Source organism: Saimiri boliviensis, chromosome 4, assembly GCF_048565385.1.
Source record: "Saimiri boliviensis isolate mSaiBol1 chromosome 4, mSaiBol1.pri, whole genome shotgun sequence".
Lineage (NCBI taxonomy): Eukaryota > Metazoa > Chordata > Mammalia > Primates > Cebidae > Saimiri > Saimiri boliviensis.
The window spans coordinates 34,702,491-34,814,496 of NC_133452.1; the positions used below are offsets into that span (position 1 = coordinate 34,702,491).

The 112,006-nt window shown below is 36.6% G+C and overlaps 1 protein-coding gene across 3 annotated transcripts; it reads left to right on the top strand.

Moving 5' to 3' along the window:
* The first annotated feature begins 10,668 nt into the window (after positions 1 to 10,668).
* HBS1L (HBS1 like translational GTPase) lies at positions 10,669 to 105,328 on the top strand. Of its 3 annotated transcripts, XM_003932461.4 has the most exons (18): positions 10,688 to 10,881; positions 15,212 to 15,277; positions 24,380 to 24,505; positions 27,361 to 27,555; positions 64,041 to 64,149; positions 66,081 to 66,343; positions 66,799 to 66,964; positions 69,902 to 70,019; positions 77,280 to 77,426; positions 79,446 to 79,520; positions 80,047 to 80,164; positions 80,756 to 80,824; positions 83,499 to 83,603; positions 86,764 to 86,854; positions 87,235 to 87,343; positions 93,718 to 93,818; positions 96,649 to 96,793; positions 98,413 to 105,328. In XM_003932461.4, exons 1-18 carry the CDS (start codon positions 10,839 to 10,841, stop codon positions 98,422 to 98,424), a joined length of 2,058 nt encoding a protein of 685 aa, XP_003932510.2. In that variant the 5' UTR covers positions 10,688 to 10,838; the 3' UTR covers positions 98,425 to 105,328. The 3 variants fall into 3 exon arrangements, with proteins under 3 accessions (XP_010341325.1, XP_003932510.2, XP_074253531.1); XM_074397430.1 differs by lacking the exons at positions 10,688 to 10,881; positions 15,212 to 15,277; positions 24,380 to 24,505; positions 27,361 to 27,555 and adding an exon at positions 28,314 to 29,138; XM_010343023.3 differs by lacking the exons at positions 64,041 to 64,149; positions 66,081 to 66,343; positions 66,799 to 66,964; ... (9 more) ...; positions 96,649 to 96,793; positions 98,413 to 105,328 and adding an exon at positions 29,144 to 35,167 and having other exon boundaries at positions 10,669 to 10,881.
* The last annotated feature ends 6,678 nt before the right edge of the window (positions 105,329 to 112,006 follow it).

Consider the following 112,006-nt stretch of genomic DNA (forward strand, 5'->3'; position numbering starts at 1 on the left):
ACTCCTATATCAGAATTTACACATTTAGGCTGAGCATGGGGGCTCATGCTTGTAATCCCAGCACTTTGGGAAGCTGAGGCAGATGAATTGCTTGAGCTCAGGAGTTTGAGACCAGTCTGGGCAACATGGCAAAACCTCGTTTCTACAAAAATAAAAATAAAAAATTGGCCAGGCATGGTGGCATGACAGAGTGGGTAACAGAGTGAGACCGTGTCTAAAAAAAAAAAAATTACCCATTTAAAGTGTACAGTTTTTTAAAAATTCTTTTTTTAAAAAATTCTTTCTTAAGTGTACAGTTTTTTAAAAAGTGGTTTTTGGTATATTTACAGAGTTCTGTGACCATCACCACCCTCAATCTTAGGCCATTTCCATACCACATAAGAAAACCTCCTGTCCATTAGCAGTCACTCCCAGTTTCCCTAACCTCCCCATCCCTAAGCAACTACTAACCTGCTTTCTGAATCTACAGACTTGCCTGTGCTGGAAATGTCAAGTAAATAGAATCATGCAATGTGTATTTCTTTTGATTGTGCATACCCTAACAAAGTATATTTGGTTGGCCTGGATTCAGACCAGGATGAAACCAGAAAACAAGTATTTCATTTTTCACTGACGTATTGCCCCCCAGCTCAGAAGACTGGCTTCTTTCACTTCATGTAAAATTTTCAAGGTTCATCCAAGTTGTAGCTTATTATCTACACTTCACTTCTTTTTATCATTGAATAATAGTGCACTCTGTGAAGAGACCACATTTTATTTTTCCATTCATCAGTTAATGAACATTTTAGTTGTTTCTACTTTTGACTCTTATCAATATGTTGTTAATTTGTGTACAAGTCTGAATGTGGACATATGTTTTTGTTTCTTTGGGGTATATACAAAAGATATCTTTAAATCTAGAAATTTCTACCCATCTCCCTCACTGCCTTATCACCCACTCTCTTGCACTCTCCCATTCCTTGCAAATGGTGTCCTTCTCTAGAATATGACTAAGATTGGTCATTAGTTTCTTACAAATACTTTTATTTTTTATGTCATAATTTTACTCAACAATAATTCAAGAACACTTACTTTATTTATTCTAGTTTTGTAGCAGCCACTACACTGGATGCAAGAGATACAAGATAAACTAAAAAGTGTCCCTACCTTTAAGGAACTTACATCTAACTGGGTAAGAGAAGGGAGCAGAAGTTAACATAGACAATTAGAATATTGTTAATGTGTGTTGTAGCAGAAACAAAGAGTGTGCTTTGAGGGCAAACCGGAGGAACACTTATGCTGCAGAGTCAAGGAAGGTGTCAGAGAATGTGTGATGCAAGCTGGGCTCTCCTGAGCAATAAAGAGGGAATGAGGATAGATGGCCATTCTGGGCAGAATAAATAGTATGTGTAAATGTCTTAAGTCAGGAAGAGCATGGCTGAACCTGGAACCATCAAAGTGGGAGCTGAGACATAAGAGTGCCTCACGTCTGGTGGTGGAGAGGTGGCAGCTCAGGTGGAAAACCAAGAAGCATTGACCTCATAATGGAACTCCTATGTCTTTCTAAGGGTTTGGACTTATTTTGTAAATAACGTGGTTCCACTGAAAGATGTTTAACCTGGAGAACTGATTACTATTAGAGCGTTTACAACAACATGAACTTTTGAAAAAGTGAGTATCATAAAGAACTCCTGAAACATCTTTATTATTATATTTTGGGATGAAGTGTTTGACAGCCAGAGAGCTCAGGGTTGGTGGTTGAAAGAACCTTTCTGTGCAGGAAGAAGATTTCACCCAGGTGGTGTTGTTTTGCCTGTATTCCCCATTCACTGGTTCATGTCTCAGTGTAGAACCCTTCGACTTTTCTTTGTTGTTGCACGGCATGACTCTGCCTTATGAAATGCATGACCCTACCATTACCTTTCCAAGGTTTTAGTATGTTCTGCATTAAGCTCTATAATACCACACAGAAATTAAAAATCACCCACTGAGTCTTCTTTGAAGATCCGTTTCAGCATCTCTGAATACCTTCTTGTTTGCTTGGTTATGCTGTCAGCTTTTCTGTCAAACATGGAATTCGCAGATGGCCTCGAGTCCTTTGGGGGCAAAGCTTTGTCTCGATGAAGGACCTGGTCACAGGATCTTGCCAATTTTTACTCAGCTGGATTTCTGTCAAGAAACAAAGTGGGGCACAGAGAGAGAAAGAGAAAGAAAGAGAGGAAGTGAATAATAGGTGAGAGGAAAGTAGTCGGTGGAATTGCAAAGAGGAAGTTAAGAATATTGTTTGTTCAGACAGGGTTATAGAAGTAATTCAGAATATCAATAGGAAAATAAAGTCATCGGTTTATAAATTTTACAGATATTTGGTAATAATAATCAAGATGCGTAGATTTGCATTATTAATGTATAATAACATGTATAATTCACAAGTCCTCAAAACAATCACAAAACTGCAAAGGACCCCAAAGGATCTTTCCACACACCCATGAAATTTTATAGTTTGCGGCATAGGCCCTACTTTCTTAGACATTTAACTAGAAAATTCTAGAAATTTTCTTATATTCTATGTCTAATGTCACAATTATAACTATCATCTGTCCCTCCCATTCTTCCTTTCTATTTTGGAGACAGACTCTCACTCTGTCACCCAGGCTGGAGTGCAGTGGTGTGATCTCAGCTCACTGCAACCTCTGCCATCCAGGTTCAAGTGATTCTCCTGCCTCAGCCTCGCAGGTAGCTGGGACTATAGGCGCCCGACACCATGTCTGGCTAGTTTTTGTGTTTTTAGTTTTACCATGTTGGCCAAGCTGGTCTTGAACTCCTGACCTCTGGTGATCCACCTGCCTTGGCCTCCCAAAGTGCTGGATTACAGGCACTTTGGTACTTTTTTGAGCCACCTCACCTGGTCTCGTTCTTCCTTTCTTAGAATGACTAACATCAATTTCTTTGTTTCTTTTTAATAATTATGGAGCATAGGTGTCACTATAATTTATTTACCAAACCTTATATGAGTATTTAAGTAGCTAACAAGGATAGTGCTATTTTAGAACAACAGAAAATTTCAAGTGCAAATGGATCAGTAATTGCACTTAAATAGATGTTTGGTTTTATAGAGGGTAGAAACAGACTATACTCTAATAAATATTGATACATTGCTAAGTAAATTCTAACTCAGTTGTATCACAGTGCTTAGTTTTTATTTATATCTTTAAAACAGGACACTATAGGCTGGGCGTGGTGTCTCATGCTTGTAATCTTAGCACTTTGAGAGGTGTAGGTGGAAGGATGGCTTGAGCTCAGGAGTTTGAGATCAGCTTGGGCAACATAGTGAGAACTCGTCAATATGATGAAAATAAATAAATAAATAAATAAATAAAACACTATGAGGCATAAAGGAAACATCTGAAATATATGTATATATTTCACATTAAAGATAGTAATGAAAATCCCATTTAAGAAATTTTTACACTTTTTAATTTGGTTTTTAAATTGAAGTATAACTTATTACCAAGAGGTACATAAATTTTAAATGTACGGTACAATAAAATTGTACATATGTATAGAACCTTATAATCCCAATCCAGATCAATATATAGAACATCTCCATCACCTATGAAAGCTCCCTTTAATTCTCTCTTCCCTGACTCCATTAATATCGACTTCAAAAGTAACTTTTTTTTTTTTTTTTTTTTGAGACAGCATCTTTCTGTGTCACCAGGCACCAGGCTGGAGTGCAGTGGCACAGTCTCGGCTCTCTGCAACCTCTGCTGCCCAGGTTCAAGCAATTCTCCTTACTTGGCCTTCCGAATAGCTGGGATTACAGGCACACACCCAGCTAATTTTTGTGTTTTTAGTAGAGATGAGGTTTTGCCATCGTGGCGAGGCTGGTCTCAATCGCCTGACCTCAGGTGATCCACTCGTGTTGGCCTCCCACAGTGCTGGGGTTACAGGCATGAGCTATGGCACCCAGTCTAATTTTTCTTTTTCTACACTGGCAAGTATATAGAGCAATCATTCTGACTTCTATCACTGTAGTGTGGTTTTGCCTATTCCAGAATTTCACATAAATAGAATCAAACAGCACATATGCTTTAGGTCTGTCTTCTTTTGGTTTGCTGCAGCCTTGACCTCTCAGGCTCAAGTGATCCTTCAGCCTCAGCCTCCCAAGTAGCTGGAACTACAGGCGCTGGAACTATAGCTGTGTGCCACCATGCTTGGCTAATTTTTGTACTTTTTGTATAGACAGGGTTTTGTCAAATTTCCAAGGCTCCTCTTGAACCCCTGGGTTTAAACATTCCTCCTGCCTCAGCTTCCCAAAGTGCTGGGATCACAGGCATGAGCCACTGAGCCTGGCCTTGGTGCCTTTTTGAGATTATTTTAGCCATTTTAGGATCTTTGCATCTCCATTTAAATGACAGGATCTGACTGACAAATTCCACGCATGCACACACAAAACCTGCTAGGATTTTGATTGAGATAACACTGAATATAGATTCAGTTGGGGGGAATTGACATCTCTCCCATTTAACATAATAATAGTGACTTTTCCAATACAAGACAATGGAATACCTTTCCATTTAATGTGATTTTCTGTATTTCTCTTAGCAATGTTTTCTTGTTTCCTAGGATTAAAAAAAAAAATTTACCGACATTAATTTTTTTTTTTTGAAATAGGGTCTTACTCTGTTGCTCAGGCTAGAGTGCAGTGGTGCAATCAGGGCTCACTGCAGCCTTGACCTCCCTGGCTCAAGCAATCCTCCCACCTCAGCCTCCTAAGTAGCTGAAACTGCAGGCATACACCACCATACCCGGCTAATTTCTGTATTTTGGTAGAGACAGGCTCTCCCTACATTGCCCAGGCTGGTCTCAAACTCCTGGGCCCAAGCCATCCTTTAGCTTTGGCCTCCCAAAGTGTTGGATTACAAACATGAGCCACTGCACCTGGCTGGCTGATATTTCTATGCTAATGTAGCTAATTAATTTTGAGTTTTTATTTTTCTATTGTTTGTTTCTTTTATATATAAATTACACAGTTTCATGATTATCTACAAAATTTTATAATTTTATTCAATATATATGAATTATATACCTTATATATAAATTATATATATAGTTGCGTATATAATTTATACAACTATATTCACAATTTTAAAACAAATTTTACAATGTATAAAATGTACAATTTTGTGTATTGGTCATGCCAATTAATTTATTAATTTTAATAGTTCAATTGCACTTTACCTTGATATTTAAATATTTAAAAAATATTTACATAGCATCAAAAATATATGGAGTAGGCTGGGTGCAGTGGCTCATGCCTGTAATCTCAGCACTTGGGGAGGCCAAGATGGGCAAATCATCTGAGGTTGGGAGTTTGAGATCAGCCTGACCAAAATGGAGAAACGCCATCTTTACTAAATACACAAAAATTAGCCAGGCATGGTAGCACATGCCTATAATCCCAGCTACTTGGGAGGCTGAGGCAGGAGAATCACTTGAACCTGGAAGGCAAAGGTTGCGATGAGCTGAGATCGTGCCATTGCGCTCCAGACTGGGTACCAAGATCGAAACTGTTTCAAAAAAATAAATACGGAGTACTTGGCTGCGCGTGGTGGCTGATGCCTGTAATCCCACCACTTTGGGAGGCCGAGGTGGGTGGATCACTGGAGGTCAGGAGTTGGAGACCAGCCTGGCCCACAAGGCGAAACCCTGTCTCTACTAAAAATACAAAAATTAGCTGGGTGTGGTGGCACATGCCTGTAGTCCTAGCTACTCAGTAGGTGGAGGCAGGAGAATTTCTTGAACTCCACGTAGACAGAGATTGCAGTGAGTGGAGACTGACACTGCACTTCAGCCTGGCCAACAGAGTGACACTTCGTCTCAGGGGAAAAAAAAAATATATATATATATATATATATATACACACACACACACACACACACACACACACACACACACACACGTATAGAGTATTTAGAATGAAATCTTCAAAAATTGTGCAGGACCCAGTCACTGAAAAACAAAAAGCATTATTAAGAGAAATCAAAGGCGACCCATATCAATGGAGAGACATACGTTGTTCCTGTGGCAAAAGAATGCTGAGGTGTCAGTTTTCCCCATATTGATCTATAGAGTAAGGAAAATACGAGTTAAACTCAGAGGGAACACATGCAGTCATTGAAAAACCTCATTTTAAAATGTCTGTGGAAATACCAAGGACCTAAGATAACTAAGTAATCTTTGAAAAAATGGAACAAAGTTGGAGGATTAACATTGCTAGATTTTCAGATTTATGAAGCTGCATTAATCACGACAGCATGGTAGTAGTGTTAAGGTAGATCAACAGATCCCTATATCAATGGTCCAGAGATACACTCACAGCAGCAACTGATTCTTGATAAAGATGTTGATGGAGTTCATTGCAGAAAGCACCTTTTTTTCAACAAATGGTGCTGGAACAACTGAATGTCCATCATAAGCAATAAATAAACTTTGAAAAATTTTATTTTTATTTTTTTTAGACAGGGTATTGCTCCGTTGCCCAGTTCACTGCAACCACTGTCTGTCTCTCGGGTTCAAGCGATTCTCCTCACCCTCCTGAGTAGCTGGGACTACAGGCGCGTGCCACCATGTCTTGCTAATTTTTGTATTTTTTAGTAGAGATGGGGTTTTACTATGTTGGCCAGGCTCATTTTGAACTGCTGACCTCAATCTGCTCACCTCAGCCTGCCAAAGCACTGGGATTACAGGCGTGAGCCACCACACCCAGACAAGAAATGAACTTTGATCCAAACCTTTCACCGTATACAGAAACCAACTGAAAATCAACCATAAACCTACATGTAAAATCCCAAATTGTAAAACTTATTTTAAAAAGGAGAAAATTTTTGTAACCTTGGATCAGGCAGAGATTTCTTAGATACAAAATCAGTAGCACAATCCATTAAAGAAAAATTTGATAAACTGGACTTTTTCCAAATGAAAAACTTCTATACAAAAGACACTGTTAAGAGCATAAAGAGATGAGTCATGTACTAGAAGAAATGTTTCAAAATTTTATATCAGATAAAGAAATTGTATCCAGAATATAGAAAAAATTCTCTACTGCAAACACCCTATTAAGAATTGGCCAAAGATTCAAACACCACCAAAGCTGATACAGAACTGTCAAATAAGCTTAAGATCTTTAAACCATGTGAAGTGTTGGCAAAGATGTGGAGAAAATAGAGAAAATGGAACTACACTGCTGGTGGAAACGTACAATATTACAACCGTTTTGGAAACAGTTTGGCAGTTTCTTCATAAAGCTAAAGATAACCTATCACATTCTGCTCCTAGGTATTTACCCAGGAAAAATTAAAATTTATGTTCATACAAAGATTTGTACACAGATATTTACAGAAGCCTTATTTATAGTCATCAAAATGGAAAACAACCCAAATATCTCTCAGTGGGTGAATGGAAAAACAAATTGTGGTATATCCACACAGTGGAATTCTCCTCTAATAACAAGGAATGAACTGCTGATTCAAGAACCTACATGGTTGAATCTCAAAATAATTATGCTGAGTGAATGAAGACAGATAAAAAGGAATACATACTATATGATTTTACCTAAATAAAATTTTAAAAAATGCAAACAACTCATAGTGACAGAAAGATGATCAGTTGTTGTGGGGGGCCATGGTGAGGTGGCCTTGACCGGCAGGAAGGATCCCTGGATATTCTGGAATTTTTATCCTGGATATAAAGGTAGTTCAGGAAACTTCTCAAAGTCTGGATATGTTTATTATCTCAATGGGGTTGATGGCTTCACCAGTGTATACATATGTCAAAATGTATCAAAATTTACATATTAAATATGTGCAGTTTATTGTCAATGATATCTTAATAAAGCTGTTAACATTTTTTTCAGTAATGTAGTTATGATTCATTCGTAATTTTTTTTCACAAATCCATATAAAATGATTTGTATTGCTATTTATGACATTTAACTATTCCATAGCAAGAGAAATGTCACTTTATTTCTCTTCTTTTAGTCATTAATTTAGCAAACATTTAAAGTGCCAGACAGTGCTGGAGAAACAAAGATAAAGCTTTGTAATTAATGGGGGTAGAGAACTAGTGTTAATATTGAGTACCCACTCTCTCTCTCTTTCTTTTCTTTCACGGAGTTTCGCCTCTGGTCTGGAACTCTTGACCTCAGGTGATCCACCCAAAGTGCTGGGATTACAAGCGTGAGCCACGGTGCCCAGGCCACACCTGCAGAGTCCCGAGGGGAGTGGAAAAATCCGAACTCTTTCTGAGGAAGTCAATGAAGGCTTTGCTATTGAGGCTATGTTGTCTGATATGCAGCAGAGACTCTGTAATATTCAGACTTTTAAGGGAGTGATTATTGACAACTCAAGGGCAAGTTATGTATTATCTGGCAGAAGTAATGTTTTCTTATTCATTGCTCCTGTAGTACTTCGCTTATGTGGCTAATTTGTAACTCCATACTTCAGTGAGTTGTATTTTTGCTTGTAATGGACAATTACAGTGGAATGGAAGCTGCCATTTGTATTTTAATAACACATTTTTTTTTTTTTTTTTTTTTTTTGGAGACGGAGTCTCACTCTGTTGCCAGGCGGAGTGCAGTGGCACGGTCTCGGATCACTGCAATCTCTGCCTCCTGGGTTCAAGTGATCCTCCTACCTCAGCCTCCTGATTAGCTGGGACTACAGGCACGCACTACCATGCCTAGCTAATTTTTGTATTTTTTAGTAGAGAAGGGGTTTCACCATGTTGGCCAGGATGGTCTCCATCTTTTGACCTCGTGATCTGGTATCTCAGCCTCCCAAAGTGCTGGAATTACAAGAGTGAGCCACCACACCTGGACAATAACAATATTTTTAAGCACTTACTATAATTTGTGATAAATCCTCTTATATGGACAAATTATTATTCAGAGCTTGCGAGTTAGTATTACTATCTCCGTTTTACAAAGAAACAGGCTGCATGCCGGGCGCGGTGGCTCAAGCCTGTAATCCCAGCACTTTGGGAGGCCGAGGCGGGTGGATCACGAGGTCGAGAGATCGAGACCATCCTGGTCAACATAGTGAAACCCCGTCTCTACTAAAAATACAAAAAACTAGCTGGGTGTGGTGGCGCGTGCCTGTAATCCCAGCTACTCAGGAGGCTGAGGCAGGAGAATTGCTTGAACCCAGGAGGCGGAGGTTGCGGTGAGCCGAGATCACGCCATTGCACTCCAGCCTGGGTAACAAGAGCGAAACTCTGTCTCAAAAAAAAAAAAAAAAAAAAAAAAAAAGAAACAGGCTGCAATATAAAAATTACCTAAAGGTGTAAAATAATAAAATCACTTAAGCCATATAAAATTAGCAACTATATTTTTCTGTAAAATTTTATCTTGGAGCTACCTTAAACAACTATTTTTGTAGTCAAACACATTCAAACGCATGAATAAATTACGTTCCAAGCTACTTACAAATATAAACTAAATTTGGATTACTCTTATTTCCTTCTATTGTGGATCGCAAAAGCTGAGTAAGCTTTTAATTATCTCTAGAATTCGACATTTGCCTTTGATGTGAAGTATCATATGAAAAACACAAGCTAAGACTGAAGTGGTTTGTTCAGTATGATAATGAGGTTGGTTTTTTATATAGCATTATTAATTTTATGTTCTAAGAAATGAGGACATTTAACAGTAGATAATAGAGTCATGCGTCAACAACATTCATCATTACCAACCAAGGCCTGTGATATGCCTAAAAAGCTATATTTAATACTCCCAATGTTACACACAATTATGTGTTCAATGAATGTTCAGTGAATCCTTTATGATGTTGATAAATATCGTTTACATATCTAAAGTCTTTTACATAGCTAAGGGCAAATCGCTGTTTACTAGAGATACTTATGTGATGCCAAGCGGAGTGAATACACGAAGTCGTAAACTGTATGAAAGCAGGTGACCTATTATAGCCAGGGTCTCAATTTAATAATACATGCCAGTTTAAAAATAGCCTTATTTCCTCCTCTAAAGTTTTAACTTTTTTTTTTTTTTTTTTTTTTTTTTTTTTTTTTTTTTTTTTTAGGTAAGGTCTCACTTTATCGCCCAGGCTGGAGTGGAGAAGCCCGATCTAAGCTCACGGCAGCCTCAACCGCCCGCGACTGTAGCTGGGACTACAGGGGTGCGACACGGGGCCGGCTAATGTTTGTATTTTTTGTACAAACGGAGGCTCATTCTGTTGTTCAGGCTGGTCTCCAACCCCTGGGTTCAAGCGATCCGTCCTCCTGGGCTTCCCAAAGTGCTGGGATTACAGGCACCGCACCGGCCTCGGCTAATTTTAATACCACCTTAACACAGGTTTGTTGAATGCCCGCTGTATGCCTAAAGATCAAAGTTTGATAAAACAAGGTCCCTGCTCTTACTGAGCACATGGCTTTCTCAGATTATCAGTAACCAAATTTGGAAAATAACCCAGAACGCTGCCGTAGGTCCAGGATCCCCGCGTGTTAACATTCCGTCCACAGCAGTCAGTTCTAGGCGGCCGGGTTTCCCCTTGCCCCTCCGGCCCCCAGCCTCTGGGTGGGGACACGCCCAAACTCTTCCCTCCCTACGTCCCGCCACGCTCAAGAGTGCGCATGCGCTCTCAGGGAGGCGGGCAGTGACCCAGACGCTGTCGCGCGGTGCACAGAAAAGACGTCGCGCGTGCGCAGGCGCTCGGCGTAGAGGCCTGCCGGAAGCTAAGATGGCGCAGAGGTGTTCTCCAGGCCGCCGCTGGCGCCGTATCAGTATCTAAGCGGAGTGTATTGGAAGGAGTTAAGGGGCTGTGACAAACGCCCTCTCAGCCGTCATGGCCCGGCATCGGAATGTTCGAGGTTATAACTACGATGAAGGTAGGTGGCAGGGTCATGCCGGGACGTTCTTTCCGCGGTTCCAGCTGGGATCCTAGCCCGTTGGCATCCACTTCCATCTGAGTTTCTCGTCAGTGCTGCCCTGTCAGAATTGGGAGAGCCTCAGTTGGGGAAAATAACAGGACTTCTAGTGCCGCCAAATGCCTTTGTTTTTAAGTCATGATTTCTGCCCTGTGGGGTTGATTTTATTTGGGGAGGGGGAGGTGCTGCCTAGCGTCCTGTGGGTAGGACATTGGTGAGGTTGGGATCGTTGGTATTTAGGCACGTAAGCATTATCACCGCTTGTATTGTTTCCTCCCAGGTCGGTCACTCACGTGCCTGTTTCTTGCTCCTCTCCCCCAAAACCCCTTGAGAAATGTCCATGAAACGTCGCTTATTTGTAAAACACAGATCAACTTAATGCTTACATTCAACGGACGTGTATTTGTGTTAGATTTACATGATAAATCTTTTGTGTATATCCATACGTACTTAGTGCAGAACCAGTTTGCGCTAATTTATTTTTCAATGAATTTCAGAGTGGAAACTTAGGAGACAGTGGAAGACACATATTAAAAAGGTCCAGAGAGTAAGTTGATCAGATGATCGTGAAGTTTATACTCAGTTTTTGGCTAGTAATGCTTGATATGAATGTATTCTGAAATGTAAATAAATGACAGTACTAGAGGAAAGAGTGTATGGGAAAAGATTTTTTGTTATTAAAAAATGAAATAAAAGAAAAATATCGGTATGAATGTTCTGTAGGAGTTCCCAGGAGTTAGAATTCGTTTTAGGAGGAGCACATCCCTCTTCATGCAGTGGATAACTATAGGCATCACCAAGCATCACATAAACTAAAAATATAAACAAATATGAACTAATACAGAAGAAGAAGAAAGATCTATACTGTGCAAAGTGCAGAGCATGTAGTGCTTAATATGTTGGTGGGTGTCACTGGCACTCCCAGTCGATTATTATAGAACATCAGTGTGCTCTAACTATAGTGAGGGCAGCGAACACTGCTCTCCATTTGGAACCTGTGACCCCAGTCCGTCCGGAACATGCGAATTTTCTGGTGGTTACTTTAGAATGGAGGCCCTTTTAAATAAGTATTGCGGCGGATGGCATTGCATGTGGACCATTGTCACCTAAGAAATGACTTTAGACTGAGAGATACTTTTGCAAATATAAAGTACATGAATAGGCCTAAGTAGTATTCATACATTTCTTTAATAGTTGTTTATCATTTCCTCAACCACCATTAATTTAGTGCTTAGAATACTGTTCTAAGATGTGGGGACTGACAGTAAGGTATTTGAGGGTAGTCTAAAAGGAGATTATACCAGTTACACATGATTAGAGTATGAAAAACGCCACAAAAAGCACGGACAAAAAGCTACGGGAGGGATACACAGACGAGAACACTAAATTCAGAATGGACTGGGGGATAAGCAGGATTTCTATGTGAGGAATGCTCCATGGAGGAGAGGTGCTTGGCCTGAGGGATCACCTTGGCTGCTTGAGGTCAGGTTGTCATGCTTCTTTGGAACAATTGGTGACATCATAACCAAGCTGTTCCTGTAACATTGAGGAGGTTCATCTTTTTTTCTTGTTTATAAAACTTTTACTTATCATCAAGGTCCAGGTTATTTCTCTTCTTCCCAGTTAGGCTTTCTCTTGAATTCTCAGAGTAATAATTTAAAAATTGTCTGAAGTAATATAACCTCATTAGAGAGAGTTTGTGTTCTAAAACCTACTGGTTCCTTTACTTAATTCCCACTTTGTTTTTCTCCGTAATTTATATAATACTTTGCATGACTGCCTTAGTTGCTGATTTAAAAGTCCCAAGAAGGCAAAATCCATACTTTTAAGTAGCTGACACAGTGTTCTTTACATGTAGTAAATACTCCATAATTTTGTTGATTGAGGAAACGAACTACAAAGATTGTAGGAAAGAATTCTCTTCATCTTTTTATGTTGTGGCACTTTAGGGTCAACTTCAGCACTGACAAACTGATCTAGTAAAAAAGAGCCTTTTTTTTTTTTTTTTTTCCCCTTTTAAGAGTGAGGATCTCACTGTGTTGCCCAAGCTGGAGTGCAGTGGCTTGATCATAGCTCTCTGTGACCTCTAACTCCTGGGCTCAAGCAATCCTCCTGCCTCAGCCTCCAGAGTAGCTAGGCCTAAAGGCATGTGCCACCATGCCCGGTTAATTTTTTGTTTTAGTGGAGACAGCATCTCACTATGTTGTGCAGGCAGGTCTCAAATTCCTGGGTCAAGCGAGATCCTCCCTCCCTGGCTTCCCAAAGTGTTGGAATTACAGGTGTGAGCCACCATGCCTGGCCTATTGCTGTCTTCAGTATCTAAAAATATTTTGTTTATGAATGACCCCTTGTTTATTTGCAAATAAAGTTTTTTAACTTCAGATTATGATCTAATAATTTATTTAATCTTATACGTTTTTTGCCCAGTAGTAGCATTTACCTAATTTTTCTTTGCCATAAGCATTTGGTCTCAGCCTTTGAGCATGCTGTTCCTGCTGTATGAATAACCTCAGAAACTAGCTAACTCTATCCTTTGGAATTGTTTTGGGTATTATATTCCTGGGGCTATTTTTCCTAGCCACCCCACTCCCAGTTCTAGTTTTGTTGTTCATGTGTGTATTCCCAAATTGCTCTGTGTTTCTCATGTCAGGCACTTGTCACATGGTTTTGTAATTGCCCATTTTCTTGTGTGTATTCCTTGTCAGATTTTAGGTGTGGCTGGATATGTGGATAACTGGGAAAGAGTTCACTGTTATACCACGGTTGTCTCAACTCCTCCCTGGCATGGCGTTAATGTTTGTCAAATGAAATTTATGTAAATATACTTACATTCTTTGTGTGTTTTTAGTTGTAATTAATTTGATTTATTAATTTATAATAAAACAAATATTAATTTAGTGCCACATCGTGCCAGGTAGTTGTCTAAATCAAGTCTTGCCCTGGAAGCTGATAGTCTCATGGAGTGAACAGGTGTAGTGCTTTGAAGACATCCTGTAAATTGGAGAAGTATGCTGGAGGGTGACAGTGGCAGAGGGGTTTACTACTTTACCCAGAGTGGTCAGGGAAGACTTGTGCAAAGAGGAGACATTTGAGCTGGAATGTTAGCAGAAAGAAATGGCCTTAGGAAAATCTAGGCAAAGAGCATATCCCAGGAAGCAGGAAAAAAAAAAAAAAGGAGCAGTTAGCCATCAACGGGTGAGCGCAGGGTGTTTAGGGTAAATTGGTTTGTATAGATGTTACCTAGCTCTCCATGAAGAAATATTACTTTCATGATCTATTGTATACCCCCATATTAGCTCTGTGGAAGAAAAATGCTTTGGTTATAGAGGGCATTGGGTGAAGAAAAAGGAGAACCATCCAAGTGTTTTTTTTCCTTTTTTGAGACGTAGTCTCTGTCACCCAGGCTGGAGTGCAGTTGCATGACCTTGGCTCACTGTAACCTCTGCCTCCTGCGTTCAAGCAGGAGCCTGCCGCAGCCTCCTAAGTAACCGGGATTACAGGCACATGGCGTCACACCCTGCTAATTTTTGTATTTTCAGTAGAGATGGGGTTTCACCATCTAGGTCAGACTGGTCTCGAACTCTTGACCTTGTGATCTGCCTGCCTTGGCCTCCCAAATTACTGGGATTACAGTTGTGAGCCACTGTGCCCGGCCTCAGGTATGTTTTTTTTTTTTTTTTTTTTTTTTTTTTTTTTTTTTTTTTTTTTTGAGACGGAGTTTCGCTCTTGTTACCCAGGCTGGAGTGCAATGGCGCGATCTCGGCTCACCGCAACCTCCGCCTCCTGGGCTCAGGCAATTCTCCTGCCTCAGCCTCCTAAGTAGCTGGGATTACAGTCACGCACCACCACGCCCAGCTAGTTTTTTGTATTTTTAGTAGAGACGGGGTTTCACCATGTTGACCAGGATGGTCTCGATCTTTTGACCTCGTGATCCACCCGCCTCGGCCTCCCAAAGTGCTGGGATTACAGGCTTGAGCCACCGCGCCCGGCTCAGGTATGTTTTTTATAGGCTTATATTATATTTTGATCACATGAGGTGAAAACTTGGGACTTGGGGAAAACAGAAACCCAATTAACAACTGAAGATACGTGTATGTCTTTATAAATATAGAGGTAGTAAATACCTATTTTGTGGGTGAAATTCTTAGAATTTTTTTGAAAATAGACATTCCAGATTCCTTAAATTTTGATAAACAGTTTATTTTGGAGAGGATTCAGATGCTTCCTCACTAATAACTAAGAATATAAAAAGAACTTGTAAATGAATTTATCTTTTTTGTCTTTATTTTAGATTTTGAAGATGATGATCTCTATGGCCAATCTGTAGAGGATGATTATTGTATTTCGCCATCAACAGGTGAATTTTTAGAAATAATTTGATTCCTTTGATTTGGTGTTTAAACACATAAATGTTATGGTCATTCAAAGACTAGAGTGTTCGGTAAGACTGTAATATGTAACATTTAAAAAGATAATTGTATGTCAGTTTTTAAAGGCAAATAAAATAATTTCCTTACCTGTGAGTAGAACTTAAAGTTATGATTCTATTATTTAGTTTTAAACAATATGAAAAAGACTGTGGCTTTTTTTTCCCAACATTCTTTGCATCATGCAGTTAATCTGAAAGTGCTAAAATGGTAATTTAGTCAGTAATGAATTTCTGAAGCCTCTGGAGGCAGGTAGCCATTATCTCCCCAAGGATCTTTGAGTATTAGAAACATGAAGGTGTTGTGCAAAGACTTTCCTTTATGTAAGACTTTATCTGTTATTAAACAGTTTGGTACATAAACCAAATGTAGTTCAGACTTCTTTTGGAGCCACAGAGGGATTTGGCATTCCTATTTATGTATGATTCCACATCAGAGCTGCATCTTCTAGATTATTAGCCCAAAGATTTCTTCTCTGCCACCATACATGGAAAACATTCATGTATTCTTTCCAGCAAAGACTGAGTCATTAATCCTGATCTTTCTCTCACTTATTTCCCTAACACTATATTTGTATTCAGATTTCAGCCTACTGTCTATACAGGTTAAAATGCCCTGCTAAGTTTTAGTGTGTATAGACCAGGTGTGGTGGCTCATGCCTGTAATCTCAGCACTCTGGGAGGCTGAGGTGGGTGGATCACCTGAGGTCAGGAGTTCAAGACCAGGCTGGGCAACATGGTAAAACCCTGTCTCTACTAAAAATACAAAAATTAGCCGGGCCTGGTGGTGAGTGCCTATAATCCCAGCTACTCAGGAGGCTGAGGCAGGAGAATTGCTTGAGCTCAGGAGGCTGAGGTTGCAGTGAGCCGAGATTGTGCCATTGCACTTGAGTCTGGGCAACAGGAGTGAAACTCCATCTCAAAAAATGAAAAAAAAAATTTTTTGGTATGGTATAATTTACCTCTAGTTGGGTATAGCATAAAAGTAATTCAAAAAATTAATTTTTCACAAGTTTAAATAGTTAATATATGAACATTTCTTTCTTTTCTTTCTTTTTTTTTTTTTTTTTTTTGAGAGGAGTGTTGCTCTGTCTCCCAGGCTGGAGTGCAGTGGCATGATCTTGGCTCACTGCAACTTCTGTCTTCTGGGTTCAAGCAATTCTGCCTCAGCCTCCCGAATAGCTGGGACTATAGGCATGCACCACCACACCTGGCTATTTTTTAAAAAATATTTTTAGCTGAGACAGTGTTTCACTATGTTGCTTAGGCTGGCTTGAACTCCTGACCTCAACTGATCTGCCTGTCTTGGCCTGCCAAAGTGCTGGGATTAGAGGCATGAGCCACTTGCCTAGCCCTAATTATTAGAGGCATGAACCACTCGGCTAGCCCCCATTTCTTCCAGAACCTTCTGCCATGGTCTGAATGTTTGTGTTTCCCTCAGATTTACATGTTGAAATCCTAACCCCCAAGGTAATGATATTAGGAGGTGAGGCCCTTGGGGGGTGGTTAGGCCATGAGGGTAAAGTGTTCATAAATGGGACTAGTATCCTAATAAATGAGGTTCCAAGGAAAACTCTTGCCCTTCTAATCATGTTAGGACACAGCAAATAGGTGCTGTCTGTGAGCCAGAAAGCAGACCTTCATCAGACACAGACTCTGCTTTGATTTTGGACTTTCCAGCCTCTGAACTGTCACATATTTCTGTTTATAAGGTGCCTAGTTTATGGCATTTTTTTATAGCAGCCTGAATGGACTAAGACATCCTCCTTGTCTTAATTACCCTGTAGTCTGCTGGGCTATCGTGTGAACTGTACCTGCTTTAATCCCATTTTTAGCCTCTGTAGACCAACTATATCCCTTCTGACTTTAATAATTTATTTTTCTTTATAAATGCATAGGTATGATAGAAGTTTCTTTATTGTATCTACTCCTATCTGTCATCTTTTTCCTGTTGACCGGTTATTCTGAAATGCATCTAGCTCTTTATAGACCTGTTCTTCTGGTCAAGTACTTCCTTATATCTGCTCTTTCTGTCACCTTTTTCCTGTTAACTGGTTATTCTGAAATGCATCTAGCTCTTTATTTATAGGCCTGCTCTTCTGGCCAAGTACTTTTCTCATTTAGCTTAATCATATTTTTTCCTCTCATCTTTTTTAATGTTTCACTGTTACCAGTACATATTCTGTTAGGAGATAAAAATTGCACCAGTTATTTTATCAGAGAGCATTTAACATAAAAAGTTGTTAACCAGGTATTATAGAACAAAGAATGCAAAAAGTACAACCAGGATATCAAGAAGGTCAAATTGCAGGTAAATTCAGGAAGCACTTTACTGTCCCTAGTTCTTAGGGGAACAAATGGCAGGGTTGAAACCACCTTTAGAAACTGGTGTAAACTCCTTGGAGCTGGGACTTGGATCTTGAGGAAAGGGTTCTTTGCTGCTTTGCCTCTGAAGTTCACAAGCGGGACTCTGGAGCCAGGACTCAGACCTCTGGGCAGGGAGATACTGCATGGCTGATGCTAGTGCCTCAGAAGGTCCCTGAATCTTCTTGGAGCTTGAATTCAGCTTTTAAAGAGGGAATTCCAACCACCTGGCTGGTAGTGGTGTCTGTGGAGTGAAGAGGCAAGTTGAAGCTGGTTCTGGGAGTTTTGGAAAAACTGAAAATGGATATTAATTGCTGTTACTGGAACAAACTGCTTCTGGAAGGTGAAGTGAGTATTGCTGGGGTGATGCTGGAACAGGAAGCAAAAAGGAAGGAGCATGTGGCTGCCTTCTCTGGCTTTCCTGTGTCCCTTTAGTATCTCCTTATTGGCTGATCGTAAAAGGGAGCCAGGTATGGAAGAAGAAATGTGCTTTGCGGTGACTTCAATCTAGCATCACAAAGCCGAGTAAAGGGTGGTGGTGGGTCAGAAGCTAAGAGATGGCTTAATAAGCAGCATTCCTTTACAGATCCTTATTCAGGATTTGAAAGAGAAGACATAGTGATTCAGGAACAAAACAATTTCACATTTTTCTAGGAACTCCAAGGCATTTGCCCTTTGCGGCTGCTATAATTCGGCATCATAGTTGACTAGGTAGCTTACATATTAGAGGTGACAAAGTGATGTCTGGTAGTGCTATCCTCATCACTCACATTCTAAGCACATTAGAGAGCATGGCATATTCATGGAACTGGTTATATTAGATTTGAGTTAAATATCTCTAATATATGGATAATGAATTAAAGGTGGTATATGAGTGGATGTAAATAGACTTGTTAGGAGACTATTATATGTATTTATCTAGAGGAGATGAGGCTATTTTAGGACAGTGTTCTCAAAGTGTGGTCCCTGAACCATCAGCATCACTTGAGAGTTTGTTAGAAATGCAATGTTGGGGGCTCTGCCCAAGAGTCAGAAGCTGGGAGTGAGGCACAGCAGATGTTTTAACAAGCCCACTGGGGTACGCTCATGGTATGCATTGAGAACCGCTTGTTTAGGGCAAGAGTGGTAGCATTGGATTTGAAAATACATTCAAGAGAAAATTTATAGGAGTTGTGGTCTACAGGACTTGGAAGTTGTTGAGTATGGCTTTGTGTAAGTGTGGAATCTTTCACAGAGCTGGGGATTACTGAAAGACACCTTAATATTGCACGTTAACACAGTCATTTATCTAGGCTTCTCTGGATAAATAATATTTTATCTTGAATAATAAGCTAACAGTACACAAGGTCAGACTTTCAAAGGGTGTTTCTCTGAGATTTGCATTTATGACCTAGCTTTCTTGAGAACAGGGTCAGAGTTTATCCATGTGTCTCTCATAGCTTTTGATGTGGCTCTTGCATGTGGTTTGTATTCGGGGCAGTCTGACTCTGAGAGTTACTTTTTGTACAAATACCAAGAAGTCAACTGATATTATCAAAGCAGGAGATAGTTAAATGTTTTTGAGTTTCTTCTGTGACAAACTGGTATTTTTAACAAAAGCATACGACTTTGGATTTCTTGAAATTTTCTGTTTCAAAGCATTTTAAAAATAGCAGTAACATCAGATAAGAAACTTAATTTCCTCTTAATGGTCTATTTTCCAAGTAATTTTCAATAAAAAATTGAATAGTTTTAGAAGAATATTTTCTATTCTTAAAGAAGCAGCCAATGTCATTGAAAAGCTGATTACATTCATGGTGTAATGAAGTCTGATAATTGAATGACTTTACCAATGAATTGAAATTTCCATCAGATTCATCAGCATATGTGTATTTTTGAATTCAATTAAGCCCAGTTTTCCTGGTCTCACTATGTTGCCCAGGCTTGTCTTGAACTCTTGAGCTCAAGTGATCCTCCTGCCTCGGCCTCCCAAAGTGCCAGGATTATAAATATGAGCCACTACGCCCAGCCTAAGATGGTGATTTTTAAATGTTAACTTTTCTTTCTTTCAGAAAGGTTGACTTTGATACTGAGTATTGAACCTATGTCCAAGAGTGGGGATAGCAAAAAGAGTTTGTATATAAAACTTTATTTGAATGATGATGTATTGTTTCAACTAATATGATTAGAAGTTGCTCTACTCTAATTTCAAACCTTTATTGTATATTCATTTTTTTGAAAGAAAAACCCTATTCTAGTAAGTTTATAAATTAGTTTGGTATAAGGAAGCTTGTTTTAAAGTCTTGTTCAAATAACTTGCTACAGCAGTATGGTGGGTAAAGAAAATAACTGTGACTGAAGGAGTCTGGGAAGGCTTCTGGAAGGAGTTGGGATTGGAGCTAGTGAATTTGGAAGTAAGAATGGCATCCCAGCCAGAGGAAACAATGTTGCCTAAGCGATGACCTGTAAATGAGGCTTGTTTCATCAGACTGGCAGGATTAATGCAAGTGGTGGGAGGAAGGAAGGCTAGGAAAGAAAATAGGAACCAAATTGTGAAAGACAGTTTTAAATTTTGTGTGTTTAGTGGCAACTTATTGGAGTTTTTTGAGTAGGGAGCTAGTACTTTGTGCAGATAACCGATCATGGTCCACAAAGTGGCGTATAGGTGGGACAGAAGAAAGTGGCGGAGACTTGTAGGTCACCAGTATCTCCTGATCTTTCCTTGTGATATTCATCAGCTGGCAATAATTCCCTTATTTATTTTTTATTTTTTTGAGACTGAGTCTCGTTCTTTAGCCTCGGCTATAGTGCAGTGGCAATTCTCATTCCTCAGCCTCCCAAGTAGCTGGGATTGCAGGCACCCGCCACCATGCCCAGCTAATTTTTATATTTTTAGTAGAGATGGGGTTTCGCCATGTTGGCCAGGCTGGTGTCAAACTCCTGATCTCAGGTGATCTACTTGCCTGGGCCTCCCAAAGTGCTGGGATTACAGGCATTAGCCACTGTGACCAGCCGGATTAATTCTTAACACAAATTTCCTGCTTCATTCCAGCACCACTGAATCATAATCTCCAGGGGAAGATGCCTAGAAAGCTGTATTTTTAATGAATGCTACACTTGATTTTTATTTTAAGATGTTTAGGAAACAATTTTAGGAAGTTTCAGGTGTTAGGTTTTGAATTATTTGCACTTTTTTATGTTTGTCAAAATAAATTTAAAAAATTAGTATAGGTGTCCATTTTTTCAGAAAGTACTTCCATCAAAGTTTGTGATTTAAAATTTTAGAGAATAACATTTTGTATTTTTCATTTTCTCACCATTACTTTTCTCTCACTCCATTACTTGTTGTATTTGTTGCTTTTGGGGCAGTCAGTACAACTTCAGAGGTTTCGACCACTCCCCGCCTCACCCACCTACTTTTTAAAAGTAATGGCAAAACCTGAAGTTTTGTACCAACCCAATATTTCTTCTGGGGGAGTTTTCTTACTCTTTTTCCCTCCCTGGCAAATCCAACCATTACTACTTCCAAAACAGTGGCCACAGTATAGGTTTCTGCATTGGAGTTATGTATGGGGTGTATGTGGTGGTACAGGACAACCCCCAACCCCATCACGAAGAAAAAGTAGCTCCTAGGAGGCAGAGGAGGAGCCTGTACATTGAAAACTTGCTCTTCCCTGTTATTATTTCCTGAGTGAAATTTGTTGAGGGAAACATCTGATTTCATGTCTCATTTAATTTTTTTTTTTTGGTCTTAGGTTTCTCCCTCATAGTTCTTGGATGTGAGGAGAAGTTGGGGAAGTATGTTTGTTACTTTTAGGCTAAACTGAATACAGTGTATTAAAGCCAGGAAAGCACCATGCACAAAATGGCCTCATTTATACCATATTTTTTAAAACTAAAATGCTATAAATTGGAAGGTGTATCATTATTTTAAGGACCACTTTAAAACAAAAGGCTATCAGTCTAAGTATTATGTAATGCTAAGATGTCATTTGATTGAAAGACACATCTCTAATTCTGAGATTTGTAATGTGAAAAAAAGTGGTTCTTTTAGAGAATTTATGAGATAGGAAGTGTCTTCTGCTATTTAGCCATGCTGACTTTATACCAATAATGTTACCTCCTTGCACAAGAGGGGGAAAATAGGGATGTGTGCGTGTGTGTGTGTGTGTGTGTGTACGCACAACATAATGTACATTCTTAAACTCTGTGGTCTTCAGAATTATATACTAAAAATAACATCTTATGGGAAAAATAGGACCAGGACAGACCACTCAACCTATAGAGTGCTAACAAAACCAATAATCATCATAATAAAATGCTTACACATTTGAAAAGATTCATTGATTTCTTAATAACTACTCCAGTAAATACAGGATGAAAAAAGGTGAAAGCTTGACAGGAGATGTAAGAAAGGGTTGAAACTAAAGAGTCATGTTGCAAAGGCCCAATGCCCACAGACCTTGGAGAGCCAAGCAGTAAGGGCTCTCCAGACAGGGCACATGTCCAAACTGAGCCAAGGGGAAGAATGTGGACATTCTTCTATGTAACATTACAATACAGTTACACTTAAAATATAATATTCCACTGCAGTTCATGTTATCGAGCTTTATGCAACCATTGAAGTACTGGGAGAAAAATTTCATAAAGCATTCTCAATGTTACGCTTTCATCATTCTTTATACCCATTGATATGTGCTAATTTGTCTTAAGGAAACACGCATTATAGTAGAATGGATTGAATTATCTCAACTGCTCTTTATTAATATTTCTCTTCCTCTGTCCTTGTTCAAGATCTCTTTCACCTCTTCAAGTTTCTCTGTATTCCTACCTCCTTTATTATAATGCGTCAGTCTTCATTGGTTACTCCTATGCTTCCACAGTGCTTGTTGTCTGTATTACTCATTTGGCTTTTAAAATAAATCATTACATTTTTCTTCTTTGTCTTGCCTGCTAATTTGTCAGGCCATTGGCTTTATTTATTTATTTTTTGAGACAGAGTCTTGCTCTATCACTAGGCTGGAGTGCAGTGGCGCGATCTCAGCTCACTGCAACTTCTGTTTCCCAGTTTCAAGCAATTCTGCCTCAGCCTCCTGAGTAGCTGGGACTACAGGCACGCACCACCACGCCTGGCTAATTTTTTGTATGTTTAGTAGAGACGGGGTTTAACCATGTTGGCCAGGATGGTCTCGATCTCTTGACCTCATGATCCACCCGCCTTGGCCTCCCAAAGTGCTGCGATTACAGACGTGAGCCACAGCACCCAGCACTGGCCATTGACTTTTACAATGAAGAGAGAATGCTTATTAACCTTCTGAGCACAGGTGTTACACATACACTGCAGCTTTATGTTCTGTGCCTTATTTATAAATTTTGATTTCTTTTTCTCTACCCCCCCATGTGATCATATGTCTATACATTTTGAATGTAGCTTCCCTTAATAAATATCTTCCCGATGACCTATACACAAGTCAATGGAATTAACATGTTTCGTGCTCTTATAGAAAGCTAGATAATACCTTGCCTTTTGAATATCATATCTATATTTCTGTCCTTCTTAACATATTCTTTAATTTTGTTCCTTTACAATTGAACACAGTCTCCAGGATTAAGTTCAGTAGCCATCCAATAGAGCTGGAAGCATTAGTACTTTGCATATATCTGTGATTTTCTCCTTTGCTCACTTGTATTTCATTTAAGATACTCAGGCGTGTATTGGCACTTTGATAATCTGCCTTTTCTTTCCTTGATTTTACACACACACACACACACACACACACACACACACACACCTGCACGCAGTTATATATTGAGTGATGATATTGGCAGTATTGCAGAGTAGCACAGACGTCTGAAAGTTAAAGTTAGGTATATGACACTAGTTTACAGTGTCAGTGTGTGATTGGAAGTGTATAACTGAAAGCCTGAGTTGTTTAAAGATTAAAGTTTGTATTTTTCATGAACTCTTCGATTCAGGCAAAATCAGCACTTTTTGGAAAGTGAAAATTAACATTGTGTTTTCTTTTCTTCTTCTCTTTATTTTTTTGAGACAGAGTTTTACTCTTGTCACCCAGGCTGGAGTGCAGTGGTGCAATCTCAGTCACTGCAACCTCCGCCTCCAGTAGCTGGGATTACTGGTGCCCACCACCACGCCCAGCTAATTTTTATATTTTAGGTAGAGATGGGATTTCAACATGTTGGCCAGGCAGGTCTTGGACTCCTGACTTCAGGTGATCCACCCACCTCAGCCTCCCAAAGTGCTGAGATTACAGGGATGAGCCACGGCATCTGGCCACCTTGTGTTTTCTTCATTATGCAAATTAGAAGTTTGATATTTGGTTTGAAATATTTGTATCAAAGAAGAGAACATTTCAAGGGACATAGAATAGTATACAAAGAAGAGGTATTAGGAAAGGTGGATTTTGGAAACCATGAAGAAAGTAGGCTGAGTGGAATGGTTTCAGAGATTGGGGGAAAGAAGGAAGATTATAAGAGATTAATAAGTAGTAAGCACATTCGAGTAGGATTTTGGGTATATGTTTTGGTATGGTTTTTTTTGTTTTCATTTCTAATGAAATGTGGGTAACTATAGGTCATTGATCAGAAATTTTTTTTTAACTTTAGCTTTTATAAAAAAAGTTAATAGGAAATGGCTATACCATAGTGTTCTTTGATCATTTTATATTCTAGCTGCTCAGTTTATTTATTCACGGCGTGACAAACCTTCCATTGAGCCTGTAGAAGAATATGATTATGAAGATTTGAAAGAATCTTCCAATTCTGTTTCGAATCGTCAACTCAGTGGATTTGATCAAGGTATAGCAAAAAGTAGTGTATCTGTGTTTCTTATCTGAAAAATGATTAATAACCAAATACACCAGAATGTATCAGTTTTATTGTGATTGTTTATAACAGTGACTGGGAACAGTAATGATGTAAACATGTCTTTCATATTCAAGGAAAATTTATGTTTTATTAAGTATGTTTTGTGAGGAATGTATTTAACTATGATTGGAAAATTGTATGGCTGTTGTTTAGTAACTGGAATTTTAATTGAACTATCCCATTAAAAAATTTTTTTTGAGGGAGAGAAACTCCAGTGATTTACTAAAAAGAACTTTTTGAGTTGATTTAATTGTTTAGTAAGCTGTATGTGGAGCTTATGATTAGAATATATAAACTGTTTTACTTACAAAGATGTTAAGTTCAAAAGCTTTGAAGAAAACAGTTGAAGTCTAAAGTACACTGTATAAGTGTCCTCAGGATTTACATCTATGTGAATTAAGTTTCAAGATAGAACTTGGTAATGACACTTGTTCTGAGTTTGCGTATTTTCAGCTCTTTTAAACATTTTAATGATGATATTTATATTTTGGCTTTCTTCTTTTATAAATAAGTTTCAAACATGACATGGCTTCAAACATCACTCAAGCCATAGATTTGATAGCAGAACTAAAATGACCAGGTATAACAATAATGCCATTTGTTGATAGCATGGCTGAGTTGATTCAGTCTTTCTCTGGAGTGTGTTTTTGTTCTATAATTTTTTTTTTTTTTTTTGAGACAAAAGTTTCACTTTGTCACCTAGGCTGGAGTGCAATGGCGCAACCTCAGCTCACTGCCACCTCTGCCTCCCAGTTTCAAGGGATTTTCCTGCCTCATCCTTTTTGCCCCCAGAGTAGCTGGGTTTATGGGCCCTTGCCACCAAGCTGGGTAATTTTTGTATTTTTAGTAGTGACGGGGTTTCACCGTGTTGGCCAGGCTGGTCTTAGACTCCTGACCTCAAGTGATTCACCCACCTTAGCCTCCTAAAGGGCTGAGATTACAGGTGTGAGCCACTGTGATTGTTTTTGCATTGAAAATTTATAATATTTTTAAAACAGAAGAAATTATGAATCTGGGAATTGATCTTTGACTGGCTAATTTTTGTATTTTTAGTAGAGATGGGGTTTCACCATGTTCTCCAGGCTTGTTTTGAACTCCTGACTCAGGTGATCTATCTGCCTTGGCCTCTTAAAGTGCTGGGATTACAGGTGTGACCCACCATGCCCGGCCTTATAACCTCTACTTTTAACCCCTTCATTATACTGCCTCTTTGGGTGTGTATAGAAAATAGTTTCTCCAATTAGAAGAGGCCCTGATGCTAGCTATGCTAAGTATTTTGTTACAGTTTCTATAATTGATGTATTTATCAAATAAATATTATTTTCCCAGTATAGCTTATTAGCCTTTAAAAGTTAATTTTACACTGAAGCAAAGCAGAATTGCCCAAATATTTCAGGAATTTAATTTTAATAATTAAAGGGGCCAATGGAAAAAGTATTAAACACTTTTTTTTGTTTTAAAGAAAGGGTATTGCCAGTAGATATATAAACATGTACAATTAAATATAAATTGCATTCTATGAAATGGTTTTATGGACTAGGGAGTTTGAAAACCTCAGTTCTATTTTGTTTATTGCTAACTTCATAGTGTCATGATTTTCAATCTTACCTTTATTAAGTTAGAATTTGCCTGATATATCTACCTCATAGAGTTATTATGAGGATGACAAAAGAAATATACCTAAAAGCATTGTGAAAATTGTCAAGTGCTATACAAATATAAAGGAATATATCATTCATTTTTATTCATTGGCCCCTAGTTACCTGTTACTGTTTTAGGTTCAAGGGATACAAAGCCTCTCTGCTGTTAGGGATTTTACATTATTGGTAAGTATTACTAATAAATACTTTTTATAATTATGTCATCATCAGAAAATTAAAATTCCTAAACAGCGTAGATAATTCCAGACTTAATTTTTTTGTTTTATAAATGAATGCTGGCTGGGCGTGGTGGCTCACACTTGTAATCCCAGCACTTTGGGAGGCCGAGGCAGGTGGATCACCTGAGGTCAGGAGTTTGAGACCAGCCTGACCAGCATGGTAAAACCCATTTCTACTAAAAATACAAAAATTAGCCAGGCCTGGTGGCAGGTGCCTGTAATCCTAGCTACTTAGGAGGCTAGGGTGAGAGAATTGCTTGAACTTGGAGGTGGAGGTTGCAGTGAACTGAGACCACACCACTGCGCCCCAGCCTGGGCAACAGAGACTCTGTCTTAAAAAAAAAAAAGAATGCCTATTCTCCTCTTAATCTGTTGGACTTTCTTATTTTTATGGCATGATTATATTACGTTATCTTGCTGTTTCTAAAAGAGTCATTAAGGATTATTTTAGTTGACTGGTAAGAACTGAAGTTAGCCAAAAAGGAAACTTAAGGTAACAGCTTGAGAAATATAAGAAATATACTTTGTGAGTAGTTGGGTTCACTAACAAATTAGAAATAGTTCCACAGTCACCCCTCGCTTTGTGTACATGCAAAAAATGATCAGTGCAGATACCATCATTATCGTTGACTGAAAATAGATACTAGTGTACACTTAGCAATACACACTTTTTTCAAACACCTCAGGAGACATTTTCTTACAGTGATTTTTAAATTAATGAAATCATTGATAAGGGAAGGTGGGTAGATTATAGATAAAAATACGATCAATAGAAATAATTTTTGCCAAAGAGAAAGGAGAGTTGAATATTCTAGTACAGCTGTAAATTTTAAAATCAGTTTTGAAGATTAAAAGTTCTTTCGTGGCACCATTTAGTGTAGCTTTTCATCATTGTTGTCTTTTCTAGCTCGTCTTTATTCATGCCTTGATCACATGAGAGAGGTACTTGGAGATGCTGTGCCAGATGACATATTAATTGAAGCAGTTCTGAAGAACAAGTTTGATGTGCAGAAGGCTTTGTCAGGGGTTCTGGAACAAGACAATGTGCAGAATTTGAAGGACAAGAATGAGGGAACTGTATCTACAGGAAAGATAGCAAAAGGTATGCCTTTATTGCTTCTCTTTCAATTGTTTTACCTGGTTAATGCATAAAGAGAGGCTTTCATGTGCTTGAGCTTTTACGAAAAAATTTAATTTGCTTGAGCTATTGAGCTATTAAGAAAATCTTGCATATTACTGTTAACTTTTGATTATCAGTTGATCTTCTAGTTTGTGAATTTTTAGGATGAGTACTGTGTTTTCCATCTTCTGTTGTAGCCTGGTTTTTTTTGGTTATTTCACTACTTGAATTTGTTTTGTTTTATTTTGTTTTTTGAGACAGTCTCACTCTGTCACCCAGGCTGGAGTGCAGTGGTGTGATCTTGCTCACAGCAACCTCCACCTCCTGGGTTCAAGTGATTACCCTCCCCTCAGCCTCCCAAGTAGCTAGAATTACAGGTGCATGCCACCATGCCTGGCTAATGTTTTTTGCTTTGTATTTTTAGTAGAGATGGGGTTTCACCATGTTGGCCAGGCTGTCCTTGAACTCCTGGCCTCAAATGATCTGCCCATCTTGACCTCCCAAAGTGTTTGGATTACAGGCGTGAGCCACTATACCCAGTCTCACTACTTGATTTTATAACTAACCAACATAGTGGAAATAAAATTAGATAAGACATCTTTTTCTTTTGTTAGTAGCTTACAGAACTTTTTAATTTTTTTTTTTTTTTAAACTCTAATGTGATAGGAAAAAGAAATTAACAGCCAGTCAATTATGTTAAAGAAAAATCCCTTTATCCTTTTACTATGTATAATTTTATTTTATTTAAATATCATTAGATATAAGTATTTTAATTACACTAGTTTGCATTTTATAGCCAGATATTTAATTTTAAATTTGTAAAATTTAGGGTTAAATTTGGAATTCAGTGGACATAAGAGGGGAACTGAGGTGGTACCACTATATTAATTGGCATACTATCTCTCAGTATGAGTATGGCGATTTGTTAACTATGTCAGTGTTGATTGTAAACTCTGGGCTAAATTTTTGCTGCAATAAGGCTGCATACAGCCTTGTTACCATGAAATAAGAGTGTGTTTTGGGGGGACGGTGGGCACACAGATGGGCACTTTTAACTGGCTCTGATGGGAATGAGTCTGGAATATGTCATCTTGTATTGATAGTGTATACAACATTGTGGTAGAAATTACCGGGGGTTATTTTGCTTATTTTTTTCTAATACATTAAAGTACAGAAGAAAATGAACCTAGTTTTTCCTGTTTTTTTTTTTTTTTAAAGAAGTTTTTGAATTTGAGACAATCCTGACTATAATTTAATTATGGTTAAAACCTCACATTTTTAAATTCATGAAAATTAGAACATTGATTGACTTGATACTTACATTGTATATGTCAGTGAACAGAGTATAAAGGTTACTTTAAATTGCTAAAGGAAGGTAATATTCCCTTATTGTGTTTTGGAGTATTCACTTAATGTTAAGTAATGATCAAGTATCACTTTATTCATGTCATAATCAAAAGAAGCATTTAGTAATTAAATGCCTCATTTCATGTTTCCTTTTGGTTGCTGTGACTGTCTTCTTCGTATATCAACCTATTCATCTGAAAATTAATGGCTCTTGTAAGGTAAGGAGTCTTATTTTCTTCTGAAGTTTCAGCTGATAATGGTCAAAGCTCTTATCCTCAGTCAGCAAATCATTTGGATTATAGTAGCAAACACTTTGATTTTTCTAGCTCAGTAGGAAAATATGGATTATCTCTTAATTCTTCAGTTCCAAGTCACTGTTTGCTCCATAGAAAAAAGCAACTTGGCAGGCTTAAAAGTGAAAAGAAACTAGAATCATGTAAGTTAACAAAAGAACTTTCACTAGCTGACCTAATTCATGATATATCAAGAGATTCCTGTGAAAGTCAGCCGTCAGTCAGATTATCATCTACAGATAGTCTGGAAAGCCTACTTTCAAAGAAACTAGATGCTGATTTGTTGAGACCTCATGCATCTGAATGTGTTTCCAAAGATGATTCTGCATTCAAAGAAGTACCAGATTTAAAGTCCATAATGATAAAGAGCACAACACCAAATAATTCTTTATATATGCAAAATAATTCACTATCTGATTTTCAAAACATTCCAGTACACGATAGTTTAGGAAGTTCAAATAATCCTTTGTACTTAACTAGCTCATTGGAAAATATGACTGTTGATAATTTAAATGCTAGTAAAAAAACTGAAGTTGGAAGTAAAAAAACTGAAGCCAAGAATTACATTTTAAAAAATGACAATTTGCAAGTTTCTCAATGTGAAAGTCCATCCCTAACTGAACTGTTTCAAGAACACAAAGAAAGCAATATAAACCCGTGCTTTACTTTATCTGATCTTTGTAACCAGTCATCTGCCAGTTTCACAGATCTAAGTTTGGGATCTTTTCCCTTGTCACAATTAGCAAATCGCTGTCAGTCTTCACCTGGAATATCAGAATTAACAGGATCTCTGTCATCATTGGCATTTCATAAAGCTTCTCCCACAAGAGACCTTGAGAATTTGTCACTTTCTGAATTGATTGCAGAAACAATTGATATAGACAACTCTCAGATTAAGAAGGAGTCCTTTGAGGTCAGTTTATCGGAAGTTAGGTCTTCTGGAATAGATTCAAATATTGATCTTAGTGTGCTTATAAAAAACCCAGATGTTGTTCCAAAGCCTATAGTAGACCAATCGGTTGCTCCATCATCACGATCTAAAGTTCTAAGTTCAAAGCTAGGGAAGAATTCCAATTTTGCTAAGGATAATAGGAAAAACAATAAAGGCTCTCTGACTAGGAAACCACCTTTTTCTCTCTCTTGGACCAAGGCCCTTGCTGCTAGACCTTCAGCTTTTGCCACAACACTGTGTCTTCGTTACCCACTGAAAAGCTGCAAGCGACGCACCCTTAACCTCTATAAGACTTTTCTTTACAGTAGACAAGTTCAAGATGTAAAGGACAAAGAAATAAGTCCTCTTGTAGCGATAACACCATTTGACTTCAAATCTGCATCACCTGATGACATTGTAAAAGCTAATCAAAAAAAAGCGTTTACTAGAGAATAGTAACACAAGGAAAACTCGATTGCTGTTGTAGAGCTTTTTATTTTTAATTAAAGTCTTCAGAGGATCACTTTATATTATGGGATTCAAATTGTGATTTTTATGAAAATTGTTATAGGTCAGTTGATTAGTTGATACATATTTTTGCACTGAATTTTTTTTTTAACTACGTCTTCTTTTAGTGATAACTGGCTTTATTTAAGTTGGTAACCTATACTGAGTATATGTTTACAAAGTGGATATGGAAACTTGATGTTGTGAAATCAGACCTCAGATATTTCTGTTTGAAGCATTCAATTTTCTATGTTTTTTATGATGAAATATTTTTTTTCTATGAAATATTTTTGTACTTTGTTCTTAAACGAAAATGCCAGCACTTGGGATTATTATAGTTTAGTTGTGAAGATTATTCTGATGCGACGCAGCATAGCGGAGACATTATATTTTAAAATAGGATGTAATTCTTATTTTTCTGTAGATAAATACTAAAATTTTTCTATTAGGAAGTCCTAAAATTCCTGACTTTTGAGAGCACTGTGGAGATTGTTGAAATACATTTTTGATGATAATAAAATGAAAATCTTTTAAGGGACCATGTAAATAGAGAAGTTGGATTAATATGTGAATTATTTTTATACATTTTTAAAACCATTTGTCCTGAATATACACTTTAAAATAAATAAATATATAAAAAGTGTTTTCAAGTATGGTTGCATGTTCTTTGAATGGAGAATTTTACCAGATCTCTTTAACTTGTTCTTTTTTTTTTTTTGAGACAGACTCACTCTGTCGCCAGGCTGGAGTGCAGTAGTGCGATCTTGGTTCACTGCAACCTCCGCCTCTCAGGTTCAAGCGGTTCTCGTGCCTCAGCCTCTTGTGTAGCTTGGACTACAGGCACACACCACCATACCCAGCTAATTTTTGTATTTTTAGTAGAGATGGGGTTTCACCACGTTGGCCAGGATGGTCTCGAGCTCTTGACCTCCTGATCCACCGCCTCAGCCTCCTAAAGTGCTGAAATTACAGGGATAAGCCACTGCACCTGGCTTAACTTGTTCTTTACAATAAGTAATGGAATGTGGAGCTTTCCTTTTTGCTTCTGACAGCTGTGTGTCCCACAGTGACAAAGTTTCAGCAATGGAGGATCAGTAAGAGCTTTTTTAATCAGTAGAGTAAGTATGTAATTCATCCCTTAAAGCAGTGGTTCTCAACTAGCAATCAGAATCACTGGAGGAATTATTTCAGAACACAGATACTGTATCTTTATTCCATACATGCTTAAGCAGTCTCTGAGGAATGGCACTTGGGAATGTGTATTTTCAAAATTATACCCCCAAATGATGTGTATTTCTGTCCGAGAACCACTCCCTTAAAGGGAGAAATGAGTAGAATGGAGTTGCCAATGCTAAGAATAACGTCTGACCAACTTGAAAGAATAATTTCTAGAAATCAGGGATACCAAGGAAAAATGCTACTTAGGAAGTATGGCTTTTTGCACAAAATGATACAGATAGTAGTAGTAGTATTTGCAAAAATATAATACAGTAGTATCTAAAATATTATTTTATTGTTATTATTTTTTGAGACGGAGTCTCACTCTGTTCCCCAGGCTGGAGTGCAGTGGCGCAATCTCAGCACAACCTCCACCTCTCAGGTTCAAGCAGTTCTTCTGTCTCAGCCCCCCTGTAGCTGGGATTATAGGCACACCCCACCACACCTGGCTAATTTCTGTACTTTTAATAGAGATGAGGTTTCACCATGTTGGCTATGCTGGTCTCGAACTCCTGACCTCAGGTGATCTGCCCACTGTGGCCTCCCAAAGTGCTGGGATTACAGGTGTGAGCTACCACGCCTGGCCAAATAATACTTTTTTTTTTTCCTCTGGCAGCTACTTCCCTGTGCATTTGATAATTTTTTTTGTATTATTTTGTTTCTGTTTATTTTCAGAATGGCATTCCAAAATTTTAATCTCTGTGTTGTTTTTATGTTCAGTATTTTGAGGGAAAAGTTAAGATGGCATTATGTCCTTTTTTTTTTTTTTTTAAACCAAATACTTCTTGATTTCTTGTGGTGTCTTCAGGTTTTTTTTTTTTTTTTGATGGAATTTTGCTCTTATTGCCCAGGCTAGAGTGCAATGGCACAATCTCGGCTCATTGCAACCTCCGCCACCTGGGTTCAAGTGATTCTCCTGCCCCAGCCTCCAAAGTAGCTGAGATTACAGGCATATGTGCCACCACGCCCGGCTAATTTTGTATTTTTAGTGAGATGGAGTTTCTCCATGTTGGTCAGGCTGGTCTCAAACTCCTGACCTCAGGTGATCTGCCTGCCTTGGCCTCCCAAAGTGCTGAGATTACAGGCATGAGCCACCACGCCTGGCCCAGTTTTTTTTTTTTTTAATTGACTATTTCAGTGCACCATAATACTAATGCTTAGGAGATCATTTAAATCACAAGCTATATTTTGTGATTGATTTTAAAATTTGAATTATCCCAGTGGTTGAGATTGTTTTTCTAGTCTTTGAACCTTGATCAAACATTTTAGTAACTTTGAATTAGTGTATGACTGAACTAGACGTATGTATAGGCAGTCTACAATTTAGGAGTGAATTAATTGAATTCTAAGAGTTAGTTTGTAACTGATGATATTCCTGATGGATTTAGTGCTACACAAGTGGTCCACATTGCACATGAATCCACAAATACTTATTTAATGTATACTGTAATTGAATAGCAGCACTATTGTGTTACCTTCTTTTATAACAAAGTAATTTTCAAGTGGAAGTGCAGTACTTTTAAAGCCATGTAGTAGACCTTGCAGGATGAACTAGGTCTGCACTTGTTGGCTGATTAGGGTTGTAATTACCACGTATGAGATTCTTTTGGTCGGGGAAAAAATTCTACATTATAGGGTGGTAAGAGAAGACAACAATGTCTTAAGTAGGTTTCCAGGCTTCCTATTTTCCTTGGCTTGGCTGCTGGCCTATCAGGCATGTATATGAGAAGTACTTGCCCTGTAGACAAAGGGAACGTCACAGTCTCTGAGATTGCGAAGGTGGAACAGTGCAGACCCTTCTATCTAACACCCTTGGCCATTGGTCCTTGGTAAAAAGCCAAGTGCCTGCTTGTTCATGAATATGTTCCTTGTGATGATTGTTGGCACTAAGTGTATATTCTGTACCAGCTGCTGTTGATTGATTGACTGCTGTCTTAGTAGCTCAGGTATGCTAGGTGTTTTAGTTTATTTTTCAATTCACTTATAAATTTAAAAATGTAAAGCTGTTTTTATTTGCATTATGATCAAGGGCATTAATAATTTATTTTAGGAATAGAAATAATATTATAATTATATTCTAAATGATATATAATAAATTGCCAAGAACCGTGGTTTCATTTCTGTACAGAGTACTTCTTAAAACTTTTCCTTTTTGTTTTACCTTTTACCCCTTTCTTAGTTACTAAACTGGAATTTTAACCTCTTTTTCTCCTTTCAGCTTTGCATCTCTTTCTTAAGCTCATCCTTTGCCCTTTTACTTCTCATATGTAATAATAACTATAGTCAGTATTTTATAATTAGGTTTTAGTACTCAGTGGGGAGAGTCATGTAACTAATTGTCATACCAGGGATAAAGTTAATAAGGTGCTCATTTTTTGAAAGTAAAATGAACCACTGAAAATAAATACAGTTAAAGAGAAAAATAATGAGTAAATATGATTATTTACCTTTTTTAATGAACCCCAAATCTGTATATGGACCATTGCAAATAAACAAGTATATACTGTATGTTGAGAAAGAACTGTGTATCAACATGTTTTCTCTTTTGTGTTCATTCAAGTATATATTTGGTTATAAAGTCAGTTTTATAGTAGTTTAGGAATTGTTTTCTATTATATATAAACAGTAGAATGTATATAGATAATGTTGACTGGACAGGGAGGGATTAATATGAATTTCTATACTAATTTTCCTTTCCTTATATACTTATAATGACATAAAGGTCAGCTTATGCAGTTATACAATTTTAGTTTTTAGATTGTAAAAAATGTGTTACATTTTGAGTGTATATATACATTTTGTAAAAGCTACATTGAAAGAAATTAAAATTCTGAGTTTTTCCTAAATCAAGTGTAAAAACATGCAATCTATCCATTAGGGTTTTCTATATAAACTTGATATTTCTGAATGGTCTTTTAATCATTTATGCTGAAAGTACTGTTTTATTTCTATAAACAAATTAAAAAAACAAATGACCTGGTTGTGAAAATTTTCTTTTAATATATTTGGCATTTAGAATTCTTGCTTTCCATGGGGTAAAATTTTATATATTCTTTTTACTTTTTAGTACTCACATAGAAACACGATTTAAGTATAAGTTGTGGTAAATATTGGTAATGTAATTGCAAAGATGACAGTAGAAGGCAAAAGAAATGATAAGCTGGGTGTGGTGGCATGCACCTTGAGTCCAAGCTGTTTGGGAGGATGAGACAGGAGGATTGCCACTTGAGCCCAGGAGTTCAAGTTCAGCCTGGGCAATGTAGTGAGACCCCATCTCAAAAAAAAAAAAAAAAAAGGGAATGATAAAATACATATTTATTTCTTACATTGATGTGCCAGATTTATATTAGACGAGTGAAGGAAAGTGTTTTAGATGCAAGATATAACCCAAGATGAACAAAGATAAGATTCTTACTGTCAAAGGGGAGGGGAGGTATGCACACTTTAACACATGATTATCTTGATTACAGTGTGGCATATTATACCTTTCAAAGCTGACATCTTTGTCTTCCTTATTCAAGGTTCCACCTTCTCTTCTTTTTCCTGTCTTTGTTGCTACTTATCACCATCTAGTTAACGAAAATCAGGAACCTAGTATCCTTGGTTCATCTCTCTTCACCTACTACTCATAATTGATTACCATTCCTGTTATTCCCACCTTATGAATAAGTAAATATATGTGTGTGTGCACGTAATATGCATACATATATAGTCGACTCTTGTTATTTGCAGTAGTTAGTTTTATAGTCAGTACAAACACTGAATCAGTGAATACTGAACCATTGCTCCTACAAAAGGTAGAGGGGTAGGTACCTGTGAGCTTCTCATAACATTTTCATCAATCAGTGAATATGTAACATTGTTTTATATGTGTCTCTATTTGAAGACACCTTATTTAATATATATGTATAGCACGGACTCATTAACACTGAACTCATAGGCAACAGCACTGTAATTCATGCCTTATCTAACATCTTTGTTAGGCACATCCTAGCCTTCTTGTGCTTAGAATGCTAAGTACTGCACTTGCGGGCCATTTAAAAAATTACCCATAAAAAGTGCAAAATTACCAACAAAAGGTACAAAACTGGAAAAAATGTGACAGTAAGTAGACCATGAAAAGGACATTTATTTACAGTATGAGAGCGGTAACAAGAAAGCTGACTGTCGCCTTGGCTCACCTCACCTGGGAACTTGCATGTTGGATGACTCACATTTTTTGCTGTTCTGCCATGTCCATAAGTGAGTGCAAATGTGAGTAGTGATTTTGGGATTACAAGTAAATTACAGTAAGTAGGTGAATTCACAAATATGGAACCTGTGAATAATGAGAATCAACTGTACATTTTTTGGCCCTCTACTATTTATTGTTACTTTCCCTCTATTATTTTCCTCTTTATTGTTACTTTTATTTTTATTATTTTATTTATTGTCACTTTTTCTCTTAAAGGCCATTAGCTTTTAGCAGAATTACCTAAATATCTAACTTGTTTCTTGACTTTTCAGTTTACTCTCCTTAAAATATTCTTTCTATATTTCGGCCAGAATAAGTTTTCTGAACTAAATATCTAATTTTCTCCCTAAGTCCTTTTATTTTCTAAGCCCTTTTATGAACTCATTTCTGTTTTGTACCTCCTTATCCAAACCTACGCAAGAACACCTACCTGAGTTTCCTCTGCTTCTGGAATGCCTGCCTTTTTTTCTCTCTTCCTTCCCTCCTGGCTAATCGCTCTTTGGATTGTAGTTTCAGCATCACTACTCTCAATCGTGGGGTAGGAGAACATTCATATGCACCCATACTTCACTGTTCGTCCTTTATTTCCACCCCATGTGAAGTCATAATTCCTCCCCCACACATATATAGACCTGTTGTAACTCTGCTTTATTCTTCACGGCACTTGTATCCTCTGACACTGTGTTTGTTGTATAATACACTTGTTTTTGCAATGTTGCCTCTCTGCTCTCCCTCCACTTCCTCTTCCATGTAAGTTTTACAAATACAGGAATTTTGTGTATTCACTCCTGTATTCCCAGCTCAGAATATGTCTGGCACATAAGCATAGGCAAGGATTTTAAGTAAAACTTGAATCTTTCTCCTAATATGGTCCCGCAATCTTGTTCCTTAGAGGAAGCCACTATAAATACACTTTATTCTTCCAAAGGTTTCACTAGTGTGTTATACATATGTGAATGTACATGTACATGTTTATACAAATGGAGACTGTATCGTAACACCTATATATGCATCACTTAATAAAGCATTTTGCAGATCTTTCTTTACTGCCATATACAGATCAATCTCGTTCTTTCCTAACAGCTACCTAGAATTCTCTAATATAATTGTACCATAATTCATTTAAACAGCCTCTATTGATGAACATTTTAAGTGTTCCAGTTGTTATTGCTAATGATAAATGAACATCCTACATTTCTAGGAATTGAGTTTATATACCTGAAAGTTTTGGATAGATACTGCCTAATTACCCTTAATAGATATTAATTTCCTTCCCACTAGTTTATGAGCATTTCTGCCCAAATTCTTATGGATAGGGATGTTACTGCTTTTGGTATTATACCAACCTGATAATTGGAAAATATTTTTTCATTTATTTTATTTCTTACATATGAAGCTATGTTTGTCTCCCTGTCTGCTCTTAATCTGCCCATTTTTCTGCTGGTTTATCTCTCATGACTTCTTAGAGAGTGTGTGTGTGTGTGTGTGTGTGTGTGTGTGTTTATGTATGGATTCATATACACACAAACATGCGTATTTATATACTAAGGAAATTAGTCATCAAAATTATATGCATGGAAAACACTTTCTGATTTCTAGTTTGTCATTTCTTAAGTCATTTTTTAGAAGATAGATTTTGAACTTTTATATATTCAGATTTATTAGCCCTTTTTCTTATGGGTTTTAGAAAGTTATACTCTACTACAAAAATTAAAGTATTAATTGTTTTTTCTAATAGCTTTGTCAGATTCATTATCTTACATTTGTATCTTTGATTCAGCTGATATCAAGGGCTAACATAGGAATCTCATTTCTCTACCATCTTTTCTCTTTATGGAAAGATGGATTTATCATAGTACTTTTTAAAATTACTATAGCTTTTTAGTATCTGTTCTAATACTTGGTAGGCTGTCTTGGTTTTTTTACTCCTTTTTGTAGCTTTCCTGAGTTATCTCACATGCTTCTTTTTCCCATAGGAGCTTTAGAAACAGATTATCTACTTACTAAAAAAAGAAAAAAAAATCAGCTATAATTTTTATTTTTGTATTTAATGCCAGCAAGAGATTTTTGGAGGCAAAAAAAAAAAAAAAAAACAAACCCCAAAAACTGTCTCCAGAGATGCCAAAGGCTTTAGATAACATTAGACATTATCTTAGTAGAGTTTCTAGTATTGTTCTAGTCTTATGATGTAGAACCATCTCCAGTTGGTCATGGTGGATTATTATTTTAATGTGATTGATTTTATTTACTAACATTTTATTTAAGATGATTTCACCTATTGATAAAATGATTTGTGATCGTGTGTATATGTATGCTCTTTGGATATTGGTTTTTCTTGTGATGGTTTTACAGAAAATTTGGAATGATTTTATTTATCTTCAGATAATTTAGTAGCATTGAAATGATGTGTTTTATGATAGGATTTATCTTTTTGAAGAGACTCGGGTCAGTTTTGAAAGTTTTAATTTTCTTAGAAAAACATCCATTTCATCCAGGATGACAAATGTATTTGTTGTTCGTTGTACCAAACATTGTCTTATTCTTTTAAATTTTTCTATGTCTGTGGTTAAGAAAAATTTTCTATGTCTCCATTCTCATTTTTAGTATTGTTTTCTCTCCTCTAGTCTCTCCCTTCTCTCTACCCAGCATTTTTTTTTTTTTTTCATTTTGGATTACCTTGCAATTTATTTTGTTTTTTCTTCCCTAAATTTTGGTTCCAAGATGTATAATTAGTTCTCCTGTTTTAATTCATTACTTTGTAAGTTCATGTATGACTTAAGCTGTTTTCTTTATGTTTTTGCTCTTTATTTCCTATCCTTCTGAGTAGAATATTTAACTTACATGCATTTTTAATTAATCTTAAAAGTTTTTATGGCCTGGTTTGGTGGCTCATGTCTGTATTCCCAGCACTTAGGAAGCCGAGGCAGGTGGATCGCTTGAGCTCAGGATTTCAAGACCAGCCTGGGCAACATGGTGAAACCTCATCTCTTCCAAAAATACAGAAATATTAGCTGGTGTGGTGGCATGCATCTGTGATCCCAGCTACTTGGGAGGCTGAGGTGGGAGGATGGCTTGAACCTGGGGACAAGTTGCAGTGAGCCAAGATTGCACTAATGCACTCCAGCCTGGGTGACAGAGTGAGACTGTCTCAAAAAAAAAAGAGGTAGTTTTTATTTATGGGATTTCAAACAACAATGCAGAAAATAATGTAACAAACACTCATGGAACTAGCACTTGGTTTTAACAGAGGCTAGCATTTTGTCATGTATATTTCAGATCTCTGTTTATATTGTTAGTTTGGAATCTAGCCTCATCCTTTGCTTGTTCCTTCCTAATATTTTAAAGGTGATAGGCGTTGTTCCCACTCTTTCTTATTTGTATCTCTGGAGTCATTGTTTTTCCTATGAATACTTCATTTTCTGTGGCTGATTCAATTACTGTTATTTTCTGGATAATCCACAATTTTAATTTTCATTTCCTTTTTAAGTCAAGAGTCCAAGAGAGTTTTAAAATTTTGGTTGTTGGGGAGTTTTGTTATTTTTGTTATTATAACTGGTTTTATTGTACCGTTTATTAGAGTATCTGGTCTGTCTCTGTTTATTGAGTTTGTCTTTGTGGCCCAATGTAGTTCTATGTAGTTTCATAGGCATTTATCAACAATACTGTTCTGTTTGCAGAATACAAAATACAATAATTTTGTTACTCTTTTTTATTTTTTATTTATTTAGTTTTTTTAGATGGAGTCTCTGTCGCCCAGACTGGAGTGCAATGGCATACTCTTGGCTCACTGTAACCTCTGCCTCCCGAGTTCAAGCATTTCTCAAGCCTCAGACTCTTGAATAGCTGGGATTACAGGCACCCACAGTCACACCTGGCTAATTTTTGTGTTTTGAGTAGAGATGGGATATTGCCATGTTACCTGGGCTGATCTCAGACTCCTAGGCTCCAGTGATCCACCCGCTTTGCCCTCCCAAAGTGCTAGGGTTACAGGTGTGAGCCACTGCACCCGGCCTGCTCATTATTTTTATATTCTGTTTTTTTTTTTTTTTATTGGCTGTAGGCTGAGAGTGTAAGTTAATATCACTCTTGAATTTTTATTTCATATTACCTGCAGAGTTTACTTTGTAAAATTTTTATATAAATATACATGACCTTTCTATGGATTTGAATTTTTCATTAAAGTTCCCTTTTCACTGTTTTGCTTTTTACCTTAAATTCAGTTTTTAATGTTAATATCATGATTGCTGCTTTCTCTAAATTTTATTCGTTCATTCTTTTGCTTTCAATGTTTTGAGTCACTCTGGTTTAGTTGTATCTCCTGTACTTGTATGTACTTGGGTTTGATAGAGATTCTTTGTTTTAATAGATGGGTTTTTCTCGTTTATGGGATTAATAGACCAGATAATAACATCTGTCATTTTTTTAAAAGTTGTGATCTTTTATATATACATATTTTGATATGAATTGTGGTTGTTTTGATCTTTGTGTATTCTTTGATAACTTGGAAATTTTATAGTTTTTTTTATGTAATAACATACTTTAATTTTTTAAATTTGCCAACTTTAAACAATGTATATTGATCTCTCACTGTTAATAAAGGAGACATGAACATTTATAATTCACCCCTTTTCTATTTCTCATTAATTTTGTTAATATTTTAAATTCTTAGGGAAAGTATTCACCTTTACACCTTTGATAGTATATTTAAACTTCTATTAGCTGAATTTATTAGCTTTTAAACAGTTATTTTTCTGAACAATTTATTAAAATTTTTAAAAAGTTTACTAGTTATTTTAAAAGTGATTTTGTGGCCTATATTTGCATGACAAATGGAAATTAATAGTTTAGCATTACTCTTTCTTTTCTGGAGGGCTTTGTAGCTGTTGCTCTACTGTTTTCTATTATTGTATGTTGCTAACTATCTCGATTCTGCCACCTCCAGTGTGGCTTTTATTCCTGTAGGAGTTTCCCACTCCCCCTCTGTTTTTCTCCTGAGCCCTGCTGGCTTACTTTTCAATTTTTCCTCCTATTTGTTTTTATCATCTTTATTTTATTCTCTATGTCTTTCTTTTAAGCTCTTGTCTCAGAGACTGTATTTTCTTTGCTGTATTTGATACCATAAACCTTTAACAAGCCTGTTTTTTCTTTTTTCATTCAACTGTTTATGTATATTCTTCTGCCTTTTAATTGTTTTCCTCCATATTTATTCTTAGAGTATCTACTTATAGCTTCTAGGTCATACCCTCTTTGAATATTTCTTATATTTGAAAAGGGACAGATTTCTTTTTCGACAGCATTTTATGAAGAGTAATGTGAGGGATGTGGTGACTGAGCTGGGACCACCTTGTACTCTTTAACTTGCTATTTACCCTATCCTTAGGTCACGTTGCAGCAGTTTTCTTAGCACCGCCAATTTTTTTTTCTTTGAGGCGAAATAGAAGCAGTGAAAGGCTAAGTGAAATTCTCTTTTGAAGGTTTTTATGATTTCCTTGTCCTTGGTGTGGATGGGTTTTGAGATTCTTCCTCAGCCTTCACAAATCTCCAGATGTTGCTGTTTTCTTGATCACTCTTTAGTTGGGTCCTTCAGAGGTACGCTTTCAACTCTGAAGAACTCTGCCTTCTGAGCAGAATCTGGAGTCTATGTTTCTCATGTGCTCTCAGTTTGATCCACATTTCTGTTCGGTAAGATGTTCTTCATGGTTTGTGCTTTGGTGTTATGACTGTTTCCTACTTTTTAAAAAGTATATTGTTCTGTTTTTCATGCTGTTTCTCTTTTGGGAAAATGAGATGGGTGTTTTTGGGAAGAAGAATGGGATAGAAACATCTTTGCTTTGGCTCTATAACTGTATATATTTTTCCAAGGGCACTTGTTAGATTAGATACCCCCTTTTCAACTGTGAAACTAGACTGATCTGAGAGGCTTGTGATAATTTCTTTCTTGGTATGTGATATCGCAGGGCTTGTTCTAAAGATTTAGGAGCTTACATATAATGCTTCCAGTATCATATCAACTTGATATCACTAAACATTTAGGAAGAAGAATTCTTTTTTCCCCTCATTTAGAGAAATTTCAGTATTTTAATATATTTATAATTTTGGAATAGGAACTTCCTAGTATTTACATGAAAATTAGCCTTTTCTGGTAAAAAAATTAGAACTAACTTCTAAAATAATATATTAAATGTTAATATATCTTAATTTGTACATTTTAGTTCATTTTGTTAATAGCAAATACATATAACCTTAGAATGTTATCATGTAATTGTGTTATTCCCATGAATGAACTGCTAAAAGAGCATATATTTGGGGAACAAAATCATGGAATAGTTTTAGTTTTCTGATGTTATTTTCCTTGCCACCTTAAACCTACCAAGAAAAAAAAATGATCCCAAGAATACAAAACTGAGTAACACAGACTCTTCTCTGGACAATTCAGAAATTAAAATTCGTACATCATTGTTGTTTTAAAAGAAACTCTTGTCAGCAAAATATTATTTATGGATTAAAATTTTATAATTAGTCAACTGGAAGTTAGTTTTCAACAGAATAGATATTATATGAAGTGAGATTTCACTCTTATGATTCCTATTGAGGCCTTTTCTACCATTGTATTAATTTTGTTTCGTTAAAAAAATAGTTAATGTTAAAAAAATGAGCATTGAAAAACGTTTGGTCGGAAAATCTGGAAAAAGTATCATGTGTAATTTAAATTTGACATTGCTTACAGTTTTCAAAATTGGTGTTTACATTGCCTCACAAATAAAGTAGCTAATAAATGTTTATACTAATCAGATTATTACGAGAATTGATTGTTTAAAAGTATTGCATGGCTTGAAGAAATAAATAAATGTATTTTATAATTGAGCTACTATTTTTGACAAGGTGTGCTTTAAGTAATAGTGGTTTGCCTGTACTGGGTAGAAATACATGTCATTTCCTTTTGTTTTGAATTTCTCCTAGTTTTCCCTTCAAGTAAAGCTTTTATTTAGAAAGTAAAGCCTAATTTTATATAATGAGGATATAGTTATTTTTTTTTCTAGCATTGTTTTCCATTTTCAAAGTGTTTATCTATTAAACAAACTTTACTTAATATATCTGTATATGAATATCTAACGTTATTTATAACTCTACCCAGGTGATGATTATCATATTTTTGGTTCTTAATGGCAGGTTATTCCCTATCGAAGATTCAAGAATTAAAAAAAAAAAAAAAAAAAAAAAGATAAATCAGAGCTGTAAGGTTTCCATCAGATCATTTTTTTTCTACTTGTTTATTTTGCTGTATTTGTCTTTCTCTTAGACATCATCACTATATCTCATCAGTAAATAGGAAACAGGAACATTTGATTTTTATGAGGAGATGCAAACTCTTTTTTTATTCCTGCTTAGGTCAAATGTGTTATGAGATGTAATCCTTATTCTGGAAATAAATCTTTTTTTTTTTTTTTTTTTTTTTTTTTTTTTGAGACAGAGTTTTGCTCTTGTTACCCAGGCTGGAGTGCAATGGCGCGATCTCGGCTCATCGCAACCTCCGCCTCCTGGGTTCAGGCAATTCTCCTGCCTCAGCCTCCTGAGTAGCTGGGATTACAGGCACGTGCCACCATGCACAGCTAATTTTTTTGTATTTTTAGTAGAGACGGGGTTTCACTGTGTTGACCGGGATGGTCTCGATCTCTTGACCTCGTGATCCACCCGCCTCGGCCTCCCAAAGTGCTGGGATTACAGGCTTGAGCCACCGCGCCCGGCTGGAAATAAATCTTATGATTAATTTGAAAAGTTTATATTACAAAGAAAGATTATTAATATGAGATATTAAGAATAGTATGAAATCTATATGAACTTTTCAATAATGCACTTAAAATGCATCTTTCATTTTAATCCTTTTTGGTAGATTGTTAACATAGTCATATTTAACTGCATCTCTTTTGGTTTCCCCTTTTAAATATATTTTTCCACTAATTTCATCACTGAGTATTTTTATTTAGACAGGAGAATTTTATATTTATACAGATAACTTCAGAATTAATTGGCTTTCTGCTTAAAATCATGTGAGCTTTTGAAAGGAAGTGGTTTATTTCAGTGAAAAAAGTATTCAGAATGTTCTCAGCTATGTTTTAAGATTCTCTTTGTATATACACCTACACTGGAAAAACTGAAACACTAATTGCTTAATTTAAAAATAATTTGCTTTAGACTCCCAAACAGCTTATCTTTTTGAACATCTGGGACTGTCTATGAATTACATGAATGGTTAAATATAGAGTTTTCTTTTAATACTAGTTACCTTGCTTTTTTAAAATCTTACAAATTCTAATCACATTATGTATATTTTTATATACTTTCTTGTTTTATTCTAAGGCATCCTTTTAATAAAAAGTAATTTTTGAGTGCCTTTTATGTGGTAGGCATTGCTAAGTGCTTTAGCCAAAGAATAGAATGGAGGGAGAGGACAAATAAAATTCAGCTTAGCCAGCTTTTTTTGCATGCTCCTTTTTTTAAATTAGAAAAACGTGCTAGTCATAGGGGACATCAAACTAAGGTACAAACTTTCCCCTCGAGTTTCATGGTAGCCCCTCAGGGGCTAGGTCTCTGATTTAATAGAAGTGCCTATATATGGCCAACTGTTTTCACTCCGAACATGTTATCTGCTGCTTTTTCTTGGTTGTCTGTGAAGCTTTCTGTTTTGGGAGCTACCTCTCAAGAGAAGATAGGAAGGTGAATTAACATGTTGAATATCAGCTATGCTCAGGCTTTGTATATGTTTTATTTGGTCATCATAAGAACCTTTGAGGTAGGTGGAAGAAACTGAGGCTCATATAAGATAAATAAATTGCCTTATTTTACATGGGTGTTAAGAGGCCAATTGTAATTTGAACAGAGTCCTTTGAATCTCCAGTGCCCTTTTCATTGTTACATATTACTTTCTTGCAACTAACTTTTATTCTGTAACAGTTTAATCTTGTTAGGTGATAAGTATCTTAGGGATAAAAATGAATCCATTGTCAAGGAAACCAGCTTTATCTTTAGTGGGGTATTTAAACATATTTTTAGGTTTTTTTTCTGCTAATATTACCAAGAGACTTGTCATTCATGTATAGAGAATTGTTATCAGTTTCTAAATTGTGCAAATTAGCAGTCCTAAGAAATCAAGTCATTTGCTTGTCTGTTTAAATTTCAAATCAACTTTGTGGCCTTTGGATTGTAAAACAATAATTCTGTTTGATTTAAAATAATGTGTAATTTAGTTTTTTAATATTTGTAGCTTGGTGCCATTGTTAAGAACAAGCTTAAATAAATAATATTGTTTATTGAGAACCAATTTAAGAGAAGTACAGCCCTAATCGTGTGGAATCTAGAACTATTTAGCATTTTGATGCATTTAAGCAGTAAATGTTGGCAATATTAATGAGTACTTTACACCAAATGTACTAAATTCTTTATATCTGCCATCATTTAATATTCACAATAATCATATAGAATAGGAATTATTTTTATCCTAGTTTTATAGTTGGAGGATCTGAAGCTCTGTAATGTGTAAATATCTTCCTCAAGGCCACAAAACCAGTAAATGGGTGGAACCAGCATTCAGAGCATTATGTTTCTAATACTGAAGTCTTCATTATTATACTTTGTGTGTGTTTCTACATATTAGGGTATACTAGTCCTTTTTTTTAAAAAGTGGTCATTTGCCTTCTTAAAGAACCCATTTTAACTTGATCATGTGCAACATTAAACAGCTCTTCCTTTTTCCCTGCCCCTAGTCTCTGACAACCACAAATAGACTTTTTTTTAATATCGATAAATTTAGATTTCATAGTATTCCATTGTCTGGCTGTCTGGTTATTATAAGAACTTAAGTTTTTCCATTTATTCTTATTTAAAAGATATGATTATAGAGTGGAATTGCTGGATTAAAAGGTATGGGCATTTTTAAGACTTCTAGTACATATTGTACATAAAGTACTTTTAGTACACCTTTCAGAAAGATTATACTAATTCTTAAACTGAATTATTACTCCTAAATAGCATTGATAGTGTTATTTTATAAAGGATAATTATACTCCACTAAGGATTTTGTATTTGTATTGAAGTTTCATTCATTGACAAGTGGATGAAAGATAAATTATGCTGTTTTTCTTGGGCCTGTTATTAATGGCAGTTACCTTATGTCTCTGAAAATTGTGTCCATAGTGCATTGACCATGCCATTATAGGCTGGCATTGCCAAAAATACCATTTATCCATGAGAAAATAATGTTTACCTTACAAGTTTCTGAGTAAAGTAACCCATGTGATGCAGTTACCATAATGTCTTGCTCATGAAAAATGCCCAGGAAATGATCATTGAACTTAGTTTAAAGAAATAGTGTTCTTTTGTTACCTCTTAAGGAACAAATGCTGTTAAAAAGTGGATTATTATGTTAAAGTCTAATGAATTGAGATGCTCAAGTTGCTTCCACTGATTTTTTTGGAGGGGTTTTTAAAAAATCATTCATGATGTTTTAATGTAGGCTCTTTTACCTGTTGCCCCTTTCTCCACTTAGCCAATTTAACAGTCTGATGTATGTTCTTTCACATAATCATTTCTAAAAATAAACACATACATAGAGGGATTTTTGATTATGCTTTTGTAAATAAAAGACATACTATATTTTTCATTTCCCTTTTCCCCCCCGATAATACGCTGTCATGCTAGAGTAGTAGTCCTAAACAATATCAGTTTTCTTTTCCTTTACTAATTGCTTTAAAATTCATTACATTTGTTATTATTATTGTAATTATTTCTGGGTATTGGTGCCATTACCAAGTCTTCTTAAGCCATCTTGCTCACACATGAGAATTCAAAATGGTATTTGGAAATAATGTATTATATCTGGAGATACACAATGACTTTGTTGTATATCTTTTTTAAACCTTAAATTGTTTTTAGGATTACTCAAGTGGAATAACCTCTCCCTGTCTCTAATTAAGGTTATGTTCCTGAAAGTCCCAAAGGTAAAATTTATTAAAGATGTTGAAGACTAGGTTGAAATAAGGATTACACCGAATCTATGAAGGCCTATGTATGTGTATTTCATTGCCACTAAAAACAGTGTGTGGCACCTAAATATACAGAATATTGAATAAATTTTGATGCTTTTTAAATTTGATTAATACAGTTTAATTTTCATTTATCATCTCTGACTCTAGAACCCTTGAAGTTTTCAGTAAGGTCCTCGTAAGCCTTTTTTCTTTATTTCAGCTCATGCGTACTATTAAACTTTTATTTCTCCTGAACTTTTTCTTGTATCCAAATGATCACTATTTTTCTGATTTTATGACCAGAGTTTATTCTCAGTGCTAGTTTCCACAGTATTTAGAAGAGCACTGGTACTTGTGTTAGACTGCTTGGATTTAGATTTCAGCTGAACCAGCTGTGTGGCCTTTAGCAAATTACTTAACACTATGCCACAGTTTCCTCATTTGCAAAAGTAGGGTTATAATTCTTTTTTTCTGGTGGTTGCAATGCTAAATTACCTGTTATAGCATATATTAAGTCATTATAGCATTTCTTGGTGGATGGTTGGTACTCATTCAATTTAGATTATTCTGCATTGTTGAGGAGGTATTTCTCAAATATACATTCTTAGCTTTGCTTGTAAATAATATGCCTAAGCTTAGGACAGAAGAATTAATGTGATTTACTAGGGAGAGACTCAAGGGTAGATAGTTCCAGGGATGGGTATATAAATCAGATCTCTCAGAGAGAGTTTGGGATAAATGAAAGAAAAGGCCTAGGGCAGAATGGTAAAAAACACCAGTGTATTTGTTTAGTGTGAGTTTTTTCTTTTTTTTTTGGGGGGGGGTGTATATTGTTTCATTCTGTAAAGTAAAAAGGCTTTGTTTTATGGGCTGTCCTCTTACTAGTCCACCAAAATTTTGAGTCACAGTAATACTATTTACAAATAAAATTTAAATAATTCTCCTTTTTAAAGGGAAATTATTAGTAACAAGAATTCCTAGTACTATAGAATGGTAATAATATGATAATTTAAATTTGTTGCATGTATTAGATTATAAATTTTTTATATACTTCCTCAAGGTATATAATCCAATCTAATATGTAGGTTAATTTGTTCATTTAAATGTCTTTGTTTTAAAAAAAATTGGTGGTTCAGTGATATTTACGTAAAATTGAAATCTGATCTCAGTGAATCTTTTAGGTTTTTTTCTTCTAGTGTGATAGGAGATGGATGCTTTATGATGGATTTGATGAGGCGAGTTATGCTATAAAGCTGCTTTAAAGCAAGAAAACAATTCATAACAAATAAATCACAGTCAATGCAGCAGTGCTATTGAAGGAAGTGGTTTATTCTCCATAGCCCAGGTGGTATGCTTTCTGAATGTACATCTGCTAACTAGAATTTAAATGTTTAGTCAGATTCAGTGAAATGATTTCATATTTTAAGTAGTGTTTTGTTTTCATTGGAAATTTAACACGTGATTTCTTTGAAATTTTGAAAATCTTAATTTGTGTGTGTGTATATGTATATCTGTATGTTCTGGCTTATTGAAACATTCATAGGAAAAGTATCAATTGATGGCAAAAACGTGTACTTACCTGGAAACCTTCCCTCCCCCTTTTTTAAAAAATAAGTTTAATTTTTTTTTTTCCACTAAGGCATTTTGATTGGAATGACTTTAAATTGTGAATTGGTTTCACGTTAAAAGTCTGTTGTGAATTTGTTTTGACTGTTTCTACACCGTATACATATTTAAAAATTCCCCATTTTGAAATCTTTCAAATCACCTTTTCACAATATCAAAGTAATATATTAATATAATAAAAAGGGAAAAGTCACTCATGATTTTCTCACCCAGAGAGAGCATAATTTATGTTTTGCCTTATTTTCTTTCAGTTTTTTTTTTTAATAGAAAAACTGAATAGAACTATATTTCTATTCTTTTTGTTAAGGTTATATGGTATGTACATTTCTGTATCCTGTATTTTTTCCTCCTTTTCTTTATGTATATATTTTTAAATGTGGAGTAAATTTTTAGATCTCAGTTTGATTCAGAATACTTTCAAAATATTGATTAAAAGTTATCAAGGCATTTTTAATTTAAAACAAAAACTAGTGTTATTAGAACATTTCCACATCTTTATAGATACTAATTAAAATTGAAATTATTTAATGCCACAAGTTTACTTTTGAAAGTTGTCCCTTGTAATATTTCTCACATTCAGTTGAGGATTTTATGTGAAGAAAGAAACCCAACTTGATGGCTTGGATTGCATTTAAGAACATTATCCCTAGGCAAGAGTTTTTATTTACTAGTACCCTCTTTTATGTCGATGATAGAATTAAAGTGTTCAAACATCTTGCATTTGATGTCATTTAGAAATAATGATCTATCTGCATGGGGGAGCAATTAGGATTATAAGGACATAAATCCTAAAAAGTCATCTAGTTTTCTGATTTGAGGCAGGTCTTCAAAAATCTTTTTGGTTAGGAACCTGAAACCAGTCAACACTAGATAGGTGGTTATAATTGTAAATAATGTTAAATGGGTAAATTGTTTAATATACTTGAACCTGACTTCTTTATCTATAAAATTAGTTTTATACCAGATAAATAGTTCTAAATCTTTTTTTTTCTGTTTCAGGACACATGAGAGAACACGTGTCAGTATCAGTGTCTCCTAGTGACAGTGCTTTTTAAAGTGGGGAGGAGCAAGGAGATCCCTGTTATTTTGATCTACCTGTTCCTCCCAAGCTGAGAATCATTGGGTTAGAGAGTATGTTCCTTTTTTTCATACATAAGATAAAGGATTTTATCAAATATTTGAGTGCCTAGTATGTACCAGGCACTGGACTGGGTGTTGTAAAATATATCAAAAAGTAAACTTGTGGAGCTCTTAGTTTATCTGAAGAGGTGAGGCACTATGTATTTTACAGTACAGACAGAAAACAGTATATGCTACACAAGAATATGCAATAAAGGCTTGATATGCAAATTATATCATTTTGGTCTGTAGCTATTATTTTTAGCAATTTGAGATTATCATGTGTGACCTAAAGTTGATGGCATTATGTTGTGATGTATGTTTTAGAGTAAAAATATACCTTTCTCACCTCCCAAAATCGACATTCACGGAATGTTAAGAGGACAGTATCCAAGTGTTCATTATTAAAGGAAGAATAGCCTAGCCTTCTGGTTTTCCATTGGAAGTTAAAATTGTATTAAACAGAAACTTTCTCTCTGTTAAGCAGAAAATGATCTAACTGCTAGGCTTTAACTGTGTATATTAGGACATTCTGAAATACAAACATTAAACCTAATCAGAATAATTGGTTTTAACATTAACTCTTATTCAGAAGTATCTGAGTATATATTAATGATGGTTAACCTCACTTAAACTCACAAAATTGTGATTTGGGCAAAACATTAATATTTTTAGAGGGGCTGGGTATGGTGACTCAGGCCTGTAATTCCAACACTTGGAGGCCAAGGTAGGCAGATCACCTGAGACCAGCCTGGCCAACATGGCGAAACCCCATCTCTATGAAAAATACAAAAGTTAGCTGGGCATGGTGGCAGGCACCTGTAATCCCAGCTACTCAGGATGCTGAGGCAGGAGATTTGCTTGAACCCAGGAGGTAGAGGTTGCAGTGAGCTGAGATTGCGCCACTGCACTCCAGCCTGGGCAACAGAGCAAAACTCAGTTTCACTTTGGGGAGCCAAGACAGGTGGATTGCCTGAACTCAGCAGTTCAAAACCAGCCTGAGCAAATACTAAAATACAAAAAATTAGTTGGGCCTGGTGGTGTGCAACTGTAGTCCCAGCTACTTGGGAGGCTGAGGCAGGACAATTGCTTGAACCCTGGAAGTAGAGGTTGCAGTGAGCCAAGATAGCACCACTGCACTCCAGTCTGGGTGACAGAGTGAGACTCTGTCCCCACCCTCAAAATAAATAAATAAATAAGTGTGTGTGTGTGTGTGTGTGTGTGTGTGTGTGTGTGTGTGTGTTGGCAGTTTTTGTGTACATTCAACTTGAAAATCACAGCTTCAGTTACCTTGGGAGCACCACTTCATGAAGTCCTGAGAAGATTCAGAGGGCAGGGAGTAGAAAGGGGAGGGTGCCTTGAAAGCAACCTGGAGAACACCAGAGTAAAAACTCCACTAATCAGCCATGTGAACTTTGGAAATTCACTTAAATTTTCATCTGTAAAATTATGGACAGGACCAAATAACCTCTAAAATATGGCTCTCAAATTGTATGATATGTGATTCTCAATTCTAGGTAAGGATTCTATGAGGAAGGTAAATGCTTGTTTTCAGCCTCCCTCTATTGAATAGAATATTAGAGTTCCTTCATTGGTTGCCTTCTCATTGTTTTCTATAAGCTATCTAGGTCTTGAATTGCTTCATGTGTTTTAATGTTGTTCAAGATTTCTGTAAACCTGATTATTCAACAGTTTTCTATGAATTTCTATCTGTACGTCTGGGTTATTTTTTCTTTGTTTGTTTTTTTGAGATGGTCTTGCTGTGTTGCCCAGGCTGGAGTTCAGTGGCATGATCTTGGCTCACTGCAACCTTTGCCTCCTGGGCTCAAGCGATCCTTCTTTCTCAGCCTTCTGACTACCTGGGACTACAGGCATGTACCACTATACCCAGCTAATTTTTTTGTGTTATTTTGTAGAGACAGTTCTCCGTGTTGCCCAGGCTGGTCTTGAACTCCTGGGCTCAGGTGGTCTGCCTACTTCAGTCTCCCAAAGTAGGGGGATTACAGGCATGAGCCACTGCACCTGGCCTCTACCTGTATGTCTTGAAGGAATCTCTGACCAACTGTGTCTATATTCATGAACAGTGCCTAGGTTAGAGTCACAGTAGTCATTTAGATTTCTATGTTTTACCTTCCTGAGATTTAATTAATCTTCATGTTCTATTAATGACTCTCACGTCTGTTCCCGCTTACTCATTTCCGGTGCTATAGTACTAGAAACAAGTATCTTAATTTCTCTGTCTCTTTTTTGTCTTCATCATATCTATCTTGCTGTTCATCATATCTGTTAGAATGAAAGCTGTCAGAACACAGAGTCTGTCACTCATCTTTGTGTCTTCGTTGCCAAGAACTTGCTATCATTTAACCTGAAAATCTCTAAAGATCCGAGATGGTATCTAGGCAGTCTTTAATAAAATAAAATTTTTGCTGACAGTTTCTATCTACTTAGGAAGAGGAAGCAGAGTTCCTCTGTGGACTGTTGTAATTTTGTACTGAATGAAAGGAATAAGAAAAACAAGATTCTGACCAGCAGACTTCTCTTATTTCCTGGAAGGTTTGTTCATGGCATCACCATCTATCCTTTCTTTCTTGGCAGAAAATTTGAGGACCGTCCTTTCTCTCATCTCTTCTATTCAAATATCAAGGATTCATGATTTTACCTTGTGCACTTGACACTCATGTCCTCAGGTATCCGCTCTGGTACCTCCCCAGGAAGCATCTGCTGATGCTTAAATCCCTGATATAAAATGTCATTGTATTTGCATATAGCCTATGCATATCTTCCTGTATACTTTAAAATTACCTCTAGATAACTTTTTTATTACCATTGAATGAAAAGGAATCTTGATTATAAGTAACATAGATACCAAATACTATGTAAATAGTAGTTAAATACTGTATTTTTAAATTTTTTCAAATATTTTTAATTTTTGTTTGGTTGAATCCATGGATGTAGAACCCGAGGATATAAAGGACTGACTGTAATATCTTTTAAGTATTCCTTTCTCTATCTCCATTGGTCTTATCTTAGATCAATTAATAGAATTTCTTACATGTATTTGTCCAACAGTCTTCTAACTGCTTTCCTTTCAGTGTCTTGCTTCCACAATCCATTTTCCATTCTGGGGTCAGAGTAACTTTTAAAGCTATGATTATGTACCTCCAGTGCTTATTCCTTCAGTGGCTCTTAGGTCTCAAGATCAAGTGCCTTAAATGTTACACGTGGTCCTAAATGAGATACCTGCTTTTCTAACCTTATCTCAGCATGTTCTTGGATCTGTTTGTTTTAGTACCTAGCGCAGTGTCACAGAGTTGGCATTTCTCACCTTCTCATTATGAATGAATATGTGATAGCCAGAGAGTAATTTGTGTCTGTAAGTTTCCTAGTATCACATGAGAAAAAGAAAAAGTTGATATTTTGGTGATTATCAGAGATCCACAGACTGTGTGCTTTCTGTTAGTTGTGTGATTAGGTATTTCATATGTGCCAATCATTTCTCTAAGTACTTTACATACATTAGCTCATTTAATTCTCAATTATTCTACCATCCCTGTTAGGCAGATGCTATTATTTTACGGACAAGGAAACTAGGCATAGAGAAAAGTTGAATGATTCACTTGAGGTCATGCAGTTGGCAAGGCCTGGCTTCAGACTCAGGTTGTGTTGCAGCAGAGTTCATGTCTTATCTACTAACCTAACTGGCTGGTGAATTGGAGGCATTTGGTATGGAATGGTTGTTGGGATTCTCCTGTGATAGCATGAAAAATATGCATGTAACCTTATCGGTACTTCATTCTGTTGGTAATTACCTCAGAGGCTTTCAAAAATCTTTGTGGAATGAGTCTGAGAGTCTTTGATCATACATTGGTGAAGTTGGTCTCTGTGATTCATTCATGACCAAGAAGCTCTGACTTCCTTCTATTTATAATCACAAATCTTAGTGCAATAAAATTAAAGTGTAATTTTCATGAAACTAGTGGTTTTTGCATGAAACATGGAAATTGATGAGCCATGGCCATGCATGTGAGAAAACAAAAGTGTTTATGTCAGGGGTTCTCATCAGTCTGTTTATGGGAGTTGGAAGGAAGAGATGGATCTTGGAAGGGTAAATTGGAGCCATGTTGCAGAAGACTAAATGTACAAGTAGATTTTTTCTGTACAGAGCTACAGAGTATATTTTAGCAGGTGAGATGATGAAAACCCTAGTGAACAGAAGTAGAACATAGTTTGAGAAGTTGGAGATGGAAAGCAGAGACACCATTATCATTCACTACAAGCAGGAGCCATTCTTACTATAAAAATAATATATAGTCATTGTAGCATAGAAGTATATAAAGTTTGAATTGAAAGACAACTCCTCTCTTTCCTACTATCACTCCCCAGAAGTAATTACTTTAAAAAGTTGTGCACTTTTTAATGCCAATCACATAGTGATACAGGACCAATGCTATATTATATTGCAGGGTTTTTTTCTACTTCATGTGTCAGAGCTATCTTTTCATACATGTAGGTCTTCTATATGTGTAGCATACTATTCCATTGTTTAGATATATCATAGTCATTCCCTTATGTACAGCTACAATTTTTTGTCATTACCTGTGGTACCACAGTGAACAATCTCATTCATATATTGTTACACATTAGTGTTAATGTTTCTGTAGACCGTATTCTCAGAAGTATGGTATACATAGCAATGTTTGTTTTTCCCTTTCCACTGCCATACCTTGACTTGTATTTATTGACCTAGTCCATTTATTGCTCACCTCTTTTTCTGAGGAGTTTTTTCTCACTAGCTTGTCGGAAGTTTTTTTTTTTTTTTTTTGAGACTGAGTTTTGCACTTGTTGCCCAGGCTGGAGTGCAATCTCGCTATCGTGGCTCACTGCAACCTCTGCCTCCTGGGTTCAAGCGATTCTCCTGCCTCAGCCTCCAAAGTAGCTGGAATTACAGGTACATGCCACCATGACTGGCTAATTTTTGTATTTTTTGTTAGAGATGGGGTTTTACCATGTTGGTCAGACTGGTCTCGAACTCCTGACCTCCACCTGCCTTGGCGCTTCCAAAATCCTGGGATTACAGGTGTGAGCCACTGTGCCCAGCCAAGAACTCTTTATTGTATTTATTGACTAACCCCTTGCATGTATTTTCCCCATGTATTTTATGCTTACTTGTAGTATCTTTAATCAGGGGAACCTTTTTTAAAGAGACAATGTCTCACTCTTGTTCAGGCTAGAGCAGGCGTCCCCAAACTTTTTACACAGGGGGCCAGTTCACTGTCCCTCAGACCGTTGGAGGGCCGCCACATACTGTGCTCCTCTCACTGACCACCAATGAAAGAGATGCCCCTTCCTGAAGTGCGGCGTGGGGCCGGATAAATGGCCTCAGGGGGCTGCATGCGGCCCGCGGGTCGTAGTTTGGGGACGCCTGGGCTAGAGTTTATTGGCACAATCAGCTCACAGCAACCTCAAACTCCTGGGCTCAATCGATCCTCCCATGTCAACCTCTTGAGTAACTAGGACTACAGATGCATGCCACTACACATAATTAAAAAAAAAATTTTGTGTGTGGAGATAGGGTCTTGCTTTTTGCACAGGCTGGTTTTGAACTCCTAGACTTAAGTTATCCTCCCACCTTGGCCTTCCAAAGTGCTGGGATTGTACCCATGAGCCACCACACCTGGTCAGGCAGAAATTTTTGTAACAGGTTTGTACATCTGTCTTACCTGAAGTAATTATACATTTTTTTTCTCTTTGCTTTATGTTTGTATTATTAATCAATAAGGAATTTACATATGATATATATGTGAGAGGACTTTTTCTCCAAATGAATTACCAGTGTTCCCAATATAATGTGTTGGGAACACAGCTCATCCTTTCCCATTGATTTGAAACACTTCTGCATATACTGAATTTCTATGTATAATTACATATAATATATACATTTCTATATATTTTTCCATATACTTAATCCCTGTTAATTCCTACATATAACATTCATGTAAATATATTTCTACTAATCAGAATATTTGCAGATGCCCTATTCTAATTCATTAAATTAGATATCTGGTATCTTGATAACCTGGTAGTTCACCTTCCCCATCATTATTCTTAGTTTATTTTATTGGTCATTCTTTCACATTTACTCTTCCAGATGACCTTCAGCATCAACTTGGCATTTTTCCCCCCAAATAGTCCCACTGGATTTGTTCTACCAGAACATTTTTTAATTTGTTTTGTACACTTGACACTTAACTGCATGACACTTAAGCAAATCAAAAACACAGGGTTCAAGCCAAGGTAAGGTACTTTGTGATACTATTTATCTATGACTAGATACATATTTATTGTACTTCTTGATCCTATTATCACCTAAAATCATTGTAAAACTAAAAGTGGTGGCCAGGCGTGGTGGCTCACGCCTGTAATCCCAGCACTTTGGGAGGCTGAGTTAGGTCAGGAGTTTGAGAACAGCCTGACCAACATGGTGAAACCCTGTCTTTACTAAAAATACAAAAATGAGCCAGGTGTGGTGGTACATGCCTGTAATCATTGCTACTCAGGAGGCTGAGGCAGGAGAATCGCTTGAACTTAGGAGGCGGAGAGCCATAGTAAGCTGAGATCATGCCATTGCACTCTAGCCTGGGCGACAAATTGAGACTCCGTCTCAAAAAAAAAAAGCAAACAAAAAAAACCTGGAAGAGGTTAATGGGTGCAGAAATATCCAGTAAACCCCAAAAATATCAGTAAACATGTACTGATAGCAAACTTCAGCATTAAGAGTTTTCTTCCAGGGATATTATAGAAACAAAATGATTTTATAGAATAAAGGTCTGCTTTCTAAATTTTGTTTGAGAATTTCTTAAATGCTTTTATATGTATGTAATATTATATCATTGTGATGTGGGTGGTACATTTTTCGGGTGGGGTAAACTCAGTCTCTGAAATATCTGATGACTAGGTCAAGGCTCAAGTTCTGTAAATTGTCTGAAGAACCGAACCTTCGATTTCTAGCCATAGTAGACTATTAGGATTGGTTGTCCTTGCATATAGATGATACGTGTAAATGTAAATGGGATCCTAGAGCCAAAGCTTAGGGAATACCTTATTAATGGCTTGGAAAAAGTAAGGAATTCTAGAATGATGAGACACAGCATGGAGAAATCATCGTCACATATAAATTTCTATGGTTTTTCTGTTCCATAATCTTAATTTTGCCTTCCTCATTTCCAGACAGTTTTACTAATTATCCTTCCTAAGAATATTTAATACTACTACTGTTTTACTATCTACTTATTAAATGAGGAAAGGAGTCCATGAACATAAATTGACAAAAGATCTTTTTTTTTTTTTTTTTTTAAAAAAAGCTGTTTTTCAAAACTTCGATTATATAGTCTTTAAAAGTTTATTGGTGAGTGCCCACATTTAGAATTTTTGCTCCACTGACTCCTTCGTATTCCTTTTCTCATATTATTTTTGTCTCCTCTTTATTACGTTTCACTCAAGTCAAATTTCATTTCATTTGTTCAGCCTTCCACAACTACTCAGGTACATATTTTGAATTTCTGTTTCTTATTAGCTCTGCAGCTCAGCTCAACACCTTCTATGACTTGTGTCTCAGAATAGTGTAGAACACACTTTTTGATAATAGTACCATGTAATTCATATCTTTTTTTTTTTTTTTTTTTTTTTTTTTTTAATTTATGTCACTGGCCACAGTTGTATGGCCTCTGGCAGATCAGCCTGTCTGAACTACAGTTTCTCTAAAGAAATGTAGGAGTAATTATACCTATTCTGCATGGTTATGTAAAGGTAAAAGACCATGTAAAGCACCTGGCTGAAGAGCATATGAGAGTGCCAGATTGGCTTCCTAGAATTTATATCTCAACTTTGGGAGGTATCTGGTATTAAATGCAAGGAGTGAGTAAAGAGTAAACTGAGGAGGTTATTGCTGTCTAAGATAGCTTGTAAAGACAATAGAGGTCACCTTGTAGTCTTACAATTTAAACTCTTAGGGATTAATCATTAAACTGTATTTTATTGGTGGCTTATTATGGGCAGAGCACTGTCATGTGCTGTGGACTGTGTGAATGTGTATAAGGCACTTCCTGCCCCCTGACAGCTAGTATTCTGTTAATGAGTGTGCTTAAAGACCAAAGGAATGAATCAGAAGAGCATAAATTGGGGATATGCAAGCTGAGGGTTTTGTTAAATTCAGCGAGTCTGTATCAGTTGTGTGATGTGAGAGAATTCTGGCTTTGCATCCTTCACAAATGAATAAACATTGAAAAAAAATCTTCAGGACAAGAGACCTACATCATTTCATGTTCAAGAGAACACCTAGACTCTATTTAGATCTTAGCCCCAGGAAGGAACTAGGAGAGCCCTGGGGAAAGCAGCTTCTCAAGGGGTAAACACTAGTGACAGAGGATGCAGTTTCTAATTATGCTTTGCTGCAGAGATAGCTGGGATATGAGAGGTCAACTGGATACGCTGCAGGGTAATTTGGTTTAAGTGCAAGCTCTGCCACTAAGATGAAGCCACTTATTTGTCCTTTATTTCTTTGTCTATAAGATTAGACTTGATCAGTTGAGTAGCCCTTCAGCTGTTTAGCTATTATTTCTATCTGAATAAAAAAATATTCTTAACTGATGATCAGTTCTCTATTCTAGAGACTGGACACTAATCATGAATATATGAGTTTTCAGAATGCATATATTTTGGGTGACCATGATTTGGGGGGTGGGTCTTGTGAGGCTTGGGGGAGGACATTGATAATCTTTCTTTGGAATAGTGCATTTTACTTTTATCTCACAGTGGGCTAATTGATTTAAAGACATCTTAGTGATTTAATTCACTTCACTATGTGAAGTGGAAATTGTACGTACTTCATAGAAGAGTTTAGAGGAAACTGAAGCTAGTGAAATTAGATGAACTGCTGAAGCCATAAGGTAACAGCTAATTAGTGGTAGGGCAGGGACCAGAATGGAAGCGTCCTTCTTTTTCATCCAGTACTCATTTCTTACTGTCATATTTTGGGACTTACTGAAAACTTAGTGTTCAATTTCTTGGGATTGTTAAATGGTGAATGAATTTCCAGTTGTTTGGGGAAGATGGGAGAACACAGTAAACATTTTACATTTTCAAAAATATGATGGATTTGAATAATTATATATATGTATCTCTTACTGATCTGTGACTGGTTATTTTAGTTATGAGTTCCTTTCTGACCTATGTCAGTAGAATTTGCCTGCCTTCCAGAATGGTGCTAGTCATGAGGGGGACTTTGTAATGTGATTGGGTAAGTGGAAGTATATCACCTTGCTGTTAAGAACAGTTCAGTGGATAATTTACTGGATGTACATGTTTGTCCTAGACTGTGGATAACATCATTAATTTAAATTAATGTATTTCCAAAATAGCCTTGAGCCAATGGTTATCTCTCAGAGGAAGGGTTCTAGAGTTGGACTTATTGATCTACTTGAAATAGCATGTAAAATTTTATATGTATGGTATATTTTTTGATGAAGAATGCCCCATAGTTTTTACTAGCTTTTAAAAGGGGTACCTGCCTGAAAGTAAAAATTTAAGAACCACTGCTTTAATGGGGAGGTATTCAAATCCATATCAGACTCCCCCTTCTACTTTCACTTAAATAACCACATTTTTAAAATGTTACATCACAAGTTTGATGTTCTATAGAAAAATATCACAAAAAAGAAAAGTAATATATTTATTGCATCCCCAGAAATATTACAGGATCACCTTGTGATTTTTTGTGGCTTAGGGACCTTTTATGCCATTGTATGACCCACCTACTTTTTTAAAAGTCAAAATTTCAGTATTTCAGTGTACTAAATATGTTAAGGGGGACAATAAATTTTTTATGTGCAAAATGGTTGGAAGATATTAAGATGAACTGTAGTGGGAAGTTGGAATTAGTATGGTAAAGGCTGGATTGAGACATTTTCATCCTCTGTTTTTTTTCCCTTTTCTTTTCTTCTTATGACAGAGGCCAGAATCCCCCATGCCACTTTTCCTTATTTTAATCAGTCAGGGTGTCTTTCCCTCTCTCTCTCTCTCTCTCTCTCTCTGTCTCTCTCTCTCTCTCTCTCACACACACACACACACACACACACACACACACACACACACACACTTACCCACACCCTATCATCCTCATCATCATAATGCTCTTAAGTATCCTCCTTCCTTATCTCCTCTCCGCTTTTGCTGTAACTCCAGGAACTGCTTTTTCATGCAAAGCCAATCCTTCTGTAATTCTCAATCTCTTTTCCTAGTGTTTTTTTTTTTTTTTTTTTTCTTCTACTTCTTGCTTTACTTCATTTATAGCTGCTTAAACCTCAGGCTCTGGAAGATAACTTCATTTTCTTTCCTTCTTCCCATCATTATTCTTTCATCTGTTTCCCCCTTGATTTCTATTCTTTTGAAGCTGTTGTCTTTAGCGGAGCCAGCCTTCTCTTAGTCCTTGCTGCTGTCATCTAGTGAACAGCCTCATGGTTACTTCTCCTTACTCATCGGAGACTTTGGCAGCTGGCTTACTCTTTTCTTCTCCCTCTAAGCTCTTCATGATCACAGCTCATTGATCCATGTGTGTGGAAAAACACCACCAAGTCTGACACTGGCTTTTCAGTTCTTTGACTACCTTATTTTCAGCGAGCTTCACCTCTCATCAGGAATTTAAAGATTTCTTCCCTTTCTTTACAGACCTTTCTGCTTTCTCCTAGTGCATCAGGACTATTCCTTTGCCATTTTATTTATTTTTAAAAATCAGCTTAGATTTCATTACTTGTAATTTCAATGCCATATCATTTCTTCTTATACCTGTGTGATACATCCTTAACTCTTAAGGAAGCAGTTAATGTCTTCTCTGTGCCTTTTCGTGAATGGCTGGGCATTGCTAGAGAAAGTCACATAAAGGCAGATTAATTCCACTAGAAATTCATTATCACAGATCTTAATTGGGACCTCAATACTGTCTAGCAATTCCTCTAATTTTTAAAATGTTCAACTTACTCTCTTTTTGCACAGCAGTTATTGAAAACCTTATTTACTTCACAAATCTTACTTTCCTTGGGTGATCCCAGAGCATAAGTAAGTGCTGTATTACGGAGAAAATAGAAGTCATCTATTAGGAATTTTTATTTTCCAGTTCCTAAACATGCAAACCTGCCTTCTATTGCAATGAATGAGTGTTTCTCCTGTCTCAGTTTAGTTTCTACATGTACTTTGGATTCCATCTCATTCTACCTTCTCAGAAACTCTAAAATATTGATGATCTCATATCTTCATAATATATTCAACTAAATCTTCTCCATTTAATCTTTTCCATCAGCTTGATCCCATATCCCCCTTCTACTGCTATTCTGCCATGTTATTCCCTTTCCAGACAAACTTATTAAAGAATCATTTTCATACATATGCAATCCCTAAAGCCCTTGGGGTCAGATTAGATTCAGAATTTGGAATATTTTGTGTTTAGAAAAACATTACCATGTACGTGCCATCTGTAGTATAATAGTCCCAGTGAATTGTGGAGCAGTTCCCTGTAATCAGACGCATTGCTATTTCTGCCCTGAGGTATGTGGCTTGTCACTTTAAGTAGGATCAATAAGTGCTGTAGGTAAATAGCCTTATGTCATCCATATCAGATTTTGCTTCCAAGTGAGTTATTAAAATAACATAACCCAAAACTTTAACATTTCAGTGCTTTTGGATTTTGAAATTACAGATGAGAAGTAGTGAACATGCCTTCGTTTTCTCACCTTATTTTTTTTTTTTTCTTTTTGAGACGGAGTTTCGCTCTTGTTACCCAGGCTGGAGTGCAATGGCGCGATCTCCGCTCACCGCAACCTCCGCCTCCTGGGCTCAGGCAATTCTCCTCCCTCAGCCTCCTGAGTAGCTGGGATTACAGGCACGCGCCACCACGCCCAGCTAGTTTTTTGTATTTTTAGTAGAGACGGGGTTTCACCATGTTGACCAGGATGGTCTCGTTCTCACGACCTCGTGATCCACCCGCCTCGGCCTCCCAAAGTGCTGGGATTACAGGCTTGAGCCACCGCGCCCGGCCCTCTCACCTTATATTTTTTAACCTAGTTTGGCTTTTACTTTTCCCACTACTTTCAGCTGCTCTTGCTAACTCTACCAATGACTTTTATCAAAAGTGATCATGTCACCAGTGAATGTTTTTCTTCATTCAGTTGACTGGCCCAGAGCCCCAGATCCCAGTGATGCCAACTCCATCAAACACTCTCTTCCCTTAGCTTCCTTGGTACCACCCTTCCTTGCTCTCCTTCACCTTTTTGTAGGCATATTGTCCACTATCTTGGCATTAAATGCTAGAGTTCTTTCAAGGCTTCCTAGGACCACTTCTCTTCTTACTCGGTGCTCTCTCCCTTGGTGCTCTTGCTTGTGTCTATGTGTTCAATTACTGATTATGTGCTGATGCAGCTCAGACCTCTCCTTTGAGGTTGACCAACATGTTCAACTGCCTATTTGACCTTCATTGTCATTTGGAAATCTCAGCTACTAGGTCCAAATTCCTAATATGTCTCAATCTCAAAAATTCCCATCCCTAAACTGTTTATTTTCAGATGTCCCTTTACTTCATCCTTTCTTCTCTCTTCCCACTTCCCCTTACTTTTGCTTATCTCATTTTGGTAACTTCGGTCTTTGTTAGAATAAGCATTAGGATCTTTGGTATGGCCTAAAGGCCCTGCACTGGCTGGCCCTGCCCATCTCTCTAGCTTCATGTAGCTCCCCTTCTGCTCTCATTCCCTCTGAAGAACTGTGCTTCCTCCTACAAAAGGGCCATTTTACAAGCTTCTCTTTTTGCTTGGAATGCTCCTCCTTTCTGTTGCTAGTTATTATAATTTCGATTCATTTTCCCCATCATAGCTCCATTTCTCACTTTCCTAGAGAAGCTCTGTAAGTCATTTGCCCTATCATCAAATGTTATGGCACCATATATGAATTCTTTATAACACTAATAACAGATTTAATTGTACTTTAAAAAAATCATTTAGTATGTTTTCCCCACTAGAATGTCATCTCTCTTAGAGCAAATGTTATGTCTGTTCTTCACCATCACATTTCCAGCATAGTGCCTGGTACATAGTAGGCAAATAGCAAATATTTTAAATGATTTTTATACATTAACTTTAAAAGATTAACAATCTTTTCTTAATTGTTTGTGGTTTCTGCATATGTATTTACCAATGTAGCTCACGTAGTTTCCATAGTTTTATGTGGATCCAATCCTGATGACATTCTTTCTGAAAATTATAAAGATAAATTTTTAAAAGTTGAATGAATTATGTAGGGATCAAATGCAAAAAAAATTGATGTAGCTCATAATTTATTCTCTTCCTTGTTTTTTTTTTTTTTTTTTTTTTTTTTTTTTTTTTTTTTTTTTTTTTTTTTTTTAAGAGATGGTGTCTTGCTTTGTCACCCAGGGTGGAGTGCAGTGGTGTGATTGTAGCTCACTACAACCTTAAACTCCTGGGCTCAAACCACCTTCCACCTTAGCCTCTCAAGTAGCGGGGACTATAGGCACTTGCCACCATGCCTGGCCAATTCCCCCATGTTCTTAATTTATTTTTTCTACATTAACCTCTTTCCCCAGGTTCTTTGTAGAGATCAGTATTTTAGTAAGTCTAGTGTGTGTGCAAGTGAAATATATACAATATTCCAGCGTAATTCAGCAGACTCTCAACTTGTTCATCAGTTCATAATTTCACAGGATTAAAAATAGTTTAGCCATCTGCTAACTGACCAAACAATTTTAGTATTGTGAAAGGGCGTGGTAGCAAAGGGAGATACAGGGTCTAGGTATAATGTCAGAACAAGGCTCAGTGTAGAAACTACCTTGTGACCTCTTCATACTGAAACTTAACAGTCAGTTCAAAATTAGGAAGAGATTTGGTGGAGGTTAAGCATAGTAGAGTCCTGACAATAGGGGATTTCCTAGATTAAAGTGACAGAATTTCTTTCAGCGTTAATATCTCACTAAATTTTTTCGAGAAAAGATAGTATGTTTATAAAGACATGAATTCTGTGAAAATTATAATCTATAATTTAAAATAATATGTAATAGATTTCTGTATATTACTAAAGAAATTAATTAATTGGCCTTTTACATTTTACTCCTTAATTAGGAAAACCAGTAGCTTCCCAGTCATCTCGAAGTGAATCTGAAATTGTGCCAAAAGTTGCTAAAATGACAGTATCTGGAAAGAAGCAAACTATGGGATTTGAAGTGCCTGGGTAAGACTTTGAGTACCTCCCTCACCCCCGCCCCCATGTCCACCCCCAACCTCACGTATTGTCTCCTATTAGTCTGTAAGAAAGAGACTTTCAATTTTGCATAATGTGTCATTAGTATTGAAGTATCATATATCCTAAGTATAACATAGTACAAAAGGCAAAAGGAGAAATTAGGCTTGATTCTGGCCTATGTAGGTGTATTACTTATCCTACCTCACTGTCAATTTTCTCACATAAATATTTTATAGCTACTTTAACATAAAAAAAAATCTGATTTAGTGAAACCTAGCACTGTCAGATGGGGAATTCTTATACCACTAGGTGGCACGGGTAACCAGACTTAAGAGTGAGTCAGCAAATCATGGAATCATTAGTTAAATTTTTTAATGACTGACATATTTTTAAACTCTTTTGAATTTTCATATTGAATGAATTGGATCATTGTGGCAAAGACAGATGATATGAAACACATCTGGAATTTGAAATATCTTGTGAAAATGGAAATCACCATACCTTGGTAGCTCATGTTTGTTCTCATCACAGTCTCTAGAATCCTTCCAGTTCTTAAAGACAAGGGAAGTGAGTTGCTTTGAAGCCATTAATTTTTAAGTTCAGAATTTTCAGTTGTTCAATAAAGCTGTTACTTATAAATTATATGTATTTTGTCTGCTAAATTGATAAAGAAACATTGTTATCAAATATAAACAATAGGTTTTTACTATAAACAATAGATTTTTATATAGTTTTTTCTTTTTTTTCTCCCTTTTCCAAAATTATATCTTTTATGAAACAAACTCAGGAGCCTTATTTTTTTCCCTTACGATATTCTTTTATCTAAATTAGTGAGGTATGATGGGTTTTGGTTGGGAAGAATGTTAATCATCACCTAGTTCAATTTTTGGATTTTATAGATTTCAAAGTCAGTAAAGGAAAGGACTCCTTATCTAAGACACAGAAGGCATTCAGTATACATTAATTAAATGATTGGATGAATAAAACATTTAATTTATATCATGAGTAACTTTAGCCTGTTAAAATAATTTAGAATTCTGATTCAGTCTCAAAAATCTTCATGTATGTCTTTTTTCCTTCTGAATTAGGGTTGGGTTATCAGAATCATAATTGCTCTTTTTGTCCTTATTCTTGAGTGCCATTTAATTCTATTATGGGATTTTTCCATCGAAGGAGAGAGAGAAAATACATAGAATACACAATTTATTTTTCTAAGGATTTTATATTCTTTCAAGGAAAGAATAAGTTAAGCTGGATAGTCTTGTTTCTCCTTTGCATATCTGAGTTCCTCACTAGATTGTAATCTTTTGGGAGTGGTAGTTAGCTTTTTCATTTCTATGTCATTTTCTTTTCAACATCAGTACCTAGTATATATTGTAGTTTTTAGTAAATCAAATGTTTGTTGAATTAATTAATTAAAGCTCCACTGTCGAAAATGTTTACAAAATGTAGTCATTTAGAGATATCTCCCCTAAGGGAGATAGTAAAAAGGATCATAAGTTTATCATGTTGGAAGGATGAGTTGAGGTAAAACTATATTTTAATACTAGTTCTACTGCAGTAATACATTTGGCGCCATTTTTACAAAATATCCCCTTTATACCATTGATTTTGATAGGATGGATTTTATGGCCAAGGCTGTGGACTTAGATTTTGAATTTTAGTTACTTTTTAAGATATTTTCTTCTTACCTTCATTTTTTGGTACACTGTTTTTCTCTTGGGATCTTCCACATCTGTATTTGTGTGGTTTGAGTCTAGCTACTTATCATTTCCACCTTAACAGACTCTAGCTACTTAGCAGAGATTATTTTTGGTCTGGAGTATAAAGAATTATGAAGAAACAGTTTTTCTGCCCTTCTGACATAGAACATCAGTTGAATTGGTTTAAAATGCTTTTTTCCTATCTGCCTTCTGTAGAGTAACTTCTGAAGAAAATGGTCATAGTTTCCACACACCTCAAAAGGGACCGCCCAGTGAAGATGTCAGCATTGCTTCTTCTGATGTTCTTGAGACTGCTTCTAAATCTGCTAATCCACCCCACATGATTCAAGCATCAGAAGAGCAGAGTTCAGCCCCAGTGTCAGTGAAAAAGTCTGGCAAGCTGAGACAGCAAATAGACGTGAAGGTGGAACTGGAGAAGCGACAAGGAGGGAAGCAGCTCCTCAACTTAGTGGTCATTGGTAATGCCCTTTGTCCCTCTGGATCGTCAGCCTCCATGCCTTAGCCTGCCCACTGTTTTATGGCTGCATGGAAATTCTGAGTTTCTCCATAGGTGGAATGGACAGAAAGCAAGGAGGCGTGACCTCATAATGCTTTCTAGTCACCTGAGGAGAGAATGCTGTTACCGAAGAAGTCACTACACTTGGTTGTGGGATTTTTCGTTTTGTGAACATTTTGAAATTGGCATGTCTTGTTGACAATTTTAATTTCCAAAAATCTGAGAAACTTACCCCCTCTGTAAAGAGACATGCTCTTTTTTTTTTTTCTATTTAGATGTTTTAACTGTCATTTGATAAATATTCGTATTGTTACTGTAAACCACTGACATGAAATACTGAGTTATATATTTATGCAATGCCTCAATGTGAACGTCTGGAAATATACCTGGTATTAATCCTGAATCAATTTTCTTTAGGTCATGTTGATGCTGGGAAAAGTACTCTGATGGGCCATATGCTTTATCTTCTGGGTAATGTAAACAAAAGAACTATGCATAAGTATGAACAGGAGTCTAAAAAGGCTGGCAAAGCTTCGTTTGCATATGCATGGGTCTTGGATGAGACTGGCGAAGAAAGGGAAAGGTAGTCACTATATTTCACAATTTTCAGTTTGAAGTCATACAGTCTTCTAAAATAAGTGTGTAATATGTCTCAAATTTGTAAAACATATGAAATACTTTAGAGACTATTTTTAGAAAATAGCTTTTAAATATCAGGGAAATATTTTGATTTTTTTTGCTGTAAGCTACATACTGTTTTTACTCCTCTGAACTTTATGGAAATAGATTAAAAGAATGTTTATCAGAAACAAAGTAAAACAAAAGCCATGCAGAAAAAAAACCAGTAAAAATCATAAGCTAATTATTCTATGGGATAAGTTTCAGTTGTCACTTCCTTAGTTTATGTCAAATTGTCTTGATTTTGAATTAAAATTATGAGTAAGACTTTTAATTTCATGTCAGCTTACAAAGGAAATGTAACTGTAGTAAAACCTCTTTTGTCTAGAATCTAAGTAACCAGCAAATTCAAATTACTAAACAGTTCATTTTTATACTTTATATGTTCTGTTTTCATGAGATGTCAGCAAACCAGTAATTCTGTAGCTATAATGCAGTCAGTTACTTCTCTTTCTCTGTTACTGTGTTGAGTGCTAATTTTGGGGAGATTCTAATAGGAATGTGCAGCTACTAATATACTCTGGCCAAAGAATAGTATTTCTTTAGAAGTATTTTTAGAGTGACAGTATATATCACGTTAGGGTGGGAGAGCCAAAGGACACCTTGATAATGTCATGGCAGATATATCAACTGTGTCAAAATAATAACTCTTTACAAACCAAGTCCTGTGAAAGTCTTAACAAGGAGATTAAACTGTGTTCCCTGATGTCTTCAGTCTGATTATTGGAGAATATATCTGGATTTTCATGCCTTTTAAATGTGTATTTTCTTGCAGTCTTGCATAGTCTCCATTAAAATATATAAGATAATGTTCTGTAAAGCAGGTCACAGTATTTGTTACCTCTTCTGGTAAAGCGGAATTTGTATCATAATGTTTTCTCTTCTTTGTGGGTATCTTTAATTCTATATAGTATCACAGACCTGTTTTCTATCCTAGTAAGAAAAATTAGCTGGACGGTTGCCAATTATGGAAAACAATGGAATTGTATATGATACAATATTAGAAGCCTAAATAATTTTCACCTGTCAGTTTAACAAGCACATTATTAAAGTATGTAGCTTTTTAGTTTTCTTTGCATTATCTAATAAGTAGGTAAAGACATTGACAACAGTATAATTTTAAGTTAGAATGGTTCACTTGAATTTACTTAGTATCTTAGTTGAGCTGGCAAGTGAACTAATTGATTTGAATCCTACAATGGTCAGTCATTTTAGCTTTTTTGATAATGTATCTATTGATTGGTTTTCATATTTTTGCTGCCGGTAATTCTTTATTGCTCAGCATGATATAAGTTTTACAATATTTCTTCATTCCGTAGATAGCAGATGCTTTCAGGTACATAATGGGAGTTTTAGTTCACCACCATATGTTCCTTAAGAGCATTTACAAAATGTAATATGTTGCTTATCCCACCATGTTAAATATTTGTAAATCCCCTGTTCTTTTCAGATACTGAAGAACAGAAATGAGTAAATTTCCTATCCTTTGAGTTGCAATGACATTACATATCCTTAGGGTTACAAATTGAAATCAGAGCTGGGTCAGCAGCGTATACTTAGGTCAGTCTACAGAGGATCTCAGAATGTCTTAGTTCACCATTATTCTGAAGGTGCCCGTGATCCTTGGATTATTGGGAATTATTAAAGAGAATTAAGCATCACTTTGTCAAAGTTGGATGGCCCATGCTTTCAGGTTAAACTCAAATGTCTTGACTAAGGAGACCCACAGTTACTTTATTGCTAGGGCAAACCTATGGTTTGTTATTCTAATTGTTCTACTCTTTCGGTAGTAAAAGGGAGTATTATTATTCATTACTTTGGATGATTTGGGGGCAGACCTCGTTTATTGCCTGCATGATTTCCCCGTCTAAATTTCTGAGGCCTAGAATGACTAGACCTTCCGTAGGCTTTCTTATACAAGCTGAGCATCCCTAATCTGAAAATCTGAAATTCAAAATGCTCAAAAATCTGAAACTTTTTGAGTGCTGACATGACATCACAAGTGGAACATTCTACATCTGATCTCATATGACAGGTCACACAAAACGATTGAAAATGTTTCATAAGATACCCTCCAGGCTATGTATATAATGTGCATATGAAACATAAATGAATTTTGTGTTTAGACTTGGGTCCCATTCCTGAGATATCTCATTACGTATATGCAAATATTTCAAATCCAAACAAATGTGACATTTGAAAAACTTCTAATCCCAAGCATTTCACTAATCTTAATCTACATTTTTTGTGGCTGAAAAAAGGCACTGTGTTGATCTCCAAGAAGAATTAAATAGAATAAAAAGCAGTCTGCTGTTCATGTCTCTCCGTTTCTTAAAAATTAAGCATCTGCTTTGATATCTCATGTTTTCTCAATATGTAATATACTGACCAGCCTTGCAAATGAAAGTTTTAGAAGCTCATTTCTATAACTAGTGAAGCATAAGCATAGAACATGAAGAAAATTACCTCTTGGTAATGGTAATTTTTCATTTATCTTTTCTCATGTGCAGTATTTTTCCCCCATTTAGAGTTGTCCCCATGTATCTTTCGTTGTTCACAATTTACACTATTTCTTACAAAAAAAAGTAAGGTAAGAGGGTATAACTGTCATTTTTATTGAGCTCTTACTGCAAACACAACTTCATGTTAAAGCCATATCAATGTACTTCTATGATACCAGACATTCCAGCCCTGATCGATAATTTAATTATTCAGAAATAATGGTCTATAAATAAAATTTCCATTTTTACCTAAGAATTTAGATGGGCATGTAGACTATTATTAATTTACTCTATAGCACTATTTACATAGTACATTCTAACCATTTTATGTTTTGTTTAAGGGGAGTAACCATGGATGTTGGTATGACCAAGTTTGAAACCACAACCAAAGTTATTACATTAATGGATGCTCCAGGCCATAAGGACTTTATTCCAAATATGATTACAGGAGCAGCCCAGGTAACTGATATTTTCTTCATGATAGTGTACTGATTGTATTTTATAAAATTTCCTGATGCTGAGGTTACAATTCTAGGATTTTAACTTTTAAAATATTTTAAAATGGAAAGTTTTAACCTTTCTCAAGTTTGAACAAGAAAACAGCAGTATTGTATTTTTCATGATCTTTTTACCTGTACTTTGTAAAATCTTGTTAAATTTCTTAGAAAGAAACAAAATGTATAAAAGCTATGAATTTCTGGCCAGGTGCGATGGCACACGCCTGTAATCCAAGCACTTTGGAGGCTAAGGCAGGTGGATCACCTGAGGTCAGGAGTTCAAGACTAGCCTGACCAACATGGTGAAACGCCATCTTTAAAAAAAAAAAAAAAGCTATGAATTTCTTTATCATAAAATCTGCCTTAAGTCTTTCAATATATTGAAAAGACATAAGGTCTTTTGACCTTATGTCTTTTAAAAGATATCTTTTAAAAAGATACAGGACTTAATTATTCAGAAATCTTTTTAAAGAGCTTATTTATGCAGAAATAATGAAGCTTGGGTATTTTCACCCAGTGGTTTATTTAATTCCTTTATAGTATTAAAAAGCATTCAATTTGTAAATTACATGATTCTTAATAAGAATGCTACAAAAAATCAAATATAATTTGCAGTCATGCATCTCTTAATGATAAGGATATGTTCTGAGAAGTCAGTTGTTAGGCAACTTCAGTATTTGTGGACATACTGTAATTTACACAAACCTAGATGGTAACAGCTATTATACACCTAGACTACTTGGAGCCTATAGCTTCAAGGCTACAATCATGTTTAACATATTACTGTATTGAATACTGTAAGCAGTTGTAACACAGTGGAAATTGTGTATCTAAACTGATCTAAGCATATTATAGAAAAGGTACAGAAAAAATAGGGCATAAAAGATAATAGATGCTCCACCTGTATAGGGCGTTTACCATGAATTGAGCTTGTGGGACTGGAAGTTGCTCTGGATGATTTGGTGAGTGAGTGGTGAGTGAATGTGAAGGCCTAGGACATTACTGCACACTACTGTGTACCTTACAAACACTGTATACTCAGGCGACACTAAATTTATTTAAGAATATATTTTTCTTTCATAATAAATTAACCTTAGCTTACTGTGGCTTTTTTTACTTTATAAACTTTAAATTTTTTAAACTTTCTGACTCTCTTATAACACTTAGTTTAAAGCAAAAACATATTGTACAGCTGTACGAAAATATTTTCTTTCTGTATAGCCTTATCCCATAAGCTTTTTAAATTTTCTTTTTTTTGTGAAAAGCAAAGACACAAATACACACATTAGCCTAGGCCTACACAGGATCAGGATCATCAATGTCACTGTCTTCCACCTCCACGTCTTGTCCCACTGGAAGGTCTTCAGGGGCAATAACGTGCATGAAGCTGCCATCTCCTATGATAACAATGCCTTCTTCTGGATACCTCCTGAAGGACCTGCTTGAGGCTGTTTTACAGTTAACTTATTTTTTAATAAATGCAAGGAATATATTTTAAAATAATTACAAAGTGAAAAATAGTACATAAACCACTATCATAGTTATTATTGTTATAAACTACTGTACATAATTGCATATGCCATATTCTTTTATATAATTGGCAGCACAGTAGATTTGTTTATACCAATAGCATCACAGATACATGAGTAATACATGGTGCTGTGACATTGTGGCAGCTACGACATCATTAGGCAATGGGAGTTTTTCAGCTCTATTGTAATTTTAATGTGGGACTACCATTGTATATGAGGTCCATGGTTGACCAAAACATCATTGTGCTGCACATCACAGTAACTCTAAGTGATTAAAGCAATGAAAATAGCACTGCAGATATAGGGCATTGATTTCTTTCATAATGGATGATTACTGGAAAACAGGAAGAGTTAAAATAACTTGGTTCTGTAACACGGCAAAAGTGTGACTTCAAGCAATTAACCATTTTCTGGGTTCCACTCATTAAAAGAGTAATTTTTTTTTTTTTAGACTGAGTTTCGCTCTTGTTACCCAGGCTGGAGTGCAATGGCGCCATCTCGGCTCACTGCAACTTCTGCCTCCTGGGTTCAGGCAATTCTCCTGCCTCAGCCTCCTGAGTCGCTGGGATTACAGGCACGTGCCACCATGCCCAGCTCGTTTTTTGTATTTTTAGTAGAGATGGGATTTCACCATGTTGACCAGGATGGTCTCCATCTCTTCATCTTGTGATCCACCCGCCTCGGCCTCCCAAAGTGCTGGGATTACAGGCTTGAGCCACCACGCCCGGCAAGAGTAATTTTTTGAGGCAGAGTCTCACTCTGTAGCCCAGGCTGGAGTGCAGTGGCACAATCACCAGTCCCTGCATCTGCAACCTCCTGGACTCAAGTGATCCTGTCACCCTAGCCTCCTGAGTAGCTAGGCCTGCAGGCCTGTGCCACCATGCCTGGCTAATTTTTAAATTTTTTGTAGAGGCGGGATCTCATTGTATTGCCGAGGCCGGCCTTAAAATCCTGGGCTCAAGCAATCCTCCCACCTCAGCCTCCCAAACTGTTGGGATTACAGTTGTGAGCCACTGTGCCCAGCCAAAAAGAGAATTTTAAGATAAACATTTGTCAACCAAAAAGGATATTGTATGAATATATTATATGTGAAGATAAATGAGAAATTATTTGATTCCATTTTAGAAAGTTAATATGTAATTTTAGAATATTAATTCAAGATTCATGGGCTGAATGTGATAAAAGATTGAAATAAAGTAATTATCACTGTTAACTGAGTATCGAATATGGGCCGGACGCTATAGTAGGTGTTATATGCATTTAGTTTAATATAATCTTTATAACAACTCTATGAAGTATATATTATCACCATTTTAAATTAGTATGCAATCATCCCTCCATATACATTGGTTCTGCGTTTGTGGATTCAGTCAACTGTGGATAAAAATATTTGGGGAAGGGGTGGAATTCCGCAAAGTTCCAAAAAGCAAAATTTGAATTTGCTGCATGCTGAGTACTGTGTTGAATCTATGCAAGTCAAGTGAAGTCATGTGTAAGCATTGTATTAGGCATTATACATAATCTAGAGATAATTTAAAGTGTGCGAGGGGAAGTGTATAGGCTATATGCAAAGACTACCCCTTTTGTATAAGGGACTTAAGCATTCAGATATTTTGATATCTGTGGGGGTTGGAAGGTCTGGAACCAATCCCTCACTGATACTGAAGGAAACTGTACTTCTCAGTGCATCTACCAAAGAATACAATATAGTTTTGATTTTTCTTTATATGTGTGTGTGTGTGTGTGTGTGTGTGTGTGTGTGTGTGTGTGTGTGTCTGCAAGTCTTTTTCTTTTTTTTTCATTGAGTGATTACTTTTTGAATGCTGGCTATGTAGCAAGCACTGTGGTAAGCAGTCTGGGAATACAATGTCTACAAAGCACTGATAGTTTAATGGAAGAGACAAACACCAGAACAAGTAGTTATAGTAAAAATGCTTTTGAATTCTAGGACCTTAGAGCCATAGTTATTATAAAGATTGTTTATTCCAGGCCCAGGTGTGGAGGCTCATGCCTGTAATCCCAGCACTTTGGGAGGCTGAGGTGGGCAGATCAGTTGAACCCAGGAGTTCAGGACAAGCCTGGGCAACATGGCAAAACCTTATCTCTACTAACATACAAAAAAGTTAGCTGGGTTTGGTGGCAGGTTCCTGTAGTCTCACTTACTCAGGAAGCAGAAGTGGGAGAATCACCTGAGCTGGGGAAGTTGAGGCTGCAGTGAGCTGTGAGTGAAGGGAGTGAGACCCTGCCTCAAAACCAAAAATCATTTATTTCCAACTCTTTCTGGAATTATGGTAGACAAGGATTTTAGAGATCATCTAATTGAATTCCATTATGTAACAAATAAAGAGACTCAAAGATGTTAAGAAACTTTCCCAGTGTGCAAAATATTGCAGTAGGCTTTGGGAACACAAAACATACAAAGCATCTCCCTCGCCTCAGGGAAATCACAGTGTAGAAGATGAGATGTGAAAGATGAAAGCCTAACAGTTGCACTCCAGGAAGAACAGAGAAGATACACATTGTGAGGAGAGAGCACTTTATCCTCCTTGATCTTCAGAGGCTTCCTTGAAAACGTGTAGTAGGCATTTGGATTCCCAAAGACAAGAGCTATTGCCTAGAAATAATAATAATACAGAAATTACCCAGTAATTTTTTTGGCGATCGTAATAGGAAGATTAGATAGAATGTTTGTGGCCTTAGGCGTCTTAATACCAATTCAATAAATTTCACATTTTAACCTAAGAAGGTAAATAGAGTTTTACAGTTATATGAAAACCTAATGAGAAAAAGATTTTCAATTACTGAGAGTAGGACTTGAAGTTCAGTCTGAATGTTTTATATAAACTATATTTATCCCCAAGTGTTTCTGTGAAGTAAGTACATTGATAACCCAGACAGGTTAGACATCTTGCTTGAGATGTGGAGAACAGTTACTGACTACAAGTATATGTGAAAGAGCCAATTTTCAAACTGATTGCTCCAATTTGTACTCTTATCTAAGAATCCTTGATCAAAAGAGCTGGATCTCATTGAGGAAATTGGTGTTCAGCTTTATAAAATATGAAGGATTGGAAGTGAAGACTGCACTTAAGAGTAGAGACAAAGCAGGAGTATTTAGGTACAAGTAAAAGGAAACGGGAATAGTGTAAATTGCCCCACCAGACAAAGTACATGGATGGTACTTCAATTTATTTATTTATTTTTATTTATTTTTGAGAAGGAGTCTTGCTCTGTCTCCCAAGTTGGAGTGCAGTGGTGCGATCTTGGCTCACTGCAACCTCCACCTCCTGGGTTCAAGCAATTCTCCTGTCTCCTGAGAAGCTAGGACTACAGGTGCGTGCTACCACGCCTGGCTAATTTTTGTATTTTTAGTAGAGACGGGGTTTCATCATATTGGTCAGGCTGGTCTTGAACTCCTAACCTTGTGATATGCCCACCTCGTCCTCCCAAAGTGCTGGGATTACAGGCGTGAGCCACCCAGCCCGGCCAGATACTTCACTTTAAATTGTAATGTTCTATTGTAAGAAAGTATCTGAGACATTCTTGACATATTTTATGACCATTTGTTTTCCTTATGGTGAGGATTATATATTACATGTGAAATTATTATTATTATTATTTTTTTTTTTTTTGAGACAGAGTCTTGCTCTGTCACCAGACGCCAGGCTGGAGTGCAGTGTTGCGATCTCAACTCACTGCACCCTCTGCCTCCCGGGTTCAAGCAATTCTCCTGCCTCACTGCACCCTCCGCCTCCCGGGTTCAAGCAATTCTCCTGCCTCAGCCTCCTAAGGAGCTGGGACTACAGGTGTGCACCACCACGTCCAGCTAATTTTTGTATTTTATTTTAGTAGAGACGGGTTTCACTACGTTGGCCAGGATGATCTCGATCTCCTGACCTCGTGATCTGCCCGCTTTGGCCTCCCAAAGTGCTGGGATTCCAGTTGTTAGCCACTGCACCCGGCTGAAATTCTTTAAAAACTGGACAGCACAGTCATTCGGGAAGCAACAAAAAAACAAGCTGTTGTGGACTCTGTTCTGACCAGAAAGCAGGAGAACTTAATGATGTGGATGGAATATAAGAGGACCCTGAGAGAAAGTGATTACCATTAACAGTCTCTAGATCGCTAAAGAGGGGAATGCCAGGTGTAGTCATTGTTTCCTGGATTACGCAAAAGTGGCTTTCTGTGACAAACAGGTATGCATACAAAGCAAAGGCTGTAAAAGAGAAAATCAAAAGAGTGTTCTTTAAAAAATGCCCCTACAGTGCATTGACAGAAATAATTGATAAGAATGAAAAGGAGGAACACCTATGGTTGCACAAATTGTCTGTTGCACATTTTAAAAGGCTGGATCCCCATGATGTGGCATCAACACAAAAGAGTAGTGGGAACCCGTAAAGTTGGTTTCAATAAGGCTAACAAAGAAAGTGAGCTAAGCTAAGGTTAGCTTGCTTCTTTTATGGGATGTGTAATTTGAGTCTGAAAGAAATGTCTTTCTGATTTGCAAGATGGTCCACAGAGGTTAGAAAACTTTGTTATACAAGGCTTTTTTTCAATAGCTGTAGAGGATGAATACACTGCTTTTCGATAATTCACTTATTTGCAGTTTTTCTTCATTCTAAATAATATTCTGGTGAATATCTTTGTAAATCTATGCTTACTTCTCTGGGATATATTCCTAGCGGTAGAATTGATGGGAGGTAAAATATTCATAATTTTTAAGTTCTTGATACTTTTCATGAAAATGCCCCCTGGAAGGTTGTGCACCTACAGTCCCATCAGCGATATTTGAGAATGTCCTTCTTGCTTACAGCAAATAATTTTGTCTTATAAATCTTTAGCAAAGGAGTGGGGGAATATGTCAATGTGTTTTTAATTTAATTTTTAAAAAGTTTTGGTTTCTACTGAATTTGAATTTTTTTCATGTTTGTTGACCATTTATATTTCTTTAGCAAATAGCTTGCGTGTATCCTTTAAAGCTATGTCTTCTTGTTTTCTGTTTTTTTGTTTTGTTTTGTTTTGTTTTGTTTTTTTGTAAAGACTCTATAGAGATTATAACTTTTACCTTACATGTTACAAATGTTTGTCCCGCTTTGTTTACTTATTTTTGTTTTTTGAGACAGAGTCTCGTTCTGTTGCCCAAGCTGGAGTGCAGTGGCTCCATCTTGGCTCACTGCAACCTCTGCCTCCCAGGTTCAAGTGATATTCATACCTTAGCTTCCCAAGTAGCTAGGATCACCAGTGTGTGCCACCACATGTGGCTAATTTTTGTATTTTTTGCAGAGATGGGGTTTTACAGTATTGGCTAGGCTGGTCTGAAACTTCTGACCTCAGATGATCTGCCTGCCTTAGCCTCCAAAAGTGCTGGGATTACAAGTGTGAGCCACTGTGCCCAGCTGCTGTTTACTTATGTTTTTAATTTTGTTTGTTTTTCCTCCTTTGCTTAGATATTTTAATTGTTATATAATCAAATACGGACATTTTTTCTTGTTCTTTATGTCATTATTTTTTGGTGACTTTTTTATCCTAAAATTTAATCCATCTTTGGGAGTCTTTTGCTTGATTTGCTTTGGTGGCGGTAGTTAGGGTCTTCCTTTAAAAATCTGATTAACATAATTAATTGAATAATCTGTCCTTTGAATTAAAATGCTGAAATATTATTTCTGGTTTCAATTATTTTTCTTTTTTAGGCGGATGTAGCTGTTTTAGTTGTAGATGCCAGCAGGGGAGAGTTTGAAGCTGGATTTGAGACTGGAGGACAAACACGAGAGCATGGACTCTTGGTCCGTTCTCTGGGAGTGACACAGCTTGCAGTTGCAGTTAATAAAATGGATCAGGTATTTAAGGGCTTTGCGAGGATTTGTTTAAGATGCTAATTAAGATGTTATTCTGCTCATATGGATGATCTCAAATGTGACTAGTATGTATTTTGTTAGTCCATTGCCATGTTTTTAAAAATAAATTCTCTGTTCTCATCATAAATAAATGAGATGTTAGTAATTTTTAAGCAAGAAAATGTCTTCTTATTTTCAAAATTAATCTTTAAAACTTAAAAATTGTTTTAAATTATAAAATAATACATGTTTATTATAATGGAATGAAAGTATACAAATCAGAAATAAACCTATATTTCCATTTCTCCTTCCCACCCAGCAACTTATAACATTTCATTTCATATATTCATCCAATTTTTAAATATAATCTTTTTATTTATAACATTGGGTTATCTGTTTTATTCTGCTTTTTAAAAAAGATAATTTTCTTGTCTTCTTGTGCATGTTTCCAAGTAATTAATAATCCTTGGATAAAGAGGGTGCTGTTTTAATGGCTCTATTCTATTTTAAAGATATAATTTATTAAACATCTACTTTTGAACATTTCCTCTGTGTGTATTTAGAAATGATTCATTCCATGGAAATTTCTGGGCCTAAGGGAATATACCTTTTAAGATTTGCTGAACCTTTTAAGATTTGATGATTAAAATGCCTTTGAGCAAAATTCTAGTTATTTACTCCTGGCACATACAGTGTATTTACTTTCCTTAACTCTTATCAACACTGCTGTTATTACAAAATTGTTTTCCCAATTTATATATAAAACATGATTCCTCTTTTTTAAAAAAATTTACTCCTCCGTGAATGTTAGTATGTAAATATATTCTGTATATTTAATTTGTTTTTTCTTTTGAGAATTATTTATATAATTTGCTCATTTTTGGAACTGTATTTTTTTCTTATCAATTTGTACTTTATTTATTAAAGATATCACCCCTCTATCCTCTCTTAGATAAAGTTCCCAATTTGCTATTTACTTTTTGTTTATGGTATGTTTTGGATACATACTCAACTTTATAAATAGTTCCTTTTGACTTCTGTCTTTATACTTATGTATTTTCTTTTTTTGAGATGGAGTCTCAGTTGCCCCGGCTAGAGTGCTGTGGTGCCTTCATAGCTTACTGCAGCCTCATTTCCTGGGCTCAAGCAATCCTCCTATGCCAGTCTCACTAGTAGCTGGGACTACAGGTGTGTACCACCATGCCCTGCTAATTTTTAGTTTTTTTGGAGCGATAGTGTCTCTCTGTGTTTCCCAGGCTGGAATGGAACTCCTGGCATCAAGCTATCTTCTTGCCACAGCCTCTCAAAAGTACTAGGATTATAGGTGTGGGTCACGGCACCCAGCCTACTTAGGTATTTTCTTACCCTGGGATCTGATTCACCTACATTTGCTATTAGTTCCTTTGTGGTATTATTAGTATATGTACTTTTGATTTTTCCCAGCATTTGACCATGAAAAATTTCAAATACAAAGAAAAGCTGAAAGAATTTTACAGTAAGCACCCATATTACACCCATTTACTAAGACTCTACCTCTTGATCACATGTTGGTTTCTCTGTCTACTTCTTTATCCATCCATTAATCCATTTATTTGGCATGCATTTCCATGTAAGTTGCAGACCCCTAAATACTGCAGTGGCATGTCATTATCTAGAGTTCATATTACATATACTTTTTGAGTCTATTTGGCTCGAGGGGAGTGCTAATAATTTTATTTTATTCTAACAGTTGGTCCAAGCAAAAGGGAATAAAATACTCACTTTTCCACCCTAGACTTGAAATCACTTTGAGCATATATAAAAAATTCTAAATGTACTGGGGTTTATTTCTAGGGTTTCTCTTTTAGGGAAAATTACTTTTAAATTGTATTAGTGTCAAGATCTGATATTCTGTGTTTTGATTTTAACAGATTTTATATTTGTATTTTATATAGTCGATTATTTATATTTCATTGCAGACATTTAAATTTTATGTATCATGTTCTGAAGCATAGTTTTAAAAACAAATTGGATCTTTATCAGGTTAATTGGCAACAAGAAAGATTTCAAGAGATTACTGGAAAACTTGGGCACTTTCTTAAGCAAGCAGGTTTCAAGGTAAGATCATTTTAAATTTATTTGTTATTACTTTCCTTAAGTCATGAGAGGGAAAACTAATACTTTGATTTTCTTATTAAATTTGTTTAATTCTCTTTGCTTTATTTCCTCTTGAATATCCTGTATATAATATATTCTTTGGATTATTTCACCTTAGAAAATTGCAGATGTTTAACATTCGGGTTTATTTTTACATAAGCAAAATACTTATATCCTACCTATTAAATTAGTTGGTATAGGTTTAGGGAGGTCATAGAGGAATGTGGAAATTGATAGGGAGGAATTTGTCCAACAGGCATATGTAATACCAAATGCTTCAATGTTTTGGAATAAATTTGCAAGTTTCCCAAAATCAAAAAAGTTGAAAATTACTGGATCAGATAACTTTGGGGCTGTAGTTCTATGATTTCTATTACCTTTTAAAAACTACGTGGTTGTTTTGCAAACTTGGTACAGTTATGGTAATGGTGAATCTTTTAAGTTTTTAAAAAATGTGTTAAGTTTCATAAGTCAATCTTTTTAATAGGAGAGTGACGTAGCTTTTATTCCTACAAGTGGTCTCAGTGGTGAAAATCTAATTACAAGATCTCATTCAAGTGAACTCACAAAATGGTATAAAGGACTGTGTTTATTAGAACAAATTGGTAAGTATACTGCTATTCTAGCTTTACTGCATTATAAACTTGGTATTAACTATTATTTAGAATTCTTTATGGGAGATAGTCACATGTATGAAAAAGCATAGAATTTGTAGTCAGAGGAACTAAGTTGCCTGTTTTGTCCACATGTGCAATACTTAACCTGTTAGCTCTGTTTTCCTCAGTGAATGAAGCTAGTGCCTACCTTACATATCTCATAGAGTATTGTTGAAATTAAATGAGATTAACATTCATTGGGACTAGAAGTGTTTGGATTTTATATTTTTTTGGATTTTGGAATATTTACATTATACTTACCATTTGAGCGGCCCAGATTCAAAAATCTGAAATTCAGAATGTTCCAATGAGCATTTTCTTTGAGCATCAAATTGGTGCTCAAAAAGTTTCAGATTTTGGAGTATTTCACATTTCAGAATTTTGGATTCGGATGCTCCATGTGTATATTAGTGACAGTTCATTTGCTGTTAGGAATAATAAAAAGTTATTTTCAAGGAGAAGTGGGATTGTAATGAGTTTATTGAAGTGAGTCAAAAAATTAATTGTAAATTGAACCTTGCCTTTTGCATTTTTTTCCAGATTCCTTTAAGCCTCCCCAGCGATCTGTTGACAAGCCTTTTAGATTATGTGTATCTGATGTTTTCAAAGGTAAGTGCTACCTCTGCAGTGCTTCTTCAGTAGAGCCCCCATTTCCCCATTCCCTCCTGACCTTTCCTAGACTAAGTTATGACAGTGTGTTGCCTTCAGAGTCTCTCTTCTTCATGCCCAAGTCAGGCTCACTGTCAATCTTAAAATGCACAGTTTTAGTCACTTAGCTTCCCTGTCCAGGAAAACCTTCAGTTTGCTTACCATTTCTCATCTTTCAAGCATAAGAAAACCTTTTGTCTTTCCAACTTTATAGTTTTTTTCCTACCGTTAGATTCCTTTAGTTTTCAAGGTGTTCAGCCAACTAGATTGTTCATTGTCTCTTAACCACACCGGATGTGATTATTGCCACATGTCTACCCACGCTTCCCTGTCGTGTCGTTCTTTCCCTTTACTTGTCCATTTCCTGCCCATCTGTAGCTGTCTGGGTCCAATTAGGAGTTAGATACACATAGGCGAAATGGGAAATGTAATATAAAGAATTATTGACTATGAGGAAAATGCAGCTAAAAGATATACAGAAACTTTATAGGTAGGCCTGAGGAAGGACCAGCTTAGAACAGGTTCAGACCTGCTGGAAGAGGTGATGTATTAAACGCCCAAGAATATACCTAACTTAATATAGGCAAGATCCTATATAGAAAACTTTAAAATGGAAATACAGTGTAAAAACTCAATAAATAAAAGGATGTAAGATTTATCTATTAGAATAATAAAAACTGTAAGGATGTCCTTTGTTCTCTAAATCTCCATTGTCACAGAGTCGGCAATGCAGAGTGGATCTAGAACTGAGCAGCAGTAAACTGATAACTGGCATGCTTACCTGCGCACGTGCCCTGATGCATCCCTCTGTATTCTCTCTACCCTCTGTCGTTGCACTTCCATGCAGCGTTATAATTTTTTCTGTGCTATTTATCCCACTTACATTATGAACTCCTTGAAGGGAAGTACTATCTCTTCTTTACCTATATTTGCAGCCCTAGCCCAGTGCCTGGCACATAATACATTTAATATATGAATTAAAAAATGAATGAATGAATGTGCTTTGAAAAAACCATGCAATGAAATTGAAATTTATCATTATCATTATTAGCTTCCAGTGTTCTAGTAATAGAGGAAATATGCTAATGGTTTCCAGAATGCCCATTGTTGATCAAGAATACAAGAGCTGGTTACTTTTCTTTTATTAACAGTGTTTGCTGACTGTACTTTCTCACTTCCTGTTCCCCATTCAGGCTGCTTTCTGGCTTCTTCCTACGCTGCTTTCCTGAGTGTGTTCCTCCTGAGGTCATGAAATATGACCTCTTGGTTGCCAAAGTCAATCACACTTTCAATTCTATCTTACTTGAATTTGGCATTGGTTCTGATGCTGGTAGCCACATCCACCTAGAAACTTTCCTCCCTTGGTTTCTGTGACCTGCTTTCTTCCGTTAACTTGCCTGGTTCTCTGACCTCTGTGTATCTTCTCTATGGGCTCCTCATTCTCTGTCTCTTAAATAGTGTTCTGCTGCCTCAGTCCTCTTTTTACTCTGCAAGCTCCTTTTGAACTGACACCCATGAGTTTCTCTACCTTCTGCATCTTGATGCTTTCCAAATCTCTATCTCTAACCCAAACCTTTTGCTCGTTCTCCACACAATTGTACATCTCTCCTGGGAGTGTTTGTTCTTTGGGGGGTACCATTCTCATGGAATGTGGTGTGATTGGTCCCCACTGGATGGAATGCAACTTCTGCATGTGTATGTCTCATAGACACTTCAGATTGACCAAGCCTAAAAGGGATCTTGTCCTTAGTTGCATATCTCACAGTTAATGCATCATCATCTCAGAGTTTCCCCTTTCTGTCATTACTCTTCACTTTCCAAACTTGTTACTCTTTATTCCCAAATTCTTGAGTTTATTCCTTTCTGTAGTAAGTGTGTGCATTTGTATCAGCTTCTACTCTAACACAGAAATACCTCCGCTCACAATGTTTGCTGGCTTCCTATTACTTAACTGCAGGATGAAATTTAAACCCTAAGTATGATTTGTGAGGCCCTTCTCTGTTGCCTCCTGTCTTGCCTTTTCTTCATTATTCTGTATGGTCCCCTCCCCACAGCCCCCAAGAGTGACAAATGGCTCTTAGCACATCCTTTATTTGGTTATGCCTTTGCATACAGTTTCCTGGGGTAGCAATGCCTTCCCTTTTCTCCCTACCCATACATACAAGCTACCTAGTAAACACTTATTCCTTCTTCAGAGTGCCCAGATTTCTGTTCTCACCATCATGGATTCTTTGGTACACCTTTCTGTTTCTATCATACATTTTAAATAGTTTTGTCTCAGGACGATATAATTGTTTTCATCTTTCTCTTTACTAGTATAATGTCTTTATGGGCAAGGACTTATATTTTTATTTTTTTATCCTCTGAGTTTAGTATAATGTCTGGTACTCAAATACTTATTGTTTCTTAATAAATATTTGAGAAAGGAATGAACCTCTAATTTTGTAATATGAGTACTTTTATTTCCAAAAAAGAGTAAAATATATACCATATTTAGTAGAGATGTTAACTCTGAAATGATGATTATTTAATGTCCGTTGAACTACTAGTTTTATATAACTACTTAGGAACTAAGTAATATTAATCATCAGATAACATTGCTGTATGAATCATAAGATTTTGGTGTGTTTTGCAGATCAGGGATCTGGATTTTGCGTAACTGGTAAAATTGAAGCTGGTTATATTCAAACTGGTGACCGACTACTGGCAATGCCTCCTAATGAAACTTGTACCGTAAAAGGTATTTATCTGCAAGATGCTTTTGCTAAATAAGCCTTAAGTTGAGACAGCAAATTTTTAAAAAGTGGTTCAGTTACCACTCCAAAGTAAGTAACGTCTTACTGAAATTGTAACTGACTGTCAAAATGATACTAACTGTTGAAGATGAAAATGTGAAAACATTAAACGATTTTTTTCTGTTGTGACTGTGTATGTATATATATTTACATATCACATTCTAACTGTGATAGCATTCTATTTTTGACACTGTTTAGAGTAGACTGGTTAGGATTTAACTAGATATGTATGGATACCTCACAGATACATTTGGAATAATATTCTGTAGCAGAAATTACATCTAGTCCCAGCCTGAGCCTAACCAGTCAGTAGCAAAGCAGCCTGCTACAGTCTGTTACTTTGAAATGTGTATTTCAGAATAACTATAAATTAACGGCTTTGGCCATGTTTATGCCAAAAATTTATGTTTATTTTATAGGAAGATGTAAGTAAGATTCAAATGCAGAAAAACCCAATGTTGAAAGGAGAAATTGAACTAGTAAATTGCCACAGTCACTGTTTCTGCACATAGACCTATTTTTTTTTATAGTGACTGATAATTATTTGTCTTCTAATACATACATACATACATACATATTTATGTATGTGAATACATTTTATATGTTACATGTATATTTATGTATATTATTATTTTCCAAATTTTGACTAAAGCTTTATAATTCTATACCTCTTTAATCTGGCTTCCAACTAAGCCTCTGACTTGTGAAGATCTGTTTTATACTATAAAATAACATTATTTGTAACCATTTTAAGCTGAAGCATAGCCTATTGGAAATATAAAAATTTTTTAAATTTTAGTATTTTTCCCTGTTACTCTTAATTTATAGTTCATATCTAGAGTTGTACCTGACTGATTTATAAATTTGAATGTATATTTTGCTTGAATTATTATACTGTCTTTAAAAGAAGATTTCTTGAAAAGTAAGAAATTAATGAATATCTATTGAAGTTACATGGTTTAACCTACATTTAAAAATGAGTAAGGGAATGTAAACCACTTATTTCCATTTTTATTTCTGCCCACTAGGGATCATGAAATTTCTGTTTTGATAGAAAGTAACATGCACTTTAAAAATAGTGTCATTTTCTATAGATCTGTTCATTGTGTGCAAGTACAGCTCTCTGCTTTTGTTTTATAAAGTGACAAGAGCTATAATAATTTTGAAACACTATGTTTTTGGTGTGCTAATGATCATTTTTGAGAACAAGAATTTTTTTTTATGATCGTGCCATGAATTAAAACATGATCCTAAAATTATCACAGACCTTAAGATTGACTCCCTTGTAACCTCTAAAATCCTTAGTCACCTCTGAAAGTCTCACATTCTTTACCCCATTCTTCTTAAACTTTCCACACAGAGAAACTGGAAGCATTATCTTTAATCAGTGTTTGTTAAGAGAGAAGTCTTATCAGAAGCCCCAGGGAAGAACCACCCTACTCCTTGAGAGCCAGTCTTTAAACTTAAACTGACAAGTTCTCAGTTCTCAGTTTCTCACCTTACTGCTTTTGCTTCGGTTTTAGGTTCTTGAATACACTCTTCTGTCTAAACATTTTTAGGTACTACCGTGGCTTTTTGGCCAGTACTGTCCCAAAAGAAAAACTTAACTGAATCTACTACCAACAAATAGAAATTCTAAATTCCATTTCTACTTTATTAACATGTCAAACTCATGGAGTATTAAAAAAGAGCCTCTTTTTGTAATGTTTGTTCCATGAAAAAAGTTAATTTTGATAATTGTTAGGTGTGGAATAGTGTAACCTGACTGAGGGAAAGAAGAACCAAAAATAGAAGTACCTTTGGAAAATTTTATACTTGTAGTCTGAAACCTCTACAAATTTTTAAGCCAAAGGCAATCTCTATTATATGTAAATGTTTAGCTTCTGTTTTCAGTTCCATATTTCATAGCAAAACTCAGGGTCATTCTAAATTTATATTTTAAAACTAAATCTAGTTAGTTGATATTTAACAAACATTCCTTAATACCACAATTGCTAACATGTTTGGGAGGAAGAATCTCTGATACTTGAAGAAAGTTATGCCTTCTTTTCCCAAATTAATGCACATGTGCACATAACATGACATTTTGCATAAAATTCTAGATTGTCTCAGAGATCTTAAAGTTATCCTTGAGCTCCCTAAAAGTCAGAAACTCTCCTTGCTGCATAGGAAATGAGCATTTTCAGAAAGATATGGATGGATTATAATTTACTAAGAACATGTCAGCATGTCAGTCAAGAACTATCCACGGTGGTTGGCCTACACAATCTCTTTGTGAAGAGAATGTGGAAAGGAACTTAATCCATAAATGTATTTCATAAAATCAGAAAACGCGAGATATATTTTAAAAGCCTTTGGATAAGGTAGCTGAGTGTTGCTTTTGGGAACTGCTCTCTACGACTACCTTCAGGACTATGTCTAGGTAAATAGATGTATATCTCCAGATATAGCAACACCTAGGATCATTTTTAAATTTCCTTATCACTATTTCCTTAATGTTTTTCTTTTTATATAACCAGTCATTAGTACGCAGATCTTTCTCTGGGAAGAAGTTCTTTTTAAGCCAGGAGTAGTTAAAAGGCCTGCTGAGAAGACCGTCTGAAATTCTTACCTAGTGTACATGTCCCATAGGTTACTTGGAAAACAAGGATTACTTGTTTAGGTGTTTGTCTAATTAAAAGCAAAATTCAATAGAAGAAAATACTGCTAGACATCTTCTTCAGTCCCATGTTTTATGTCATTTTGAATAATTTGAACTGTTTGTCTGTATCCATTAATATAACATTCAAATATTTGAATGAGGCCTGTTTAATGAATATACCAGTTGTGTCAATGAGTTTAAAAACCTTGATTAAATAAGCAGAAGTCAGCCTTTTATGGGCAAATACAAGTCTCTTTATGTTTAGGGTGGTATTCTAGGAGAATCAGTTCTAGAGGAAGTGTGTTTTCCTCAGCGCTTACAGTTATATTTCTTAACTCTCAATCCATTCATATTGAAAATGATGAATAGTGACTGATGAAGCACAAATCAGCCAAACTCTGTTGGTTGTTATGGTTTGATATCGAGGTGTTTCACTGTATGCTTTGGTTCTTACTCATTTCCAGGAATCACTCTGCATGATGAACCTGTCGACTGGGCAGCAGCAGGCGATCATGTTAGTCTTACTTTGGTCGGGATGGATATCATCAAAATCAAGTGAGTGAGAAAATGAGTTTAAGCAACTGTTGTCTTCATATAGGACCTCACCTCTAAACACATATATTTTGTAGTCTACTAGTTCAATTTTGAATTTCATTTGACCAAAAATAGACAATTATGGAAACGTAAGCAAACCTACTTAAAATTTGAATTAATACATGTCAGTGCACATACTTGGCATGTGCTTCGAGTGAAAGCTCTAATGTATAAAAATGATGTAAGGTTTAAAGCCATGGTTTAACTCAGAAGGGAATATGTAGAAAAAGTCCCTAATTTACTTAATTGTTTTACTTTCCTTGTAAATGGTTTTGAGGTCTTTCTATTTGATGTAAATTTCTCCGCCAACTACCTTTCTTCTCTTTTTGTTGTTCTTACAGTGTTGGCTGTGTATTTTGCGGCCCCAAAGAACCCATTAAAGCTTGCACTCGTTTCAGAGCCCGAATCCTCATCTTTAATATTGAAATTCCTATCACTAAAGGATTTCCTGTAAGTTCCAAAATGTTTTATTGTTCCTATTTTTATAAATTCAAAGTAACTTTATCCTAAACGTTACTTTTAGGAAGTAAATGATAAAGGAACTAAAGAAAGATAAATCTTTCTTTACAAGTGGTGCACTGTATTTATTTTCAATTAACATCTTATTGCTATAATACAGAAAAACTTAAAATTGTAATTTGAAAATCATTTTTATTTTGTTTTTTATTTTGATCCTTGAGCCTGAGGACTTTTTAAAAGGCATTGAAAATATATTTCATAACAAATAGGATACAAAGTAATGATAATAAAATGTATCCAGAGAAAAATGATAGACGCATTTTCACTGTGTTCTAAAATTTGCCCAAGTTTTTTAGGTTGAATCTTTCTGGGTTTCCATTTTGTTTAATATGTCAATTTTCAGTTTTTCTGATAATAAAAGTAATAGATTGTTTAGAAAATTTTGGAAAGCACATAAAAACATGGAAAATAAAAATGTTGTATGCTTGCATAATACCTAAATATGTATCTTTACATGTCAGTGTTTTTATGTAATCGTATTATCCACCCAGTATGTGTATATACTGATAGGTATTGGGTGTATTCTGGGGATCCTAGACATACAGTAAACTTCAGTGGTGCTGAGGCAACACATTCAGACCCTGCATGCTGTAAAGTTGCTTTGCCAGCATCGTTGGAACATATACATTTTATGTGAAGAGGGATATTTTATACAATAATGTTACTTACCTTGAAAAGTTATTACTTGTGAGTAGTCTGGATTTTTTATTTTATGTGTAATTGTGTTGAGATATTTGGGACTATTATAGTTTGGTATCTTGCTTTTGTCATACGACAGATGGCCATTTTCCCATTAGAATTCTTTTTTTCTGATTAGCTCATGTAGTACAGATTCTGCATGACAATAACTGTTTCTCCATGATGTTTCTACCATTTGATGCATATTTGAAATAAAAGTAAGACTTTTTTAAGTTAGCAATAGTGGTTTAGAGGTTAGCAATACATTTATTTGGATCATTTATACTTATACACCTATATCTGAGATAACCATGTATTTTATAATTCTTTGTAATTATTTCTATATTAATACTTTCATAGCTATATTCCATTTCTTCCATATGCTAAAACAGAAATAAAAGCTTTTTTTTTAAAAAAAATGCTATTGTTGAAGATAATTAAATATTCAGAATTCATCTATTAATCATCAAGTAACAACAAGTGAACTGCTGTGAGCAGATGGAACTCATTCATAGAAAGCAGTATGTCCTATGAGGCAAAGAGGAGGTTGGTTACGGCATGTTTTTACTCATGCAATGGTGGTATTTGCCAATGGAGAGGTAGGGAGGTCAAGAGGTCAGTAGTTACTTTGAATAGTAATACTGTCTTCCTGACTACTGTAGTTTCTTAAAAATAATCATGAATTGCAAGTTTTTCAGTGTTTCTTTAGAAGATTCTGCCTGCATATGTTGATTCAGAAACACCCGGATCAAATTTGTTTCAGAAAAAATGATCATATTTTATCATTCTACTCCCTATGGGAGAAAAACGTCAAAAAAAATTTTTAAGCAAAGGTGTTTTCTAAGCTATTAAAATTTTACTATTTAGGGACTAAGTCCATAATACTATGTAAATATATTTAAATTTCCCCTATTTTATATGGGAAACTCTATATAAATTTTTAAATATATTTTTAAATTTTAATAGCTTTTGGGGTAGAAGTGGTTTTTTCCTTTGTTTTTTAAAATTTATTTGTCAATTTTCTTTTTACTTCTTTTTACCAACTAGTGGGTTTTTATTACATGGATAAATTATATAATGGTGAAGTCTCAGATTTTAGCGCACCCATTACCCAAGTAGTGTACATTGTACCCAAGATGCAAGTTTTTTCATCTTTCATCCCTCTCAAGCCCTCTCTGCTATTGAGTCTCCAGTGTCTCCTACAGTATTCCGTATGTCTTTGTGTACCCATAGCTTAGCTCCCACTTTTAAATGAGCACATATACTACTTGGTTTTTCATTCCTGAGTTATTTCACTTAGAATAATGTCCTCCAGCTCTATCCAAGTTGCTGCAAAACACACTATCTCTACCCTTTGTATGGCCAAGTAGTACTCCGTGTTGTACACGTACGTTTTCTCTATCCACTCATTGGTTAATGAGCACTTAGGTTGAAGTCCAGTTTATTTTTTTCCTTTGCTGCCTTTGTTTTTGGCGTATTATCCAAGAAATCATTGCCAAATCCAGTGTCATAAAGCTTTTTGTGTTATGTTTTCTTCTAAGAGTTTTGTTGTTTTTACTTTTATATTTAGGTCTTTGATCCATTGTCATTTAATTTTTGCACATATGTAAGGTAGAGTCTCATCTTCATTGTTTCGTGTGTGGATATCCAATTTTCCCAGCACCATGAGTTGAAAAGACTGACTGTTCTTTCCCCTGTTGAATGGACTTGGTACCCTTGTTGAAAACCAATTGACTATATATTTGTTAATATTGTAAAAATACTGGTTACCTAGAAAATTAAGGAGAATAATTTTATTTGACCACCTAACAGATTATATAGCCCATTTGAGTTGTAAAACACTAGATAATTTCATTCTCATAACCCTACATGAAATATAGAATCCCAGCCTTTACCTGAAACCCTTTAGGCCAATGGTTTTAGAATTCAGAAATGTTAGAACTTTAAAAAGGTAAATGATGCCTGCAAGTTACATAATAGAAGAGAACAACACTCTGAAATCAAAATAGTAATGTTTCTGTACCAACACTTATTAACATTAACTGAGATAAATAAGATCTATACATTACCTCACTTCAAGTCTGATTTTGCACTTAAACGGCCTTGTTACAGACTTAGGAAAAAACTTTAGATTTTCGGTCTTTTGGAACTTGGGAATTGCAGATAAGTGATTGTGGACCTGTATTAGCATGGTTCTCATTTATAGAAAAGGAATGAGAGGTAATGCCATGTAAATAATAAGTGATTAAGCCAGGACTCCTTATTCATTACTTTTACTCTGAAATTGAGTACTTTTTCCCCTATTACACTATGCTGCACATTGCTTTGAATTATAGATGACTTTGGTTAAATATAATATGAATTAAAATATTGAGATAGTATACAGTCACTTCTCTCTGTTATTTTCATGTAATATTTTGTTTGAGCTACTTATTTGTAAGATACTGAGGAGATAAAAAGACATATAAAACCTAACTTCGGCTGGGCGCGGTGGCTTATGCCTGTATTCCCAGCACTTTCGGAGGCTGAGGAGGGTGAATCAGGAGGTCAAGAGATGGAGACCATCCTGGCCAACATGGCGAAACTCCGTTTCTACTAAAAATACAAAAATTAGCTGGGCATGGTGGTGCGTGCCTGTAGTCCTGGCTACACCAGAGGCTAAGGCAGGAGAATTGCTTGAACCCGGAAGGCAGAGGTTGCAGTGAGCCAAGATCCTACCACTGCACTCCAGCCTGGGGACACAGTGAGACTCCGTCTGAAAACAACAAACTAACAAAAAAAACACCTACCTTCAGGCTGCCACACCCATCCTTTGTCCACCCTGATTTTACCTGGAATCCACACATAGCTTACCAAAGGTAGAAAAAACCTAATTAGGTTTGTGTGCTAAATTTGGCCATGGAGACTGGTTCCAGTTCCTTAGTTGAAACCTGGCTCAGTGAAGTGAATGCTACTTGCTCACCTAAGTTGTTTGCTACAAAAGAAATGTTTCTTAGATATTTAGACTTATATTTATGTCACGTTGGTACTGGTTAAGACCTGAATCCTTTGAATGCACAGAGGTGTTTCTCACCACTTTACCATGCACTGTGGCAAGTTTTTCACCCCCAATAGTCAGTTTTTAATTCTTTTGGGATCTTTCCAGTTCTGACTCCTCAAATGTCATTGAAAAAGAAAACCACTTTGTCCTTTTGGAGTAATGGAGGCTCATCTGTGTCTTTTTTTTTTTTTTTTTTTTTAATTGAATGACTTGGTTTAGAAAGTTCCCAAAGTCTAGGATTGTGCATTTACAGCCCCCCTTGCATTTCTGTTTTCTGGAGGTGCAAACTATTTTGGCTAGAAAATTCCAGAGTAGAAGTGTCAATGTTTCTACAAACAGCATTAAATGATACTTATAAACCAATTAAACTTTGATAGCTCTGATATGTCCTGGGAATTTGGTCTTTTCAATATCTTGAAACTGTAGACATATTGCACACTTAATGCTTATTGCACACCTTTTTTTTTTTTTTTTTTTTTTGAGATGGAATCTTGCTCTGTCGCCCAGACTGGAGTGCAGTGGCATGATCTTGGCTCACTGAAACCTCCGCCTCGTAGGTTCGAGCAATTCTCAGCCTCAGCCTCCCAGTGTCTGGGATTACAGGCAGGTGCCACTATGCCTGGCTAATGTTTGTATTTTTAGTAGAGACAGGGTTTCACCATCTTGGCAAGGCTGGTCTTGAACTTCTGACATTGTGATCCACCCACCTCAGCCTCCGAAAGAGCTGAGGTTTACAGGTGTGAGCCTCCGTGCCCGGCCTGCACACTTATTGAGTGAGGATACTCAGTCTAACTATGTTCTGGTTTGGATTAGGGCATATCCAAAGCTTAGCTTTATCTTTCACAAAGTGAAATGTTCCATTTATATGATTTCTGTAGGCCTCCATGTAAGAGGTCTATAGCAGAGGCCTCAAGTGGGAAGAGCTTTGAATTTTTAGTTTCAACGGACGTAAGCCTAAATTCAGCTCTATACATAGCATCATGGACACATTGAATTCCTTTATCTTTTTTATTTTCATTTTCCTTACATAGAAAACATGGAAATAATAGCTTATGGCCGGGCGCGGTGGCTCAAACCTGTAATCCCAGCACTTTGGGAGGCCGAGGCGGGTGGATCACGAGGTCGAGAGATCGAGACCATCCTGGTCAACATGGTGAAACCCCGTCTCTACTAAAAATACAAAAAATTAGCTGGGCATGGTGGCTCGTGCCTATAATCCCAGCTACTCAGGAGGCTGAGGCAGGAGAATTGCCTGAACCCAGGAGGCGGAGGTTGCGGTGAGCCGAGATCGCGCCATTGCACTCCAGCCTGGGTAACAAGAGTGAAACTCCGTCTCAAAAAAAAAATAATAATAATAATAATAATAATAGCTTATATAAAAGGCCATCAGTTACATGAATGCCTACTGTGTGCCAGGCACCACTTTAAAATAACATTATCTGATTTTCCTCATTTTAGTTATAAGGAACTGGAGGCTGGGGATTTTGTGGGTAGAGGATTGTTAAAGAACTTGCCCCAGGCCAGGTGCAGTGGCTCATGCCTGTAATGCCAGCAATTTGGGAAGCTGAGGCAGGCAGATCACCTGAGGTCAGGAGTTCGAGACCAGCCTGGACAACATGGTGAAACCCTGTCTCTACTAAAAATATAAAACCTAGCTGGACGTGGTGGCATGCACCTGTAATCCCAGCTGCTCGAGGGGCTGAGGCAGGAGAATTGCCTGAACCTGGGAGGTGAAGGTTGCATTGAGCCAAGATTTGCACTCCGGCCTGGGCGACAGAGTGAAACTCCATTTCAAAAAAAAAAAAAAAGAACTTGCCCTAAAGTTTACACAAATAGAGGTGATTTGAACCCAGGTCTGTCTGACTTCAGGGCCTACTAAGCTGCCACATTAATTAAATAGTACATATAAGTCACATTTGTACCCAATATATTTAAAATTGTTATTTTCCTTCCTCTTTACCTCTATATTTATTTTATTCTTATCCAACAATGAATACATTAATTACTGTGAATATGATACTAGCCCCCTCTCTTAACTTTTATGATGAGACAATTCATATTCGTTGAACATCTACCATGGCAGGCAATGGGTCTGATCCTGTTTAATTTTCATCACAACACTATAGAAGCCTACTTATTTTAAACTTGAGGAAACTGAGGTACAGACAGAAGAGAAGGAGTTGAGATTCAATCCCAGGTTCTTTCCCTACTGCTGCTTATAACGATAAAAATGTCATCAACGACAACATTTGTTCTGTATGACAAATTCTCTTACTTAATCTTTATGACATCCCTAAGATGTTGTTACCCTCCATCGTTACAGAGGAAAACGCTGGCAGGTTATGCACTGAATTAAAGTTGATACAGTAATTGGTGGAGTAGAAATTTGAAATGCCTCTCATGACTTTTTTCCCTCTAAGTTAAGTAACCACCTTATTAGAGTGGTGGGCCCTAGAGAAAGCAACTGGAGATCCTGAAAGACTCCAAGCAGTAGTGCTGAATTAAAGATAATTAAGTGTAAGTGCCAAAAGAAAAGGCCAGAGATGCTATGGAAGCAGATTTTTAGTGTTATAATTTTTTGTTTTAGGTGCTGTTACACTACCAAACTGTCAGTGAACCTGCTGTTATTAAACGATTGATTAGTGTCTTAAACAAAAGCACGGGTGAAGTCACAAAGAAAAAGCCTAAGTGAGTGTTTTAATGCAGAAATGATAAACAATTTAAACACATTTTTTAAAGATCAACTCATTTGTAGAGTATTTCTCTTTGTGGTAAGTGAAACCCATTTTTGCTTGTTCCAGAAATTATTTTTCTTCAAGGACTAAATTAAAACAAACGAAAACAAGCAAGTATTTAAGCTCGTTTAGATATGAATGCTAGATATAAATATCTGTTATGTATGGTGGTGGAGGATGTGAATTGTAAATAAACGTAAATGTAAACATATATGTATGTACATTTTAAGCTGTAGATACCGATGATGTGAAAATAAGGGCATTTCAAAAACTAGACCTACATTTTTAAAGATTAATTTGAACTATATCTAGACACTGGTTCCAAATTTCAACTGTGTGTTTAACTTTCTTGTCACATGCTTAATAAGGTCATTCCCTATGCTAAGAACAAAATCATCTACCCATACTCTGTAGTGCCTGTTCTTTTCCCATGTGGAAAGGTTTTTGTTGTTTTTTTTTTTTAATTGCTCTAAGTCCACCTGGAACCTTAAGTTGTGGTGAACACCATTCTGTTGGGCCTGCTGATTACCATTAATGTGCGGGCCTAGGTGTGACACTTCCCCTTTGGCTCGGACAAGATTGGGATTTTTCAAAGGAGGTACTTCCTCAGAAACTGAGTACTGTAAATAAAAACAAAATAACAAGACTAGAGATGAATGTTACAAAATAGATTTCTTGGCCGTGTGCGGTGGCTCATGCCTGTAATCCTAGCACTTTGGGAGTCCGAGGCAGGCAGATTACCTGAAGTCCGGAGTTCGAGACCAGTCTGGCCAACATGATGAAACTCTGTCTCTACTAAAAATACAAAAATTAGTTGGGCGTGCTGGCGGGCAGCTGTAATCCCAGTTACTCAGGAGGCTGAGGCAGGAGAATTGCTTGAACCGGGGTGGCGGAGGTTGCAGTGAACCACGATCGCACCACTGCACTGCAGCCTGGGTGAAAGAGTGAAACTCCATCTCAAAAAAAAAAAAAAGAGATTTCTTACCCAAATCCAAGTTAAAGCTAATTGCAGTTTGGCTTGGCTGCTTTAGCTTCAGGGTTTTCCTTCCAGCTTTATCATATGGGGAATAACATCCCAGATTCCCTTTTTTCTGTCCTTGGTGTTCCTCATCTCTTTTATACCTGCAGAAGAGGCCAAACACGGTTGGTGGGTTAATAGGCTGGCTGCAGGTGGAAGAGAAAATCTCGCATTGCTCTAAACCCATGCCTGTTCTCTGTTAAGAGGAAAGCGCTACTTTACCTCTCTCCTAAAGGTAGATCTTTATATTTAACCTGAGTCTTTAGCTTCTGGCATGAGTGTTTGTCATAATATTCTGAGAAACACAATATAACTACATGACTAACATTACTTGAGGACCACTATTTTTTAGGCTCTATTGTGAATGCTTTCACAAGGTGTACATTCTTAGCAATCTTGTGAAGCATCTAGCAAGTGTCACAAAGCTCCAGTGGTAAAGGCAGGATTCTAACCTAGTCAGTTGGTTTACATAAATTATATTCTTTTGTTCAGGAGCCAGGCTGTTTGACCCAGACAGTTGATTTGCAGAGTTTTCAATCTGAAATTGGCTCATCATATATAATCCTGAGTCTTTTCCTCCATGCTCCTGATACAAAGTCCTAGCTCAGTGATGGTAGGGTTTAACGTAGTCTCGTGTTTGTGTTTCCTGTCAGCTTATTTGTAACTTTATCCTTTTATTTTGCACAACCATTTGGCCTTTCCCTTTTATTCCTGTTCAGGCACATAGTAGACTCTTGATTGCTTTATGAAAAATGGAATTTAATTTTCTAGAAACTAAATTTGGAACAAGCCATGTATATATTAGACGCTCTCCTTCCTAAGAAATGAACTTAAGGCTGAAATCATCCAAAATGAACACTTGGAATTTTTGGTGTATTTTTTTTAGAAACTTCTTTGATTTATTCTGTCTGTCTCTGAACTAATTTTTCAAAAGGAGAGTTTATGATTTCTGTCCTCTATCCTTCTAGAGTATATCAAAATTAAATTAGAAAACAATTCCAAAATGGCCTTTTTAGGTTCTGCCTCTCTCACTAAGTCTGAGCAGGGACTAGTGTAGAGATTTCTGTTTATTTGTGTGAAACCATCTACAGTCTGGCCCATGCCCTGTCTCCTTTCATTTTTTACAAGTTTTGTGTTGTGGAAAAGCTACTTATATGATTTTTATCCTGAATTCCTGCTAAGGAACTTTTATTCCTGTGTGGGGAAAGAGAGAGAGGGAGAGAGAAAGAAAGAGAGAGTGATTGATTGAGGGTAATCTTGGCACCAAGAGATTCATTGTCCTCTTTACTGATAACTTCCTGATACACATTCCACAAATTACATTTTTACTAGGAAAGATATAGGGTATTATATTCCCCTTTGCAAATACTTTTTTATAGAAATAAGCCGTAGTATAACTTTCTTTATTAGATAATTGAACTCAGTTTCTTGAGGGAATGAAAGAAAAAACATTTCGTTCATGAGGAGGGGCCTTAAGAATTTTAGGCTATAGTGGTCCTGTAAGGGATAGAGTTATATTTGGAAGATTGGTCAAATGAACTACCTAATGTTTCTTAAGTCTAGAATTACTCCTCATTTCTTTCAACTAAAGCAGAAAGTACAAAGACATATATTTTCATTCAAAAAAAAAAAAATCTTTTTCCTGTTTTTGAAAGACTCAGTTGATGGGTTGGTTGATTGTGAAATATTTGTTTCTCAGATTGTTATTACTACATTTATTCACCTCTATCATATATTTATTTGTTCTTTTTGTTTTACTTAATAGGTTTTTGACTAAAGGCCAGAATGCATCGGTGGAGCTACAGACACAAAGACCAATAGCTCTTGAGCTATATAAAGACTTTAAAGAGCTGGGGAGGTTTATGCTACGTTATGGTGGTTCTACAATAGCTGCTGGTGTGGTCACTGAGGTATTTTATTTTCAAGTGACTCGTTACATATCCATAGTTATGATGTCTTTTCTTTTTTACCTTTTAGGAATAAAAAGAAAGCATTGAGGGAATAAAAGAAGAGCATTGATGAGGAGAGGCCTTAAACATTTTAGGTTGTAGTGGTTTTTTGAGAGTAACTCTCAAAAATGTAACTCATTTGGAAGATGGTAAAATCTTCACTGAGATTTTATGGCTTAAAGGTAACACAGTTATGCTATTAGAACAAGGAATTAGAATTTATATTTAAAAATTAAAAGAATGATGGGAAGAAAATGTTTGGTTTTATACTTTCTCATAGTGAGACTTTCAAATTATATTCCCAACCGTGATATTGCTCAAAATTAAATGAGTACTGCCTTTAGGAGTCAAATGAATTGGGGTAGTGATTTTGTTTAATAGAAAAGCCTTCATTAAATTTTTTTTTCTTCCTGGCACGGTGGCTCACGCCTATAATCCCAGCATTTCTGGAGGCTGAGGTGGGTGGATCGCCTGAGGTGTTCAGAGAGTTCTAGACCAGTCTGACCAACAAGGAGAAACCCATCTCTACTAAAAATACAAAGTTATCCAGGTGTGGTGGTGCATGCCTGTAATCCCAGCTGCTTGGGAGTCTGACGCAGGAGAATCACTTGAGCCTGGGAGACGGAGGTTGCAGTGAGCCGAGATCACGCCATTGCACTCCAGTCTGGGCAACAAAAGCAAAACTCCATCTCAAAAAAAAAAAAAAAAAAAATTACGTTATTCAAAAAATTGGCTCTCGTTGTATTTGAGTGATTTATTCAACAAATTTAACATATTAGAATGTTTCTGCAACATATCTATTATATAATGCAAGGTGCTGGAGGAAATAGCCAGAAATGAACCAGAAAATTTCAATGATTTAATTTCTCCTACACGATCATAATTAACATGAATCTTAGGATTCATTACCCCGAATGATTGTTTTCTGCCTAAAACTAGTTCATTTAATTGGATATAACATAAGCTTTAAGTTGCATCAAAAGTAAGTTACACATATGAAAAATCTTTCTTTTAAGTTGCTAAAACCGAGTTGCACTAAGAAACTTCATAAACATAATTTATGTAAAATACATATGGAAGGTGGTGTGGGGTGGAGGTGAAGAGAACAGCTTTCATGCAGACTGCCCATTTGTGTTCTTGCTCCACCAACTTTTAGTGGCATAAATGCATATCTCCTTCAATTTGCCTCCTTCAGTATAAAAATAGGGTAATAGAATCTACCTCCTAGAGTTGTTGTGAAATGAAATGATAACGTACAAAGCACTTGGCACAGTAGTTGGTACATACAGAGCATCCAATATTGGTAGATGATATCGTTGTCATCAACTTCACATCTAATCTATCAAAGCATTCTTTCTAAAAGAGCCTTCTAAAAATACGATAGAGTTGTTGGTGGAGAATAATGGAGAGATTATAGTAAATTACCGAAATAGCATGACTAGAAAGGAAGAAAGTTGCAAGACAAAGAAAACGATTTCCTCTTGACATAATAATTCTCTCATTGTAATTTTCCCTTTGTTGTTCTTATAATGTGATTGATTAAATTATAGCAAATATCTTTTTGTTTGTTTTTTCAACAGATAAAAGAATGATGGGTCAGAATTTCTACCATGTTTCCAGACACAGTGAAATAGCCAACTTCTGTTTCAAAGAATCCAGTTATTAAGTCAAAGGAACAATGTACAATTGATATTATTTTAGATGAGAGAGAAAAATTAAAGCTAAAATTAGCTGCAAAGAAGTATTAATAATCACCTCTGCAAAAATTCTAAGTTGCCAACTGGCAAAGAAAAACTAGTATTAAAAACAACTTTTCCTTGGAAATGTTAGTAAATTAATTTACTTTGCTGAGATTTATGTCGTGTCAAAAATAGTATCCGAAGATACTGAATCATCATGAAATGAACTCTACTTCCAGCCAAAGCACAATGTATTTGCAGTTTTCTCTTTTGATTTCATTGTACTGCACATGTTTTAAGGAAAAGTAACTTAATTGGGTTTTTTAGGCAGTTGATATTTAACCTAAGCTTTTTTTTTTTTTTTTTTTTTTTAAGTTAACTCTAAGAAACCATTTGGGGAAGGTTATAATAAAGGTATTTTGTGGTGAGCATAAGAATGTCCCTCCCCAAACAAGTAAACTTGTGAAAGTTTAATTTGGAATTAGTGGAAGCTGTTCCTTTGATAGCCAAGATATTATTTAAGTTTTAAAGCCAGCTAATAAAATGCCTTAGTTTGAGCATAATACAAACTGTGTTTTGTTCTTTAGACATTTATGAAAGATTCTATGCCACTAACACAAAATATGATTTAGGGGTTTTGTGGGATCTTTTTTCACGTAAGAGTTTCCTAGCTCTGGCACATGAATTCCTTTTTATCCTAATGGCAGATCCAGTTTCATCTCATCTGTTTTTAACCATAACTTGCTTTTCCACTAAAATTCTCGCTTTTAGAATTACACCTGTGATGGTCCTATCTTTATCTTGCTTACCTTATAAATTATAAGTCCCCTGTGCGTTAAGTCATGTTTTTCTTTAAAGTTTCAACAACAAATCCCAAGGTTTACTTATTTGAAAACAAGTATTCATTGAGTTGCCTCCTGGGTTCAAGGAGCTTTAGAATAGATTTTGTCCTCAACTGAACCTGGATCTCTGATCTGATAGACTGTTTATAATAAGCTTTATTTTTATTAGAGAGCAGCATGATTTGCATATGGATGGCTTAACATATACAACATCATTTCTTCTCCCTGCCCCTTTTTGTGAACGTGACGTTTTAAACATAAGCACTTCTTAACTGAAGCATAATGTCCATGTGGTAGAGTAGGCAGATTATACATGTGTTGCTTAGTGAGTGATTATGCAAGTGAACACACCTGTGTATTTCTTTACCAAATACATAGGTAGTTGTCAGTTCAAGAGAAATATACAAGTGAACATACCTGTATATTTATTTACCAAAATACATATGTAGTTGTCAGTTCAGAATAAACTCACTGAGTTAGAAGGTTTTATTTATATATTAATCAGGAATTTAACAGATACATGTGACAGAAATCTAACTTCAGGTGACTTAAGCAGCAAAGAAAAACTTGAGTGACATAACTAAGAAAATTAGAGCTAGCTCTAGCTTTGATCATTCTAGATCAAGCAGCTCACACAATGTCAGCAAGGACTCATCACTCTGCCTTCCCTGGTGCTGGTTTTGCCCTCGGACTTTATAGAACTCTCGTCTGGGCACAGTGGCTCACACCTGTAATCAGAACACTTTGGGAGGCTGAGTTGGGAGGACAGCTTGAGCCCAGGAGTTTGAGATCAGCTTGGGCAATATAGTAAGACCTTGTCTCTACAGAAAAAAATTAAAAAACAGATTATTAGCTGGGTGTGGTGCCACATGCCTGTAGTCCCAGCTACTCAGGAGGCTGGGGTGGAGGATCACTTAAGCCCAGGAATTCAAGGCTGCAGTGAGCCATGATCACATCACTGCAGTCCAGCCTGGGTGACAAAGCAAGACCTTGTCTTAAATAAATAAAAAACCTCTCCTGTAATGCCAGGTTCTTAACAAAATGTGTAATTCCACACTTAAATCCTCAGATCTTCCATCCAGGACAATAACAGATTAGAAGAGCTTATCTTTTCCAGAAGTCCTAGACACATCTCATCATTGAATATGATTGAGTTTTAATTATTAGTTCTTCTCTAGGATATCTTGTGTTTGAGTGTGAAGTAAATATCATGCAAAGCATACAGCTAACCGTTGTGGGAGGGTTGGAAATTCAGGTTGCTGTTAGGAAGGGGAAATGGATTGGGGTTTAAGGTAGGGGGGTAAAACAGGAAACCATCCACTCTACATGTTATATAAGACCATGGTTGAATTAAGAATTTTAGTTTACAATTTAGCATAAACAAATAGTAGTAGAAATGAATGCATTTATTCATTTCTTCTCCAATAGTGATTAAGTATAGTCTTTTAATTTGCATTCTTTTGATCAACTGTGATTGAAAGGAGTGGTGATATTATTTATAGGACCCACTGTATGAGAAGACTGGCAGTGGAAGGCTTGAGTTAATTAAGTGTTAAAGAGGTACAGCAGGCATGCCCAAGCTTGGTTATAGTCTGATTTCCTCACCCTGATACTTCCATCCACAATTTATAGTGCATTCATTTTGTGTCATTTTGCTTCAGGTATTTCTTGTCCTGACTCTTCTTTTTATGGTTTCACTGTTTCTTCACACTAATGACTTTGTCCTCTGACTTTGACTCTTTGTGAGATTATACTGAGCAGTTAACCTCTAGGATAACGTGGCTTGAACATGTTACAGAGCTGTGTTTTGACTTGTTGGTATTCACACATTCGTGACATTTGAGCCTCTCTAATATGAGAAATGTTTTAGAGACCAATTTCTAGGCATAGCTTTTTTTCTCCCATGAATATGCAAATCAATAGTTTTAACCATTGTTAAAATGCAATCATACTGACTTCAGAAAATCTGGAAAATACAGAAAATATAGGGAAGAATAAAATTAACTCACAGTTCTGTCACCTAAAGGTAACTGCTGCCAGTGTTTTCATAGATTTCTTTTCCCTCTCTCCAATGCAATTTTTTACGTAATTGTGAGCATTAGCCAAGTTATATTCATTTTATTGTGTAATCAATATTTTTCAGTAGAAATGTTAGAGGTATTTTTTATTGATACAAAAGTGACAATTACAGATCCTGATGTACAGAAATTAGTGAAGATTAGACAGTTAAAAAAAAACAAGACAAGTAGGCCCAATACAAACTACTGAATCATCATCTTCTAATTTCCCTCTAAAATATTTATAGAAATAGGTAAGTAGAAAAACATTCATTCTTTCCTCACCTAATAATTATGAGCCTGCAGTATTCTGGGCATGAGAGAAAGCTCTGGGGCTTGGGTCTTCATCAAAAAGAGATAATTCAAAATGTTGAACTTAAGACTGCGGGGGAAGTGATGGTAGAAAATTCTGCAGGAAGCATTTGTTGATGCTCGTCTTTTGTTGATGTCATCAGAATCACCAGGGCATAATTGTAGTCAAAATTAGTTTTACTAATGCTTGCTGCAGCAAGAGAGACTGCACACCATTGGGGTGGATAGGTGCTTCTCAGTGGGAGGTGTAAGGAGGGGCTTGCTCAGAATTTTAGCACATGTAGCTGATTTTAAGGAGGGCTCAAGTGAGCGAGGGTTTCTTCTGGATTGAGTGCTGTCAGAAAGTGGGAGTGATTTTGCAACTGGGTATTTTAATTTTTATGTTGTGGGTGGGAGAAAAGAAAAGAAGCAATAGTCACCCATGTTAGCCACAAGAAGAGGTTGGTTATTTATGGTTTGCACAGTGACTTTGTTTTTGTCTGTGCTCAGGCACGATTATCATTTAAATGATTCCAGACCTAAAAGGTAACTGGACTACAGGTATAGGAATTACTGGTTACAAAATATAATAGAGCTGGTTAAAATATTTAAATATTTAATATTTCCTTATAAGAGGTTGAAATGTGAGTCAACAAGAAGAGACTATAGAATGACCATGTGTTTTAAAATCAAATATAACAAAATTTTAAGTGTGAAATATATAATTGAAACTAAAAACTATTTAGATTAAATAGATGCAGCTACTAAAAACTATTTAGATTAAATAGATATAGCTAAAGAAAGAATTAGTGGGTGGGAGGATAGATCAGAAAATTTCCCCACAATACAGCACAATAAGATAAAGATATGAAAAAATTCCTGTGGAATGGAGATGAGAACAAGAAGGTATATATTATATAAAAGTTTCAGAAAGTGGAAATACAGAGAATAGATGTACAATATCCAAAATAATAATAGGTGAAAAATTTCCCAGAACTGATGAAACATATGGATTCACAAATAGAATCAGTACACTATATTTCAAGGAAGGTAAATGAAAAGAAATCTATTTCTAAGTACATTATAGTGAAACTGCAGAATACCCAAGACAAAGATTCTAAAATTGGTCAGAGAGAAAAGTCAAATCTGCAAAGAAGCAGGAGGAATTAACAACAAAATGGAAGACAAAAATTGCAATATATCTGCAAAGAGGTCTGTGCCATTCATAAGAGGGTTTGCTTATCTTTGGATTCATTTAAAGCCCTGTCTCTCAGTCTGTTCCAGCTGCTCTAACAAAATACCCTGAACTGGGTAATTTATAATAACAGCCGTTTATGTCTTACCATTCTAGAGGCTGGGAAGTCCAAGATCAAGACACCAACAGATGTGGTATCTGATGAGGGCTCTCTGCTTCAAAGATGGCATCTATTGCTGTGTCCTCACATGGCAGAAGGGACAAACACTGTGTCCACATGTGGCAGAAGAGCTGAAGGGACAAACTTGCTCCCTCAAATGCTTTCATAAGGACACTAATCTCATCCATGAGGATGGAACCCTCATGGCCCAATTTCATAATTAAGAGGCTTCCAGTCTTAATACTGTTATATTGGGAATTAAATTTCAACATGAATTTTGGGAGGACATAAATATTCAAGTGGTTGCACTCTGTCCAGAAAGAGAAGTCTCCCTGGCTCCCTTGGCCAGGCCAGGCCCAATTAGGAGATAAATATATAACTCTGAGATAGATTCAATACTGTTTAATTTTGATTTGTCTGCCTCTCCTGGTTCCTTGCTGGTTCTAACTTTATCTGAGCTGCATAAGTTCTGCTTAAGGTAAGAATAAATGTGCTGAAGTTTGATTATTTGGCAATTCAAGTAGTTTCATTAGAGGAAGGGAATGTGCCAGGAGTGAAGACACAAGAATCTGTGGGTCTTCTGATATACTTCTCATAGTATAGAAATAAATTGGAATTTGGGTGTTAAGTATCAACCTCTTGAATTAAGTTAAATGAGCCTATACTCAGTGCATTGACATAATCGGATCCCAAAGCCTATAAGCCAGTTATCAAACCATGATAATTTCAGCAAAATACTGCTGATGCCCCACAGAGCCTCCTGCCTGACAGCATACTGACATTTTCATCTGAGGAATTTTATCTGTGACTAGGTTTATTTCCTTAAACACCTTCTAAAATGTTCATTTACAAAAATTGAGTGTATTCTCAGTGATGAAGAAAACCCCAGGTTATCAAAAGCATAATATTCAAAAGTTCTATATATTAAAATGAATTTTTAGAAATACCTTACTCATGTGACATATAAAAGACACACTTCTAAATAACCTAATGAAAGAAGACAATTTAAGATTATATTCAAAAATGAAAATATTAACCTCCAGATAGCTTTATACTGATGATGGTTTTCTTTTTGTTTTGGCTGCCAGGAAGCTGACAGCCAAATGTGAGGCCCCAAACTGTACAGGATCCTAGGCATTTTTAAACTACCCATATCCCTGGCTTTCTCTTGTTTGTAAGCACTTAGTTTTCATTCTTCCCAACATTTTCTACCTCCTGCAACATATTATAATGTGTGTAGTTTTATTTCTGTAAGTCATCTCAAATCATTTGTGGAATACAAAGTAATAGAAATAAATCAGCAAAGTAAAATTTTTTTTAAATGTGTATAATACATATACATATATTTACATGTGTATACAAAAAATATATTCATATGCATGTGTATATGTGTGTATATTTATATGTAATGGAAAGCAGAGTATATCCTTAAATATTTTTTGTTGTAGGCTTGTGGGAAAACTAAATAAATAAGCATTTAACTAAAAAACCTGGAAAAGAAACAAAATGACTGCCCTTAGGAAATATACCCATGAGTCCGTACTGATATGAATACATGATTAAATAAAGGAAGGTTGAATACATAAGAAAGGGTTTAAAATGAAGAGACAAATCTCCCTTGTAGGCATTTCAAATAATTTATATAGAGATTTCACCTTCACAGAGGTAGAACATAACACTCTACTCCTCATGTGTGGGGCTGAGCGTAGTGACTTCTTTCCAAAGAGTACAGTATGGAAAAGCAATGAAAAGAAGAATTTTATAGTAGAAAAACCTGTCAAGTACTACTTCAGCCAGGTGATCAACATTAACATCCAACAGTTATGTCATGTTGATCACTGCATACCAATATAGATCTGTGTATAATGATGTGGTGAAGATGGCACTTTACCTCTTTGGTCTTCTTCCTAAAAACTCATAACACCACTCTAATCATGAGAAAAACAGACAGATTTTAATAAAGGAGCATCCTGCAAAATTATTGGCTAATACTCATTTAAACTGTGAAGCTCATTGCCATGAGTACCTAAGGAGAAAAGCAAATGTAATGTGGTGTCATGAGTGGGATCCTGTACCAAAGACATTAGGTAAAAGCTAAAGAAATATCAATAAAGTATGGATTTTAGTTAATAAGGATGTATCACTACTGGTTCCTTAATTGTGGCAAATGTACTATTCTAGTATAAGATGTTCACATTAGGGGAAACTGGCTGCAGTAAATCTATAAATATAAAACTGTTCTAAATAATAAAGTCAACATAATTTAAATTTTTGTTATATAGTATTTAATACAAGCAAAAGAACATTTGTAATTAATACATAGATTAAAAACAAGAGAAACACATGAACTGTTCCCTGTACTAATAATTAGAACTTTGGCAATAAGTGCCATTGAAGATATCCTAATTTATCACAGCCTTTCCCCACTCCTATGGGAATTTTAAGTTCAACATTTTCCTTTTTTAAAAAAAAATTATGTAATTTTTACATAAATTTTTATGTTTAAAAATGTAATTTTTATGTTGAAAATTACATTTTTATGTAAAAATTTGTGTAAATTTTTAAATGTATGATTAATATGAGGTAAGAATCCACTTCCATTTTTTTCTGTTATGGATTTTTGGAAAAATATTTCAAATAAATGAAAAGTTCCAAGTCCAATAGAAACAATTTTTTTCCTAAACCATGTTGCCTCATGGTGTCCTATCACTACCAAATTGAATATCTGTTTCCTAAAAGGATTCTCCACAGGTCGGGTGCAGTGGCTCACACCTGTAATTCCAAAACTTTGGGACGCCAAGACCAGGGGAATGCTTGATCCCAGGAGTTCAAGACCAGCCTGGGCAACATAGTGAGATCTCCCATCTCTACAAAAAATAATAAATAGCCAGTCATGATAGTGCATGCCTGTAATTCCAGCTACTTGGGAGGCTGAGGTGGGAGGATTGCCTGAGCCCAGGAGATCGAGGCTATAGTGGGCCTGCTTATGCCACTCATTCCAGCCTGGGTGACAAAGACTATTTTATCTATCTGTCTGTCTTGCAAAACCACAATAATAATCATCAAAATCAAGAAATTAATATGTGTAGATTACAGCTACTCAACCAGCCTCTATTAACATTTCACCAATTGTAACAAAAATGTCTCTAACCCTACTTTGTTCCTGCTGTAGGGAGGGCAAGGCTATTCTCTGACTGGTCTTGGAGCCCTGCTCTGCAGGAGTTGGGGAAATTTCACACTCAGGCCCACTTCCACCACCCTAATTCTTCAGTGGATGGAAAACTGCTGAGAACATTACTTCCACTTTTCTGGCTCAGCATCCAGCACAGGGTCTCACTGTGTCACTCAGGCTGGAGTGTCGTGAGCAGTGATTGTGCCACTGCAGGAGGATCACAGTTTCACAGCAGCCTTGACTGCCCAGAGCTCACGTGATCCACCTCAGCCTCCCAAGTAGCTGGGACTATAGGCATGCCGCACCATACCTGGCTAATTGTTTCTATTTTTTGTAGAGATGGGGTCTCACTTTGTTGACCAGGTTGGTCTCAAACTCCTGGGCACAAGTGATCCTTCCACCTCAGCCTCCCAAAGTTCTGGGATTATAGACATGAGCCACCACACCCGGCATTGAAGAATCCACTTCAAAATACAGTCTTTTTCTGGGAGACTCCTGTTTGTGTTGCCTCTGAATCCCACTTGCCATAGAGAAATTTATCTCCACTTTGTTGTTCCTGGCACCTTACAGAGTGTCAATATAGATTGCTGGATACCTATTCTGCCTAATGCTTATCTGTGTTTAGCTATATACTGGGCAAGTCTTTGCATCTGTCCTTTGTTCTTGATCCCAGAATGAAAGTCTGAGCAACCAGGGCTTCCTCCTAGGGTGAACAAATAAGCAGTGAGATCTGTGGCCTCATTCCTGGTCAATTGTATGCATGGACCAAGAAGCCCATGTGATAAGCCCTGTGCCACCTCTTTTCTAGATATGCCTAAATAAATCTCGCTAAATCTCTTGGATGATAAGAAGTGGTCCTTGGCCAAGTAAAACCCTTCCTGTGAAAATTAATTTTTAAAATCTTTCCCTTGGTCAAACTGGATCTGACCGCAGAGTCAGGAAGCCTGGAGGATCTGCTGCTGCATGCGAGTTGAGAGTGAGGGATCTCATACCCCAGTAGGTTTTGAAAAGGAAAACAATGCCAGTCACATCCATTTTACGGTATTGTGGGTCAGAATCATTTCTATAGTCTACTTTGCTAAGCATTTTTTTTTCACGTTGTGTATTTGGCATAAGGTACCATTTTCTCTGATTATCCTTGGCCATTTGACCCAGAACAACTGCAGCTTAATTGATCCTAATGTCAGATCCTTTCCAAGTGTCCAGTTTTAAGTATTATTTGACTGTGGAGTCATGTGGTAGCTGCTTCTACAGCTTGTGGCCTTTGTAATATCAATTCCATACCCCTGAACTGGGTTTAAGTTTTGTCATGTTAGCACTCTTTCCGTACTGGAGGAGTTGTATGCCTTCACCCCCGAAGTCTCCACTGACCACAGTTTTAAGTCTTGCCTCTGAGCTGGGCTCTGGACTTTCACCTCCTTGGTTAGGGAAGTAGGCTAGGGTTGCATCATTAACATGGTATGTAGCTGCTGTCAGGCCCCAGACATTTTGGCCACGCCTTTTCTTTGAGGAAAAGAGCTGCTTCTCCTCACAGAGGGCTCTATTCCTGTCTAGATATGGGAGTAGTGCCCAGGGACTGGTATCTGCAAGACAGAGAGCATCAATGAGAAATTTAGAAATTTTAGCCAACTAAAATTATATGTCTGCTAACCAGGGTAGGCTTGTTCATGCTGTGATTTGTTAGAAATTGACTCCAAATACAGTGGCATAGGAAAACACATGTTTATTTCATGCTAATTATCATCGCATAATAAAACTGTACTCCATACAGTGACTCAGCAGTCCAGGCTGACAGAGTTCTGCAACCTGTACCTGCCACCTGGAGCACACAGCCTTCTTGGTCTACATGGAAGTGGGAGGGACAGTGGACAGTTCCTCAGCAGCCTTGGCTCTTAACTCAAAGACCCTTGCTAGAATGATCCAAACGGCCCCACCTAATTGCAAAGTGGCTGAGGAGTACTGTACATTAGAGAACATCAGGGGCGCCCTCCACAGGGGGCAGCTAGCATTTCCCCCAAAATGGCTGAGTTTAATATAAATATATGTGTTAGGTCTTATCTGTTCACACTTGAAACAGAATCCCACATACATCTTGAATTTCTCTCTTATATCTTCTTCCTCTCCTCACCCACTTTTTCTAGCCTTCAGCTCTATCTCTTGGGGGATCCTGCCACTATCATCCCAAGACAGTGGTCCCGTTCTGAGTGCCAACCTTGGAGGCCAAGGGCATGTCCCTAAATTCCTCAGAGTGGAGCACATATGACGAAAGAAACCTCTAGTGTTTCATATTGATAACTTTGCATAGGATAATTTTGATGTGGGATTGTGCACAATGCTTCCTCCTGGGAGTGAGGCTAAGAAGATTGGGGTTGGGGGGGGTGGTGGTGGCAAATGGGCAAGAGAACAACATCCTGCCACATATAAGTGAGGGTACTTATTCCTATAACAACAGCACTTACATTTTCATTCATTCTATGCCATGTTTTCAGTAGGAGAGAAGGATTATAGAGGAGAGGACCAAAGGCCAGAGAGCCAGAGAAGATTCTTTTAAATTTTTGTCTATTGTATTATTTTGTTGATATGATATTATATTGGAGAGAGGAGCTCATGGAAAGGCTGGAAGCACCAGGAAAGAGAAGAATGAAGAGTTAGATGATGGTCCAGTGAGCAAGGTTCTTGTGGAGACAGAAGGAAAATGGTGCCCCAAAACAGGTATTTATTTGGCTTGGAATTGCTGCCTTTTAACTGCCTCTCCATGCTTCTGTATCCATCCTCCCCATCCTTCTCCAAAGCCTCATTGCCTGATCGCTTCATTTCACTCTCATGGCACTCACCATTCCCCACCCTGTGTTTCTCCCGAGTCTAGTGCGCCCCTCCCAGCTGCCTCATGCTACTGTGCTGTGATTTTTGTTTACCACTGTGGAGAGTTTAGAACTCCAATACACCTGCGGCCCCCTAAATCAGGATCGCCTCTCCCTTTTTAAAGGGAATAACTTTCGTTCTGTTAGATAAAAGCACTCTTTTGTAATATTCAAGAGCAACTAGTTTTCTTAGAATCTTGGTATACTTTAAAAAAATTAGCTGAGTTTGGTGGCGGTTGCCTGTAATGCCAGCTACTTGGGAGGCTGAGGCAGGAGAATCGCTTGAACCCTGGAAATGGAGGTTGCAGTGAGCTGAGATTGTGCCACTGCACTCCAGCCTGGGCAACAGAGTAAGATTCTGTCTTCAAAAAAAAAAAAGAATATTAGTTATATTAGTATACTTAAATCTCCCATTTATATATATTTTTTTCAGTTGCACTCAAGGTCTTGAGATCCCTGTCCTCACAGTGCAGGAACTGGCAGTGAATCCACCCCTTGGGATGTGGTGGGTGGTAGATTCTGTTACCGCGAATGGGAGTGCGCTTCACCCATGGGTCAGGATGCTGTTACAGGGATGTGGTAAGAACAGATCAGCATTCAGCAGGACACACTGGTGAGCAGATGGAGCCAGCCAGAAGAATTCAGGAGCCGGTGATATCCACACGTCTGGTGAAGCAGGTAGAACTGCCTGGAGGTAGGTTCTCAGCCACTAGACCCAGATAGAGTATTTCATGTCTCTTCAAGGGAAACCGACAGAAGAAAAGTTGGTGCCAAGCTTAGAGAAAAGGCCTTGAGGGCATGTCAGAGCTCAGGTGTCAAGACTGGGGTCAAAGACCTGGCCAGACTCTGAGTGAGGCCCATGTCCTCCAGGGTTAAAGTCTCTCCCAGCCCAGCTGAGCTCTGGTTCCAGAGTCAGCTCTGTGGTTGACCTATAGGTAGGGATCAAATGGTTGCACTGTGGGCAGCAAAGGGCTGACAGGACAGAGCGGGGAGGGAGGGAAGGCCCAGTACATTACGAAAAGCCAGCAAAGGCCCAGCTTGAGCAGCCAATGGCACAAGGATGCCACTGTAACTGACAGACACGCCGGCTGTGCCGCTGGGCCTGCTCTAGTGTGGGGAGTTCTGATCAGCACCAAGAACTGTTTTTTTTTTTCTTTTTCTCTGCTTTGTCCATGTTGAACCAGGCACTCTTTAGAAGCACTGTGTCTGGTTTCTGTCCTCTTCTGCCCTCACTCCTCTCTCATGCCATCCTGGGAAAGTTCTTTCTTCAAAAAGATCTCCCTTCCATAGTCCTCTCATTAGAATCTTTTGGATCCTGTACAGACAGACAAACATTCTGATGAGTCCATCAACATTAGGTGGAATTGTTGGAGACCCAGGGAGATGGGCTACAGGAGTCTCTACACACACACTGGGTGGACTTTCCGGCTCTCAGCACCAAGCTCACTCCTTAGTACTTTGCTCTGTGCTGCCAGGGCTGGACCCTGCGTATTTCTCACGCTCTGTCTCCATCTGGCCTTCTGACCATGAGCAGCACCAGAAAGAGCCTGAGACTACCTTCTGTCTCCAGTCCCTGTCAGCGACTCTCCAGCGACAGGCAACCCGGCTCCAGCCTCTAGCTGCTCTGGGCCTCCCAGTATCAGCCACACCACGCCCTTCAAAAGTCCCAGCACCAGCTGGGGCAGAGGGCGGGGGGCTCCCCTGCAAGTTTCTGGTTTCTCACAGCCCACCTCTTCCGTTTTGTCCTCCAGTTTAAAGAATGGCAGCTGCTTTTTGTGGTTGCTAATCTCTGGGTTATCTCAGCAGCCCTTCTTATGCTGTTTCAGCTTTGTCTGGGTAAACATTTCCTGGTATTAAACTTCGAAAAAACCTACCATGCTTTCTGTTTTCTGAATGGACCCTGACTACATATGTGATTGTATTTATTTACTCATATATGTATTTATAGTTATGTCTTGCTTCATGATGGGAATACATTCTGAGAAATGTGACATTAAGTAATTTTTATGGTTGTGCAAAAAACAGAGTATTTACACACACCAAGGTGCAGCCTACTCCACACCTAGGCTAGGTGAGATAGCCCATTGCTTCTAGGCCAAAAACCTGACAACACATTACTGTTCTGAATACTGTAGGCAGTTGTAATACAATGGTAAGTATTTGTGTATCTAAACGGAAAATACATATAATAAAGTATAGATCAAAAATGTGCTGGGCTCAGTGGCTCATGCCTGTATTCCCAGCACTTTGGGAGACTGAGGCAGATGGATCATGAGGTGAAGATATCAAGATCATCCTGGCCAACATGGTGAAACCTCGTCTCTACTAAAGATACAAAAATTAGCTGGGCATGGTGGTGCGCACCTGTAGTCCCAGCTACTGGAGAGGCTGAAGCAGGAGAATCGCTTGAAACTGGGAGGCGGAGTTTGCAGTGAGCGGAGATGGTGTCACTTTACTCCAGCCTGGGTGACAGAATGAGACTCCATCTCAAAAAAAAAAAAAAAAAAAAGGACAGACAGTAAATACGCAAACCACTAACATAGTCATCAATTATCATTATCAGGTATTAGGTACTGTACATAATTGTGTGTGCTAGACTTTACACAGCTGCCAGTGCAGTGGGTTTGTTCACATCAGCATCACCACAAACGTGGTAATGCCTTGCACTGTGACGTTACGATGGCTGTGATGTCACTTGGCAATAGGAACTTTTTAGCTTCATTATAACTTTATGGACCTTTGTTGTGTATGAGGTCTGTCATTCACTGAGCTGTTGTTATGTGGTGATAACTGTATTTATATATACGCGACCAGTGTTTAAAAAATCAGAAGAGATTTTCAACAAAAGCATAGTAATATGACTGAAATCATTAACACAAAATAAAAAGAAAAAAAGTTTGAGACCAGTCTGGGCAAT

Coding starts and splice junctions, on each gene's coding strand:
- HBS1L (XM_003932461.4), top strand. CDS start 10,839: ATGGCCCGGCATCGGAATGTTCGAGGTTATAACTACGATGAAG. Junction 70,020..77,279: donor TGATTACAGGAGCAGCCCAG/GTAACTGATATT, acceptor TTTCTTTTTTAG/GCGGATGTAGCTGTTTTAGT. Junction 86,855..87,234: donor ATGGATATCATCAAAATCAA/GTGAGTGAGAAA, acceptor TTGTTCTTACAG/TGTTGGCTGTGTATTTTGCG.